General features: G+C 37.5%; 2 protein-coding genes across 2 annotated transcripts; one reads left to right on the forward strand and one right to left on the reverse strand.

The window, feature by feature from the left end:
* The first annotated feature begins 11,769 nt into the window (after positions 1-11,769).
* cpne7 (copine 7) lies at positions 11,770-61,290 on the forward strand. The gene is made up of 15 exons (XM_088939090.1): positions 11,770-11,952; positions 22,208-22,390; positions 25,894-25,968; positions 30,086-30,160; positions 37,186-37,269; positions 38,163-38,252; positions 40,811-40,909; positions 41,061-41,147; positions 42,303-42,362; positions 44,109-44,242; positions 51,433-51,487; positions 52,440-52,491; positions 52,816-52,949; positions 53,647-53,883; positions 55,993-61,290. The coding sequence occupies exons 1-15, from the start codon at positions 11,770-11,772 to the stop codon at positions 56,128-56,130; spliced, it is 1,686 nt and encodes a 561-aa protein (XP_088795216.1). The 3' UTR covers positions 56,131-61,290.
* A 2,422-nt stretch (positions 61,291-63,712) lies between these two features.
* On the reverse strand, positions 63,713-120,171 carry LOC148817126 (serine/threonine-protein kinase Nek11-like). Its single transcript, XM_088939091.1, has 16 exons — positions 120,026-120,171; positions 111,323-111,488; positions 108,066-108,184; positions 107,183-107,247; positions 106,181-106,307; positions 98,230-98,379; positions 94,109-94,187; positions 90,456-90,544; positions 87,293-87,406; positions 83,378-83,450; positions 83,218-83,284; positions 79,810-79,910; positions 76,167-76,227; positions 73,234-73,321; positions 68,020-68,054; positions 63,713-63,731 (listed from the first exon to the last, which is right to left on the reverse strand). The coding sequence occupies exons 1-14, from the start codon at positions 120,169-120,171 to the stop codon at positions 73,236-73,238; spliced, it is 1,443 nt and encodes a 480-aa protein (XP_088795217.1). The 3' UTR covers positions 63,713-63,731; positions 68,020-68,054; positions 73,234-73,235.
* Positions 120,172-121,896: the final 1,725 nt, after the last annotated feature.

Below are 121,896 nucleotides of genomic sequence, written 5' to 3' on the forward strand. Positions count from 1 at the left end.
TTACGGCTAAAGAGGGATCATAAAATGAAGGAATCATAAAAAAATACATTTTAATTCAGTTTGCGTCATATCAAAATAAAAGGGAGAGGGATCCCTTTTAACCAGACCAGACAATACCTCGCTAAATACTGAAGTGAACATACCTGATCTTATTTATTTGTAATCACAACCAGCCTTCTCCTTCTATAGAACCAAGTTAATGCTGACTGTATCTCACTCAATGTGAAGGTCTGGTATCTGTGGTGCATGTTAAACAGACACAATTTAAATTTAACTCTATGTATACAATAGTTTATCTAATCTGAAGTATAATCAAAGATGGAAGTTTTCTTCATTGTGAGTCATTTGCTCAAATTGCTGGGAAATGTTTAAGGAATAGAAACTTAAACTACTGTAAATGCCATTGCTAAAAATTAAGCACTTTAAATAGAATGTAGATGTTGCTGTCTTCTGATACAAAAAAAGGTATTTGGCCATCATTATAGCCTTTGTTTTAACGTGCATTTTCTGTTGTTAATATTTTACCAGGCTATATAACAGGGCAAGCACAGAAAATGTCAGCTGAATCAATTCAGGTTTGGCAATAGTTCATTTTCAATTTAAATGGAGCATACAGGTTGGTAGGATGATAAAGCATTTCTGTAATCTGGCCATTAGTCAGAATATCACTGCCGGCCTACCTGCCTGCTTTTACCTTCTTCCCACACTCTCCTCTTATTTTCTCACAGTGACGTCTGTGATCTCAAATGCAGCTACAAAGCATTGATTTAAATTAAAAAAGCATCACACATACTGTAGACACTGGTCAGGAACCAGGAACAGCAGGAACTCTGTTCTAATACCTTCCTATTCTTCAGTTTTGATCATCTGGGAATTAGAAACCGAGAATGGTATTTTCAGTGTCAGCCTTTATGTCATTTCTATAATAACATAGAAAATTAGTGGCCATACCTGCCCAACTGAAAGATAACCTAAAAGTGAAGGAAATGCATAGAGGGAATGAAATAACTTTCTCTTCACTCATTTTACGTGTTGTAAAATAAACTTCTGCTGTTCTGTAAATACAGAAAACATAAAAAATAAGCAAAATACAGAACATTCATTCAAATCATGCTGCTATCCTGTTTAATATTTATACTCAGATAAGCCAATTAAGAACAAGTTTGCATTTATGATAACAACGTGAAGATCCCTGTATACAGACAGGAATTTAAATAAAATACCTTGCCCAAGGGTACAACAGCAGCATCCCACCTAGGATTTGAACCCACAACCCTTTGATAGGGAGGCAAGCACCCAGATGACTAGTTAATGTGGCTGCTTTCAGTGATGTGTTCACTATTGCTTTATTTTTTTTTGTCTGCCGAATGAGACATCTGCCAGCCTCAGGGAATAACGGTGTTGCAGAAAAAGCTTTTCTTCTAAAACCTAATGAGCGTAATAACACGTTGCATCACGCCTCAGTAGTGTTTTCTTTTTAGCCAGATTGTTGTTCCAGGCTTGACAGTTTCTTCTCCGGACGGTGACGAAGCAGCCCTCACTGCCCTCTGAGAAAACGGTATTGAGTAGTCAATGCTCCTTGTGAAAGTCATGAAAGTGACAACCATTTAAGAGCAGGCAGCAGTGTGGAAGACGGTTTTGATACAGGATGACAAAGGCATGTGTTAAATTTATCAGCTTCAAATGTCATTCTTTCTTTCCCTCTGAAACCCTTTTCAAAGCATGCCTACCCCCACAAACTCTCAAACCTCCACCAGTTGTGTTCTATTAATATATGCATTATATAGTTACAGACAGAAATTTCCATATCCTCACATAAGCTACTCAAAATAAAAAGTGCAGTGTTGACATAAAGGATCTGAATAAAGCAATATCAACATTTGAATGGACAGGAAAAAAAAAACAAAAATCAAATACAAGACTTTGCAGTTCCCCAGGGATTACGGTGGATGTGCCTTGCCGAATCTGAAATACTATACCTGGGCAATACAAGCAAGAATCCTCCAGCAGTGGATTCATGCACCATCAGACTCCACCAGGGTGGATATGGAGGCTGAACTCAGTAAACCAGCTTCTCTTGTAAACCTCTTAGGCAGGAAGATGACTAATGTACCCCCACTTGCTAAAAAGAACCCTTTAATAATAAATGTACTGAGAACATGGATCAAGATAACTAAATTCTTAAGTTATCATCCCTCTCTTTATATGCTATCTTCACTTGTGGGCAACCCGGACCTACCTCCTGAAAAGACAGGCTCCCACATTACTAATTGGCAAAAGCAAGTATACATAGAATGTTTGACTTATTTGAAGGAGGTGTATTTAAATCATTCGAGCGTCAATGTTTACATTGATCAGAAGCTTCCATAACATGAACCCAGCAATGCAAGGTTACAGTTTTACACCTTGATACAATCTTTCAGAAGTGTTAAGTACTTAAAACATAATCTATTGCATTTACAAGTTGCTTGTGGAAGTGGTTACTTTTTTTAAATAATCTGAAGTTGGGGAAATATTTCAATGTGTTACTTACAGTAATTACACACACATAACATAGACACAGACACTGATGGCTGATCCCTCCTACAAGTAACTTCTAATAGAGTACTTTTTAAAAGTAACTTTTGACAATATTTGTTTTCATTTATTAATCAATATTCAATATTATATAATTAAGTCATATATATGTGTATGTATAATATGTGTTAAGGAGGAAGTGCTGATTGTGGGAGACTTTAATTTTTTTTCACAGACAGAAAAAACATCACAAGGAATGTCAGTACTGTGATCACAATGTGGTATATTTTTCAGCATACTTAGAAATTGCAGATGTAGAAGAAAAGACTAAAACGAATGAGACAGAGAGCAGGGGAAATATAACACAAAAGGATAGATGTAGAAACAGAAGAGACCAGTTGGCAACATTTAAAAAATATTCACAACGGCAGAAAGATTAATAGCTGAAAATTGTGATTTTTCTTTCTTTCTACTTCTTCATTCTAAATACATTCTGCTTGAAGCACAGAATAGATTCATCCCTAGAGTAAATTCAAAGGGCTGGAGAATAGTGGTCAAAATCGTTTAAAAATCAATAAAGAAAGTATAAGCAGAAGGAAAGCATTTTATAAAATGATTAGAAAGAACATCATTGAGTTAAGGTAATGGAGGACTGTACATTCAATTGCAATCACTGGTAAAAGAATATTAGGAAGATCGAGAGATAGAAAAGAATATTGCAATGGAGGCTACAGCAAAAGACAATATGTTTTTCAGTATTTTAACAAAAAACTCTAAAGGATTAAATAATGTGTCTCACAGATAATAACAGGAAACATTTAGACAATAAAAGGGAAATAGCTATGACATTAAAAGTCATTTTCACTCTGGAGTTTCCCCCCAAAAATCTTTCAGACCGAGCAAAAACATTCTCTATTAAAGTTAGTTGCTTATGCAGATGTTACTTTTATTAGAATCACATAAGATGTTACATGGTATTCTACAAATTGTACCAAAGGAAATGACAATTTTTTCATAGACTTTAAACAAAACTATTCCAACAGTCACTCAAGATAGGGCCAATACTAGCTGATAAGAAAATTGCTAATGTATTTTTCTACGAATTCTAGTGCATATTGAGGATTTAGAAAAGGCAACAGCAGAAGATGTAGGTGATCACTGTAGGTGATACTGTATGGTATGTTTAGATTTTCAGAAATCATTTGATAAATGTTACGCATTCCGCACGCTTTCCTTAACGGTCTCGCATACCCACGGGCACGGTGTTAAACGCTCACGCTGTAATTAATTTTCCTGTCGCAGTTCACTCCCGTCATTATATCTGTTCCCCTCTTACCTCACTTCTCTTCTCGAGCTCCCCAGTGCGCGTTCTTTTCTTCATTTTGTTCGCAGGTTTACGACTTTTGCCCTTGTGTTTCGGATTGGTAACTCACAGTTTAATCTCCCTTTTTGTCTAGCCTTTATTTTTTACGGATCCACCTGAGGCTTTCTTTTTTTAACCCTGCACGGGGTCTATATTCTCCTCACTGCTGTTACTTTACAATAAAGGCCTCATATAAGATTAATTTTTAAAATGCAGGCAACAGATTCATTGTTAACAGAAAGTGTAAGAGGTGAGTGCTCGGATTGGGATAATATTAGTGGAGTACCACATGTTTCTGTGTTAGAACCAGTGTTCTTCCTAATTATGATCAATGTTCAAGATTTGGGAATAGTTAATAAACTATTTATCAGTTATATCTGTCTGTCATACAATGTAGACAGAATTCAGGAATGGACAAACACCTGGTAGGTGATATTCAATGTAGACAAGCACATAGTCTTACATGAATAGCAAAAACATACATTCTTAATATGACATAGGAAATAATGAGCATTAAGATACTACTTTTTATTACCATCTTCTACACAATATGAGGAAGCAGTAAGCAGGAAAATGTTAGAATCTAGTATGTAACTTAGTATAATAGTATAATTCTAACAAGCATAGAATTTGGCATCAAGGTGTATTATGATAAACTATTAAATGCATTAGTAAGATCTTATTTATAATCTTTTGTACAATTTTATTTGAAAAGATTCTGTTATGGCTGCTCTTGAATCACTCAAGAAGGTATCAGAGCTATAATCAGAGCTATAAGATATTTTCCAGTACTCGGGTGAATGTTCTGTTCTTAGAATTATCTACAAGAACTGAATTATTAGTTTAATATGAAAAGGAAGGACTACTAGGGGACCCATTTCAAGTATTTAACATTCTCAAGGGCACTATCAAAGTGTACCGATTGCACCTCTCCAGAATCAGCAGTGAAACACCATCCAGGGGACATAAGTGGAAACTAAAGGAAAGTGCCTTTAAAACAGGAATGAGGAGGCATTTTCTACAGAAATGGATGTGGGAGTCTGGAACATCTTGCTCTGATATTAACAGAGATAACACCTGAAAGCTGACATTTTTAAAAAAGCAGAAAGATCACTGGGTCAGATAGCTACAAGCAACCAAATTAGTGAGAAGGGTTGAATGCCCACCTCTTGTTTGAATCTTATATTCTATACGCTCTGAGGATTAACATTTAGTTTTAAACGGTGGCTAAACGTTTAGTGAGCACCTGAAGAAGGCCCCACGGCCAAAATGTTGTGTTTTCTTTCTTCTTTTTTTCAGCGTGGAATAAACCTATTACTTGTCCATATGATGTGAGTGCTGCATTTGATTAATACCTTTTGCATAAAACATAAATATTGCCTATATATAATATAATACTACATTATTACAGTTAAAGCTACAGCTGCCATTGGGCAGCCCCTCAGAAATTGCCACACCACCTCAAGCCATACATACGTAGTCACTGACATTATTGTAGAAACTGAAATATGTGATAAACACCATGACTTCTGGGAAGGAAGTCCTCCAGTAAGCAACATGCTTTTCCCAGATGGAGTGCAGTGGAGGGAACCCGATGCAGGTGGAGATCTGTGGGTAGAAAGCAGTCAGGCAGGGTTTTGCAGCAAAGCACCACCCAAACCCATATTCGCAACAAACAAGGCTCAAGGCTCAAACTGATAAGTGCCAACGTTTGGTTGCTGAGGCACCCAAGGGAAATCCAGAGACTAAGTAAGTAAGACTAAGTAAGGAAGCAGGCAGGGTTTGAAACGCAGGAGATCGTAACCAAGAAAAGGGGTAATCTGAGAACAAACTCAGAGAAAAAGCAAAAAAAAAACTGGAGATGCAAAAAAATCAAGGAAACAGGACACTGAAACTCCTGACAAACACTAAGACTGACTGGATGGATATTAAATACTGTGATGGTAACAGGTCCAGTAAGTGAGTAAGTAAGATTTAATTATGCACAGGTGGCACTGACTTCTGTCCTGACCTGGTTGTTATGGCAACTGCTTTCCCAGATGAATGAGAAAGGGCTCTGTCAGTTTTGGTGGTGTTTTGGGTGCTTGAAGCAGCACGGTCCCTGCTGAGGATGGTTTGGCAGTGGTAAACTGATGTTTTTCAAAACAGTCTTCTGCTCCAGCTTGAAAAGGTGCTGACGTATTTTGTCTTTACATAAAGCTCTGAATGTATAGTGCATGATTTATGTGCTATACCCATTATTTTTTCCATAATTATTTCTAAAACTGCATTGATCCCACCTTCTTGTCTGATGTTGTCAGATCTCATGAGCTAAGCAAAACTGGACCTGGTCAGGACTGGAATGGGAGGTTGCTGTTATTAGGACATGACTTGGTCATTGAAAAGTTTATGGCATTGTTTTTAAAAGTAAGGGTGTTAACCTTGGTTTCCTAGCTAAATTGCACAATCTGTACTCTCTAAATTTCCCTCTTAATCTGAGTGGTGAATCAATGTCTCGTTTAACCACCTGATGTGCTGTGGAGTTGGCTTGCTGGTACACAATGGCTGCTGAGGATTTCACAGGTGGAGGCTATATTTTAGCTGTGGATAAACTGGGCCCAATCCTGTGTGCTAAGTGCTTTAGGATGAAAAGTGAGATGTAAAAACAATTCATTATTAACAAACAGGTGGGGGTTAGTTTCATGCTGAAAGGTAGAAAGAAAAAAACCCAGTGTTTTGACTGTTGAGCCTCCTTTTGGTTTATTAATGATTAAATGTTTATTGTGTCTATACTTATACAATATACTACAAAACAATAATGGACATTATGCAATGAACAAATATTCACACACTCTAAGTTAACACTCCTGCCTTTGTCTTTTTATAGAGCATGGCAACATTTTTGTGATTTTGCCAGACTAGTCTGGCATTTGTTCTTTAATTTTTGTTGTTCCACAGCTGCATCTGGGACATTGAGATTGGTCACCTTTTTGGCTCACGTGGAATCTATTAGATCCTATCAAACATTTTCATGCTGAATTTAGGACAGGAGATTGCTGCCATCTGATCCCTTTCCGATAGAAGCTCTGTTGTTCATTTGGTTGCTATGTTGTGCTGAAACATTTCACTGTGTTAGAGAGCTTTAAGATCACTAGATATGCTTTTAATCACAGTCATATCTTTGCCATTTTCCTCTGTTAATATTTCCTTCAATTGCAGATAGATTTCCAATTGATAAAGACCTACCTACAGTATAACACAGTCATCTGTAAGAGTTACAGAAGGTTCATTCGATCAATTATCTTCTGGGAACCAAATGAGCTACATTATTGAATGAGCTTTCCCTTCTTTATAACCTTTATTATGTGATCTTTGTATACCTATGCTTTCTCACATTATTGTCGCTAGTTCTAACGTTGGAAGCAGTGCAATTTATGACTCATCAGACCATAGTATGTTATGAAAAAAGTGATACATTTGTATACATTTTTTTCAGCCTTGGTTTTTACGTATCGGCTTCAATAATTCAACACACTGTACGTCAGGGAGTACTAAATGTTTTTGCCATCTCCTTGTACATAAACATTTATACATTATCTGTCTCTCTATACATTAGGCATTCTCCGTGCGTTTGGCATTAATTTATAGTTTTTTTACCCAATCCTTAAAGCAATTAGAAGGCAGTTTAAAGAAACTATTAATCGAAAATAGCTCGATAGTTTGTATTTATTTAAATTATTGCTCTGCATCACTGATTGCTTTCTGTTTATATATCTATTAGACCTAATTAGTTAATTACACTTTTTATTTTTTATTGCGCATTGTGTACGCTGGGCATGTGGGCAATCTGTCTTTGACTGCAATCACATGCTATTAGCATTTGCAGTTAAACAGATATATTTCCTTTTTTCCCTGCAGTTAAGGGCCGTTGGCGTCTTCATAAAGCGGTTGTGTGTACCGCGCCTGACAGTTCCCCGACCGCTGCCTGCGCCTTGCAGAATCTCCCGGCAGCTGGGAGTGATGTAGTGGTGTCTCCCTCAAGCGGCCGCTAATGGGATAGCAAATCGGCCGGTTGCTCCTCACTCTCCTCTCTCTCTCCATTTCCCTCCCCCCCGGCTCTTCGGCTCTCTCCCTCCCAGTCTTCGGTCCTGAGTTTCTGAAAACTAGGAGGTAGCGGAAGGACGGGTTTATACAACAAGTGCTAGTTCTGGGGAATGCAGCAGGTAAGGACCGCTTTCAACAATGAAAGACCAGAACAGTGAAATAGGAAAACAGGGAGAATGAATGCTATTTCTAGACAGAATTTAGTCTAATATTAGTCAGTTTTCGCTTTATTCAGTAGTACAAAATATGTTGCCACTTCGTTATTTTATCCTTCATTGTAAAATATCGGGAGTACATATTAATCATGGCTATATTGTTAGAGTGATTATTTTCATGCCTAGTCAAATAGATAAAGGGTATTTTTTTTATTATCTTATGTGCGAAAAGATGTTAAGTGATTTGCATTAATTTAATTGTGTGGAATCCCAAATTTGAATTTATTGGCAGTTCATGCCAGCTGTATTGCGTTTGTACTGGCGCGTGATTTGGTTTGCATATTGAGTCTTAATTGACTCTGATTAAAGTTTCATTTCCAGCTAAATTGGAATGTGTAGCTTGATTAGCTCATCTCATTGTACCAGTCATGCCTGTTTATACTTAGTACATTCTTCGTGAGAACTAGGGTCATTGGAGAATGTCTAGCATAAAAAAGACTATCAACTTCACCTTAACCATACTTTTAAACAGAACTCCTGCTGCTATTTCGACCACCAAAGTTACAAGAAAAAAAAAACTTAGTTTAAACTGTTCACTTTTACGGGTTTTACAACGTTACAAACATCCATGTCACACCGTCGTGCGTATTTGTCGTTTTAGTCACAATTTTGCTTCAGTTAGTAATGTCGTTTTAATGTTGACTGCGTGACGTATTGAAAGCAACATACAGTATGGCACTCCCAGGCTTGTTGTTTTTTGTTTTAATTAAATGTTTCAGTTTTTGTTACTAGCATTCTAATGGTGTTCGTGCTTTCCTGTGCCTTTAATGTTCATATTAGGTGAAATTGGCTGTTGTTGGCGATAGACTTGTATTTCAGAGCGATAGAAAACAGTTTTAGGCATTATGTATCATTAGGCGTACTAAATAGCATTTAAAGTTCTTATACTAAAGAAACGCTGAACTTTCATATCGCTTCACTCTGGCTCGCTCTATCAGTAGAAATGGAAAATTCGCAAAAACAACCCCAAGGACTTAATTAAAAGGCCATGAAGTAAAGAGATTGTGTGAATGAAACATCCCCAGACAAGGTAGGAACTTCAAAACCAGAAGAAACAAGATCTGCATAATATCGGAACAAAAAACGTCGAGCATTTGAAGCATGAAAGTGAATTTGATATTTTGCTTATAAGTTTAATCATCAACCTGTTTTTATTGATTGATTAATTAGAATTGTGAATTTTACCGATAGCACGTTCGGGTGGCTGTTTAGTCTCTGGCATATTTACATGATTCCCAAAACTCCTTACTGTACCCGAAGATTTTTCGCGGCGGAAATTCAGATCCGAATAATTTTCGTGGTACTATCAAAGTGGGAAATATTTATGAGTTCTATATAAAGAGAAAAAAAATAAATTACAGATATTTTTCTGTCCTGGGTTTACAGCACTATCGAGAGCTGTCCTTAAAGTGCTTGGTGCTGAAATTAAATTCTGCATGGACGCTTTGCAACATTAACATACTGTATACCAAATCACTTTTCTTATGAAGAAAAGTATTCTTGTCCAATTTGAGTTTAATCGAGAAATGGCTAATTATTTTAGACTATCTTTAACCTATTTAGATTAAAATATAGCTACATTTAGATCCGTCTATCTACTGTTTTACACATGTACAATGGCTTGCCCTTTAGTTGTGGAAAACAATCAGAAAATGGACATAATAATATTTAAGTTTTACGCTATTTAACTAGTTGACAATAGCCAGATTATTAATTATTCAACTTGTTAAATATAAAGTGTCCAGTGATAAGCCAAAACTCCGAGGTTTGACAGAGTACTAAAATATTGGCAAATATTTGGGACCACACCGAAACAGGTTTTGTAAATATTGCATCAGGGAGAATAATAATCACGTCTCCAGTTGGAATATAATACTTCTATTTTCATAGATAGCAAGCATGGAAATACCATCCATGGATTATTATATGATGGAATTGGCCTTTCTACTGTAAAACAAAATGAAATACTGGTAACAACAGATAGAGATCTCAGAATGCACCAGCATATATTTATATATGATCACATCAACCAAGGCTTTACCGTGGGAATTTCTGTTCTAGCTTGGGTTAATTCTTTTAATACTAAGTGATCAGTGTCAAGCTCAGTACAAGGGTATAAACATCTGGAACAAAAAAGATCCAATTGGGGTTCATGTGGCTTAATATATTTTCATAATTTGTGTGGCTGAGCTTTTGCTATTTCAGTCTGCTCTCCTTCTCCCTCTGGTACTGCGATATATCTTTGTGTTCATTATGCTTATTTGCACTCGAAACCATATGGTATATACTGTTTCACCATAATCTAAAAATGTGCCTCCTTTGCTTTAATGTGCATGCCAGTTATTCCAAAAAAGGCTTTAATAAACAAATGACATAGGCAAATACAAAAATACTAACCGTTCAACACCTACCACAAATATGGAAACTCACATGTTTTATTTTTGCTGTCGTACTAGTTTAAACCTTAGTCTCTCTCCAGTGATGGGCCTAAATAATATTGTAACTCCTTCCCAATCATTTCATACCAGTTGTCAGTTTTTGGAATCTAAAAAGATTTCACCAGCTGTGGATCTTGAGAGCTGATCCCTCACTTGAATTAAAAAAAGCGTAAATTGGAAAAATACGGGATAATGAAATGGTTTAATACAGTGAGCAAAGCTCATTTCCCTGCATGTTGTTGAAATGCTTCATGCCTGAGTGTATGATGTGTGGGAACAGTGAATGTGAATGAGTAAGGCTTTGTCTTTTGTTTGATTATATTTATATTGTACAGCCCCTTCTTATGAATATTCACATGCAAGGAAGGTGTACAGTATATCCAAAGATTTACATTAGTGAATAGAAGACAGATCTATAATTGTTCAGGAATGTCTTTTAAAGATGACCAGGATGTATCAATCTTTATTGTTCTTTTTTTCCTGGCTCAGGTTCTTTTCATGTGCATCTCAGGAAGAAGTCATCTTTAAATCCGGTCTTGGACACATTCCCTTTTTAAGTTTCTTCATATTCAGGAGCAACATTTTTCTTGGCACGGATTGTACTTCACAGGAGCCTGGAACATCACCAAGGCTCTCTGTTTTACTGATGAGCACAACATAATATCTTGACCACCCTTTTAATTATTTCCTGAATCTGGACATTTTCTCTCAGTTGTCTTCAGCAGAGCTGATCACTGTTTGAATGGTGATATTTTTCTTTTCTCCTCTATGTAAACCAGTCAGTGAGATGATTTGGGCTTTACGATTTGAAATGACCTGTAAGCTCTGTACTGCCATTCTTTTGGGCAAAACACCTATATTTTAGGCCAAGGAAAAACTGCCGTACATCACTGATGTTCTTTTCAGAATCTGGATTCTGAAGCCGGTTTTCTTTTTCAAAGGAGCTTGTTCTAATACTCATCTGAGAAACTGAGCATTCCATTCAGAGAAAGCATCAGCTTTGTTTTCTTATGATCCACATTGAAGACGTTCCAGGGCCAGCGAGTACAGCAGAGTCCAGGTGCAGCAAGCATACCAATCGTCCCCTGACACTCTGGACCTCATCAGCAGGATTTGCCGTCAGTGGTAACCTAGCCTGCTCACACTGAAGACCATGATGATGAATGAGATCCAGGAGTTGTCTTCACCGGCGGCAGCTCTTAGCGTGGTGCCCACGGCTTGTGTCTCTAAAGTAGAGCTACGGGTGTCATGCAAGTCTCTTCTAGACCGGGATACGTTGAATAAGTCTGACCCTAGTGTAATCCTAATGGTGCAAGCACAGGGGCAATGGACTGAGGTGAGTATTCCCATCAAAAGTAATAGTTCTTGCTCTTGCTCACTCTCAATAATTACCGTGTGCTCAAAAATTTGTTGTACAGTAGGTGAGCTGGAGTAATACCCAATAAGATCAAGAAGGATACCTTCCTCCTTTCCTTGTATTAAACAGAATTGTATTTTTCGAAGAATTATCTTGAACCACAGTGGTGGCTTTGAGACAGGGCTGAGATTTAGCAAATGAGCCGTTTTGTGTTAAAACGTCAGATTGAAAGATGAAATTTTAATCCTGCTTTCATTATCCGAACAGCTGTGCCGTGCTGAAGATGAGAAGGGAAGAAAAAAAGACGCCCAGTTTTAGATCTCGCAGAATGAAAATATTTTCCACACAATTTGATTTTTTGTAGCTGTTTTTATGTTGTGGTTTTTAAAACCAGACTCGTAACCCATCATGTTAAGTACTGTATTTTACGGTCTTAAAATATTGAACCCCAAAATATGAAATTAATTTTATAATAGGAAAGGCATTTAAGATACTATGTTACGTTCATAGTTTTGTATTGTTATTCTTCTGTCCATATACCGTATATTAATTAACTGTAGCCGCTGGTAGGAAAGGTAGGTATATAGACATTTCATTAACCGTTCGGTTCATTAACTACCGAAGACTGCTTGAAGGGCAGTGTTCCAGAAAGTTCCGAAATTTCACTTTATACTCCCTTTGTCCTGTTTGTTTAAATTCATGGCTTCCTTAGACAGGCAGGGATTGCAATGTGTGGAAATTGTTAGCAGTATTACATTCCAATTGATTTGTCCAAAAGTCCATGTAGGTGCAAAAACCATTAATGTGCATAGCAACAGAACTAGGACACTGTTGGAGAGAGAAGCTGAAACATAAGCTGTAGGTTCTGGTCAAATCTGTGTTGGAATTCTTCAAAGAGTGTCTCAAATAATGCTTGAATTTCTTATTTTCTGTTGCTTTTCTCCACTAAAAAATAGTGTAGTATAGAACATGTATATTTGCTTGTTTATGTGGTATATGAACTAAGTCAGTGCCATTTGGCTAGAAATATGCTACGTCTCATTGGATTCAAAACGCAGTATACAGTATATCAGACTTTGAATGCCATATAAATATTGCTGATAACATTTATTTAGAATAAGAAGCATGTGCTTGTTATGTTTAATTGCCTGCTTTCAGTTAAGAATGAAGCCCAGGTATGTTACTAAAGCTAAAGAGCAGCTTGTTTTAATGAGTATGATATTGAAGTGATACATGGTTCAGCTACAGTAGTTCTGTGGTTTATGTTTTCAGGGCATGGGAACTCTATACCATTCCTGGTCAATACAGTCAAAAATAACCTGGGTTGTTTTCTAGAGAGAGGAGTGGATGCAGCACCACAGAATTAAATCGGACTCTCAGCAGTTGGATCCATTTCATGTTTTGTGAGCTACATGTTGTCATTCAGGACAGCGCCAGGTACTGCCTGTTGGAAGTTTAAGGGATTAAAGTGATATACAGTGTTTTCCTCTTTTTGGCTTTGGCAGTATAATTTGCTCAAATTCAAACACAGATCTGTGGCAGATCAAATTGCCTCATCTTGGGTGACTTTTCTCTTTTCCTTAAAACATTCATTCCCTCTCTTTGGTGTTCTCTATTAAGTGTGCAAATGAAGGCTATAAAATTGAAAAAGACACATTCAAGCTGCCTGTAGGGGATCTACAAATAAGCACTTTGAAATATTTATGTGACCCTTTACAATTGTATGTTTTTGTTGGGGGGGGGACATTGGAGCATAACTTGATGGTAAACAGCTGAGGTGTAGTATATAGCCTTAGAACTAAATTACATTTATTTAATGCTCTATTGTAGTTTCTCTTCTGGTCTTTGTAAAAGGTGAAAAATGTAATGAAATGGTTATTTCTCCTGTAGGAGACTAGATGAGTGAGCATATTCAAATTGTATATTTTTAATTGCTTACTTTCCTACTTCATAGTTAAAACATGGGTATTTCTTTTTCCTCCAGAAAATCAGTTTCTAAACACTGTGGGTGAGAAGAACTGTATCCCTTGTTGGTAAAATATTCTGCTGGTGCAATGTTTTGTGAAAAGAGTTTCAACGGTACAATCTACAAGAAATTAAGCGTTAAATATATTCACAGAGTGTAGTACAGTCAATCCAAGAATGTGTGCCAAAGGTTGTTTTGTTTTTTTTTACTTTTTTCTCTTCAGTGTAAAAGTGAATTACTTTTTAAAGGATGAGGTAGTAAAGAGGATGAAATTGTCGAGTTCACCCTTCTCTCATCCGGTGTCAAAGCTTTGAAAGTCTTTTAAAATAAGGTCCATGAGTTTGACACAGCAGCTCTGTATTCCAGCTGGAACTCTGAAAAAATCTGAAAGTGGCTTCTTTGAGAGAGACCAGAGCCTCAAGCCCTGAAATAGTATTTGCACCGCTTTGTCAGGATGAGGAGAGCTGTCTTTGGCTTGGCTAATGGTTATGTCAGCTTGTGAATGGAAGGAGGGATCGTGACAAACTTTCCAGGTCAGCAATTGACTCCTTGTTTCTGTAAAGCTGTCACACTGAGGAATAATAAGAATGTGTTTTTAGCTGTCATTGTTGATGTGAAAGTGCTAGTCTGCTTGAATTTTACGGTTTGACAGGTTGCCCCTCTCTGTCCTTGCTTATAAAGCCCTACATTGGCATAAACAGCATTTGGCTTAAGGGAGTAATTCTGTTTTTTATATTTTGTGTTCAAGTTTTATTGATTAAAACATTTTATAGCCAAACACTTCACAGTTTGAATGCACCCTCAAACACGCCAAAATGAAATTGAATTGTTTATTTGCTTTTTTTGTTTTTGCTTCCCAGAAAGAGGAACACTCTTTCTAATACACACTTGACCTTTTTCTCTCTGAGCTTCCATTAACATGGTCTAAAGTGATTTAGTGAAATCTATCCAAAACATCCTATACAGTATATGGCATAGAAACGTATAACTCTTGGATGGATTAGCCCTATGATAATTTCATTTCCCATCCCAAGAAGAGCAATAGTGTCTTACAGTTACATTTTCCTCAGTCTGCATTTCTGAAATTGTATGCTGTGGTAATTTACCTCACATGTGCAGTGAGAGAGAGTGTACACTGTGAATTAGCAGTAGTAGTAATACCAGCAGTAGTATGTGTACAATTAGTAGTATATAATCAAATACAGTAAGTAAGGTCACAAATTGAAAGAGACCATTGGTCCCATTTTGATAATTTTTTGCTAGTAGCATGTTGATCAGAGGATCTAATCCAGCTGCTTTTTTAAGCAAAACAGAAGGAGAGGCTATATGGTTATTACAGGATTAATGGTTACAGTAGGAGCAATACTGATTATAGCAGCAGCAATAGCTTTATCTGTTGATATCAATTCATATTTTGGTTCATTGCTCCTCCAAAGTGATCCTGTAAATGTTCCTGCAATGCGGTTCTATCTGCCCTCAGTTGCCAATGGCATCCTCTCAGTTTCAGGCTCTCCATGCATGCTTTTGCAAGAGGTGTCAGCCTAACACGTCGCTTAATGGACACAGGGCAGCATAAAAGCTGAAAGAGGCCATTGTGAATGTGAAACTACTGTGAGTTTTCAATGTGAGAATTTTATCAGGTAGGTATGGACAGACAAATGATGCCATAAAGGATTAGATAGTTATTCTGTACTTTTTTTCTCTGGGGGAAAAAAAAATCATCTGTCTTAAGGTCTGAATCAGCGTCTGTGAATTTGAGGTTTGCTCTGGTCTCTATGCTGAGTTCGCGGTTGTGCTCAGAGTTAAGTGGCTTTGTCAGCTTCAATTAAACCTCAGTGACAATCAGCCTTGCTTCATAAAGTCACTGGCTCTTTAATTTTCTTCTCCTTCACTTCTTTGTCTCCCCGAGTGTGCTGGTGAGTTTAACGCTTACAAACAGATATGGAGATGCTGTAACATCATTCAAATAATTTTTATCTCATTGTAGTGTCTGTATCAGTGCTTTGTACCTGATAGCATTTCCAGAATGCCGACGGAAACACTAGTAAGTCCTGGCTTCTGTTTGTTAGGCTTAAAAGATTACAGTCCTCCTGTGATACAGTTGAGAAAGAACAATCAAAGCAGAAATTCAGTATGAACCCAGTTGCATACCTTAGGTCTTAAACATTAGAGTGGATTTTTTCTGTGGTTACAGTGCCTATCTGTATTGCACGTTTTGAATTGGTGGAATTGGTATGGGGAGAACATCTATGCAAATTTTAAAAGGATTACCTGTGTTTTTTACTCCATTGTGCTAGATGGTTGTACATATTCTATGAAGTGAAAGCAGTATCATTGCAGGGTCCTGATGTAGGGGTTCTGATGTTGTGTTATGCTTTGTTTGCCAATTCAAGGATGCCTTCAAAGGTCATATGTCCATACATACTTATATAAAATTTTGAAATTTGGAAAATGAAATGAAATCAAAACACACTTTTCTGGCTTTAAATTGCTAAAATGAATCGATGTAATAACAATTGGGTTATAAATGATTGTGGTATGCCTGCATCCCAGCAAAAGGAAAAACATCTTTTCTAATGCGATATACAAAACATGAGAAGCATCAGTTGGAGCTACCATAATACATTAAAGAAAGCGACAACATTGGAAGAGTTAGGAGAAATCTCTTTTGTTCCTCGACCAGGTTACTTACGTTGGTGAATCCCTGCCAGTCTTCACATTGGTTCAACCAGACTGCCTTGCTGTTTTACTGGCTAGCTTGCGGATTGTGTGACCATGCTAGTCAGTCAATAGCTTGGAAACCGGCCTCAGTTCAAGTAGTCTGATGATAGCTGAGACACTCATGAAAGGCATCCATGTATCCAGGAGAACTTGGCATTATTACCACATTTCTGACATACCAGTAACTTTTCTGAGTGGAAACACAGGAGTTGGGAAAAGTGTGTCAAAATCACCAGGTTTTGCACAATGGAGCTGGTCAGTTAACCGTTACCAATGTGGCTTAAAAGAAATGTAAAGATGATAGATGCATCGATGTCTCACAGGTGTTTCACCGTGTTTAATTTTATGTTTGAGTCATAGCATGTGAAATCAATCACCAGTTGATCTCACCCCTTTCGATTTTGTATTTCCTGTGAATCCTTTATTCAAGTGTGAGTTGTGCCTTAACCACTGTTGGGCACAGCACAAAAACTTCTGGAGATAAAAGCAAGGGTCTAACCATTGGCATGTAAAGTGATGAGTTTTGAGGTTGAGGTACTAAAATGGTCTGATTAAATGATTCAGTAACTTCTAACACATTCTAAATGACCACAAATGATGAAATAATATGTCATCCATGTTGTTGTCTTAACTGACTTTTTAAAACTATAGTCCATATATTATATTATAGATTTCAAGACCATGCCTGTGAATTCTAGGCCATTTTTTCTTTAGCATGTGTTTGGCGCAGGATTTTAGATTGAGTAGACCTCCAAATAATGTTAGTTCAGTTAGTAACCACCTTCTATACAGCCGTCTCAATTTTTTTGTACCCCTTTCCAAAACTTGTTTATCGTGTGCCTTCACTGTGAAAATTGCTGAGAAAACATTTTTACACGTTATCGTTATACATCAGTTTGCAAGTGAATGATGGCAATGTTAGTCCATCTGAGTATGGAGGTCACAGGAAAATGAGAAAGGATGGAAGCTAGAAACTTCTCTCCCAGTCTCCAGGTCACTTGTATTAGAAGGGCTATATAAATATATAAAGGCTAAAAGTTGCCGTCTAACAGAGGACTGGGGACTGCTGTCGAGGGCCTGAAACCAACATGACCAATGCTATGTGTTTTCAAAGTGTCCTCAGATCTGCAGCCATTTATTTGAGTCTTTTGCTCTCAGTTTTCCATCACTTCACTCCCCCCAGGGTGCCATATGAGGCTCTCTGAGCCCTGGAAAAAAGCTTGTCTGCTGATAAGGTGCTGTGTGCTGGATCTGTGGCGCTGTGCAGGCAGATCTCTCTGTCACAGCGTCAGCAGTGGGAGTGCCACTCCTGTGTCCTTTAATGCTTCGCAATGGGAAGTGACATTGTCATGTAAAACACTTTCCTAACCAGGGCTCAGGAGGCACAGAGCGAAGATCCCACGTATCTGTCGCCGGTCTGCCTTGACTCTCCGATGAAGCATGCTGTCAGGGAAGGGTGAGGAACCCATGTTGACGCTCCAGCTCTCACACTGCTGCACGAACTGACACTGAAAAACAGATGCTTGCAGAGACATTTGGCCTCGGGCATTTTCTCCTACACTGGCAAGCAAGTGAAGTGTTGTAATTTAGAAATGGGAAGGCGGTGGCGTCTTTTGTGCAAGTTAAAGTGCACATTAATAGCCATGTCCCTTTTTTAAGAGTTACAGTGACAGGTGTGCGTAAAGCCATCAGAGTTACATTTTGCTTATATTCATTAAAAGGAAGACAATGGAAAACACTTGAATTACTTGAATACCAATTTCCCTGATGAACCTTTATGACAAAGAAATAGTTTGCATTATGCTGGTTTACAGACGACTATATTGGTAAGTGGGAATGTGAATGATAAACAGCTCGGACAAAAACCTAGAGACGATAATAATGTACAGTCTGTAGAAAACATAATCTAAAAGCTGTAATTTCTTTTTAATTCTTCATTACTAATTAGCTGTGGGATGCTTGTTTGAATTGGTTTTCAAAGTAAGTTTTTTAGATTAGATGAAAAACGTCCTACGCCAGTAAGATAAAAGGGTCATTGTTTTAAAATAACAAAAAAAAAAATCTCCCCCAGGGATTAAGACACTCCAGTTTGGGGCTGACACAACCTGGAAGCCGCTTTTCTGAGCAGTTGAGTTCCATAATAAGGGGTTCGAGTCTGGGTCGTGCCGCTAAGCTGTTGTGACCAGGATTCCCCAGGTGCTGGTGTATAACCGGCTGAGCACCTCCAAGGCTAGGACTCTCTCGTCTCTTGGAGACGCAGTGACCCTGCAGCCCCTGGGGTGCTTGTAGGGTTTGCGATGCTGCTGGTGGGGGACATGCTCAGTTGGCACTGAACCTCCAGTACGGGGGCTGTGTTGTCTGTGATGTGTTGAAACACAAGTAGCTTGCACGTAGGCAGGTGGGAGGAATCGGCCCACACTTCCTCGTTTTGCCCTGTGTGTGGTCTCGGGGTTTCTCACTGTGAGCCAAGATGTGAAAAACGCAAGGCTGACTGTTCCAAATAGGGTGGGTATAAAAAAAGAATTGGTGATTTTGAATTTATGTCAAAAAGATACACTAGCTTCATTGAGTAAACACATCTGTGCCAGAGTCATATTGGAGCCTGATGCTAATATTGTATACACCTGATTAAGTAGTTGGGAAAAAAAACATTTGACTTTGATTATTTTACGAATCTTGAGTCTAGTATTTTCTCATTCTTATTTCATAGATAATTTATAATGGTTCTTCAATACAAAAAGATTTTGGGTGCCTTGTTAATGGTTGCGTTATAAAATGCAAACTGATACACCTCATGAATGAGTGTGTAACCGCAGAGCTCTTAAAGAACTGTTTTGCACTACACCATCACCGAAGGGACTTCAGAAGTCTTCTTTTTCAATAGGAGTCATTCCTCTGACAGTTTTTGAATGCTCCTCAGATTAGCAGAGACGCAGCTCAGTTTGCTTCCACACTGAGCTGCTTTCATCACTGAAATAAACAAGCGACTGTTTGCACAACTGGCACAGCAGATGGCAGATCACAAAGATAATTAAATTATGTTGTGCCTTTGCTGTTTTCATGAGTTACAGATGTGTTGCGTTGGACACAGCAAAGAAAGTTCGTCTGTCGATTTGGGTCAGTCATCCAATCAAAATCTGCATATAAATAATAACTCACCCATCATCCATCAATCTAGAAACAGGGCCCATTCTTGGCTCGTCTTCCAGATTATTGTCTACAATATTGTGACTCTTAATTGCAATATCCTTCTTTTCCCAATTTCATATTTAGAGAGAGCGTATTTCCTGTGCTATAAGAGCAATTAGTGTAGGGGGTTAAGGGGTGGAGGTAGAATTATGGTTAGCAGTGGGAAGAAGAGCTCTGGAAGCACAGTAGGATTATTAGAGGCTGAGATGGTTTTGTTTCATTTTGTGGCGACAAGTGCAGCTGCAAACACAGCAACAATAAAACCCTAAAAAGAAACATTTTGAAAATACTGCAAATGTCTACTTCTTCTCTGCAAGTCCTGCTTTAAAAGGCAGTAGTGGGTGTTCTGATGTATGCATTGACTTTGGTGCGTTTGTCTTGGTTGCTGTTCTGTTCCGCATTGAACATGGCTGTGTTATTAAATTGAATAGAAATCGCAGCACTTAGCCACTACTACGGATGATGAGGTATATTTTCTCAGAAATCTAGCATGAAAACAACCTTGGAGCCTTGGAACTGCTGTAATGCTTACAGTGTCCTTGAGTCCAGATGTTGGACTGGGGAGAAGAGTTAAGAATCCCTGGTGTGGAATTGAACCCAGGGCCCCTGCACTGCAAGGCAGCTATGCCAACCACTGTGCCATCACGCCACCCCTTTTATCATCAGATATTTTACACTGGATATCTTAACATGCCTGAAGAGTAAAACAATTTCTCCTATAACAGCATGGTGAGCACTGTCTGGCTTCACATTTTGAACTCCTTGCCCAGATGAGTACTAAATTTTTGTAGACTTTCTGATTACAGATATCTTGTAGTTATCAGTGTACAGCAGCTAGCAACGAAATGTGCTTAAACATAAGCGGAGCAGGATTAGTCGTGCATCCTGTAACTATGCAGTACTGTACATAAACCAAGTTTCACTTTATCTGCTTTTTAGGCTGTGCATGCTCACGTTCATCTAAGTTCAAGAGGAGGAATGACCAGAATGGTCAGGTTACAGGACATATTTGTATGTGCCTGAAACAGTCAATATAGTTCCTGTGAAACGGAGAAACATATTATTATTCTATTATTAAGAGAACAAGAAATTATTTTAAGAGAAGCATGAGCAGCCAGTGTCAAGTAACGGTCAAGTTCCTGTTTTTTTATAGGGGTTTTTGACTCATATCGATGTGGTACCTTCTTCTTAATAAATATGAAGACATCCATCAGGGGCTCTGACACCATCTCATTTGGGTGATTTCCCTGGCCACTCCATGCGTATGGTTTGTAGGTCATACCCCTCGGCAATTCTAAATTGAGACATTTTCGGCAATGCAAGGAGAAAATCAAATCTCGGTGAGAACTGACAGTTTTCAAGAGTTTTTTTTCACCAGCATAACATTCACCTTTACCCTCAAGCAGATGGTCCTGTATGGGTCTTGAAATGAAACTCAGGCCAAAATAAGTAACAGTTAACAGTTTTTCATCAGCCACAGTTCTTCATTGTCAGGCTCTGAATGTCAACTAGCTCTTGAATGAAGTAGGAGTGAATTATTCTACATTTTAGACCAGGAAATGCATTAGAAATGCAGTACATTCCCAAAAATTTTATCTGCGATTACAGTAGCCTGTCTTTCCATTTTACTTTTAATAATGACTGCATTTAAAATAATACATTATTTAAGAAAATGTTTCTGTTGGGCAGAGAAGTCTACATTTTATTATTATCTTGTGTTCTTGTTTTATTTACAAATTGAAGATGACTTTGAAGGTTGGAGGGGTACATGATCACCACAGACAGAGAAAGTACTGTACCACAGCTGTGTGTGTGTTCAGCCGTGAGCATTCTAACATCCATTGCACCTGCCATTTCTGGCCAGCTGCTGCAGATATTTAATTTATCTTTATTTAATTTATCTTTCAGAACTTCTCCTGGGGGATCAAACAAATAAGTAAAACTGTGGAAGAGCATTTGGGATTTTGCTAAATGCCAGTGGCGTTACTTATCATAAAATACTCATTACAGTCCTATAGGATCTGATCTTCAGACGATACAGAATGCATAATCCTTCATAAGAAAATGTTTTGATTGCTTTTTGGTTAGTTCATCAGTGAATCTGATGAATCCCATGTGTTAGAGTCTGAATATGCAAGCTATTTTTGGTATGGTGATATGTGAAAGGTTATGTGCTTCCAAATCTGTATCTTCCATCGCAAAACCTCATAATAAGCAACAGCCAACCTAAACCACACTGGGCACAATACTCAGAACTTCTTCACCTCTGTTTCTCAAAGTCTTCCTTCGAAACTTTCGCCCCTCGAGGATGTGTACCTGCAGTGTAAACCGTGGTCTGTTTCTGTTTCCTTGCTGCAGATCGACAGGACCGAGGTCATTAAGAGTAATCTGAACCCGGTGTTCTCTAAAGTCTTCACTCTGGACTATTACTTTGAGGAAGTTCAAAAACTGCGCTTCGAAGTGTACGACATCCACGGCCACTGCAGTATCGGCACTCGCGATGACGACTTCCTTGGGGGCATCGAGTGCACCCTGGGGCAGGTAGGACAGTGCTGCCTTTCACTGGCAAGCAGGAGTACCTGACTTTCCATTCCCTGTTGATCCTAAATCGAATCACTCCTCTAATACTTCCTGGTGTTTCTGATAGTGGTGTGTCATGAAGTGAAATGATTGTAAAACTTTTGTTCCCACTGTGCTGTCCATACCTGACCAGTGCTGGAGACATCTAGTCTGTGATGCATTGTAGAGCATTATTGAATGACACAGCATAGATGCCTCAGGAGACCTACAGGACCAGCTGATTCTATTCTGGAATCTTCGGCAGATTCTATTCTTAAATCATCATCACTACAGGTGAACACAGGTGTTACTGGCTATTACTAAGGGGTGTATACACCTGTGCAACCCATTTTTCTAGGTTATTTATAATTACTGTTCAGAATGTTTATTAACCATTTGTTTTACTCTTGGAGGTTGTGTGTTACAATGTGTAAAAAAAAGCTCAAATAAATAATGATTTAATGTGTCTTAAATTTAAGACTGTAAGGCAACAGAATATGTTACTGTGGAACAGGTGTGTAGCTTTTCTATAGGCACTGTAATGCTAGTTTGTCTTTGGTAGAAGCTATTCTCATTGGCACTTTTGCAAGACTCAGAAAAGTCCAGGTTTTTAGAAATTCGTGCTTTACCTTTCAAAAAACTCAATTCAGATTTTTTTTTTTTTAAATGAGTAGGTGTCTGCTTTGTTACAGTACTTAAAGTGCATCATGTGGTCTGAAGTGCTTATTGGAGCTAACAAAATCCATTGATTTTCCTTTTTCCCTTTGAGAATCTTATTTGAGCAGAATTCTTCAGGGTAATTTAGCAATCTTTCAGAATGAGGTACTTCAGGGTACCCACATCTTAAAAACACAAGAGCAGTAATGAAAGCTTTGTTTCAGACAAGGACTATTTTAGCAGCTGAAATTTTAAAAAATGATGTGGAGGCGTTGGGAATTTGATGGAAGTGAAATCCAAAGTTTAAGCAAGTTGTTTCTGAGATATGATATAACATTCTATCGGGAGCTTCAGTTGAATGGCTAAAGGATAAAGGACAACTTTGATTTGACATATCAAATATATATGAGTTCATTGGTTTTATTCTGAATGCAACCAGTATATAACAACAGACTGACCTTTCAGAACATAAATCACTCTAATGTCTATATTCTATACTACACACCATTCCCCCAAAAATTTGAGATAATAAAAGACAATGCCCTACTAAATCATTACTGCATGTCTGTGAAACCTAGAAGACTGAGCTGTCCAGTACAACCCTAACTTGTGACAGTGATGGAGTATGTATTCTTAAAAGCAGTAGTGCAGCTGGAATACAAAACTGTCCGTAAATGCGGGTGGGACAACAGATTGAATGATGGTACTTGTGGATGCAGTTTTATCACATCGGCTTGGTTATATTGTCTGTGATAAATGTATAAAATATCACACATTGAGAAAATTAAGGTTTTTGCCGGAGGCCAATATCAAATGAAAATACAATGAAAAAGATCAGGTTGTGCTCTTCGGAAGGATTCACAAGTACAAACAAAAGAAAGTTTGTGCCTTCTTGAATTGAAACAGTAACAGCTTGTATTATACCAGTGGAAAGAAGTGCATTCCTTCTGGTTTGTCATCACTTAATGATCAGTAGCTGGCTGTCCAGGGAGAAAGCTGATAAAAACATCTAAATGTATACTACCAGAATATCAAATGTGTCAACATGCTCATCAAGCACCTTCTTGCTGTTCCTTCAGTACACTGTAGGGCAGTAGGGATTATTCATTTAGAAATATAACTACATTAAGGTTGACATAGGCCTGTTAGTATTCATTTGTGTTAGTTACCGAAGGTGACTGCAGAAAAAAGGATCAAATTCATGCATAAAACTAGGGAGAGCAAGGGGGAAAGGTGTATGGGGAAGTAATTCTGTTGCAGAAATATGCAGATTTTCTCCATACATGCTTTTAGTTTCTGTTGGGGACTGCAAGTCAGTTGATCATAATTATGACAGAAGTCTGGACCTGAGTCATCAGAGCACACATAGAGAAGCCTTTTAATTGAGCCTTGAAGATAAAGGTGAGAAAAAACGTCAGGCTACAGTGGCAGTACTCATGCTGTTTTGTCATTAATATCTTATTCAGAACACGGTGATATTCAAAAACTGACACAAAATGTGAATGCGTCTGCACAGTTACTATCATAGTGAGAATCTGTCACCTTTCAAAAGCTCTGTATGAACGACCAGCTAGCAGTGTAGAGCCTTAATTAAAAGTGTGTATGTGAGTGTTTGAAGGGAGGGATGTGCAGGGTACAAGTTTAAAGATCATCAGCTTTCAGTCATTGTAGAGCTCATGGCGCAGTCAAATATAGTAGGATACATTTTCTTCTGTTTCTACCTTCAAACATATTTAAAAAAAAAGAAAAATTAGTGACCTAATTTTAAAGTATTCCATTAACAATAAGGTAATTCATAAACAGCACAACAGATTTCTTATGTATGCAACATTTATCTAGAGAAAGACTGGTACCCATATATATCAGCATAGACCACTGTTACAACTCTTGCAATGTAACACTGTTGGATTAAAGAATAAAAAGAATAAATTGGATTAAAGAATAAATAACATGAAATCTGAAAGTGACTTCACAGAACAAACATTAGTTTTTACAGATCTAATGTGGGATTGGGTAACTGTAGTTCACTACTGTATCTGAGGATATTGCTCTTCAGAGCATTATTCCATTAGGTTTGAGATGATCTTCATGCAATACAAAGTGGTACATTAGGATATAAACCAGTCAGCTGCAAAAAATGCTGAATAACCTGTGGCTCTTTCAGTGATTAGGCTGATTATACGAAATGTTTGAGTGTTCTGACACCAATCACTAAAAGGATATTTCAAGGTTGGTGTGAGAGACGGGTCAAAATGTCACTACATAAATGAGGTCTTGAGATTTTAAATCCAGGGTTTGAGAGAGAAATGTTGAAAATGATATACAGTAGAGTTCAAGAACATTTTAATTTGTCTTTTACTTTGAATTTCATTTTGACATTTTGGCAGGGCAGTGGACACTCAACACATAACTATAACCATGTAGAAATCATTCGCAAATTGCATCTGATTAATGAAGGGGTGGAGAGGACATATTTTGAATAGTAGATATCTATAATATTCCATAAGTGAAGTGGGTGAAATGATTTTTATTGATCTTACATCAGTACACAACAAAAGTCTACACTCTAAGTGTTCTCTAAGAATCTACACATCAAAGGCCAAGTCTAGAGGATCACTGATGATGAGAACTGACGGCTGTGTTACGCAGTTAGGTATTTTATCTTTAGCTCTAGGGTGGAGAGGAGTCTGCTAGATCCAGAAGCTAACAGCTGAGGTTTGGTGCTTGCTTTCTTTCTGTCTTTGCACTCCTTGTTGTATTATCGTCTATAAACTAATGAGGGATATTAAAGACTTCCATCGCTGTGATGAGTCTCCTGCTTCCAACAGATTGTGGCCCAGAAGAAAATGACAAAGCCTCTCTTCTTGAAATATGGAAAATATGCTGGGAAGTCCACCATAACAGTAAGTCTTATTATTTTATTTTTTATTAAGTTAAAAATAATACATCTAGTGCAGGAATTGTATAGAAGCTCTTGCTATCAAATTGCAGATGTTTCTTTGAAAGTGGATAGAAAATCAGTTTAATGAAAACCATGATATCAAATTCTACATACGGTAGCTGGACATAAGTGTGAATAATGATGGTTAAATGGTCTAATGGTTGTAATGATTAAAACCTAAGAAATTAGAATATACAGTATATATAACAGTACATTATATGTAGATTGCATAATGTTTACATCAGTTTGTCTAGAAAAAGGAACCTAAAGATGTACTACATTCAAACCTACAAATTACTGGTATCATTAAAATGAAGTGAATATTTCTTTAAATTTGTATGTAAATGTCACTTAAGCGAACAATTTAGAAAAGTAAGGTACTCTACTTCAGAAAAGTCAATGAAAATGAGGCACTTGAAAACAGTCTGTCATCCTACAGCAAAGATGAGTCATCTACACTGTACATCCTACTGGTGTTTTGTGATAATTAAGAGCAGTGCTGTCTTGTTTAACACACCAATAGAATTAAAATTCAAAGAATGACAAAAAAAATCCAGAACAACATTCTGGACTTTTATGATTCAAATATAACACAACAGTGAAGTTATACTGCTCCGGGTAATTGTCAGGAAAGTACAAGGACTATTACTGTCATTTCACTGCTCTCCGGAAGGAGTGTGAAATGGGAATAGTTGAACAAAGAGGGGCTGCAATCAGATGAGAGCAGAGTTATCTTGTGTCTAAGTGGGGCTTATGCCTCAAATGAGATTATAACAAGATGGACCCTAGATGGGCTACGTGCATGAGCAGGATTGAAAGTAAGTGTGTTCAAGTAATTTCTTAGAACGTGGTTCATTTCAAAGATACCTCAAGCAGACGTACGCTGCTGACATGCACATTTCTGGTGGTAATGATGAGGTATTGGTGGTAAGGGTTCAGACTCCAGACACATGCCTTCAGAGTGATTTTGATTTCTTCAGCAACTGTGCAACCTTTGCAGATTATGAAACATGGATTTTGCGTTCTTCTAAAGAGCTTAATGAAATGGATTCAATGTAAAAAGCATACACTTGCAGTCCATTAGCATTACAATACACATATTGCTAGTAAAGAGGGTGAACATTAGGCTAATGTATGTATGGGACTTTGCAGTTGAAGTATTAGTCTACTAATGTTCCAAGATTTATTTTTTGAAAGAAAAACTTTAAACATTTAAATCTTTTAAGTGTCAAGTCACCTAAGATGTAACTGAAATATCACAGATATTTCTCCCTCAAATTATGATATAATCCCTTAGATGATGTCTTTAAAGAAGTTGACTTATTTTTGTTAGGCAGTGTGCAATGGGCAGTAAACTTTGTAAATGACAAGCTAGCATCAAAGACAATTCATAGAATGAGAGATAGATTGAACTATTTGTCAAATACTTTCCTGTGTTTGTTAGATTTTAGAGTAGTGTTTTTGTGGAATTCGAATGATTAAGACGCATCTTCTGAATTCTTTATTTTAGTGTTTGGCGACACTGCTGTGTCAATCCAGGGTGATGGGATGATTATAAATAGGGTGACAGTAGGTGAACGACATTGAACAGATACAGTATCGTTAGATCTTTCTCTGGATTTTGCACTGTGAGAGGGGGTAGTTATTGCCTTTCATCCAAATGTGTGTTATGTCTCCCTAAAAAGACATAAAAAGGAAGGATCAAGAAAAGCAGTGTGGGTTTGGGTTTTTGGCATGGAGGAGGGTGTATTTTGAGAGAAGGTGGAGTCTAATCCTAGGTTTGGCAGGTGGGATGGAGTTTGCTTCTGGGGCTACAGCAGAGAAAGGAGGAGGTGAAGTAAGCTGGTGACACTGGCTCAGCAGTGACTGAGCACTTGTCAGAATGAGTTTTGATGGGCGTGCAAAGCGTCTTGGCTGGAATCCTCATATAGTTCAATGCTAATATTTTCCAGGGGATTTGTAATAACCTTTCTGGGAGAAAATACTTGAAGTCTGTTTTATTAATATGGTAATAATGAGCCTGAATCCAATTTGGTATGCAGCTGCACATGAGCCACTCTGTGAATTTGGCAGCTTGCTCAAGGAGGCTTAAGCTAATTTGGAAGAGAACAATACTTAAAGACCAGTAGCGTTGTGTGTGCAAAATATTGTGACAAGAACAGATTCCTGTCTCATGCGCAGTATATTAATAACACCACAAATTCCATATTCAATCATGGTAAACCACATTCTTTGTTTTGGCTAGTCTTTCTCAGACATGATTTCCAATTTTCTGTGTAGTGAAACGACCAAATTCTGTTAAGATCCCTGGAATCATTTCTGTGCTGAGTCCAGGTGAGGTTCCAGTCGTGGTCTTACTCTAAAAACCTTCCAATTGGTGTGCTCGCTATAATCCAGCATATTATGTTCTATACGGTTGCAAATGTATATTAATTCCCTTTTTTGCTTTATGAAAATACAGTTGTGATGTGTTGGCCCTCATTTATTATTGAACGGTAGAAGTAGAAGAGTAATTAAATGATATGATGCTTTGTTCATTTTATACAATTAATTACACTGACTAGTGACTGTCCTGCATATATTTTCCACATCATTTATTCTTGGGCAAGAAACCATTTCCTTTTCTTTCTTTGTAAAAATCTGGATCTATCATTTCTTTTCTCAGTGATATATCCACCCAATCTGGAGCTGCTGGTTGTTTAAGTCAGCTCCAGTTCCATTGCTACACAGGACGTGTGAGGATCTGCTGATCTAATCGGCCATTAGAGCCATTCATTTCTGAACGCACTTCCAGCATTGCAGGGCCTTACAGGACAGTTGGCACAGATGGAGTGTCCCTACAGCCTTGCAGGTGCCAACACCTTTTCAGGAGTTGTTGTTTCAGTGAAAGCCAGGAAACTAAAGAAACTGCCGTTGCCTAGTGACATGACCGAGGTTTGAGTCAAGGCTCATCTTGCACTCCGAGTTAGCATCTTCCAAGCTGAGCCATAGAGGACCCCCTCTGAAGCCCTGTCCTTTTTCTCCTTGTGTGTTGTACTGTACAGGTGTTAGTTTCTGAAATGAACAGTGGCACAGTTGGAGAGATCAGCTCAGTGCCCAGTGTTGTCTTTTCAGCTGCGTCAACGTGTCATGTACTTCTCATGTTGTACATCAGAGGAAGTGCGAAGACAATGTGAGCGCTAAAATGGCAGTGTGAGAAATCGCTGTCATAAATAATGCACTGGAAGTATTTCTGCTGCTGGCAGAACGATTAGGGGGATGAAGGATTCCAAGCTGTCCTTCATCTCCCTCTGACCATAAATAAAAAAAACACACTTCACGTTTTTCACATTGGCTTTGTTCCTAGGTGAAGAAAATGGACAAAGAAAGAGTATCTAAACTAGTCCGATGACACTTTCAGATTTTAAAATGACAACTAAAATGCTGTTCTGAATTACAACAGAAACAGATAGTCCCACAAGTTTGAATCTCAGAAATATTTTTCCTGGTTCGTGTAAATTGGAGACAATAGAACACATGGATTGTCAAAAGCTTTCTTCAAGGGGAATGGATGACGTGCATTTCTTACCTGAATTCAGTCTGGTCAGCACTGCAGGGATACCAGTTTGTCACCTGCTGATACATGCAGTATCTCAAATGCTTTCAAGCAGTAAGAAGGATTCAACTTTTGAACGCCAGGCTTGGAATTTATCATTTGTGATGGTCATGCTAAATGAACAGTGAACTTTCACATTTCTTCTCTGACTTTATATAAAAAACTATTATATAAAGTTGTTAAAGAGAAAAAAAAATCTCTGGAGCATTGTTGTAGTAATCACACCTTCTGAACCGGGAAATAGAAATGATCACCTCAGGTATAAATGTGCAAAATATTTAAGGAGAAGGAATATTACTATCACAAAAAAACACCAATACTGTGCTTCTAGATAATCAGATATAATGATGGAGCTTGCTGAATGCTGCTGGGTAATAGTTATCTGAGCACTCAAAAATTCCTGAGGGGAATCCGAGAGTTTTTTCTTGCTAACGTAATATGAGTGAAAAAGTCATAAAATAACTTGTTTTATTATTCTTCTGAGGTTATTGCTGAAGAGATTTCTGGAAACAATGGTTATGTGGAACTCTCCTTCTGTGCCAAGAAATTGGATGATAAGGTATGTTTTTGTATTTTTCTCTTAAAAGCAAGAAGACAATAATAAACTTGGAAGTTATGAGTGCTCAACAACAAATGAATTATTTTGGGAATTTATTTATTTTGTAAGCTTGGTTCTCAACAAATCTCATTTACAAAAGACAAATGTTACTTTACCCTTTAGAACCATTTTTCTGGTTTATTGAACCAGATTATTATTGATTATTATCTGTGAGTATGATAAAACTAACGTTTTAAGGTCATTAGGTTTCAATTCTATATTTCCAGTGCAATCTGAATTTCAGATTAATGTTTCTTGCAGTATTATCCCCTACAATATCTTGAGTGTCCTTCTACAAGTAGCTGCTAAACATTTGAAGCAAATGTTTTGAATTTATTTTTTACATATCCAAATTTCTGTACCACTTTGCCCTCAACATTTGGAGTAAATTTAACATTTGTAGCCTGAGTAGTCAAAAACTGCAGTGAATTATGGGCAACCTACAAGATCAATTGCTCAATAAATTTTAACATTGTGACTGTTTCAAGAATCATGATCATATACAAATAAAAATCCATTACTTTAAACGTTCCTCATAAAATAGACGTTAGGGAAACAAAAGAAACTGCTGACATTTCAGAATTGTATTGTATTTTTCCCTGTATAAAAAGTCAATATAGCTCCATGGCAGGTTTTGCTTAGCCGCCAGCTTTAGTGGGAGTTAAGGGGTTAAAAATCGTGCTGCTGTTTCCTGTCAAGCGGTTTTCATTGTTGCTACAGCAGAGTTCCATCTGTCTGCTGTTTGTGATGACACAAGGACACCAAGCTTCTCCCTGCACAATACATACAGACAAACAAGGCCTCCCACACAGGCGGGCACAGCGGAGAGACAGCGAAATGTACGACTGCCCCAGAGCACGTCAAGTTGCCGTTTTGTGCACCAGCTTGCAAGCACTCTTCGATGCACTGTACACAAACACCTACACAGCTCTCCACCCACACTCCCTTCCTGAGCGCGCTGTGGATGAGTGGCACACCGAGAGCTGCACTTTGCAGGTTATCAGGCTCCATTTCCACTCTGCCTTTGACAAAATTCTGCCTTGTTCTCTCGGCAAATTACCCTCTGCTGCTGTGTTATCTGCCAAATATATATATGTATACGCATTTGAGAATAACCCTGAGTTTATGGATTTCTAATTGTTCATTTCAGAAAGAAATTAACTTAATTTGCATGAGACTTTCACCTCTCATCTTGAGCCTTGGCCCCATGGCTGAGATGCAGAACTTCAGTAATACTTTAAAGTGATTGCTGAAAAATGGATGCACTGAAGGCTGCAGTAAGCATGGCAATAAAAAACACACCATGTTAAGAACACACGGAGAGGATACCCCTTAGGCTTGTACCATAAAACTCTTAGCCTCTGGTTTGTGCACATTAGTTCAATGTCTAAACAGATGCCGGTTTGCCACTTCAAAATCTAGCTAGAGCAAGTAAAATCGATAAAAATGATACTCTGTTACTTTGCAGAGATGAATAATTAAACTAATGCACAATCATTTCAAAGAAACCACTTAATTCTATCAGGAATGGCACTTTAACAATTGTATGTATATACAGTATGCATTGTTTTTTTTTAAACCCAGTAACTGTTAATAGCAATCATATAGTAGCTGCAATAGTAAGACTGCCCTTAGGAGCTATTTATTGCCCTTGTTAAAAACAGCCTTATGTACTCATTATTTAGATATTGACCAGTTATGAATTAAGACAGAAACAGTCATGTTGTAATACATTCATTTCGCTTGAAACTCATGGTGCCTGGCCAATAATAAACTGGTCAGTATTAAGTAGCTGGAATATGTAACATGACTAACTTTTAAACAAATGTATTTACAAAATAAAATATGATGCATGTTTCACTCTTTATGAAATGCACTTTAAATCACAAAGCATTCATGCATTATTCACATGACTTTCTATATTTCCCAAGATTCAGATGTGAACAGCCTTTTACTGTAAAGTGTGACCAATCTTATTAGAGAAAAAGGAAAGTTTGCATAGGGCAGTAGAGGAAAATACATCTGAAATGGTAACATTCCTGGAAGAACATTCTTAATCACATTCCCAGTAGCTGGTTAATGATGTTAACTTGTGCTAGTTTATGATGTACAGTACGTCCTTTATTGAAAATATTTTAAGAGAACTTGTCCTTGCTAATAGACTAGACATAATGAAAAACAGAATATGCTGTTGATAGACCTGTAGCTTGTTGATTGTTCTTAATTAAGGTCCTGCCCTGTGACACAATGACAATTTTGTAATATTTTAACTTGGTCTTATAAAGTACTTTTCCCTTGAAAGTTGGTGTTACTTTAATAAACAGGCACTGGATATGTCCCATTCCACTGAATGATGAAAGTGTTCGAGTCACCTAATATTTGCAATATAATACCGCGTGTGTGAAAACATGTTGAATCTCAGCTACTGATGAATAACATTTTTATTTCTGTAAATACCGCATGATGCAAACTCATGTGAAGATCAGCTGTGAACAACATTTTTTTTCAACAGAGGAAAATCAAGCATAACAAGAAGAACAATGAAAGTGCTTTAAATTAGTTCCAATGCAGTGCACATATGCTTCAAAGGTCAGATACTCAACTTTGTAACTGGCCGAAGAGTTTTAGCAGTTACTGTTTGGCTTTATGACAAACCCAGGCATTAGTATGTGAGTGTGAAAGTACTCCCTTGAGCTACAGTAACAAATAAGTTATACTAGGATATAAGTAAGTCATGCAAAGGCTCCCATGTGTTCTGAAAAAAAAACACTTTTTTGAAAGGCCAAAGTTATTCCCTCCAGTGGTAAAAGTTCCAAATCTTCTGTATATGAAGCCAGTGTATGGGGAATTATGGATACCTCCATATTCCAAATGTGGGATAGGGAATAATCTGACATTTTGGGGTCTGACAAAGGGGGAAAGTCTGCCTCAAGACTGGTCACAGGGCACAGATGTTATTTCAGTGGGATGTACTTATGTACCGTTATGTTTATGATTTCATTCCTAATCATGACTCAGAATCAGATTACTTTAGGGCATGCCCACATACTGTAAGATATGTGTGCCAAATTGAATACAGCAATTGGGGAGATTTTGGGATCACGCTTATTTTGAGCTGGGTGTCCCACTGTGACTTGTGAGCAATCTTGGGATGTGCCCCTTTGGCTGTGGTGAAGTTAACACTCCAGCTTTATTTTCTCTCTTTTGTTTTCCCAAGTCATGTCCATCATCTGCTTGTTATTCTTGCATTTGCCATAAAAGGGTGTGAGAAATGTGTGAAACCACTTTGTTTGAAAAACTTTCCTTCGATTTACAGTGCCTTGCACAAATATACAGATAGTTCCTATGGTGTCCCATTTTTGTGAAATTACAAAAAATGGCATACTGTACCATGCACATTTTATTAAGCTTTGTTTTATGGCAAAACATGAATGCTCAAACTCAGGATTTCTAAGGATAGGAGATAAGTTAGAATAAATGTCATTGAAATTTAGAGAGAAAAAAAACACTGTTCAGATTACATAAGTATTGCGAATTTTGAACTCGATATTTGTTGGAAGCACTATGGCAGTAATTGCAGCCACAAATCTTTTTGGCTAAGTCAGTTCTCAAGCCTTTCCACAGATTCTCAATAGCATTCATGTCAGGACTGAGCCACTCAAGAACATTCACGTTCTTATTCTTATGATGCTCTAGTGTAGGTGAGACCTAGTGCTTTGGATTATTGTTCTGCTGGAAGGTGAATTTTCATCTTATTTTATGGCCCATTAGGGAAATTTTGTACATCTTAAAGGGTATGAATGTGTATGAAATCAGAGCTTTTCAGTTTTTCTTTTGTATAGTTTCCTTCTTTGTTTTTTTGCTTGTGTTGTGTGTAGTAGATGTATAGATGTACAGTATATGTAACAAACACTAATTGCTACTTCAAATTAGGGTAGCATAATATGACATTTGTGTAAGGAACTGAATATTTCCACAACACACTCTTACCTCTGTTGGGCTGTATGTTTTGTAAGGTTTGAGGAATCAAAATGTATTCGTAAAACATAATAATTTGGAATATCAAGTTGTTTTTGATATCACTGGAGTTCAGATTTAATCATTAAATACTATGTTGAAGTCTGTAAGCTCTCTGTCATACTAATCTATTGTAATATCATGGTTAGAAAGTAAAACAATCAGGATCATATACATCTGGGGGCAAACAGGAGTAGTGTCTCTTTAACCTAAAGTTTTAATTTTTCTCATGTAAGGAAGGTATTAAATAAAACTTATGCTCAGTGGGAGTGCATTCCATTGTTATTTTAACACAACCACCCTATTCATTCCTCAACTATAGTATGCTGAGATCACTCACTCCTTGCCAGATCCATTCAGAAACATATTTGAGTTGTGTGGTTCAGTGATAAGTTAGGTACTGCTAATCCACCTTTTTATCAGGGAACAGAGCTGAAATCTCCATTTGCACTCTATCTGAATGTACCCTAGCAAACAAAATAAAATTATTGTGAATATTTTCTTTAAATGAGAATTTATTTTCTTAATTGTGATGAGTAGAGATATATTGTCTGCATAGAGACATTTTTTGTTCCTTGTTATTGATTTGAAAACAAGCTGCGTCATTGTTAGCCTTGACAGCCGCTGCTAGGACTTCAGTAAAATAGGTCAAATAAAAAGAGTAAAAGGGAATATGCCTATTACTCCTGTCTAATTTAAAGAGGAAAGAACATAAGAATAAAAATTGTTTACAACAGATGTGGAATGTGACTTGGGAAAAATCTAATCCATTCAGCTAACGGATGACCCATTTAAAACCTCTTATAAAAACCTCCCAAGTACATTCAATGAAAAAAACGCACACTGTGGACAAACGTTCTTTCAGCTTCTAAGGATGGCATTGTGACGTGTGGAAATCTGTGATATTAAGTAAGCAGCAGATATCTGCAGGATTATCTCTGACATGTGTGAGCATGTGTGGTCTGATTTGATAATAGTAAGTAGAATAATATCTGTCAGCCAGTATTTTTGCAAGGATTCTTACAACTAAATTCGATAATAATGAGGTCCTCTGGGTCTGTGTTATTCTTCTCAATGAGCGATGCCCTAACTTTATACATTGAGCTCAGTTGACTCCTGCTCTCCTCAGAGCAATAGATACTCTATATCTAAGGAAGAGTCAGGCTATTTTTCAGATTCATTAAAACTCCAGCTCCACCATGTACCCATCTACTCCAGATGATTTACTGGATTGGATTAAAAAGAACACATTTTTATAGGTTCCCCTAACTTAGTAAATACTTAAGTGTAAGATTAATTCACCGTCTTCTCAACAAAACTTTAATAGCATTAAACTGCTGGGTTTAATATGTTTTTGAACAAAGGATTGCTCTTATGAACTCTTTTTGCCTCTTGTTATTATAGTTTTTGTTGATATTGAACAACAATTTTTCTAAAGCTGAAATTTAAATATGCCTTAGGTGTTTCCCATAGGGTAGATGTGTTGGTTTTAATGTCCTTATTTATTGAAGAAATGTGTAAAGTTGTCCAGGTAGACAGCAGAATGGCCTGGCTTGTAGAGAGAGCTAATGCTGATGGTCTCTGCCAGACCAGTGTTCCAGCAGGGAAGAACAAAATTAACCATTTAGGAGCAGGAAGGGAAAAGAAAAGGAGCAACTATTAACTAACAACTACTAATTTTTATTCAATTTTAATACGTGTTAAACGTATGAATACATTTTTCAACATGCGGTCTTCCTATGGAAAATTTCAAAGAAATTCCTTTTAGCAAAGACATTTCCTTTTAGAAAAAAACTACTATATAATACTGTCTAATTGAAATCTTTAAAAAATATGCAAAATTGCGCTCATAGTCAATGTGAGACTTTAACAACATGATTAATTTAAAAAATCCCTTTGACACTGGTGGAGAGATTAAGTGCTGACAATCGCACATCTAAATCAGGCTGCTGTGATGTCACTGGCAAGTCGTTGCCGTGACAACAAGATAGGGGCTACCTGCTCTTCCATCGTCTGAGCCCCTGTGGAGATGCATCACACTAATGCTCTGAGAAATGTAGACATTAAAAGGTTTTTTTTCTACGAGACTGGGGGGTTATAATAACCTCTGCTATCCCCTGCAGAATTTGTTTAGCCCTTGAGTAACTGAATAACAGGGATGGATATCCAAGTTGATATTCAATGTGAGCAATTACAAAGAACCATCTTCTTATTTTTGGTTATGTCAAACATGTAATTGCTAGAGAGCAAACTGCATCAGAGGTGAGAGTCTATTTCTTTACCACAGTGTGCAGAATAATCAAAATAGTGATATTATTCGGAAGGGGTACTACAGTGGATGGTCGAACCAATTTGTCTTTTTTATTAAGATAAGGGATTTCTAGATTTCCATGGGTTCTTTTGCAGAATATTCTGGCCTATTTTATTTAAAATTCAGTTTACAACCCCTAAAACACCTTGATTATCATGTTCAATCTTAAAGTCCCTGCCCAGGCTATTAAAATGCAATTCACATTAAAGAGTCAAGACTTTGTATTTGTCCCATGTATTATTTTCATGACTTACAGGGTACTTGCAGCAGGCCTATTGCAGCTATGACCCTCAGTATCCAAAACGTTAACCTGGTGTCATTTATAACAAATCTGCTGAGATTCCTATTGGGATGTTTGGTTGAAGGGCACATTGCTTGTTAAGGTTGTGTCATGGCCAGAAAAGTGCCGAAGCAAGCCAAGAATGTACTGAAGATGCAGTTGCTCTGGGTACAAACATTCAGCTCAGATCAATGGATTTGTTTCATCAGTTGAAGAGGACATGGAAGATGCTCATTGAACAAGTGGACAAAGAAATCTAATTGTTTTTCTACAGCGCTTAAAAATCCAGGACATATTAAGAACTTCTAAATGTGAAACTTTTATCTGAATTGAGTACCATGTTATGTTAATACAGTCACTTCAAATATTTTTTTACAGGATCTCTTCAGTAAATCGGATCCCTTTTTGGAGATCTACAGAATCAATGATGACGAAAGTGAGCAGCTTGTTTATAGAACTGAGGTGAGGGGTGTGTGTGTGTGTAATGTTTTTGAGCTATATGTTATGGCACAAGGAAGGAATCTGGATAGTGTAGGGATAATATAAGCATGCCAATCCTGTCTGCCGAATCATGACTGACTCAAAGATAGAGCCATTTCTTGTTGTCACCAATGTAAATGTAAAGTATTTTTTTTCAATGCCTTTATTCAAAAGAATAAATTGTAATTACATAATAATACTCATCACAATTAGTGCCTATTTATTTCTTGTGCCACCTAATTTTTTGTGGCCCTTCTTTTGGGAAATATTGAGTGTTGCAGGGATTGTTTGTCATACAAAAGAATAATCCCTCACCAGTAGAGCAGAATGATTCTGGATGAATGCATTAACATTTGAGTAGTTCATCCAGAGGATTCTCAAATACTCTGTAGGCATAGACTGCAGCAAACCACTGGAAGACAGATGCTTCTGATGTGACACTTACCAGCCATTCTGTATCAGCTCGACTTTGAGGATGTGAAAGCCATCAGTTCGATAGTAAAGAAAACAAACAGGGCTAAATCTTCGCTTTCTTCTGAGAAATGTACTGTAATAGTGGTTAGAATACATGCTGAGAATGTGAATTTAGTAGTTATACTGACAACCTACCAGTCCTGCCCACTGCTATAGAAAGGGCATACACTGCATGTCTCTAATATTAATGTTGATTGTGCTTTTTTCTGCTTGGTTTTTGTCACTTGTCATCTTTATTCTTAAAACTTGCATGTATGCAGAAATCACTCGAATGGCGATATCAAGAATAACCCAGCTCCTGGGTTTCCGCCATGTATGATCTTCATTAAGAAGGGAGACATGGCAGAAAGGGCAGAGCAGTCAGGTGCTTCAGTTCCCTTGTTGCTGCTTTCCATTTGCAGGTTGTCAAGAACAACCTGAACCCTGTCTGGGAGGCCTTCAAAGTCTCGCTGAGCTCCTTGTGCAGCTGCGACGAGAACAGGAAGCTGAAGGTAGGAAGCTGCAGATTGCTCACAGCAGAATTCATAACTTTACACTCCAAAATTAGTCACCAAGAAGATGGGAAGCATTTCTCCCAGTGGTCTGTTCTTCCAGTATTCCTCTGTCTCTACTACTAGATGTGCCTTTCCCTCATTGAGGATACAGGAGAACCTGTTTGATTCGTATAAAACCAAGGGTCTCACAATACCGACATATATAGAGGTCTTCAACATGTCAATTTCTACTTTTGCAATATTTTAATTTTGTAATATGTACTGTATACATACAGCACGTATGCATAGGTTATAAATTGTGCCTTTGCTTAACAAGCAAAAAAATGAATGTCCTTGAGTGGCCCAGTCAAAGTCCTACCTTGAAACCAATGGAAGATCTGTGACATGACTTGAAAATTGCTGTCTGGTGTACATAGTTGGCAGAGACCTTTCCAAAATGACTCCCTGCTGTAAGTGCTGTTAAAGTTGCATCCACCAAGTATTGACTCATGGGTTGAATATTGATGCAGTCAACATATATGAGTTCTTTTTCCTGTCATTGGAACTATTTGTCCCGTGAAGATGTTCAGTTTGAGCTTTCAAGCTTTGATTAAAATTATTAATTGAAATTTGTATTCATCTTCATTTGTAATTAATCAAATGGAACATCATTGGAAGGGGATGAATTATTTCATATTAAAATTGAAAAAAAATTATATTAAAAGTGTGTTGCAAAAGCATTCTTGATGCATAGTATTTTGGATTGTTGCCCAAGTCTATCCACCTCATGCTGGACAACATCAGTCCTTACAGGTTTTGTAGGTGCCATCAGTGATAGTGAGAGATCATGTTCACCTTGAGTATTTAAGACAACAGTATTGGCAGTTTAGTCATTAAGAGCTGGGCTGGTGTTAAAACAAGAAGTACTTTAGTGACCCAGGAATGCAGATGGTCCAGATAGAACAGAGCGCTCTAATGCTCTTGCCAGGGAGCCACCCTCAGTAAGAAAATTCACTTATTCTAACTGAGACATCTGTCCGCACTTTGCTGACTAGCATATTGCTCTGAATGCTGAATGAATTGCTTATGATTCTGATATGGCTGTGCACAAAGAAGATGACCTAATCAACATACGAAGTTTCTATTGCTTTTTTATATTATACTGATAGAAATGTACTTCAGTGTGGAATTACTTTGGCTGCTACAAAGCAAATACTGAGAAAAGAAAAACTACAAAACATAATAGAAAGCTATGAAAAATCAATAGTGTATTACAGATAGTGGATTCCTTGCTCCACGATATCACTCTACTTATTGCATTATGTAACTTTGTTACAGTACCCTGTGAAATTGAACTTAAGTATGATTATTATTTTACATAAATCACTTTGAATAATGCTGCCAGCTAAATAAATAATAAAATTGGCTAAATACCAAAGTCATATTAATGTCAAGTTTACACCCATGATCTCAGAATAAAGCCAAATGTTACCTCATTTCACCTAACAGTCCTCTTTAAGGTTAATTCTTCAGATTAAGCTATTAATCTTACTGACAAATTCTGAAAAGTGTCAAAAGAGCCAGCATTTTTCATTTTTTTACTTCTGAAGTAAGAAATGAAGTTCAAATATTTAGAACACCTTTTTTTCAGAATTACAAGTGTAATTATCAACACAAACCCTTAAAGAGTTATCTTTGGGAGAACAATTTGCACTTTTTGGTAGTAGGTGCACTGACATTTTGTTGAACAGACAGGGGATAGATAAATTCATTATGCTGATTAACATTTGTCACTTACAGGGTTGATCAGCAGGGAGTCTACCGTGAAAGTCACAGGCTAGTGGTGTGTGTGTGGCCACCTCTGGAAGCAGCTGCACATGATGACTGGTGGAATGCTGTCCACTTTTCTAATTTTTCTCATTTTTCAGCCTATTCTCAGCCTATTCAAACACGTTCCAGTTCACTGGTCTTTTGAGGCATAGATGCCAAATATTCTCCCCAGCTCATCCTACCAATGTAGAAGTATGACATAACATAACTATGACATTCTCATTTTTCAGTGGCAGGATATTGCTGGAAATTTGCCACAGAAGGAGCAGCAAGTGAGGTCCCGGGACTTGATCAGTGTAGAGCCATTCAGTCAGATTGACATCAGTCCCTAGATCTGGAGTCTGTAGCAACTAGACATGCAGTACCTTCTCAGTGCATAACACTTGGACCTTCTCATCAATGGTGGCAAAGCATCCTGGCTCATGGTCTGCAAGCACCATGGACGCACCATGTTTGATTGCAGTCACTTCATTACTAGGTGTGCAGTCCACTGTCACTAATGAGATTAATTACTACTTATGCAACAGTCATAATCCCTGGAGTGCATTAGTCAGTTATGAAGAATCAGTTGTCAAAATCAGATGTGAAAACTTCTAATCATTAGTCTGAAGACATACTTTTATTTTAAAAGAAATATGATATATTGCATGTATAATAAAGTGATATTACTTTTGATAATCCATATAAAGATAAAATTATTGTTATGATCAATTCATTAAATGAATGGGTGCATCTTTTTCACTCAGTGTCTGGTCTGGGATTATGACTCCAGGGGGAAACACGATTTTATCGGGGAGTTTTATGCTACCTTTGGAGAGATGCAAAAAGTCATGGGAGGAAATAAGGTGAGTTAAATCTAAATGCTTCTTAAGTAACTAGATTCAATTGAGTCAAACCCCTTCCTTATTTTGTTTTTAATTTCCTTAATAAGGTCTCCATACTGTATTTGCATAGATAAGATTATGAACTTGTCCTGTTTGCTTTTTGTATTCTAAGGTCAGTTGGGATTGTGTAAATCCCAAATACAAAATGAAGAAGAGGAACTACAAGAATTCTGGTGTCGTCATTCTCAGTGATCTCAAGGTAAGGTGGCACAACAGCATTTACATACAGATCAGGTGAATAAATAGAACTCATTTACACATTCAGATATATAATGTATGCAGTTTGCAACATCTAAGACCCAGGGCTAAAAAATGAAATTCGGCTTCCCGTGGAGCACAGCGTGAAATAAGTTATATGTGAGTTTAAGTAACAATGAAATCCAGGAAGTTATCTGTAGGGTGACCTGTGAGAAGACTTAATAGGATCTTTCTTCTCTCTTACTCTTCTTATGTAAGCTTACTTTGAGGCAAAGCCAAAAATATCATCTGTCAGAGAGTCAAGAAGAATCTAGGAAACCATTAAAGAGCTTCCAAGAGCAATATTAAGGTTTAGCCATGACAGTATTGAAATAATTTGGAATTGTGATATTTCTTCTGTGCTTATGCTAAACATAATTGTCAAAGAATCTTGTTAAAGCTGTGACAGCACTGGAACATTGAATCTTGAGCCAGGTGAACCTGTGGAGATAACCAAGTTTCCTTGAGCACCTTGTTATGTTATAGGACTGTGTTTTCAGATGGTTTTTGAAAAAAACAGAGAAACTAGTCTGATTATTACTTCATGACTACTGTGGGTGGGTGTCAATTAATTTTCCCAGACAGGAGCAATGTATTCAAGCTATTTTAATATTCCCACCCCTACATTTTGAATAGTCTGAGTATGAGTGTTCAGTGAGGTTGAATTTTCTTGATGGTGTTTCATGATTAGTTCTTGTTGTAATAAATTGCCCTAGTTCTTTTTGTACACGTCATCCAACCCTTCTAAGATCAGCTTTCTGTCTCTTAAGTGATGTCCTGAATTAGAACCCAATTATCATAGTATTGGGTGGCATAATGGCACAGTGGTTACTACTGCTGTCTCTCAGCACTGGCCCTAGGGGTTCAGTTTTGGACCTGGGGTGCTGTTTATGTGGAGCATGTATGTGTCTGTGTGCCCAGTGACAGACTGGTGTCCTGTCCACAGCGTACCCTGACTTGCGCTCGTTGCTTGCCAGGATATTCTCCAGCTCTTCCACAACCCTGAATTGGAAGAAGCGGGTGGTCATATCACTAACAATCACATTGACCTTTGTTGAATTTTTAGCTTTCTGCTAGGTGTGATGAACAGCCATGTTTTCTGTTCTTTCTCTTGCAGCTTCACAGAGTGTATTCCTTCTTGGACTATATCATGGGAGGATGCCAGATACACTTTACTGTAAGTTGAATACTTAGTATGTCAACCACACTTATCAACAGAGCTCTCAGACCGCACTGCATTGTTTTTTAGGATTAGGATTAACTCCTGAATGAAAAATGGAATACAGGAATGTACATTCTTGGTTGCCTAGTTTAGTTAATTTGTCACTTTAAGATGAACTACTTTGCATGTTTTGGGTGTTTCTAGCTGTATAGATGTATTTCAACTGATAACTGTAGCGTTGAACATCAGAAAGGTTGTATTTAAGGAGGGATAATGGTTATAAGACGGACTTTGGTTGTACTTCCCATTTGTTAAACAATGAATGTAGTCCTGGTCTCTATATCTTGTTTGTATAATTCAAAATATTTTTTTCCTTTATGTATACTCCCTTTGTTTTGCAGGCAAGTAAAAGACAGAACACAATACATTTAACACAACATAAACCCATTACCACATAAGAAACGTATGCATAAGATGAGAAAAATAAAATAGCAGCTTCAAGTAATCCTCGCAATTAAAAAGACAAATAAGAATTTAGACCAAAAGTGCATTAGATACATAAATAAGATACATGAATGATAAATATATCAAGGATAGCTTAGTCCTGTTGCACTTCAATTTAGGTCCTTAAATTAAATCAGCACCTGATGGAAGGAGCTCAGATTCACTGTGCAAGAGATGGTCATTACAGTCATTCTTATAATATGTAATAAAATATTGTATAATATATGTTATTAGTCCATGCTATTTCACAGCTGCTGATATACATGTACAGTACATTGCCAAACCCAATTGCAATGCAGATCATGGATTTGCCGGAAGCAACAGTTCTAAATCAATTTAAATTCATTTTTAAAGTCTACAATTTACTAGATAAACCCTAGAGGATTCCTCACTCCCTAACTAAATTGCGGAAGCAATACCGTATGCTGATCATAAGGGGTGATGTATTAGATCATGTATTTCTGCCCTTTACAAGTCCTTAAAGGCAGCTTGTGGCATGACATGGTGGATCAATAAGCAGGGATAAAGCAATTATTTAAATCTCACAACACAGGTGATCTTCAAGGCACACTGTCTCTTTATTATCAGTTAGAAATGCAGCTTTGGGGAGTGTCTGAATGTGGAGTTCAACAGGAAGTTATGTCCACTTAGAGTACATGTTAGCACTGGGCTAAATCACTGGGACATCAGACAATTGACCAAATTCTTTCATGACTGGAGTGGATTCAAAGGGAGTCGTTTCCCATCTTCTATTAGACCTTAGTGTATTATCACTGAGAGGTGCATCAGTCCTGCTGCCATCACTGTGGACGCGGGTTGTGGAAAGCAGGGGGTGGTCTGAAAGTACATGTTTCTGAGAATGCATGTATGTTGTCTTCTTCTCTAGTGTGCTGGTGCAAGTATTATTACAGTGAGTTCACTAGAAGTTGGCAGATCCCAAATTTGGATACCTTAAAAACAGATATGGACTGTAGATTTAGATATATATTTGTTTTCATTAAAAAAAAATATTTTTGAAGAACTGTTTGACAAGGTAAAGGGATGCCTCCAACTCTCTGTGAAACACGAAAGTGTTTTCTGTGACTGAAGATTAGTCAGATTCTTTCAAAGCTCTTATGGTCTCATACTGTATGCACTCTGTGACAAGATGAGCTAATAGATTGTGTTCTTCCAGTTTCATCTCCCAGGGAGAAGGGCAGACCGTGACATAGCAAACTGAGGGCCTTGCACCTCTGTCAATCTGTCACTGTGTTTCAGGTAGCCATTGACTTCACTGCTTCCAATGGGGATCCCCGAAACAGCTGCTCATTGCACTATATCAACCCCTACCAGCCCAATGAGTATCTGAAGGCCTTGATAGCTGTGGGGGAGATCTGCCAGGACTATGACAGGTATGTACTGTTCTCACAGTATGCTGTATGCTTCTTAGTCATGGACTTGGCTGTGCTTGAAGGGATATTAAGTGTCTTTGATTTTCTTTAGATTTTTCTCACATTCTTTGTCATTTTACAACTCTATTCCTGAGCTGTTTTGAAAACTCCTTGGTCTTTGTTGACTGTTTTTATTGAATTTCACTACCTAACCTTACAGAGACGGGTGTCTTTTTTCTGTAATCATCTGAAATAACGACTGTTGCATTCGTATGGAGGGCTTTCAACTAGTTTTGTGACTTGTCAAAGTAATTTGTGCTCCTGAACTAATTTAGTTTTGCCAAAATGTGATGAATGCTTTTGCAATCAACATTTTGGTTCCTGGATTGTCTTTGAAGTTTTTGCTGGCAGTTTTGATTAAAAATATTCAGTTTAAATGAATTACGTTATTTGAAATACAGCCAGATGGGACGTCACTGCGGGGGGTACAGTAGATAGCAGGATATTTACTTTACAGGATTTTGTTCTTTTTTTATCCTATGACTTCCCTTAAAATTGTATTAATTTTTCCAAGTTTGTTCCAGTCAAACCACACTCTGTTTACCAAAAAAAGACCAGAGCTGCTTTAAATGTAATATCCCTAAGACTGTTTAGCTTTCTCAGTCCCTTGAGTACAGTTTACAGGTGATGCATGTTCCAGAGCCCATTTACCTTTCAGTTCTGCAGCATACCAACTAATATACAGTATATACAGTATGCATATGGCTTCACATTTATTTTTGCCAGTTGCTAAATGAGGCATCCCAAAAGTACTCTTTCAATAGAACAGATATGTATGCAGTGTACATGAATCATAACTACTTTATAATGTCTAACATAAATCTCGTTAATATTAAAACATCCTATATCCAGAAGTCAGGTGAACACGCAATATATGCTATTTGCCTTTAAAAGGGAGGTATAACATAGAACAAATATGGAAAATGCAAATGACAAATCCATCATGTCTATAATTAACACTAGTATTTTCACAAGTATGCTGTACCAGAAAAGCATTTTGCAAAAAATAAAGTTCTTCTGAAGCAAACTTCTTACTCTATGCAATTGACATGATGGTGTGGTCTTGGCTGTCAGCCTTTATTTGAGCATGGTGTGAAGATGGATATAGAGACCTTAGCATCTGCCGGGTGTTTTTGCTGCTTTGGGAAGAACTTACTCGGGTGGAACAGTTTAAGTGAGTCTGCTACAAATATGTCAACAGGAGTCACATATGCTTTCCGTTTCTGCCTTGTTACATTTAAAGCTTTGTTGCATTGAAAGCAAATATGGTCGTATTAGCACATGGAGTGGAAAGTGATTAGTAGGCCCACAGGAAGTGTCCAGTGGAACCAAGAAGGTGTAGATTTGAGCCTGGATTAGCTCAACTGTTATGAAGCAAGAGTCTGTTCTTGTTACAGTAATAGGCTGAAAGACCAAAGATGAGACACTGAGTAGGCCTGTGTATCAATACCTGGCAAGAATCTGCTTCTCTTCTCACGTGCAGCAACCCTGTAACATATTCTCCCCCCTCTCAGCCTGGCGAAGAAAGCATCAAGCTGATACCCCTGTATCTGGCAAGGTTTCTGTAGGTGGTGCCAATATAGCACTGGGTGGAAACTCAGCTCGGTGCTGCAGCCAGACTGGCACTGCATTTCAGCTTTTAACTTGCATTTACCCAGGAGTTGAAACTAACTCTAAAGTAGATTTTCTAAAATTATGATTGCAGTGTATTTTCTTTTTTCACAGAGCAGCTGGTTGAATGACTGATATTCCTGTGCTTTCCCAAGTGCTGCTTTACCTTCCTCCATGCAGGATTTTCTCATTATTGCCCCCTATCACCGCAGTCATATCAAGACTCCTTGTGTGTTCTTGTGTTGAGTGAGTGTGTATGTTGTGTCCTTATTTTTACACATTTAAGAACTCTGGATTTTCAGAAAGATTGCTAGATGGCTGTCTACATGCCGTCTGTCTTACTGAGCTGTGTAAAGGCCGTGTGTTGTACTTGTAGACTTTTTTCTTTTGTATTTATTACAGTTTTCTTAGTTTTACTATTATAGTTCTATATTAGAATTTAATTTTTTGGGATACTTCAGGCAAAAGGAATGGATGTGGTGATTTCCTGACTAATTATTTTAATTTAATATTTTTAAAGAAATCTCCTTTCTGAAGGCAACCTTGCTTGGCTCTTGTACAACATGAGATCGGGGGCTTCCATATGCGGTCTGGTCACATGGGCTTTTGTCTTTTAAATACACGGCAAATGCATTTTGCCTTCATTAAATATGCATGAGACAAGATAACGATTATGGAATTGTAGATTCTCAACCCTCTAGTCAATCTGATTAATAACAGTTCACAATCATTTATTAATATTTTATTTTTTGAGGCCAGTAACCTCTACCGGGAGGGCAGGAACAAATACTGTAGAAACAGAGAATAACACTTTGATTAATCCAATTTGATTTTTTGGCACAAAGGTAAAATCTGAGTGCAGTTCTATGTATGCAGCATATGTATTTTAATACAGTTTTGGCACAATTAGACATGTAAGATATGATTGTTCATCCAGTTGAAGGCTACCTTGCAAAGTCCCAGCCTAATGGCTAGGCATGGCGTTGTCACTAACCCAACCAGGGGAAGTCAGGCCTAGTCCCTAGGAGGATAATTACCAGAAGCAGTGACCCAGCTGAAGTGAATGTATGAAGCTGCAGGGTTATTTTGGAGCCCCTGTGGTGCTCGGAGTAACAGAACCATCTGTTCACCCAGTCGCAGGAAGTGAGAAGCAGAAAGCTGCCAATGTCTCCAAAGCCTATCTTGGCTCTTTCATTGACTGTTCCTGCATTAACAATTCTAAGAACACTGACATCGCTGGGGAGGGCATCCAGAAATTCACACTTTTGCATTTTCCCATTTGTGCACGTCTGTGACTAAAAATAAATTGGCAGACCCAAAAGAGTGACAAAGGACTCTCTTCTGAGGAAGGAAAAATAACCAAATAAAGAGATGAATAATTTCCATCTGGGCAGTGCAGGAAAGTACATGATTTGTATTAGAAGCAGATAAAAAATTAAGTTCATAATCCACTTTCCTAATAGTGATTAAAAGAAAATTATTATTTAATATGAATATGACAAGTTGATATATTTATATGAGAGATAATATAATATACTCAGCTCATATAATTAGAGATATATGGCATATTTCTTCCTTAAATGTTTTTTTCTAATGCTAAGTAATATGCAAAAAGAGAATTAGAATCTTGCAATTAACACTGTTGAATGGTGTTAAGCACATGAATATAGAACTCATACACACATGCAATTTGGGTAACAGACTCCAGAACATTAACTTAATGTTCTGCGATTGAACACAAACTTCTCTACCCCTCCTTAAATATGTTTAGGAATTGAAACAGGGTTAAGAGAACTAGATGCAAGCTTTGTTTTATGTAGGTAAAAAATTTAATGAAACAACAAGATTTCCATGAAGACTTCTTTATTCTTCTTTATTCTTTATTCTTAATATATAAAGAAATATTCTAGTACTGTATATTCTTGTTTTTATTCTGTTTCTGCTGTAAGTTTCTTTCTGTTGGTGTCTAGTAATTGGTTTGCTATATTTATTCTTTCCAGTGCAGAAAACAACAATATGGTAAATGTTAACAGTGGATCTTATTGATCTTGATATTTACCTTTTTATGTGTCCTCCAGACTTGGACTTGTAAACAGAAAGCTTTTTGCAAGATTTGCTCTGATTTTTCTTCAACACCATCTCTTGTTAGATTTCCTCTGATACATTTTACATTTACTCTCAAATGGAACATTCCACGTCACAAGAATGTATATAATTACTATTTTATTTTACATTCTGGATATAGGTTTTTAAAAAAATACTTTTACAGTTTTAACACACCTTTTTCTTTAAACTTAAAATTGATATAATAAGCCCTTCCGTGCAAAAAATACGTCTATGTTTCACAAAATATATATATAAAGTAGTACATTGGATTTCTACATTAAGAGGCCGATATAAACCTTGGTCCTTTCAAAAAGAGCAAATGTGAAATGACATGTGCCAGTTTACGTTTATATGCTGTATGAAATTGCCATATGGAATATAAGAGTTTAAAAAATGACCAGTGTCTATTCTGACAAGCAGAAGGCACCAAGGGTACACAGAGACACAAACCTACACACATTCACACCTAAGAAGCCAAGTAACCTAAAAGTATGTTTTGGGACTATTGGAGGAAACTGGAGCACCTGGAGCAAATCCACATGAACATGGGAGAACATACAAACTCCACACAGATAGCACCCCAGGAACTGGACCTAGGGCCCCAGCCCGGGAAGGCAACAGTGCTAACAACTGTGCCACCTATTTCTATAATCCCTTTGTATGTTTGCAAAAAGATTGTATGGTGTAGAATTTTTTAAATTTGGCTACTAAAAAACATATTAAACATTTTTATTCATGTTCATTTCACACATTTAATTCTAGGAGAAATACTTTTTTTGAATCTGTGAGTTTATTACTATTGAACATTGCATTTTCGATGGGAATATTTAATGGTGTTGTGCTAACAGTAGATGGCAATCCTCTTAGGTGGCAAATACTGTATAATAACATTATTAAAGAAGGCGAGCTGATTGCACTTGCTGATATAAATCTGTGGCATAAGAATATTGTTTGTAAAACTGTCAGGTACAAACGGACACTGTCAAAAATTGACGTTTCCCCACTCTAGGGTATTATTTGAATCATCACCAGTTAACATCTTTAATTTAGAAGCTTCTAGTAATGGGGTTAGAAAATGCCAGCAGTCTCTAGTGCAGTGTTTGTTCAGTGAAAACTGATCTTGTATTAATAGGGATGGGGAGTTGCATGGTAAAATGGAAATGAGTTTGTAATGTGCTTCCTATTAACTTAAGTTACTATTAATACTTTTAATAAAAATCATCTTATCAGACACTCTCTGTTTACATTGCTCACAGAGATACATATTACCCCCAGGAGTGTATTTCAGGTGTATCGAATACTACTTCAATCCCTGCTACATCACATAAATCATAAAGCTGATTGGAAAAGTCAACAAGTCACATATCAGGGATGCGGTTAAGAAGTTTACTGAGATCTCTGTGGCAGTGCAGTTGGTGTGCTATGGTCATCAACAAAAGCTGCTCCCAACTGAAAAGAACAGCTAATGTGCCAGGTAAGACTTGTTGTGATGGTAGATACTTTACAACAGATACATCGCTGTCCGGAAAATGGAGACAATCCTGGCACACTTCTTTTACAACGAAACCAACGAATCTAAAGAGAAAAAAGGCTGGGTGGCACAGTGCTGTAGTGGTTAATATTGTTGCCTTTTAGTGCTGGGGCCCTGGGTTCAAAATCCTGGGATGCTATCTGCAGGGAGTTTACATTTTCGAATGGATTTCCTCCAGGTGCTCTGGATTCCTCCCACAGTCCAAAGACATACTGGAATGTCGATTTGGCTTCTGGAAAAACTGGCCCTGGTGTGAATGTGTGTGTGTGTCTGTGTCTGTGTGTGCCCTGCAATGTACTAAAATCCCTTCTAAAGGGGATCCTGCCTTGTGCCCATTGATTGCTGGGATAGGCTCTGGCTCCCCTGTGACCCTGTACTGGATAAAGCAGTTAGAGAATGAAAGGACAAATAAAAGGCTGTAGTAATCACTTTGTTCATCTTTAATTATTTACTGCTTTGCTTCTTCTTCATTAGCACCATGAACATTATTGAAAGCTTATTTATGTGGTTACATATTTGCTTGATTTCAGATCAATTTAAAATTGAGTTTCTGTCCTGCTATCAAGTGGACGGATACATAACCTGGCAGCCACGAGAATGCCTTGTTTCTCAGCTCGTCCTGTTTTAAATGAGAACAGATGGGGTGACCAGACACAGATCGCTTTATCTTTTGATTTTATCATACTGTAGTTTCAGCCTCTCTCTTTCCCCATGTCTCAGAGAGAGCTCCTTCAAATTCCATTAGTGGTACAATTTTCCTGTACTGTCAGCTGCCTTGAGTGCGATTTTTTTATCTTCTCATGCTGTATCTCCTCCATCACTCTACTCAGAGATGAAGTCCCTGCTGGAATCCCAGCTTCCCATTGACAAACTTTTCTTGCTCTAAGTTGTTTTCTGCTAGTGCTGGTCTTTGTGTGCCTGTGCTTCAGGATTTAGTTTTAATTTGTCCAAGTAAGAACATACAGATTTAGAAGAATATACTTTCATTTTAGGCATATACTGTAGCTACTACAGCCTATGGTTAATGTTTACAGAAGAGATCTGCTAAAGAAGGGTAACTGAATCAACCTGACTTGAGTTGCAAAGGAAGACAGACTTGTCCTAAACTCTTGTCCAGCATTGTCATGTCAAATTGAATATTAACCGTGGAAGATTTGCCTTCCTTTTGTTTATTAAATTCTGAATGACCTTTATTCAAATAAATAGAACTCTAGAGGAAAATATTTTAGGGAAGTTAGAAAGGTCAACACTTTTGCTGCAGTGCAACTTCATTTTATTTGGTATAGCAACATTTTGCCAAAGAGTGCTTAAGGGATTTCTGTAGCATTTAGGAATATAACAGTATGTCACAACAGTTAAACACTAGATACAGTGGAGAGGAAAACACATTCCCAAAGGGAGAAAATAAAATTCTGGGGGACCCAGTCCAACTGTTACCCCCAACTCCAGCAAATGCGTTTCTGAAGCTGCCTAGACTCTTGTCTAGAGAGTGTCTTGCAATGTAGAGTTGCAAGAATATATCTGCAGCAGTGGAATGGGTAACCGTTATTACATTCAATGTGCCACGCATTCATGTAAAACATAAATGCAATACAAAGCGTTATGTTCAGAGATTTTGCTTAGTGTGGTAATGGTGTGTAAATGCAGGATACTCTATGCAATCTTCAAGAAAAGAATAAGAAAATGGGAGAAACCCATGTTAGTAGTCAAATTACAAAAAATAGCTCTCCAATTTACAAAAGCTCTGTAAACTGTTGAACACTGAAACCAATAGCGGAAAGTACTGTATGTGCTAATCTTTCTTAGTCTTGTTTAATCTTTTCAAGTTTTCTTTTCTGGTTCTTCCTAGAGTAGCTTTTTTCCCCACTTGTTTCAATATTATTCCTTATTTGTCTCATTTTAGTGACAAAAGGTTCTCTGCTTTGGGCTTTGGTGCCCGGATTCCTCCAAATTATGAGGTAAGCAAAATAGATTATTATTTTATTTTTCCAAGTGTCTTCCAGAAGGATTACATTCGGAATAATTCCAGGTTCTCATGGTTTATTATTCTTCACCAGTTGCTTTCTGTGACTTTTCTATTGTAGCTTTTAGGTTGGTGGTCTAGCTATCTTTTCTTGATGCTTGAGCTACTTGAACTATCTTTTCTATTTGCCCACCACTAACACATTCAATTGAGTATTTTATATTATTTCTTTTAATTGATTCCACCCTGACCAGAAGAATGAGTTTTCATGTGAAGTTTAAGCAAAGAGGGCCTGGGCGAAAAGTATGAGTATTATAACATGATCCATAAGTGCAGGTCCACACCTTACTCAGGTAAATCCAGCACAAAGAGGCCTCAGTCTTTGTCCCATTTATTTGAATGGGTCCTTGTGATTGATCAAGACAGGGTTCTTACATAGAGAGCAGAAGTTTTTGTGTTTAGTTCCTATATAAATATGTAAATGCAGCTAAAAATATTTTTTTCTATTCATATCAAAATAAATGTATTACTTTTATATGTTGTGAAAATGAGCTGATATGATTGTATGCACATCAGTCTTTTTGCTAAAAATAAACCTTTTTGCAAAAGGTGACACTCCATTTCCTACAGCCAAAATGTTTAGGAGCGAAGAACTACAGCTGCTTAAAGTACTGGTGCAGCAGGCATGGACTAGTATAAATTCTTAAAACCTGAAAGCAGTAAGTTCTCTAAAATCCCCGTCTCCAGTCGATGAATTAGTTTCTCATGAGCAGCTGAACTGGTATTGGACGAAGTGGTTAGAAAGTAGATGAATGGTTGAGTAGCTGCATGTGCAAGCAGAGAGATGCGAGAGTTGTATGAGTCTCCATGTGTGACAGAAGTCATTTGTCTGCTGGCAGAGAGACCTACAGTTTTCCTGTAATTGTTTTTGATTGCTTCTCATCCAGGTTTCTCATGACTTTGCCATTAATTTCAACCCAGACGATGATGAATGTGAGGGTAAGAGCACTGTTTTTTTGTTTTCGGTGGTGGTGGTGATGGGAGGTGGGTAATTCAGCTTGAGCAAGAACCTTCTGGCTTGAAAAAAAGACAAATATCCTCTAGCACAGTGGCAGCCACAGACTCTGGGGCTCTAGCACATTTCTGGAAAGTATGGAAACATGTTCCATTACAACACGTAGAGAGAGAAGCTCCTTACATCACCAGTGTTAAATTCTAGTTCCCTGAATTACATTCTTAGACTTTACGCAGAAGTGCTTTTTTTAACTATGCTTGGATTTGAGCTTTGCAGGATTCTAATCTCGGTCTATTTCCCGTGTAAAGGTATCCAAGGGGTAGTGGAGGCTTACCAGAACTGCCTTCCCAAAATCCAGCTGTATGGCCCAACGAACGTGGCACCTATCATCACCAGGGTGGCCAAGCTAGCTGCTGGGGAGGAGAAGTCCAAAGACGCCTCAGTGAGTCTTACCTTCAATACTGGAAATAAGCTTTCCACTGGTGGAAAAGTACAGTATATTGACCTTTCGAGCCATAATAAGTCATTTAACGAACTAAACTACACCCAGAGAGAAGGATTACTGATGGAAAAAGTAAAACCCCTAGAGTATGTAAAAGTATTTTTGAGCACATTTGCTATTTCTTGATGTACAAGGTCTTACCATGTGTTAAAGAGAAATGAGAATGATAAATTAGCCCAATGAGCCTTTGAATGATCCTAATGTATTATTAGATTTCTATATTTGTGCAGTCTCAAAGGCTTGTGTTGGTTGTCAGAATAGACATTAAGATATGTACCAAAGCGGAAACGGATAATTCAATTGTAAATTCATCTAAGTTATATTATGGTTTAAAAACAAAGGGGATCTTCAAAATATTTCCCAGTTTGGACTGACTGTAGAAAAAAAAGTTGATGTTGTTCCTAGTACTTTTGTAACAAAAAAATCAAACTTGATTTAGATTTTAAATCTAAAGCCTCCATGATTTGTAAATGAAGTTTTACTTACAGTATGTGTTGCAACCACTGTAACATCCATGTAGGTAGAAATTGAAGACGCTTTAATAGCACAAAAAGGGTAATTTTCAGCTTGTAAAACAAGAAGCAGTACCCCCCTTGATGTGGTGTGCGTGACTGTCAAGCAATCTTCCTGATTCCAGCAATATCACATTCTGCTGATCCTCACGGATGGAGTGGTCACAGACATGGCTGACACACGCGAAGCCATCGTCAGAGCCTCCTACCAGCCCATGTCCATCATCATCGTGGGAGTGGGCAATGCGGACTTCACCGACATGCAGATCCTGGATGGGGACGATGGGGTCCTCCGCTCGCCGAAGGGAGAGCCAGTCCTCAGGGACATCGTGCAGTTTGTGCCCTTCAGGGACTTCAAAACGGTCAGTTCCTGGACCCATGCCAAGTCGGCAAAACCAGATTGTTTCAAATATGGCTCATTTCGTCATTTGAGCCCACTACATGATCTCATTACACTCCAGGTTTTACATGCCAACACCTAAATAATGGCTGTAATGTGACTAGTGCCAAAAAAGTGACTCTAGATTCAATGTTTAATGTAATGTTAAAATGAATAAATAAACTGTAGGAAAAAATGAGTCTCTCAGAGAGTGGTCATGCTCTGTTGAAATTTTAATTTCATCCTACAATATGAATACTTAGGAATAACTTTAGGAATAACATAAACCAACCAATATTAAAATCACTAGAAGAAATCTCTGTGTTATATAGAACATCATCATATCCCTAAAGTACCTTGAAAATATTTTATATTTTGTTTTCCACTTATAAAATGGATGTTCCTTAATGGATTTTTGGGTGACAGGTACACACTGCATTGGTTTAAATATCACCAGGATAGGAAAAATGATTGCCTTCATAGTTCTGCTCTGAAGTACATAGACTAATTTAAATCAGGCCACATCTTCCTGTGCCATAAATGTGGATACATATAATTTGAAATTGCACACATCAGAGAGTTCAAAAGGCACCCCTCCCCGGCTTCTAATATTCTAATATTCGTTGCCTTTGCCTTTTGCAATGTGACATTCCATGTCCAACAGAAAATTTTCCAAGCTGGGCTCCGATGGAACGAATGTTTTATTAGCAGGACTGTTTTATTAGCAGGAGCTGCAGGGCTACACAATAGACGTAACTTCTTTGGAAGCATTTCTTTCTAAGCAGAGTTAAACCAATTAACTCTGCTTTACTGATAATTAAGAGGCCATAGTTCATGAACAGAATGGAGGTGCTTCAACAGAACAAATCACAATAAACAGTGGTTAAGATTTTTTTTGTGTTTGTTTAGCCAAATGTGGCCCAGTACCTTCTTTCTGCTCTGTGACTAACTACCAAAATAAAATGTATTAATTGTTAGAAGAACTCAGGGTTAACATATCTCTAGGATCTGATGATATTGTAAGAAACTCTACTAGCAGTCTCTAGAGACAGATGTAAAATTGGTAATACCTATCCTTAAAATGGAGAAAACTGAACCAAATAATTATAGGCCTATAAGTCATCTATTGCATGCAAGGTCATTCAGTAGAAACATCAACAAGCACTAAATCTGATTAATATAGAAATTTGTCTCTATTCTAAAAACACAACACCAAAATGGGAGAGAATGACTTTAGCCTGAGGATTCGGCAACAAAGGATATAAGAATTTCCTAAAATAAACAGGACAACAAGCTTTCTGTAATGACGTTTAAATTATGAGCCAGAATCTGATCTCTAAGATATCAGAACAAGATCCTTTCGCATGACAGAAGCTTAGAGGAAGAGGAGAGTGATGGTTTTCCTACTTCTGTGTTTCCATTTCTTTCTATCTTATGCTCTGTTTCTGTGTTGGAACTTTTAATGATTTATCAAGGAATTAGCTAGAGTAAACCATAAAATCCCCTTCAGTCATCTGTTTACCTGTCTCTCTGCCCATATACAGCTAGACATACACCTCAAATGATACCCATTATCTGAATAAAGCCCTGGGCAGTGCAATACAATGTGAAGAGCAAATGTTAAAAAATGTATGATCCCACCTGCTGGCACATCACCCTTGAGCAGCTCTCTGGTTCGTTCCTCATAAGCGCAGGGTGCTTGGGCCCTTCTTTAATGTCCCCAGTGAGGCAAGTTAACACTAAACACTAGAGTATTAAATACACTATACCTTTATCTTCATTGGCTCATTTTATCATCATCAGACTGTGATTGAACTATTAAAATATAAAGTCTAAAATGCTGAGCTTGAAGATGTGACTTACGAGACTTCGACAAATCATTTTTATCTTCTGTCTAGAAACTAAAAAAAAAAGTTTCATTGTCACATTAACAATGTTTTAATGGGACAAAGGTACAGTGCTACCCATTGTTCCTTTATCACTTTAATGATGACACTGATTAACATGGTATCTGGCTGTAAATGTTGTTTTAGATAGGCCTAATGTGTGGTGACCTGGCCTGTTCTGGGTCTCTGTGTGTTGTGTTCCGCAGGCCTCTCCTGCTGCCTTGGCGAAGTGTGTTTTGGCTGAGGTTCCGAAGCAAGTGGTGGAGTATTACAGCTACAAGGCCTTTGCGCCGAAGATCCCAATAGTGGATTCACCCAACTCCATTGCCAACACCCCCGAATAGGAGAACAAAGATGTAAAAAGAAACTTCTGTTTGGATGGCTGAGGTCTGGGCTGGGAATTGCACAAGAATGAGAAAGGAAAAAAAAACTGTTTTGAACTGTTTACATCATGGGGAAAAAAAATTAAACTTCAAGTCTGCTGCTTTAAAACTAGGATTTAGAGTCAGATCATCTCCTACGACTTGGCCTCCCTGTACAGTGTGAAAAAACTGTGATTCTTTGCTGCTGTCTTCATGTTGGCTGGGGAAAGCACAATGAAAACATTCAGAACGATGTGGTTCCAGGCCCGGGGTTTCATACAACTGCATTGCTACAGTTGTGCTTCTTATCTGTTGCACAGCAGTGCTCCTGACTACAGGCTGCACTTGCCCTGCCTTTCTCTGCTTCTTTTCAGTTCTGTGGTTTATCACTGGCCCAGTTGGAAGAACCCATTAAAGGAGGTAATGGCACTTAGTCTCTAGGACAGAACTGAGCTTGTACAGAAACCGATTCTTCTGCCCTATATCATTTCAAAGTAAAAGTCTTAAAATGTTCCTGCCAAGGTCAGCTTCATAAATTGAATGTGTTTATGAAATATATAAAAGCTCCTAAAATCTAGATCTCTGGCATAAAATAGAACTTTGAACTTTGTCATTAACTAAAATTGTTTTCTGACACACCAGGAACCATTTGTTTCCAGTACTCTTTAGAGCCAAATACTACTGTATATTAGATTGCTTGAACACAGAACAGTGAACCTTCAAGACTGTGTGCATATGAGTATTATATTTTTATGTTCAAATAAGAAAACATAGTGGTTAATTTTAAGCAGGTATTCATAATACTCTTGAGTGATCTATATAGCCATGCTAAAGCAAGTAAATGATCTTATTTTTATTTTATTTTTAGGAGTATATTATAGCTGACAGTGGTACAGTGGTTTAAGTGAATACAGTGTGAATACACTTGCATAGCCCAGAACTTTGTGTACTTTGTTCTTTTTAGGTTTTTTCCAACGAGTCATTAACAGCAGCAGAACAGAAGTAATTATAGAAATTATGGTCTTTCTTTAGAGTTGAGCAGTGGTTGGAGGGTATAATTGTAAAGACAGCATTATTACTGTTAGACCGCATCCCAGTGAAGTTTATACAGTAGCTGCAGGTTTTTTAAATACATTGTAGGTTTTCATTGCCCTCTGTAGGGAAAATAAGTTCTTTCACATTTCTTAAAGATAGGTACTGCATTTTCAGTCTTCTGATTAAATATTAGATTGCTTTTCAAAGGATAAACCACATCTTTATGGCCATTTAGTAGAGTAAGTTGATATCATATATATATATTATTTAATTATTTATTGTTTGCTTCCAAGCAGACAAATCCATGTCAGTGGTTCCCTTGCAAACAATTTAAAGAATCTGGAGAGAATCCCTTTTTTCTTCCTGTACCTCAGTTAAGCTTCTGAAAAAGCTGCTGTTTTTTGGGGGAAAAAATAAAGGTAGACTGATTTATAAAGTTATTTGATAAAATTTAAATTAAGGTTTGTTTTAATTTAGGATACAGTATATTCTAAAAAAAAACATTTCTTCAATGTTGTTAAAATTTAACATAACAGTGACATCCCCTAGTAAGAAAATGCAGTTAGGAATGTTTGTTGAGGCGTGAGGTAAACTTTGACTGAGGGCCAAACACCAGGCTGAAGTCAGGACCCCCTTACAGACTGAATTAAGCATAGACAGGCATTAACCAAGAGGTAGCTGTCAGGACCCCCTTACAGAGAGAGGCGTTAACCAAGGGGTAGCTGCAAAGGTGGTGATGGGGTGTAGGAGAGAAAGACGCGTGTCAGCAAGAGCAAGAGGCCTACTGTCATGTTTCTAGTTTTACAGGAAGTGATGTCATGGAGGATTATTGGAGACATAGTGAAGAGGGAGACCGTAGTTGCCACCACCCTTCAAGAACTTTTGTTAAAAACACCATTTAGGTAGCATTTATCCATAATTATTTGTGACATGTATATTTCAGTGTCTATTATGTCTACATTCCTCAGATTTGCACAGAAAATGTGTGGAATTTCCTATGATATGGAGTAATGTACAAAAGTACTGCAGAAATGTCTGTGCACTAGAGAAGAGCATTGCGGTGAAAGCCAGGTGTTTAAATAATCAGCCTTGACAGTAGTAAAATGTAACATGGGCACAGAACACTGTCCGCATGAATGTGAAGGTTGCTAACATTTTTTCTACAAACTTGTAATTAACACTTCAGCAGCAGTCTGCAGGCTGGTGTTATATTCCTGTTTTAGCACAGAGTGGGGAAAAAAAAAACAGATTCAGATTTACAAGCCTGTGGACAGGTTTTCTGTTGGTGTTGTTCTCTTTGCATTTGTAAGAGGAGGTAGCTGTAATTGCTGTATTAGTTCCTGCTAGTTGACGTCAATGCTTTCAAAGTAGGGCGCTTGTGGGAGCTTTCCAGCTGAACCCTGAAGGAGCCAGTGCAGTAGTCAGCTGTGAGTCACTCAGTCTCTCCTGTCCCTGCACCCTGAGCAATGGGCTCTTTCCTTGACCCTGGCAGTGAGTGCTGCCACAGCTGGACTTCACTCTGTGCATCTGTGACTGTTTGGACCTGCAATTTTTAATACAAAAGTGCTACATTTCCCAGGAGAGATTTTCTGATCCACTTAGCTTTGGGTGGTTTTTCATCATTTGAAGCCTTATCTTTTCATGATCTTTTCTGGTGCCCAGGGAGAGCACAGATTATGCTCTGTTGTCTTTGCTCTTTTCACTGTGGAATGGCTTGACAACATGGTGTGTAGCCCAGTTTGCATCAGCAAGTCTGCTGTTGAAAGAATTTTCAGGAAGTAAATGTTCAGGAAGAACAAAAAGCTGTTCCTCGTGGTATGATAAAAATCTAAATACAGTGCAAAATGTATAAAAATCTACAATTTAAAATGTATAAAATGAGGAAAGTAGTGTCTTGCAAGCGTCTCTTGCAAGTAAGCCTTTTGTCCAAGTCCGTTATGTATTCCTGTTATTGGTCTTCAAAAGAATTTTGAAAGTTAGGAGTGAGGTCTGTGGCATTAATGTTATGATATCTCAAGATGCTACTTCTCATAATGTTGGAGTTTTCACATTGATTTCCTCCGGGTGCTCTGGTTTCCTCCCATAGTCCAAAGACAGGGGATGATTGGGCCCTGATGTGGATGCATGCCTGTCTGTGTCTGTTTGTACTCTGGCATCCCATCTAGGATGTGTCATGCATTACACCTTTTAGTTGCCAGGATAGGCTCCAGTTCCCCCACAGCCCTATATTGGATAAAGCAATTAGAAAAAAAAATGGATGGATATACATTTGCTGATTAAACTGGATACCCTGTAGTTAGTAATTTACAACTTCAGGGATACATTTTTTATAATTTAAAAATATATATATATATATGAATATAAAGACATGAAGTAGACGGCAAGGTGGGTGTAGAAGATAATGTGCACAGTATCTTCTGTACCGAAGATACATGTCTATACACTCAGCTGCTGGTTTCTGTGCTCTTTCGCAGCTATACGTTCTATAAAGCACATGAGTGTGTACAAAAACGAGCTTGGATTTTAGGAGCAGTAATTTATCTGTTTATCATCAAAAGGTTATATGGAGCCTATAGTGGATTACAAGAAACCCACTCCATCTTGGGTTTCATGACATGAAAACTCTTACACTTAGTGACATTAGAATCCTCAGTATGTACAAGAAATACAGAAATGGTGGATCTTAGGTTGCTTCAGTAAAAGCATGTAAACATGCTTTACATAAAGGACAAGTGTCTGTTAATTAAGTAATTAAGTAAGGGAAATTGATTCAACTCTTAAGTAAGAGTTGATTCAACATGGGTGAAGTTTAATATAATTCTCACTACTGTGCAATTAAATGAGCTGGTAGCATCCGTAGTGTTAAATATACAGTATCTTGCAAAATTATTCAGGCCATTCCAAAGGTGGTCCATTGTAATTATGAAATTACAAAATGATGCATACACCTATTTTATTTAAAACCCGAGTTCTCCACCTGAAGATAACTAAGGCCAACATAAGTTACAATAAATGTCAGCAAAAACAGAAAAGAAAAACTGAAATTGTTGCATGTTGCATAAGCATTCAGATGAGTGATCTCAATATTTAGTGGCTGCTCCTTTGGCAGCAGTTAGAGCTGCATGTCTTTTTGGGTAAGGCTCTACCAACTTTGCACACCGACTTGGTATCACGTTTTTTTTTTGCCGTTTTCCTCTAAGATTTGCCTGTACTTTGCTCTATCTGCTGTATGTTCCTGTCCGTCTGGACAAGCTTTGTCACTGGTAATAAGAAACATTAATTACATAATGCTGCCACCATCATAGTTGACAGTATGGATGATCATGACTAAGTGATGGACTGTGTTGGATTTGCATCAGTTTTGCATTTAGGCCAAAATATTTCCAGTTTTGTCTTGTATGACTACAAAACCTTTTACCATGTGTTTACAGTATCACTTAGGAGCTTTGCAGGATTTGAGATTGATCTTGTTCAGTTCCACACAAGACTTCTTTGAGGAGTTACCAGGGTATTGTTGACCCATTTACATTTTCTCCCATCTTAGCCACTGAACTCTGTAACTCTTTCAAAATTGCCATAGGCCTCACAGTGACTTCCCTCTTCTCACAGTTTCCTCCTTGCCTGTACAGTATGTTCTGTTTGGAGGGACAGCTGGTTCTAGGCAGTTTCTGTGTGTCTTATACGTCTTAATGAGATACTGCATTAAGGGACTTCAAAATGTTTTTATATGCTACTCCCAATTTGTGCCTTTATGTAATCTATTACCAAGTTGATTTGAAAGATCCTTTGTGTTTATGGTTTTTGCTTGAAATGCACGACCTGCATTAGGGACCCTACAGAGACAGGTTGTATTCATTCTGAAATCACGTGAACCACTAGTACTGTACACAGACATAGGTCACTCAAGAAACTTTATGGCTTATTAATGTAATTTTATGCACCTAATTTTATTGAAGCAATTAATTTAATTTATGCAATCATGACTTTTCCATGTTTATTTCAAATGATGTATTTGCGTCTTTCTGCTTTTTGCTTTGAATGTCTGGACTAGTATGTGTATTTAACAAATATTAACTGCTACTTCAAAGTGTCATGGCTAAAAGCTTTAAAGCAAAAAAAAAAAATGAAAGCTTTGCAAGGGTCTGAATACTTTTGCAAGGCGCTGTTCAAGAACACCCCAGTGAGCTGCAAGGCTTATATCACAAAGTAGTATTGCGACACAAAAATGAAACCCATTCAGGTCACAGAAATGTTATCTTTAGCATGAGCATCTTTGGGAACCTCAGTTCCCATTCTACTCCACTACCAATAATAAAACGTACCTGTAAAGGTGTGTGTACATTTTATGTGCAAAATCACATGTCTCTGCTTCATGCAGGGAATGAGGGATTGCTCTCTCTGTCATTGCATTGAAAAGGCATGAAAAAGAACCTTACTAGCAAGTACATGTACATGTAGGTAACATCATTCGTAGCTGATAGATTTGTGGTTAAACTTGAAAGTTAATACTAGGGATTCATAGTGCTTTGGGTTTTTTTTAGCAGCACTGCCTTACCAGTGCTTTGTTGAATTCAGGTCACCCCTCAGGGAAAGTGAAGTTCTTATAGATGAAACTATAGTGGTAGAAAGCTCTTATACTTTACATTCTAAGCTTTAACGTACAGTGCAGCTAAGATAAGTCAGAGAGCACTGTAGAACTGAAGAACCTGCTCCTTTTGATAAAGTGGAGGTGAAGACTTACTTGCTCATTGAAATGGATGGTTTATTTGAAAATTTATAAGAATGCAAATGTAGTTAGGATATGAATATCACTAAATGCATACCTCCAGTCCCCTTATTTGTATTCATCAACTCTGTTTTGACACATTAGGAATTAAATGATACAGAAATGAATGCTGGGGTCACGTGTTCCCATGTTCAGGGTAAAGGTTTAGCTGTGGGTATTTGCAGTGAAATTCTGAAATGAAAATGAAATGGAATGAAGATGGAAAACAATTTTATTGCATGCTTACTTATCTGTGATTTAAATGTGTTGTCCATTCTTTTTCAGTATAATATGCTGAGGATACGAGCCTGCTGTGCACAAGCCCTGCTCTTTTAATGCATTCCTTTCTTGGCATTTAGGTAAAATGTTTATACAAACCAACTGCATGACAGTGTTTGCATTGTTGTATTTGTCTGTGAAAAAGAAAAAAAACAATTCTGTATATTTTCTGTGTTTTTAACAGAAAAAAACTAAATAAAGATTTAGTATTTATTGCCATTTGATTTTGATTTTTGCATCAATGCTTCCTACATAACGCATGAGTTCACATGTATAAACTGATACACCCTTTCACTATCTCAATGAATGAAAATCAATTATGAAAAAACACCCTTTTTTCATGACTGTGTGGTGAAGCTGCCTTGATAAGACAGAATTGGTACAAATGTAATTTTCTTTAATGATAGAAGAGAAGGTGTCATTCTGGTACACAGAAGTTATTTTTTATTTCTATAATTTAATTACACCATACTTGCAGACATAACATTAATATAGTAAAAGACTACATAGATTCATTGTAAGAAAACAATTTAGTCAAAGGATAGCCTCCGTAACATATTCACAGATAGACATTGATGACTAAACTAGAAGAAAATGCATGCTCACATTATAGAAAACCTGCTCAACAATTACTGCTGTATAGAATGAGCATCACAATAAACCACTTTTTTAAAAAAAAAAATAAAGGATGCTTGTCAGGAAAGCTAACTGCTCATTGAAAGAAGCTGTGGAATGAGTCACAGCTGCACGTAAGTAATTAACTCCCAGAAGTAGAGACATGCCACATGTGTGAAAGGAGTTGGTGTGAGTGCCTAAACTAAGCTGAGCTGCAGATCTGTGAGACTTGGTGAGTATGGAGTACTAACACACCTTAAATCCTGAGGTGCTTCTTAGCTGCTGGACAGGAGGAGGTTGGTTAGTTTGTATGCCAGGTTCAATGGATTTTGGTGTACTGCAGAATATTGGGTGGCTTCCTGAGCCAGAGTTGTTGGAGTTGAGTATCACTAGTGGGCAGTGCAGTAGTGTGCTCTCCCCTTGTCCAGATAATGCTGGCTGAATCTTGAGTACTCCTTGGCTTTAACATCAGCAGCCATGCTAGTGGTCATGGATTATGTAATTAATGGGAAAAATGCAAACTGGCTGCTGCTGTCAGGGGTTCAGCTTTTTAAGAGTATTGTCTCTGGCCAAACAGCGTCAGCCAGTTGAGCTAAAGTTGAGAGAATGTACTGGATGCTAGTAGTCCTGAGTGAGAATGAGGTGACAGAGTAGGGCTTTTAATGTGAATGTCCCACCCACTACAACTTGTGTCTCAGTTAAGAGAATGTAGCAAATGGGAGAACTGAAGTAACTGAGTGGGATTCTCCTGGCCCTGTTGACTTAAGATTGTCACATTACTGAAGAGAAACTACAGTGACTTGAGTGTATACCACCTATTGAAGCGCCATTGACTTGAGGAGTCTTGTGCAGTCTTCCCTGAGAAATGAGCACCTTTAGATCTAGGATCCTGCAAGACAAGGACAGACCACTCAAACACAAACTCAAACCCAAAAGTGATACTGGCAGTGCTGGTTGGTTGTGATGACACTGTCATTGAAAGTCTTAGGTGTCTTTTTGATTCTTGATTAAGACACTCAAGTAAACTTGGCTGTTGCATTCATACTAGTTTACCTTATTAGTGAGACGGTCAGGTGCGGGTAATGTGATTAACTATGTTAAATTGTTAAATTAATGAACATTTGTGCCATCAGTATGCTGCAGAAATTGGAACCCTCTACATTGATCACTCAAGTTAACTTGCCTAAAAAATGTCCTATGCTTCAGTATGTCCGTTACATAAAATGTCACTGCAACAGCTATGAAGGATTTTGATTTTGTAACAGTTTTTCTTTATCACTTTGTAATTCAGCTGTTGATGAGTTCTGGATGAGGATGAGTACACAAACTATTTCATAATTTAAATAGCTCCATGCACCATGACCAAATGATAATATTACAGTTATATATAAAATATTAGTTATGATGTTATGTATACCACTTCAGTATTGCCTAATAAGCTTTCATTTACAATGCCTGTTTCTAATAATGCACCCTTTCGCTAGTACAGGGGGCTCCAGCCTTGTTTCCAAAGAGCCCCAATCCAACAGGCTTTTTTACAACACTATCGTGTTATAAATATCTAAAGCCTTCTAATAATTTGAATCTAATTTATTATTTATTAATTAGTTATATTAAATAATTTAGAGATTATGCAGGATCAGTCTCTGGTAACTGTTAAAAAGGCTCTCTTAATTAAGCCATATTACATGCCTAATAACTTGCAGATGCTACCAATCTTTAGAAGCAGGTGACCTATAAGTCATATATTTAGTCATATATTAACTGAATGTGAGATTTCTATATCCTTGCCCTATCCACTCTAACTTGAACTAGTGACCTCCTGACCATTAGTTGTTTTTTTTATAGTAACCCCAACAGCTACTTGCTTTGTCACTGTACCTCACATGGCCAAGAACTTTGGTATCAGCCTGTGACTCCATCATGTCAGAGCTGTACTCAACAACATGCTTAGAAATAATAGCTGAGCTTGGGAATGAATTAACACGAGTTGGAGTTTTCATTTGAATGGGAAACAGGATAACACTGCAACATTGGACACAGTATATATAATTATTATATTATACAGGGAGTTAGAGCCCAGAGTCTGGGGGTGGATTAAGTAGGAGGAGATGATTAGCAATGGAATCTGGGAAGACAATTTATAGTTTATGGGGTCTTGTAAGGGAACCCAGAAGCATTAATTTGATATTTCAGCAAATAAAGAAGGAAGAATTGAATTTTTCCAAAATATATGAGGTGATCAAAGAACGAAAACTCATTTTGTTCCTGTATCATGCTTACCAAAGCCCCTTGCTACCAATTTTTTCTTTTCTTAATCAATAGCACCAATGTATACCACTCTACATGCATGGTTTAGGTTGCAATACATGAAAATAGGAATAAAAAAAAAGTAAATTTGTGTTTTGTAAATATTTTTCAGGCAGGAGAGGTGCAAACCTTTAACTTAATTTCTTTGAACATTCATATTTTAAACTTTAATGCAATTCTTTTGGCCTACATTTTATGTTTAAATTTTTCAAATATACATTATTTTTTATAATTTTTTTGAAGGGAGGGAGTGGACAGTAGCAACGTGAGGGATACCATTTTATTGGAATATTGTTCCCATTTTGACCTGGACTTCTATTCACAACAGACTGCAGTATCCCTCTTTATGCTCCCTACATGCACAGACTCTTGTGAAAAAGTGAGCTTTAAAATAATTATTTAATGTAACTTAATTATGATGTCAACATAATTAGCTTTGGTCCCCTTAACATGATGGTCTCCTCTCAACATTATGGACTATGCAGATGAATGCAGCTCAGCTGTGCTAATTTTCTAGTAGCAGTTACAATATATCACACATCCATAGATGTGATTTATTGGAGATGCCTGTCTCCAGATTATTTCTTTCATTCATGATTTGTTCAATAAGGATGTAGATGGAAAAATATCTGTAACTATATACAGTTACCTGTATATAGACAGTATATAGTCTATAAAAAAGTTTAATTTCCCAGACTGTGCTAGATTAGATTTAATACAAAGTGTATAATTATTTATCTATATATACTGTACTTACATATACTCGGTTTTGTGATACCTTTTGTGTTGTAGGATTCAAGAACCTGGTTTTTGAACAAAAGGTACTTTTTTGTGAAAGCAGTGGAAGAGGAGTCAGGTGCAATGGTTACTGGGAAAGAGGAGTGCTCCACATTTCCATGCTACTGTTTCAACTTTCCTGGCTGAACAGATAAAAGAAATCTGCTATAAGCTGTTAGAACAAAGAGGAGGGTCTCAATTTAAAAAGCAATACACTGTCCTCCAAACGTATTGTGACAGCAAAGTGTTTTACAGTCCAGAAATTTGTATATGTGACCATGAGAGTTACAATATATGTACTAAACATATAGTGTATGATTTTGTTGTAATCAAATGATCAAATCTATGCACGCGTTTGGAACTAAAAAATACAATGAATATTATATTTATTTTGCAGTTCAGATGCTTTTGGAAGATAGTAGTTGTAATCCCCAAAAATATACACATTATTTAAAAAGACATTATATGTTGATCACTATATGTTGAGCACTTACAGCACTTGTGTATACGGCATTAAATTCAATTTTATTTAGCTTTGAGGAGATATTTGATTATTTCTCTCCTCATTTAGAGCTTGTTAAGAGAGGAAGAATGTATTTGAGACTAACAAAGCAAATAAAATCTGTTCATATGATTATTTTCTGTATTCTGGTGTGTATCATCTTTGACAAAGGAAATATCCTAAAGCATAATGTAATTTTAGTAGTCTGGGATTGATCCTAGTATAAATAACTATGACAGGATCATTTTTATAAATTGAAGAATTTCCCAATAATATTGTTAGATTCATTATAATGGGAAACTGGCACCAAACAACCAAACTGAGATAAAAATTGGAAAGCTGAAAATATACATTAGTTTTAATTATTGATAATACAAAACAAGCACAAAACTATATGAAGATGAGTTGAGCTGTATTAAATAATTGTTCAAATTTGTGCTAACAAAATCTGTAGAAACACGAGTTGTTTATGTAACTCCAATTAAACAAGGAATTGAAAACATTTTGAGAATTTAGAATGGCCTTGAAAAATCTCAAGATGTGCACCTGTAAAAAATAAGTTTTAAAGGTCTTTGATTTTCCATGAATAATTCAATTGGCCACAAGACTACCTAACACAGAAAAGATCACTTGCAGAGCCATGTCACACATCCACATCTGTAAAATCAAAACACTCAGCATCTACAGGATATTTATGACAAGCAACTTAGAGATAATGTGAAGCAGTCAGGGGTCAAATACTGTGAATTAATATTTCAAAGGCCTTAAAGATGACTGCAAACTTTAAGATAAAATTAAACATCATTAGTCATGTATGTTTCACCTACGCCCTTTGATGTTTTTTTAATTTAAACTCAATTTGAGCTGATATAATGATTTGCGTCTTGTAGCTATCTCTACAAGCAGTGTATGTGAGGCTCACCAAGTGCATGTTTGTAGATTTCAGTAAGAATGAATTACACTTTCCCCAAAGCCAGGATTTTAAATTAACCTAACTTGCCTGATACAGCATGAAATGTCAAAGTCTGTTTAGTAATTATGCACTCCGATAAGACTGAAAGACTGCTCAGTTTATTGCACTGTGTCTAAGTCCACCATGTACAGTACAGTAAGTCAATAAACTGAAATAATTTCCCCTAATTTCTATCCTGCCATGTATTGCCACATCAATCCACAGACATGGGGTTCAAAATAGAAGGTAAGGAACTTCACAAAGAGTTCTATCCTGTAGGTGATATGAGAACTGTTCAAGTTATTTAGTATGTTTTACTTTTCCCCTGCATATGGGTATTCTCATTTTAACTCATCTAAGAGCCAGTAATTAACTGAGCTAATTAGTACAAACCAAGCACAAAAAAAAAATACTCAGGCCTGGTTGATTAAATGAAAGTTTAAATATATACTAAGCATCAAAGGAAACTAGCACTCATAAATGCAACAAATTGAAAAAAAGTTTTTAAAATGAAAATGTCAGTGGTCGCCACTAATCTTCACCAAGGACATATTAGAGATTCCTTCCTACATTGTCACCCTTCCACAGTTCAACTGGTTTGCTTTGGAAAAACACAACAGCCAGTATTTTGCTCACCATGACATCTCCACACTCTTTGTCTTCCATCAGATCTGTCAAGAAAGAAACGGCATTCATCAATAAATTAAATATTTGACCACTTTCTGCTGCCACCTCAGCAGTATCCTTTATCTTCTTTACAGAAGATGGCAGTTACATGTTTGCCAGTATATAGCTGACAATATGTTATCCTGGGTCAGACAATGAACATCAGACAAGATTATTTTCCTACAGCCAAATAAAAGCTACAATAAAAGTAATTCTGTTGGTGTATAGGTTATTTCACCATTACTGCCTGAGAACAATTTTTCAGACAGATCAATTTGATGAACAATCAGGCCAGTGTGGCATCCTTCTTCCAACCTCCCAGGACAGGCTTGTCCCTCACAGAGAGAGTCTCTCTCTGGATTAGTCCGCTGACTGCTGACGCAGAGCATCTTCTCTCTGCAACGTCTCTGACAGGCAGGCCTCCTTCAATTACGCTGATAGACAGAGGTAGTCTTTATTATTTGGGACGCAGTTATGTCTTTCACTCTCCTTGCACTAATCAAAATGATGTTTTTCTCAATGGGTATTTATACTGTAGCGAATTCGGGCTCTCAGGCTTGTGCCCTTGCTGCTCCTGCCCCAGTCAATGGTGTGGCTCAACAGGGGTATTGCCAGCTGAGCTAAAGAAGACCTTCCTCAGCCCGGGCGGCCAAGCTCGCAGGGGAGTGGAGGGCGGCGCCGTCACTGCGCTGCAACCGGCTCGTACAAACTGTATGTTGGCCGTATTCGTGACAACACAATTTCTTGATCAAACCATTTTTGTAGTTTTAAGGCAACACAAATTTCCTCTGAATTTTGTTATCCAAAGGGACAATACTACTGAAACAATTAACAGACCTACGTTGTCATTATTGAAAATATAAAGAACTAAAATAGAGTTACTAAAATAGAAATAATTTATTTTTAAATAAATATAAATGAATTTAAAATATAAATAACAGTATCGTCACCGGACGAGTGACCAGGTTTGGCTCAAAAGAAAAGAAACTCCCATACAGCAGTCTTCAAATGCAAACAAAACTGGATTTAAAATCGGGATAACAGGGGGGAAAAAAACCCTCACAGCAGTACTCTCCACACCTTTCCTCCAAGGCACCCTCCTCCATACTGAGCTCTCCCAGTCACTTTTATAGCCCCTCCTATCCCAGGGCCCTTCTCTCTTAAAGGGACTTGCTCATATCTGGTGGACAATTTTTAAACAAATAAAGTACGTAATACAAATCCAGAGTAACCTGTAAAGTTTAACAAAGTCATGCAACAGCTTTTATACATTTAAACCAAACAAATAATCATACATTAGTTATTTATAGATGGCCTACTAGTAACCTTTAAGATCAGCAGTGTTTTTAGTACTGCTGATGTGGCAGTGTGGGGAACTACAAACTACAAACAGAAGGTGACTAGTGGCCATGTTGTCCAACACAACACAATACTCCAATGGGGAACAACAAAAAGGGTAAGTATCATTCACACTTCATTTGTATCACATACACACTCTCAAACATACCAGAAGGGTAGAGGGAAATATTGGAGTATTTCACATTGTAAGAGAAAGAAAAATAACAAGCACTCTGTCACAAGTATGCATGTGCTCAAATGTACTTTCTCTTGCCTAAAACCTATGTATATAGTTCATTATTCATGGAACTCTTCCTACTATAAAAAATGAATTTTTATATTTGTTTTGTTAGTTATTGTTAGGCAAAGATCCAGACAGCCAGATCTAGATATTGTTTTTTGGCCTAAATAATAAAAATATACAAGAGTTTGGATCCTTTTAGCTTCCTACAAATATGGTTGAATATCACCTCAGCTAAGAAACATCTCCTAAGGGTATCTTCTGTAACCACATAAAATATATTAGTCAACAGAAAACAGTTTTGCATTTTGACTTTAGCTTTGCATAACTTGTTTCTCCTGTGTATGAAAGCTGAAGTCAATACCCGGTATGTCTCTTTGTTCTTCAGGGAAAAATTGTATTATGACGCGCTGAAGTGTCAATAATTTTAAGCTTGTTTTTACAATACACTACGGAGGAGAAGTAAAAAGGTTAGAACAGTTGATCCTTCAAGCCCCAGAGGGCAGAAAAATTCAATGTGGATTTGTATACACCAGAATCAGTTTGTGTTGGTTTTTCTTGCTAATTGCTATCTTCCAATGAATTCATTAGGGATGGGTAAATTAATAAAACAACTCCTAAAGTAATATGGATGAAGTTAAAATTGCCTGAAACTGTTATTACTTAAACCATATCACTGTTTTTGGTATGTGCTCAGTGATGATCTCTGATTATCTGGTAGCAGACAAAGGTGCAATGAAATCGAATAGCACAGCCCTTCAAAATTACAGATTCTACACAGATTTCAGGAGACAAGTTACAGCACAGAACAGATACAGGAACATCCATCCATTTTCTGATAATTTTATCCAATAAAGGGTCACAGGGGAGCCACAGCATATCCCAGCAAGCAATTGGCACAAGGCAGGATATACTCTAGATGGGTTATGAGTCAATCACAAGACACAAAGAGAAACACGCATACACTCACAATAGGACCAATTTTCCCAGAAACCAATTATCCTACCACTATGTCTGTGGACTCTGGCAGGAAACCAGAGCACCTGGAGGAAACCCACACAAACAAGATGGAAACAGACAATTTCCATGCAGAAATCACACCAGGAATTGAACTCGGGACCCCAGCGTTGTGAAACAGCAATGCTAACCACTGCGCCAAGAAATCATCTATCCATTTTTAACCTTCCAATTTAGGGTCATGGGGGAGCTGGGAGCTTTTTTATTTAAAAAAGTGTCTGAAACAAATGGTTCTGGTGTACACACCTCTAGTATATTAGCTTTTCAGTGGGATATGACATGAAGAAAAGAATTAGACCCTAATTACTTGGGTAGCTGCTCTGCAAGCTACTGTATAGAATACTTCAATGTATTGATCTATTTTCAATTATTTATAATTTGTAAAGATGTGCTGCAAAGAGCCACATCACACAAACATACAGTAGCACATACAAAACTCCCACCCTGTTGGTCTTTTGTACATTAGAAACAAAACTGGCAGGACAGTGTTTGAATTTCTTTTCCTTTGCAAAAAATGCTCCAACTTTCCTATAAATAAATAAAATCTTGATTCACTCTCCACAGCAAAACTAAAGCCCAAAAATTACTGCTTCATTACTTTTCAAAACAACTGGATCTTCTCAGGTGTGCAACATTAGTTACATCAATTATTTTCAGAAATAAATCGGGGGCATACAGTACATGAGTTTGAAAATAACTGTTGCGGTTTTGAGAGGAGGCTGAAGAATTCTTTATTCAGTTTGTTCTGAGTATTGTTCAGTGCGTCAGGAAAATGATACAGGATGCTGAGAGGTCTCAAAATTAGTGATGAGGAGGAGAAAATGGGACACACAGACAGGTAAAGATTGTTTATTCTACAGTTATATAATGGCTGTTAAAGTAGACTGATTTTCATTATATGCTTCCATGATTATAGTAATTGTTTCACTAGGAATAACAGAAACCAAGGACTAAGTGTACTGAAAGAATTATAGAGGTTTTAGTCAAAATCTGGCTTAACACACTTGGCTGAGGACTGACCTCCTGGGCACAGGATGAAGAGGCTTGGACCCCCATGAGAGAGGAGTGAGGAGTGACCGAAGGGCAGCTGCAGAGGTGCAGATGGGGTGGAGGTGGGATGCAAAAAAACATATGTGACATAAAGAAGGGCATTACATGTATTATTGATAATGTTTTAGGTGAGGAAATGACAGGAGTGATTGTGAATTGCTGAGAGCTGAGTCTGATTGAACTTGGCTGTTGTCATCCCTCCCACACTTTTTATTGTAAACTCCATTTACAGTAGATCTTCCTTTTGCTGAGTACTTCCTAACTTCTCCTTTTAGTGGTAAGGGTATAGTTAATTGGTGAATCTCGGGCTCTTTTTTGAGCTGCACTGAGACTCTTTTTTGACTCTGTGCCTAAAAGACAATCAAATGGACACCCTTTTATGGTTATGGGTCCATAGCTGATAAAGGGAAAAGATATATACAGTACTGTAAGTGCATTGCACAATGTCTTTTTCATGGTCAGCAAAGTGAGCAAATCTCTCTGGAGCTCACCTGACAAAGGAGGTCTTTTAGAATTTTCTGTTACTCAGCAAGTATCATGGCCCTTTGATTTTTAACATAAAGCAACACTGGTTTATTCTTAATGCTTGAGACAAATTTAAAATAAAGGTGTAGAAAATCTGAACTCGCTGATTCTCTTTGCACATCTTGGTGAGTATTACACAGTGATGATGTTTGACTGACTAGCTGTCAAAATCCTGCTGCCTTCAGAAAGGTGGAAACTATCACACAATAATTTCAATGACTGAGAACCTTTACTTAGAACAGCTTTTAGACTCTAGCTGTTCTATGTACAGTAAGTTAAGGAAAAAAGACAAGTGTCAAGTGGAATGCTTTCCATTCTTTGTGTAATTCCATTTGATTGGTGTTGACGTTTCCTCATAGTATCTGGCAACATTTGCTGGTTGGAAGTGGTATTCAGATTTTTCACGTATGTGTTAGCTCTTGGCACCCCAATGAGTTCATAGAGATAACATGATCAGGACTAGAAGCACATCACGCGATTGCCTGTTCCTATAGCAACACTGGCAGCTCTAGGAAAAGTGGTTTGTAGGGAAAAATACAGAAGGCCACCTGAATCCGATGAACTTCTGGAGTTTTACTTGTGGAAAAAAGCATTGATTACTTCTCTGGCTCGCACAACAGGTCCAGAAGAAAGCAGTCTTTTATTTCATTTTTAATTTCAGTCTCACTTCCGCTACATGCCTGAATTGAAATGGTGCTATGGCTCAAAATGAAATGACACGGTGGTATAAAATAAGAGATATGAATGAGCACGGGGAAGCACTTTTTAAAAAATGTTGTAAGGGTTTTCACTAAAGGGACCTAGTGAATTATTGAAGACCCCTTGCAATATCTGAAACATACAGTACTACTACACGCACGTCACATCTCTGGGAGAGATTCTGTATTATTTGTATTCCATACTATAACTTAACTCTAAACATTATTATCTACAAATGTAAGCTAATCATGGCTAAATCCTCACCAAAACAAATTGCAAAAACACTTAAATGTGCCATTATTCTTTGTACTCACCGTTAAGGGCCTTTGATTGTGGATTCAATGAGTGAGCTTATAGTCTCGTCCAAGTTTGTCTCTGTGAGGCTATTTTCTTGATCATCATCTGCAGTCAAACATACAGACAGATTCAAGAGAGGACTCAATGAGCTGTGCAGGGATAAACACAGTATTATGCATTTTGGTCAGGTTCCATAAGGATGAATGTCACATAGAAAGAACAGATCTAATTCAAATACAGTGCAGAATATGCACTAATTATTGTCACCCAAAGGCATTGTTCTGTGATTTATTAAAACAATTACAGTACATTAGATTGGACTAAAACTGCTGCTTGGTAGTTTTAAAATATTTATTACCAGTAAATGTTTACAAGTTTTATCCAATGTGGTAGATGTGTTAGACTGGAGAAAATATTACAAACATTATATTAAATTATTTTGTTTTTATTGCAGCACAGATGAGGCGATTGTTTTTATCTGCATAGTCACTGATCATTTTATTTTGAATCTGAAGGAAAAAGAAATGAAGTAAATTAGAAAAGTGTTGCCTGAACTCCACAATGAGGTGAATCATAAGCGTCATAATTTCCAGGAGGAATTCTCCCTTCTTCTGAGAATAAAGATCTATTTTGCATTTGAATTTACTCAGAGCTAATTTTCTGTCTTGGGAGAAATTAGCTGCAAAGCACATATCAGCTAACATTATGTGAACACACAGCTGAGGGAATGTGATTTTTTTCTTGCAGATCTTGACAAGGAAGAGTTCTGCAGTGGTAAAAACTAGAATTAGTCTTCTTGGCCAGTTTACACACTGAGTAGGGAGAATATGAGGCTCAGTTCTTTTCTAGTGTCAGCATTACAGCGGGGCGTATTACGTTTCTGAGACACCTGTGTATCAAAGGGATAGACTCTATGACTTTTGTAAAGGAAATCTCAATGGATGGACAAAATTATATTGTATTTGGATCAGCAATCTTGTGTTTCATTTGACTCAAATCCTCAGTGTTTTAATGGAAACAAGCTGTACACCCTTGATTCAGGCACAGGGAGTGAAAGGAGGGAGGAAAGGAGGGCACTAATTGCATCCTTTCTGTAAAGTGTTCTTCAGGGAATTGTGGCACATTGGCTATTAGGTGAGATAAATGAATCCTACTCAGAAAGAGGCAACTGTGGGGTCTTTAGAGTAATTCCTTTCACGAGTAAAGGTCTGAGCCTGCAATGCTATCTATTGTGTTTCATTGGGGCAATAATCAGTGAACCCTAAGTAATACTTGTGTCAAAAGTAATATCTGTTTTGTACATAGCTGTTGCTGTCTAAAGTGTAGAAGACATTATTGCAGTTCCTTCGAGCAGCATCCCAGTGAATGAAGTGCATATTAAGTATGCATTTTTGAGATTTGGACAGCTGTAATGGAATAAAATTTGCACCTGCTTAGCCCTAGTAGAATTTTGCCCTGCTGAAAATGCCCCGTCAAGTTCAGCTCCTGTTCTCTTGATCTCAAACTGACTAGCATATTACTGTATTTAGGCTGGCTCCAACAATTTCCTTCTTATATGTTTCTAATTCAAAGGTGCTCTGTTATTTCTTTGTCAAAGAAGAGAACATTACATTAAGATTTGCTTTTAAACACAGACACAGCCAGATGTTTCTCAGTATTATTACTCAGACATCCCCCTCATCCAAGGGCTGCTAAAACTAATCTCATATCTCAGTGATTGAACTATAGAGCCTGCATTGCAAGTGCTGAGAAACAAAAGGCCACACTGTCTGCATTGCTTCCTTACACCGTAATAGATTTCTGCTTTAGTAAATGGCTTTATATGTGAACATACTTTATATTATGGTAAAAGCTGGAAAAGCGGAGCTACTGTACGAAATGTTCTATGTCTCATTTTACCTTTGCAGCCCTACATTTAAACTGCAAAGTGGCACAATATAGCATTGAAACATGGATAAAGCCCTATATAATGGTATTTCACACAGCAGGTTTTGTGTTCTCATCTCAGAACACAAGCGTTTTGGGTCTGATCCCATAAAGCACCTCTTACTTCATGATAACCACTTCCACTTGTATGTTGAAAGTGTTTTTATCACCCTGGAATTTGCATATATTTCCCTTGCTGCTGTAGATTGAACCATGGAAATTTTCTTGAGAAGACAAAGGCCAGACATAAAACAAAACTTGCTTACTTGGACACTATAGAAAATAAACTTTGGATCCTTTTTTCTTTTATTTTCATGTACCTCAGCTATAAACAATCAGTTTATAGGTAGCCTTACATTTAGCAACTTCACAGAGTATAGTTTCAAACCACGACAAAACATAACTGGGACATGTTGAAGGAATCCTACAGTAGAACACAGGGGAGCATGTTAACAGTATATTCATACGTAATCTGGCATGATGAATTATATCAAACCATTATGCACTATAGCAGAGAGAAGCACAGCAATGAAGAATTTATCAGAAGAAATCAGCATGGACTAGCCTAGGGAAGCAAAGGTTTGCAAGTTTTCCAGTATTTCCAAACATTAATCATTACCAACAATTATTGCAATTTCTCATATTTTTCTTCCAAGTAAATGGAAGTTTAATATCCCCTTCTGCTGTGAATACACATCACCTAGATGGGTGATCACTTAATAATAAAGGGTCCAAGTAATATATGGGGTTTAAGTGAACTCTAGACCCTTATTTGACAGGTACTGATGCATTTTCAGTATGATTTTTATTAAATATTGGATGAAACAGTATGGGGAAGATAAATAAAAATACAGGCAACCCAAGCAATACTGTACCCAAAGGTCAAATGACCTGTAGATTTTCATCTATGTCTGATGTTATAAATAAGACCATGGCTTGCTGTACTCTTGCAGATTTTCCCATTTCACTGTACCTACCTTATAAGAGTCTTAAAGTGTAACTCAGTGGACTCCTGAGGACTGACCTGTGGTGCTGGATTCCAGGAATTTTAATAAACAGCTCTGATAGGCACGGAGAGTGCTGCTCTGCAATCAGAGAAAAAAACAACATTCACCTGCTATCAACAGTAGATGACATGGGCATCCCTGCACAGGAGCATTAGCTGCTGGTAGAAGATTTCCTGTTGCTCAGGGCTTCATTAAATCTATTCATTTTGTTAGTGTACAGTATGTCACATTTAGCCATTTGGGGATCTCTCCCATAAATACTGTAAAAATATTTTATGAAATTAATGAAAAAATGTGTTCAGATTTTTTTACAGGCCTGGTGTGGTGCACAGTATCTGAAGCATAACCACACATGCTTAATAATGTCCACCTACTGTACTGTCCCATTATTGGACTTCTCTTCAAGTTAGGAAAAGCATGATATTTCAGGGACAAATGCAAACTATTACACTAGCCTAAGCTAACCCTGAGTGATTGCACCTGCAGCTTAAAAGCCAGTGGTTGCAAAAGAATAAGAGGTAGGACAAAGGAAATGTGGAGCAGCTGTGTGGGAGGGGGGCTTTTGAAAATGAGTCTTTCCTGGTGTGCTCTGGGGCTCTCACCTCCTAGAGCTTTTATACATTCTGATTTTCCAAGCACTGTAGTATATAATTATAGAAACGTGGAATCCATTACATTACATTATTGCTCTGTTTCTCTGCTATCTGGATACTTATTATTTCATTATGTTTACACAGCATTTGTATAGCTTTTCCAGTTTTTGCTAGCTTTATTGTTGTCTTATAGATTTAATTTCTGTTTGCCCTATCATGAATTGTAACAGTGTGATTGCTCCATGTACTTATACAATGTAAAGTTATACAAAAATAATAATGAGACACAAGTGTGTTTCAGTGGGTTTTCAAGATGTTTTAGAACACAAAAGAACTGGCATCATTTCCCTATTTTGAGACACAGTGTTGAATGAGAGAGAAAACTGAGCACTAACAGATGTGCAATGATAACGAATATCTCTGATATGAATACTACAGCAAGAGAAGTCCATGTAAGGAGAGCCCCAATTTAAAAACCATCCTGTGAGTGTTGGCAAAAGATGATGTGGAAGATATCTCCTGGTGGAGATGGATATCAGGATTCCCAGCCACCAGAGACACACCATCTGGTGCAGATCTCAACCCATACGGTTCCCCGGATCCAGCCTCTGTATCCCAGGGGTCCTGGCATGGAGAATGACCCTGCTATAACAGCATGAGATAAGGGCAAGGCCCTTACCCATAAAGCCATACAGCTCACTCTGATTTCAGTAGCATTAAGTGCACTAGTAAGCATGTGACTCCACATGCCAATCCATCTCCGAGCTTAACCCCAACCATGCTGATGCCCACTTATACAGCTGGGTGGACTGGAGCAAGTGGGGTAAAGTATTGTGCTCAAAGGTGCAGCAGCAGGGACTTTAACCCACGACCCACCCATTCTGAGTCCAGAGGCTTACCCACTATGCCATGCAACTCCCATTTATAACATAATTGTAAAAGCTAAAATGTCATACATGAATTAAAACCTCTGTTTATAATTGGTGATAAAGTTTGGATGTACTGTATATGAAAAAATCAGTATGTAGTTAAAGGTAGCCTTCAGTCTCAATTGATAGGGTTGGCATAAATGCTGCAGATCGGGTTATTACTGGTGACTTAGATTTTTCCCAAGATTTTAGTTGAAAACCCATGGAAAAAAACTCATAAAAAGATAGGATCCACTTATTAGCTTTTATTCCTCAATTATTTTTCTGCAGGCCCCTATCTCACATGCATCCTTTCTGTTTTAAACTCCATCCTTAAAAAAGTGAATAGCTATTCAAATCTTCCATTCCCAATTTTACCAGAAAGCAGCATGTATTCAATTTAAAAAAGGAAATTACACTGTAGTTAGAGGCAATTCAGCTCTATAAATGCTGATTATTTAATAGCACATTATTTAAACAAGTACTTCAGAAGGGGTCATTGTGGAGAAGTTTTTTCTGAATTTTGACGTCCAAGGTTTTTAGTTTTAATTGAAGATACTCCCAGGAAATGCAATTAGTCATATCTATATAGCAGACAAACCCTGGCCCAAAAATTATTCAGTCTCTCATCTTTGGAAGAGGGTTATTAAAGAAATGACAGATAGGAAGGCTTTAGAGAGTGGTTAAGTTCAGCCATGATTACCATTGTCTGGATAAGCAGAATTTTTTTTTTTCCTAAAGAATCTGGATAAATGGCATGCTTGATTCTTGTCTTTATAGTTTTACGTGCATGGTAACGACTCCACAGATATTGTGACTGAGAGGTAAGTGTTTCTGTCCAAGCAGAAAGCTGTCATTTATGGCCCAGGGAATGCTATGACTCATATTTTCACTTTTTTCCAAACTTTTAAAATTCATACCTTTTTGGTATAAGGATATTGAAATCCCCTGTCAGCTCCTTTGAGCACAAAACTATATGAAAGGTACTAATGGCACAGATCTCCATGAAAAGACAAATCTTTACTTCCTGACAACAAATGAATAATCAGTGTTACATCATATTAAGCGCCAATAGATTTACTTAAATAAATAAAGGCAATGGTCAGGAAAACTGACCATAGTATTACATAGTATTACATTTTATGAACTGCAAACAGCAATGTTTTAGGTACCAACCTTTTGATCTCTGAGGACTGAGTATAAATAGTCAAAAGGCAAGCAGAAGTAAAACCTAGCAGAAGCACTGCCTTCTACATGGATCATCTAACAGAGTCATTCACTCAAGATAACATGACTTACTCCATCTGCTACAGAGATGTATTAGCTTGACACCCTGCTGTTTATAAATCAGTTCTGTAATCTAATCGGGGCATGTTTTCCTCCCAGTTTGCTCTAACTACAAGTGATTAATGTTCTTTATATTTTCAAGACTAGATTCCCCCTCCTACCAAATAGATCCATGGAGGTAAATTGTCCATCACATCTTTAATATTTTATTTCTGTGATGCATCCATAGTTTTAGAAGTATTGTATTTATTCTAATTATCTCCCAGCTGTACTGACAATACATTCTGCTGCTCTCCTGAGACCAAACTAAACAAACAAAGAAACAGTCAAACCATTAGCAGGGAACCTTCAGCAAAACTAAGTACTGTGTAATAAAGGGATCATTTCCTACTCCCAGAACAACAGTCAGGGACTGTAAGGAACTGCAAAGATCATAGGGAGAAAGAAAGAGGGGTAATAGAGCTGGGAGCTGGAGATATTAAGCAAAAAAGACATGTTACCTGTGGAATTATACAAAAGAAAGCCTATTAGCGCAAAGGAGAAAACAATGATTGAATATAGACAAGATAACATTGCATTTAAAAAAGAAACATTGGATTTAAAAACAATTATTATTTTGTTCTCCATTACACTAATGCACTTCCATAGTATTACATTTTGATTTAATTTCCTTTGTTTTCATTCACTTTCTTTCTTCTTCAGCTCTCTGCTTTTAGTAAGAAAGTCTTACCATTTTCTTTGATGAAGCAGCAGAAGAGATCTTTTACAAAACACAAAAAAAGCCCTTTTCTGAATGTGGTGCACAGTGCACATTATATATCTTAATGGTACTGTAACTCTTGCACAGTATTAATGTATGTGACTTTTCTGACCTGCTCCTCTGAGAGTGCAGAGAGCGAACCAACCAGGGTCTTCTCCAGCTCATCATCCATGATAAACTCCTCCTCATCTCCTTCCAAATCCCCTCTGTCAGCTGTGGTTCACACACAACAGCATAAAGCATTGATAAGGCCAAGCCCAGTTGTATATAGCAATCTGCATGCCTACCTTAGCTGTAGCTTTGGTATTCCAAGAGGAATGAAAAACCTTACACAAGTGAGTTTAGACCAAACCAAATGCTTGTAAGTGTAAGGTTTACTTTTAATTCAACAATCTTCTGTTGTAAACTTTGTTGGCAGTGTAAACTGGAACTCTGGTTTATTATATTCATATTGCTTTTAATTAAATTGTATGTGCACATCTACAAACATGCACCTATGACGAATACAGTTGTTTCATTATATTTGATCACACAAGAGGTTGTGATGAATACTGTTGCAGTCTCTGTCATCAGGGCTTGTGCTCACTGTTTCAAAGAAAGCAGTGCAAAAACACGGAGGCATGCGGAAAAGCAAAGCAATCTTTCAAAAATAATTGCTTCTCACAATTGCTTGCTTTTTGCATTTTCCAGTACTAAACTGAATCCAGTTCACAGCACCACGTAATGGAAAATTCAAGACAAGGCAGTGCAATCAGGATTTTTATTGTTGGTCCTGAAATATCAAGAACTGCCTGAACAGCTGGAATTGGACAAATGAATTGTGAAAGGGATTATTTGCAGTAGCAGCTTGTTACTAATGTATACACCACAGGGATGCCTGACACAGCTAGGCTCTGGCAATCAAAGTGACCTGCCAATGCATCCTGTGAAAGGCAAGCTGTAGCTTTCAAGGCCCATTTAACCTTAATTTATTTCTTCCATTAGGTGAGCTGCAGTGTACAGAGCGGGTGTAAGAGCTCTGAGGCCCAGGCAGTCAGTTTTGACATCTGTCCACCTTAGTTCCTCCACCTTCTCCACTGAACACTTGGGAGAATAACTTCTTTTTGTTCTGTCAAGATATTAGGAAAGCTACAAAGGTATCTGTAAGACAAGTCCTCAAGTGGTTTGAACTGGAATGGAAGAATGCTGGACACGAGGGCTACTATTTAATTCTATGCTATGTCATATAGGAACACGTGCTCCGAAACTAAGTCGCCAATTGTGTTAAAAGATATTATGTTTGGCAAATAGGGAAGAGGAAGCCAATCTGGTCAGCACAGGGAAGCATGACAGATAACAGAAAAATATTTAAGGACTGTCCTAATCTAATACGTTTGAGAAAAATACACCGAGCATCTCTGTGTGTTTCATTCCCATGCGCATGAAATAAAAAGTTATTTTAACTTCTGAGACAGACTCCTAACTGTCTTTTAAGGGGAAGCGGGAACATTTCACAAATAAAGGATATAGTCCTTCCAATGTGACCTATGTAAGCCTAGGTTTCCGCCAGTCTGCCAGGACATGCCCTGTATGGCTCCAGTGAGAGCCTCCAGGGTGGCATTCCTACTAGATGTTACGATCCCTGCCTCTCGGCAACGAAAGAGGCAGAAGAAGGCGTAGCCTTAATTCATCAGTCCACCTATCAGTGTATGCTTTCACCACCACACCTCCGTCTCATCTGGTATTTAAGCATTAGTCTTTCCCTACCCCCTCGCTCAGTATTGGTTTCCCTTTCGAGCTACTTAGTTGCGCTACGCCTTCTACCTCCTCGTACTGTTCTGGTTCCGACTTTGGTTTATCCCCTTTTACTACGTCTTTTGGATTACGGCTCGGCTTCGGTTGCTTCCTCCTAGTTTGGTTCTCTGGCTTCCCCTGGACTCTCGGCTCTCTCCTTCGTCTACGGTTTTGGATTACGGTCTGGCTTTGGCTACTCTCTCCCTGTTTGAATCACTGGCTTCCCCTGGACTCCTGGCTCTCTCCTTCGGCTACGGTATTTGGATCACGACTTGTCTCTATCGGCTCCCGCAAGTGGGTTCACTACTTGGTTTCGGTTTCACTGGCCGAATCCGTAACACTGGGCTTGATTTTCTTTCAGCCAGTCTTTGCCACTGATCTGCTGAAAGGAGATACAGCATGATTCTGCATGGGCTCAAGGGAAGGATACTGCAATACTACACTGTACAGTATTGTATAAACTTGCCAGTGCTGATCCAAAACTGAGCGAAATTCCTCTTGCTCCGCTGGGTCCATGTTAAACGGCTCAGTATTCTGTTACGGATTCGGCCAGTGAAACCGAAACCAAGTAGTGAACCCACTTGCGGGAGCCGATAGAGACAAGTCGTGATCCAAATACCGTAGCCGAAGGAGATAGCCAGGAGTCCAGGGGAAGCCAGTGATTCAAACAGGGAGAGAGTAGCCAAAGCCAGACCGTAATCCAAAACCGTAGACGAAGGAGAGAGCCGAGAGTCCAGGGGAAGCCAGAGAACCAAACTAGGAGGAAGCAACCGAAGCCGAGCCGTAATCCAAAAGACGTAGTAAAAGGGGATAAACCAAAGTCGGAACCAGAACAGTACGAGGAGGTAGAAGGCGTAGCGCAACTAAGTAGCTCGAAAGGGAAACCAATACTGAGCGAGGGGGTAGGGAAAGACTAATGCTTAAATACCAGATGAGACGGAGGTGCGGTGGTGAAAGCGTACACTGATAGGTGGACTGATGAATTAAGGCTACGCCTTCTTCTGCCTCTTTCGTTGCCGAGAGGCAGGGATCGTAACACTAGATGCCTAAAACCTGGTGAAGAATCCTCATTCCTGCCAATTGCACCTGTGATTTTGTCCTTTCGGCCACTGCCCAGCTTTGCCAGACTCTTCAGTGTTAATTGTAATTATCTCAGGCTATGAAGCAGATCATTGACCTTTTTTCCAGGATGGGATAAAGGTCATTTCAATCCCATTGTGCCTGGTGAATTAGCTACTATGCAGCCTGCCTGTACTAACCCTGTGATGCCACTCGCTCTCTGTTTGTAATTGTTTGTATTGAAGTGAGACATGTTGCTGTCCTGTATAGGTTATATTTTCACTTGTTTTGTTTGGTCCTTTAGATAAAGTTATGTTTGTGTCTGCAATTAAGTTTTTTTGGGGGAAAAAGGCAATGGTCATTGAAGTGGAGATCTTCCACAGTACAAAAATGTTCTCTTATATGGGGTGCTTAAAAGATATTTCAAAACATTAAATCTTTTAAACTTTGTTTTCTGGTTAGAGACGGGGATTATGTGAAAGGAACATTTTTGTGAAAATGAGTGATTCTGATGCTTTTATTTCAGATTCCAATCTGAAACTCAGCCATTTTTGTCTGACGATTTGCCATGTCCTTAGACAATGTGAAAGCAAACTGAGTGTTTTCTGAGACTGTCTGAAAGAGCTCTGTTGCTAACAATGAGATTCTGTCAGAGCTGCAATATTCTTGGTAAAAAAATGACAATTACCTGAATTCTCCGGGCCTCCTTGATCTATTTCATCCCGTGTTCCATCTTCTGTCTCTCTACGGCTGACCTGTCACATGAAAAAAATGTAGTAAGAAAATTAAGACGTGGGAGTCCAGAACATGCAGAACAGTTGTTGAAACTTATTTAAAAAGTCTCTTACTTCTGAGTCCTGTTCAGGTCCTGATTTTAAAGCTCTCTTCTGGTTCTGTTTATAAAGATGATTCACGGCTTTCCTACAAAGCATATAGGGGTTAATGTACATACAGCATGAGTGAAGACTTCAGTTCTCCCTAAAAACCTTCTCTTCTCTTCTGCTGACAGTGCCAGCCATAAGAGGACTTCAATCTTATCTCATGTTACTCATGCTAGTCTTGCCACATGATGTTTGGGGTTTCTGAGGGGCCACAACCCTCTCTAAACTCTTTCCAATAGCCATTAGTTCTCAATTCGACTTTCGCCTTAGAGCACAGCTCTCTTTCTCTCATTTTCTTCGCTAGCCATTATAGTGCAAGGCTATGAGTGTGTATCAGATTTAGTATTCAGAAAGATTATAATAATAAAATAATATTCTGGCACTGCTTAATACTTCCTAGGAATGCTGCTGAAATGGGATCTGATCAGCAGGATGTGCTGTCTAACGTGAGCCATGCCACTGTAAATTGGGTCCATTGTGACACCTCCAGTGATGAAGTGCCTAAATTGATGCTTTTCTGTCCAGAGGGAGGCACACCTGGACTAGGATCTTGGTTGGAGGTCACCTGTCATTAATCCACTGAGAGGGCTGGAACACACCATGTGGGGAACACGCCCACTATGCCTGCCGACATCATGGCCACCTGTGATGCTGCACCTTAAAGCTCTCTGCACAGCAGAATCAGATGCTCCTCGCAACTTCCCATCTCACCAATCACATGACTGCACCCATCTCTGCCCAAACCACCACTTAAAAATTCCATCGATCAAAATGACTTTAACGGTCATTAAAGAGGGATAAGTGTGTTTAATTCCTCCTGAAGTGCCTGGCCCTTTTCCACTGGAGTGGCTGCAGGGTCAAGAACAATCCTTAGAAGCAGGAGGTTGTGCCTCAGACAACAATACCAAGATAACCTAAGAAACTGAGAAACAGGTCCTACTTTATGCCATGCCAAAGGAAAGGAAAAACATATGTGTAATCACCCAATGGCACTGCAGTACAAAGTACTGTACACGTACACAGCTCAATAACTGTTTCAACCCTTATACAAGAACTGCCATTTAATGCCATCAACGGCAGCATATTAACTAAACCTTGGAGGAAATCTCATGGGGCACTAGAAATAAATTTGAAACTGTTTTCTTGTAATTGTTTCCTATGAAAAAATGTTAATGTATATTAATTATATGATCAAATATTCATCTTTAAATTACATTTTTAATTAAAAGGCAGACTCAATACAAACACCAATTCAAACAACAGGTCTAATTATTACAGAGCAAGGATTTTTGCCCTTGATTAGTTTGCTAATAGTATAAAGGAATGGCAGATGTAAGTAGTTGTACAGGACAGCTATAGAAGGAAAACAAGCCAGCTAAAAGACTTTGCTTGAAGTTTCTGTACTTTCAGAACAATTCTGGTCCAGAATTCATGTGATACCAATGAAACAAGATTAATCTTCTATACATTACAGTGCTATCAGTGCGGAAGGATTTGTATTTGTTATCATCACAACCCAGGTGGGCTTATGCTGGTTAATTGAACTTCACTTGCAATGGCTGTTCTCCTGGAACCCAAAACCATTTTATCCTTTAATGTAATAAAGATTGTTTGCATTAATTGTTTACAGCAGGAGTGCTTTGCATAAAAGCAATTAGAAGCCTATTTTGACCTGTTGCAAAATCAGTAATGTAGAAAGCTGTGATGATAATCAGCTTAAAAACAATTGTCTATCTTAAAACTGGTTATGCTTGCTGCTACGCTTGAGTTTGCTGGCTAGGTAATGGATTAAATTAGTTATTAGATGTCTTGTGTATCTCAAACCTATTTCTCAAAATTATAGAAGGGAGCAAAGATGTACATACATATACTGTATGCAGTAAAATATCCTATTGTGACTTGACCTGTAGGCTGAACCTCTATGGTCCACAGAAAGTACAATCATTTATAATGGGAGTGCTTAGAAAATTATAAGCAGGAATCCTTTTATATCTGCTTCATTCATATGCATGCACCATACTGTATGTGATGTATTTGTAAGAGAAAATGACAGCATTAATCCTGCATACATGCAAACCATCTTTTAGATTTATGAATGTGTTATTCAGTAGGCAGATAGAATAGCAACACCAAACAAACTGGAACATATACAATATTTTGTTTAAGAAAATGGCCTATAGCCTTTTTTGCTAATCTTGTAAACCCTGTGTGGAAGTACAGAAGATTTATGCTTTAAAATTATTTTGAAAGGAATTTGTTTTCTGCACCTCAGGGGCAGTTCTGTCCACCAGATGCTGGCACTGTTGCTGTCAGCTGTGATTCAGATGAATGGAAGATTAAGTGCAGGCTTTTGGCCATGTGAACATGCAGATACAGTATATGTAATGTATTTAACGGGATATAAACTTTTAAAACATTATGTTAGCTATTATAAAACAATTGACAACATTAGCTTAGTTGTGGTTTCCTATCATTTTAGTAAGCCTTTATTGCGCTTTACAGTTTCTAAGGAATTTCCTAAGACACCTGTTGCCACAAACACACACCCTAATTCTGGCACTGCCAGGATGTCACCTTAAATGTTCACTTTTTAAGTGAAAAAAAAGCAGTCTTTTAACAACTTAAGGCATTATAGGACACAAAATGGAGAACGCACATAGTAGTCTTAAATGATATAGACAGCATATCAGGTTGAATAAAGTATGTTACAACATACAGTATGTAAGAATGTGAAACTCTGGTTGAATGTTTAAGGATTTGATGAAATGGCTAATGCATGAATGTGTGCACAATACTGAAATAAATAATAAATAATCTGACATAAGAAAATGTTTTTTTTTTAAAGCCTGTCATAATGGTACGGATCCAGTTGCAGGCAATCAAGAACTGTTGATTATGGTGATCTCATAATCTCTAGGGCTAAGACAGGGGAGTTTATCACTTCCCATGCACAAGTTCTTATAGACGAGGGAGGGTGATTAATTTCTTTTATTTTTTCATTAAAAATATTTTTGTTTCAGCTCTAGAGCTTTCTTTAGGAAAACTGTAATTATACACTACAATCTGTCCTTCACACCCAGGGTAGTGGATTTTAGTTCTAACACACAGGAAGTCTGACACTACTCCAATACTACAATTTAGGACTGAGTCTGTCAGTCATTGTAACAAGCAGCAGAGTCAGGTCTCTTTAGAGGAAATACCTATACACCTGGGTGCCTTCGACATGATACAAAACAGATATAAAAATGGGCTTTACAGATTGCTTTAAAAGGCACTATAAAAACACTTTATTTTTAGCATTCATACAAAAGAGTTGAGTTGTATCAGTCTTGTTGAATTTTTACATACATTTTGTGTAACTTATTGCAATTGCTTTTTAATCATACTTTTCATGCTGCCTCAGATGCCAAATGCGGCCCGGGTTCAATTCCAGACCCGGGGTCCTATCTGCATGGAGTTTGTACTGTATGCTCTCCCCTTGTTTGCATGAGTTTCCTCCGGTTGCTCCGGTTTCCTCCCATAGTCCAAAGACATACTGGTAGGTTAATTGGCTACTGGGAAAATTGGCCCTGGTGCAAGGGTGTGTGTTCGTGTGTCTGCACTGTGATGGCCTGGCGTCCTGTCAACGGCGTACCCTGCCTCACACCCATTGTTAAAAAATGGATGGATGTGTGTCCATGTGTCTGCCCTGTGGTGGACTGGCGTCCTGCCCAGGGTGTACCCTGCCCTGTGCCCGTTGCTTGCCAGGATAGGCTCTGGCTCCCCTGCAGCCCTGAATTGGAGGAAGTGGTGAGAAGATGGATGGGTGAAATAAGAAAAAGGAACAGCTGTGAAAAGGATACGAGAGAAGAGGGCCTCACCCTGCTGTGGAGGCCTACTCACTGCACTTTGCTGAAGTGAGGGTCTCCTCCTTGCCGCAGCCTGCGCCTCTCGCGAGGATCCAGCCCCTGTGCCTGGGCCACAGCTTGCAGACTATCCAAATGCACCTTCTTCTCCCTACAACACACACAAGCGCAATTGTGCCGGACCTACAGTATGATATTATCTTCAGAGCAGCCCATTCTTTTTCAGCACTGTAACTAGACTGTGATACAGGGTGGTGTGGAGACTCCACTGGGCTCACTGCAGTGTAGGTCCATTCCAATCAAATTTTGGATCCAACAGGTAGCAGATTATTTTCTGTAACCTTTCTATATTCTGCTTTTGGAAATCTGGCAGGAATCTAACGTTAAACAACAAGTCCAAAGAAAATTAAATCATTGAATTCAAATGAGGTCAATCCTTTTTTGTACACACTTTTCATTAGATCAAAAATACTAATGTGATGTAGTGCTTATGCTTCTGGTACTTATTGTTTTAATAAGGTTTAGAGTCTCAAAATATATGCTTAAAATATTTGTCTTTGAAAAAGTCAAGCTTTTCTAGCACTTATTTTCCAAATAAATAATTGGCAAAACAACATTTCTAGTCATGGCATTGCAATTATGATAAGAAATGTTCGATAAGCACAAATGCTCCCATGTTCTGTCAGGGATGAATAGCAAATACAGATGAATTAAAGATCAAAGGAAGATTTTTGTGTTATTTCTGCAATGGCAGTGGAATCAGTCTTATCATAAAGTCATCCTTCTCATTTGAAATGGCTGACTGTAAGAAGGGGTGCTTGTGTGTCTGGTTAATTATTAGGAAATTAAAATGCTAAGGAATTAATTAGAATAATTTACTGGACAAATAATGGTCAGTGTTGCTACTACAGAACATGTAAAATTCATTTTATGAATAAACAGATCACTTATAAAATTAGAACTTTATCTTCCACATTTTCTCAAGAGTACAAAGTGTAATTACTTTTTCAGCATGTTTCATCAAGCATATGCATTGGCTATGCTTCTCTCTCTCACTCCCTTTCCTCGTGTTTTCTTTTTTTAAACTGTTTTTCCCCAGTTGTCTCCCAGCGGAGGTGTTTGAGGGAGGATCTGTGTCGCCAGTTAAATGGGCCATGTGAGTCAGTGCGATTTCATTAAGTGGAAAATCAATGCCTAGCAGATCCTCTTTAGCCTGTGAAAATGGGAAATCTTGTTCTTGTCAATAAGCATCAGTCCCTTTTTTCATACGCTGAAATTAGTGATCTATTGAAGCTGCATCTAAAAAATAATACTAAATATATGAGCTCATAAACGCTCAGCAAAAACACAAATGATTGTGGAAGGCAGTCACTTTGGTAGATGTATTTGGTTAAAGAGTCATCAAGGAATTAGCCTAAGACCTGGGTAATTTCCTAATAAACCATCTGTTGTACACAGGTACATACTGTACAGTAGTTTAAAACATGAGTGCAATGTGACTCCATCACCTCTTAATAATAATAATTGCTTACACTTTTCTGGACACTCCACTCAAAGCACTTTACAGGTAATGGGGATCCCCTCAACCACCACGAATGTGCTATTACTGGGGAGGAGAACAGAGGGATGAAGCCAGTTCATAGATGGGGTTATTAGGAGGCCATGACTGCTAAAGGTCAATGAGAAATTTGGGCAAGACGCCAGGGTAACACCAGAAATGCTCTGGGATTTTTAATGACCACAGACAGTCAGGACCTCGGTTTTACTCATCCAAAGGATGGTTGGTGCCTTTATACAGTATAGTGTCCCCATCATTATGCTGGGGCATTAGGACCCACACAGACCGCAGGGTGAGCGCCCGCTGCTGGCCCCACTAATACCTCTTCCAGCAGCAACCTTAGCTTTCCCAGGAGTCTCCCATCCAGGTACTGGCCAGGCTCACACCTGCTTGTGAGTTGCAGGGTGTCTCTTGCTAGACAAGGGGGTCTCCAAATCACTAGCTTATTTGTAGTCATTTGGAATATGACTGAAATAATGTAATGTGCAAATCTGCAATTTCCAAAGTCTTATTAGCATGGTAATAGCAATTCAGAAAGAAAATCATAATGATCTTGAATTGCTTTCGATTTAAGACGGGTGACAGCTATTTATATTGAATAGATGTTAGGAATGCCAAGCACTTCATCCTCGAGTTCCTATGCTGCCCATTAATTCTCAGTCTATTTCTATTAAGTATTCTTTATTCCACTGGAAAAAAACAGGTGAAAATGGATCTGAAACATCTGAAACAACATTTGATACTTTCAGATTTAAAAGAAAAAGCTGCTGGGTTCATAGAAAGAGTCATTTAGAGTACATCACAGGTACGTTGCCACAATGTCTGTAAGGAGTTTGTGGGCTCATTTTCTCAAATAATCCACCAATGGTACATTGATAGTAATTCATGTACACCTACACTTCTTGTAGGTAATTGGGTACATTAGATATGGAAATCAGCCGTTTTGTAATGTGTGCACACAGTGTAAATACAGTTCATCTCATTAGGAAGTTCTCATTAACCAACCACGTTTCTTTTCTATCTACTCAGTTATAATAATTGTTTTCTCCTAAGCAGTGCACACACAAAAGGAATGACATATGAATTCATGTACTGTGAGGATTTGCTTACTTGAAAATTAAAATTAAATAAGGATGCTCCACATCTCCTCGTTTTGATCACTTTTGCACAGAATTATAGTATAAAAACGAAGTCAGTGACAAAGTTAGATCACCTCTTCAGCTGATAAAGAGAAGACTGTTCTGTATTTTTTACATGTGTAGGGCGCCAATTTCTATACACCTCCAGTTTAATTGTTAAATCAAATTGATTTTATTGAAATTGCTTTGCATCAGCATGCAGCAGAGGAGATATTGTACAGTTCTCTGAAACACGCACTTTTCACAGCAATTTGCCAATTTTAATCTTGTGAGGAGTATAAAAATGCTTTTAGGAGAATTAGCATCAAGGTGTGATTTGGCTTTTAACAGACAGTACAGCTAACTCACAGGAGTCATTAATGAGGTCTAACCAGGCTAGAAAAGTCATGTGTAATAAGAACTCAGCACAGGGGATGTGCAGGGTCCAATACAAGCTTTTTAAGTCATTGTGATGCAGTTTTTTGTTTCCTCATGTCTATCTTATTTCTACTTTGCCCACTCACAGTGCGGCTGCAATACGGGCAGATTCCGAAGAAACACTGGACTCCTCTGTCTCCCTGTGGAGAACATCTCCCAGCATGTCTGCCAGACTCTGGGAAACAAAAAAGGGAGAGTACAGTCATGTGAATATCAGGTTGCAAGTAGGATGAAGTCATTTGGTCCATCTTGCTGGTATGGTGATGCAACCATTTCTTGGAGGATCACAGGGAATTAATCTGGCACTATGTCCTTCTTTCAGGAAATTGTCCCTTGGGTTGACACATTGAACTTGTTTTGCTCCTTTAATCTATCTGTAAAAGAACAGACTAGGAATCATTTTGTTGCTCCTCTTTTAACTCTTTCTGAGGCTTTAATATCTTTTTTTGTGGTATGATGGCCAGAACTGAACACAATTGTCTCAATCAGAGATCACCGTTACAACCCCTCAGTATAAAGTCCACACATTTTGCTATGTACTCAAGCATTCTGTTTATATTGCTGCCCCATAGAGTCCCGATGAGAACACAGAAGACATCCAGAATGCTTTTGCATAAAGAGTCTTGCAGCTCAGAAGCACCCTTGTGATACGTACTGTATGTTGTATGTTCCTTCAACCAGTGTGGATCACTTTGCACATCTATCCATTTTCTAATCCTCTTATCCAGCACAAGGTCACAGGGGACCAGAGCCTAACCTGTGAAAGCAAGAGACACCAAGGCAGGATACACCCTGGACAGCACGCCATCATAGTCCATCTTAGGGCAGACACAGACATGCCCACAGGGATGCTTTTTTACAGAAAAAAAATTACCTACCAGTATGTCTTTGGACCGTGAGAGCAAACTGGGGCACCCAGAGGATACCCATACGAACACAAGGAGAATAGTCTGTGCAGATAGAGTGAATTGAACCCAGGGCCCCAGAGCTGTGAGGGTGAAATGCTACCCACTGCACTGCACACTACAGATCTGTGTCTTTACAGAATACAGTTTATTCCCTGTGTAGTTTTGAAAGCTCCTTGCACAGAAGTGGGTGAATTCTATTTTTGAAATAATGAGAATTACTATTATTGCACATAAAGGTCCCTCAAATTATTGCCTACAGTACCTCATTAAGGTAATTTGGTGTGGTTTGTTATGGCTGTAAGCTTTAATACAACTAAATGTGAAGACTGCGCAAGTTTCTGGATGCTTTTGTAAGGTGCTGTATTCCTATAATGTCGCAGTTTATTCTTTGTATTTCTAGCGGTATAAGAGTTTAAAAATGGATGTATTATTTATTTTAAAGTCTAGAAAATCCAGAATACATGGTGCTATATTAAATCTTGTATACTGTATATGAGACCTCTTCCACGCAGTTGTCTGTGAATGGGAAATAGTTATTGAATACTAATGTAAAATTATTATTTAGGAAATTTTTTTTTTTACATGTATTTTTCTGGAATGGATTCATTAACTTACAGGACTGCTATACAGTATGTTATATGTTATTGTAAAATTTAAAATAGTGTTTATTCAAGTTTCTCCACAGACTATGATTACTGAAATTGTAGATAAGCAATGTACCTGAACAGTAATCCTAAATCATTATACCTAATTTCATTAGTTCATACTGAAAAAAACTGTTACAGTCTAACTACCCAGCTTTCCAACTGAATAATGACACTGCTTTAAAACAGCTGTTGCAATAGCAAAAAGCCACTAATGGCAAATGATAAACCAGGGGTTTGTTGAGGTTACCTTCAAAGAAATGGAGACCGCAAATGTGTAGAAATGAAATGAGTCACTGTCCAATTTACTGTAATTACTCGTTCCACTAATTATTAAGATAATACTATTTATCTTTTTCAAAACTTTATTTTCAGAAATAAAAGATAGACAATGAACAAAATAAAAATGAGAGCCTTCATCTAAAATATATCCTTTACAAATGGTCTGATTTTTGCTTTAGTGGATATTTTATTTTCTGAAAGAAATATTTTTCCGTAATACAATAGTATATTTATACATAGAGAGAGATTTTTAAAGAAGGTGGAAAATGTATTTAACTTTATTCATCATAATTTTAGGGCACATTGTTAATATTTTGAAGGCATTTTAATTTTGTGACATAGAATAACCCTGAAAATTCCAGCAGTAAGAAAAATACATGACTTAAAGGTTCTCAATTAGATTTCTGCTCTAAAGCCTTGAACTGTCTAGCAGCCTTCTTGGTAATGCAGAACAGGCTGCTCAAGATGTTAACACAATGACTATTTCACTGTATAGACACACTGACTGCAGCATAAAGGTTAATCAATTGCCATAAAAATCAACTAGTGCAAACCTAAATGAATGTGTTTTTTTTATAAAGGTCACCCTTATAATGAGATTCTGTTACCCTGCCTCATGATATAATTGTTTTGAGCAGGTTCTGACTGCTAATTTCAATTCACTGAGATCTCCAATGACATTTTGCTCTTTATATTAAAGTTGGGAAAGTCTTCATCTCTCCCTCAGGCACAACGTAAAATGGCACTACCACTGAAGCCCTCATTTGTGCCACTGAGAGTCTGAAACATGTCTGCTACAGTGCCTACAGGCAGACCTGCCTGTCACAACCAGTCCAGATGGGCTGGTAACTTTCCTGTTTTCTTTGGATGTGTACTAGCAGAATCTCCATCAGAAAAAAAAACAAATAATGGTTCAAAATGTATTTAGTAAAGGGGAGTAGAAGAAGAAAGGATTTCAAAGTGTAAACTGCTAGTTGGTGTCACTTGGGATGTATATACTGTACCAGTCGCAATCTCTGGACTGGGACTCTTGTGCTATGGTAATATTGTTCTGGTAATAATATTTAATTATTATTATTATTATTATTATTAATTAATCAGTTAGAAATCATGTTAATTGCTTTGAGGAAGACTGGCAGTGTAAGTGTATATGTTGCTTTCAAAATCACCAAATGGTGAAAAGTACTGTAGGAAGAGCCTGTAACTTTGTTTCTAGACTGAGAGTTATTGAAAAAGCCACACTATTGGTTCCAATACTCATTTGTTGTGTTTTTAGTTCCCCCAGTACAAGCATAATCAGGAAAGTCCTACAAGCATACTGTACAAGTAATACTGTAATAATAGATGCGTTGGATGTGAAATGAGTTATCCTGCAGGGGGGGGGACATGCTGCCTGAACACAACAGTAAATCATTTTCTTTCAGAAACATAATTTAGCATGGGAAGCTTCTGCATTATTAATATGTTTTTAATGAATTTCTCACAATTGAGATTAGCGGCAATATTTCTTGTTATTGCCAATTTGGTGGAGGCCAAATGACAAATACTCTGAGATGCTTTTCTAGAGAGATGCAAAAGGATTTTAAAAAAAAAACACAACTTAAGGAAACAAAATTAAAAAAAATCACCAGTAGTCATTCATGACAGGTGTAAGAGCAGCAAAACCGAGAAACATAACTAGTGGAAAATGCTGTAGTAGTTCAGGTGGAAAATGCATCTTAAGCCTGTTACACATAATGTAAATGAAACAACAATTAGAACAAAACTGGAAGATCATCTGTATGGCAATAAAATAGCAGGGGATAGAAAACATGGATTTAGGAAAGGTGCAGCAGGTTGTTGTTCAATGTACTTCTTGCCCATCTGCAGCCTGCCTGTACAGTACCACATGTTTACCTCACTTACTTTCACATGCTGCTCAAGAAATGGGATTCTGAGTATTTCAGTGGCACTGGGTCTCTTCTTGGGGTTCTTCTCCAGCAAACTGCAAATAAAGAAAGAGCACAACCTGCTTATTCGCTGCTCTGCAGGAGGTGTCCAGTAAAGCCAGAGGAAAACTAGATGAGCTGAAAGCAGTTCTCTACAGTTCACTTGCTGGACATTACCTGCTTAGTCTTACTTTATTTTTTAGATTTTAAAAAACAGCCTTTATTCAATTTATTCAATTCAATAATTACATAGAGCTAATCAACTCATCTAAGTCCCATCCTCCTGTCACCCTCCCCACCACATAATATGTAACAGCAACCCCCAGTAATCCAAAAAAGTCATATTTTATGAAGCTAGCAGGCATACCATTGAATTGGAAGGTTTAAAATTTGATAATATCCCAGACTGAAGACGCATGTTACATATAGTGACACTGATCTTCAGGATCTAGCAGTTTCTGTCGAACAATGAAGTGACAAATACAAATGTGAGCAATATAGTAAATTAAAGTATAAGGAAGCCTTTTGAGAAAGAAATGTTCTGTTATTGTTGCCTTTTGGAAATATAAGGAAATTATTTCAAATGTATTGAGTTTTTTTTAAAGCAAGAGATCATGTGGCAGAAATATGAAAATTATGTTTACCAAGCTTAATGGCCTGTGTTTGGCAAATGGAATTTAGATTTAGAAGTTTGCATTTATTGAAAAATCAAAAAAGAAAACCATGCTAAAATACAGAGGAACCACCTGGGTTTTCCTCAAACCAGGAAAAGCAGATAGCCTCGTTAATGGGACTTTTATTTGGTCTCTCTCTCAGCCATACTGAATGTATTCATCTGTTTAATCAGAAGGCAAGTGACACGATCATTAGTTTGAGACAGAGGCTGTTTTGTAATATTTATAAGAGATATTTATGAGATAATATGGTCACAGGTACTGTATGTTTCTTTGATGGTTCATAAGGTGCACTACAGTAAATTAACATCAGTTCCGCTTATAGAACTGCTGTTTCACTTTTGCCTTAAAAACTTTTAAGGGCAAGCAGAGGACCCTTTGTCGACATACATAAAAATGAACGTATTCACAAAATGTATAGGTTGTATTTCTCCGAGTCAAAAGCGGAAGGTTTTGTACATTGGTTTGACAGAAAAGAACATCTTAAAATGGATACATAGTTTCCAGGCTATATCTGTCCCATCCCTCTACAACACCTGCTGTAACCACAAACTATTTTTCTAATATTTTGTCCCAACTTGAAAATTATGGTCAGTTCCCTAGAGGTTAGTTCCTGGCAGACTAAAATAGAAGCAATATCTCAGAGAACAAGGTTACTGTCTAAAAGGACATCCAATGCCACACTGAGCACCATTCTAACTCAATCATAAAGCAGCATTGGCTGTTCTGCAGGTCCTTCCAAAGTTTAAGGTGGAACCTGAATTATATATCATTGCCAGTTACAGCCATCATTATAGTTGTGAGGACATGGTGAATGAGTGCCTTCAGTCAGGGAAACATAATTAGGCATCACTGTCGCTTGTCTGTACCTGACCCCAGGATAACACCATCCACAGTAATGATTTTCTTTTACCACAAACAGCAGTCATTATTGCACCAGAAGAAACCCTTTCCTTTCTTCAAATTCTGGGTCTGTTAGGGGCCTATAAATCATTAGTGATTATCTGACTGATGTTCGCTGTTAGATAATGGTGTCACAGGAGTGGAAGAACAGTGTCTGGAAAAATTGGGTTTGTTTGCAGAAGACACTCACAGCTTTGAGAACCGCTGGGTCCCTCTAAAAGCTCTTGCCCAATTACGGTTTGCACATGAGGTTACACATCAGTTAACAATTAAGGTAAAAAAAGCACTGTATTAAGCAAAAACAAACACAAAATACAACAAAAACAACAAAGCAAATAATTTTATGAAACGTGAGTTCAGATTTTTTTTTTTTACATTTATAACAATTAAGCTTAATTTAAGTTTCTCTTTTCACTAATTAACATCTTTCTAGTTAAACAACACGGATAAAGAAGTTACCACTTTAATATTCAAAAGTGCATAAAAAGATGTTAGAACAAAGGAATAACAAAGTGACCATTGTGATTAGGAGATATGGATTAAATTGGGGAACAATACTCCAGTGCCAAATTAGATGGGTGAATGATAATTAGTGAAGATAAGGAGTGAAGGAAACATCTGAGTGGGTGAAACTCTAAGCATTCAAAGATGACTGTGCAGATGTCCCAAAAGGAGACCAATTAAATAAATAAATGACAGATTACTTGAAATGTGGAAAGTTCAAATACAGTGCACTTTTTAAATATTTTGTGTGTGCAGTTATGTTACAGTGGTTTAATATAAAAAGTGGAGAGGAAAGTTTAAAAATAAAATACCTGTCCACTTTTCCTGTGTGAATTATATTACTAACAGGGAGCAATGTTGATAGGATTATCATCCAAACACTTTTGGATTTAAGAGCAATGGCTTGAAGGTTATGAAGGTTATGCTTACAAACGTATGTATGTTCACTGTCCTAGTAATTACATTTGGTTCATATTTTCATTTGCTGAGTTATTGCTGTGTGAAACAGTCTGCTTTAAAATTAAAAACATTTGGTTAAAATGTCCATTTAATCAGATCCTTAGACTGCAAACTGCAGAGAACACAGCAGCAAGGAAAGTGACTGTGAGACAGCATCCAAATGCATTCTACCTTTTTCAAAATGCAGGGGCACTAAAAGGTTACATTAACATGTCTCTTGCTATCCTGAAAGGGAAACAGGTTTTCAACAAATTAGAGAGGTCATACTGACCCATCTTTCCTGTGGCAGAAAAAAAACAACACAGATTATACTGTGGCAATACAGGAGCAAGCTGACGAATGCCACTCATTTCCCCTTTATGGACTTTTCCTCTAACTTGCCATTTCACCAAACCAAGAGTAGTTGAAAACAAGTAGATCAAATCTCATTTAAAAAATCACCTGGTGGAAACACCTAGCTTGAAGAGAATGGACAAGACAGCGTTCAGATGCCTTAGGACTCTTAGCTTTTGCAAATTTTGGGGGTGATTAAAATGATTTCTTTACAGCATTGTACAATGTACTGCACTTTTATACAATAATTGCTATTGCAAAGAGGTTATATTTGTCTGTCTACACCGACTATAACATTATTTCTGATAAGTGCGCTGTGGGTCAATATTTTTTCCTCAGTGCAATTGTGGGCTAACAATGGGACATCCTTCTAGAACTTGATTAGAATTGACTCCAATTCAAGAAAACAGGGTTGCCAAGGGCTGCCCCAACCAATCAATGCAACACTGCTCTCTCACAGGAGAGGAGGGAATGATTTTATACAGTAGATTAAATTTCATCAGTCATAGCAAAATGGACTCTCTTTACAACACAAAAAGGTGATTGTGTAAGGTGTATAATACTTGTTTTATAACTGTTTAACCTACAGGGTGGGTTAGAGCTACAGTAGCAGATGTCAGAGAAGTCCTTTTACTTTGAAGCCTAAAAGGATTACATGGAGGTCCCTCAAATTATATTTCTCTAACAGAATTGTGCTGTTAGAATAGTTTGGTGTAATACAGTACAATACAATATCATTTTGTATTGCTCAGCATCTTATTTACAGCACTCATTCAATGAACACGAATTGGCTAAATGCATCATACGTGAGCCATATTGTACAGTAATACAGTAGGTGCCAGTGTAAAGAACTGAAGTCTTGTCACATTCTTATACCTAGACAAATAAATTCTGAGTCTTTCACAAAATATTCGCCCAGTGTTTAGAAACATGTAAATATCTAAGAATTTGCATAAATAAAGGAGGCAAGGGATTAAAAGCACTTCATGTTATTGCATTTTCTTCTTTGTTATACAACATGTAGCACAGAAGCCATTGGATGTATTTGTAAAAGAAAGTAACAAAGTGAAACTGTTTATAAACGTCTGTAAGATCAATCTGGCCAAACCTCAGTTTCAGCACTTTGACTGGCCAGCCAATAAGCATTCATCTGTAAATTTGATACATTCAAAAGCACAACTAATTCTTCTAACTTCATAAGGGCATGACATGTTACACATCCTACCTTTGCAGGACATCATTCAGTTCAGTGGAAAAGCAGTCAGGCAGCGCAGGAGAGGGACCCTGACAGATCTTGTAAACTAGCTTCATCCAGCTGTTGGCCTCAAAGGCTCTGGTAAGAGTGGCTATCTCATATAGCACACAGCCCACAGACCTGCAACAGGGAAGCAGTCTCATTATTTAATAGCTTTTGACTTTTGCAACCTTAAGTCCTTATGTTAATGCATATTGACATCCACCCATATTGCACAGTAAGTTGATATTGTCCTCCATGAACCCAGTCAACGATAACCTTGAAAAGCAGTTTGTTAATGTGAAAATAAACAGCACATACGGTACTTTAGGACCTATACACACACCAGGCCAATGGGCATGCTAAATGTCTGATCCAGTTACACTTTCCTTCATATTAATCAGTTATCTGTTGCTCTTGATGATTAATGAGGCTACAAGATTCTTCCATAATTTATTATGTATGTATTACCGCTAAATGTGTTAAATCATATATATTATGATAGAATATAGTGTAAGGAGTTGGGGCTTAGGAAGTGATCCTCCCTAAGAGTAAGAAAGTGAGTTGAATGCATAATAGGAAAATTCACAAAGCCATTTATCACAGCAACGATAGATTTAACAATCATGATGATTCATTTTATTAACTCTTCTTGACACTCTTCTTGATTACTTGTTGAAATCCTAATTGTAAATTGCTTTAATTCTGATTTCCTTAGTGGGAAAAACAGGTATGGCTGATGTTTTGATTTGGGTGGTTTTTATAAATCCCCAGGGTGATTCTGGGTTTGGATGCAACCTTCTTGAAACCATGAGAAACCTGAGTAATGTCTAAGGAAGCCTGCAGACTGGAAGGACATTAAGAAGGTAACATCCCTTTTGCTTCCCATCCAATGAATAAAAGGCAGACGCTGAAGGCAAGAGCATCTTTCCTCCTTCACAGGAGCTGTACCACACAGGTGACTCTCACACTGCAGTTATACGAGACCCAGATGAACTTATTCACAGGAGACATGCTGATAAGTAATGCTCCTCTCCCGCAACTCCCAGAGCCCCTTAAAAACAGTATTTTTAGGAAGCGCTTATCCCCTGGAGACGTTATGTCGTATTGAACTTGCCAGCTGCGCATTTGGGAAAGAAAACCTTGTGTCTTACAATATTACACCCCTCTTGTACCTCTTCCCCTTATCCTTCCTGTCCCATTTGTTCTGATTATTTTTCACTACAATATATCATTCACATAGAAGAACACTTGAAGACATTTTTAATGATTCACATACTGCATTTCTTGGGCTTCGATATTTCACCTGCATTTCAGTCCAGCTATCAGCTTTAAAGCTGCTTCTTCTGCAGCTTTAGATGCATATTGTTGATGAAGCAGTTTTGTTTTTCAAAAGGATGTCCTAGATATTCCATCTGGCACATCATGATATTCAAAGCCCATACAGTATCTCCACTGTGATGTAATTCAGTGAAAAACATAAAAAGAATCTGAATATCCTTTCTCTTGCAGGTTCATCCAGAGTGTACGAAATGTGATTATTAGAAATCCGGTGTTTGCAAGAAACAACACGAGATGCATATGCTGTACACAAATTAAATAACATGTTTTAAAACTCTGCAGATTGGTAAGAGAATAAGAGCCCTATCTCTGTAACAACAGTCTCAACCACACATCTTCACACAACAACAAAAAATGTTGTATTACATATCTTGAAAGATTTTGCAAAACTAACTCAAAAGTGGAGATGCCTTTCTTGGCATTACATGTATATATTCCAAAACATGCAGTTTGTAGTGTGCTTTCTTTCTGCTCTCCCTGCTGTGTCTGCAACAGAGATGCCCCTGTCTCTGAAAGTCAGCGGCATCCAAGAGTTGAAAATGTATTTTGAAGTGCTGCTGTTTGTACCATAGTTTTGAATTCCCTGGTTGTCACATCCCTAGAACTGTTTCAGGTACAGTACAGAATTAGCTGTCTCTTTTGCTTTAATGCTGAGTTAATTCTATGCGGCTCTGCATGTGGCAGATCTCTTATGCACACTCCGTTATGTGTTCTCAGAACTGCAGTGAATTTCACATGCTAACAAGGCACTTTGGCATGTCTCCCTCGTACAGTTGTGAGCCCCTCCTAGGAGGATGGTTATAATTTCTTGATCTGTGGCCCAGATAATATACTTTCCTTAGATTTATCTATGCAGATTTTTGGTTTCAACCAGAGCTGACTTCATTCTTACATCCTGGATTGGGCTCTCCCTTGAATTATCTATGAATATTTTTAAAATAATAACTTTTCAGGACTCCAAGTTCCTCTTTGTGACATCATCTTTATCAATAATTTGATGTACACAAACACAGATCTACATTCTGTTTAACTGCACCATTCATCTTAAATTTGAGATGCTGCTGTAGTAGAACATACACATATTTGTTTAGACTGCCAGCAAAAAAAAGCAAAGCCGCAAAACAGAAGTGGATTATGGGGTAATATTATGTACAATAACAATATAAGGATCAAACAGAAAAAATCTTTGGCAGAAACATGTTTTCAAGATAATAACAATAATATCTGTGTTTATAAAAAAAGGCAGAAGAACCACCAAATTCCTTTGAACAGACTTTGAAAATCCCATAACGAGTGCAGTAAGCTGATATACTGTAGTTTAGGTAACAGAATGAGAAACTGTGTAAATAGATATTTATAGTCTTCTACAGAACTTCTAAATTAAACCTCCAGACTTGCACTGCACTACAAAAGACAGGAGACTGTGTAAGTATCAAATGAAATTGAATGTATTATACAGATTACCACTAATTCTCAAAAGTAAGGTATTAATTCTCCTGATCAGAAACAAATATTGAACGTTTAGAGGAATAAAACTAATTATATAAAATGACATGCCTCGGTTATTAATAGCAAACGTTCTATTTCTCAGAATAAAACACTATATGCAATTGCAATATATGCAGAATTATTTTTTTTCACTTTGTCAGACAGTTGATTCCACTTTAAGTGTAATCTGAGAAATACTGTATATGCAACATGTGAGGCCTCCCATATTAATGATGTGCATTAAAGATCCAGTACACATCAGTTTTCGGGTGGATGGCATGGACTCATAGAAAATGAATTGCCAGAATTAAAGGATGTGAGCTATTCCTATCAGCAAATGGTGTTTTCAATGGGAAGTGGCCTGTGTTCTGGCATGCAGCAAATGCATCAAAAGAATGAGCATTTAATTATTGTGTTCTACTCCTTGTACAGAAAAAGTTTGCTGTCCAAATACATCAAAGGATATTATGAAACAGACCGTGAGCCACCACTTGAAAAGCTCTCTGCATTTCAATAGTTCCTACACCCACATGGAGTGCTGAAAAGCAAATTAACAAAAACACAGCACAATGATCCTATTGCCATTGTCCATGTACTAACATACTCCAACACAGCTGTGTCTCAGTCTTATTACATGTATTCCCATCCACAGGAGAGATTTTGACTGTTTATGATTTATACATACATGTTACTCAAGTATTATCTCTATGCATAAATCCACATTGATCTTCACAAACTTCACAAACATAAATACAATTTAAAAGGCATTTGAAAGAAAATAGTAATTCTGCATGGAAACACGCTGACAATGATATCTGCGTATAATAGCACATTATTTTTATATGTATTTTACAGAACAAACATAGTTTTCAAAGATTAGGTACTTCTTTTTGATTTCCCTTTTGATCACTGTTTGTATAGTCTAAGTAATTGCAACAGTGCTCTGTGATAATTTGTTGTGAACAAAAATAAATTGGACTGAAATTCAATAATGTCATGCAAAAAAGTATATTGCTTTGCAAATGCAACATTGAGTCTAAAGGTTAATAGATATTTCAGAATAGAATACAAGACTTAATTGAAAACCCACAGATACTGGTATAAGATTTCTGTTTTATTGACAATATCTATATAAAAAAACTTCTTCTCTACATTGAATCACAAGAACTTAGTGTGGGCTTGAGTAAACAGACACACAAAGACCATACATTGAAGGACACGCTTTATACAGAACATGCTTCTTTAATCCACTTGTTATGTAATTAGAATTTATTCTGAAAAGAATAACTCTCTCCCCTGACCTCTGTAGCCAACTCAATCTGTTTCTTTTTTAATTTTCCAAGTACTGGGCTTCTACATCCCTCAATTCTCTGTCTTACAGCAGAACACATTTGCCTTTTATAGAAATAAAACAAGGAGGTGTAACAATAACTGATCTGGTGACTGCATAGCTATTGTACCTCAAATTTGGTTGTCTCTGAGAACAGCCCATTTGTGACCACACATTTATAGCTGCTGATGAAAATCCCCTCTAATAAGGTAGTATTACAAATTATCACTGCAAAGTATCAGCATAGTCACAGACTCATCCATTATTAACATGACAACACTGGGCACAACAGGGAAATGGAGAGGGTAACTCTAACTACTGTAGGTTGGCAAAAAGCAACTGGAAATACCTTTATTATTCTAAAATAGCCAAACCTGCTAAACCTACAGTACCAAGATAGCCATTCTGTAACTTGACTAAACATTTATTTTGAGTAGCCTTAAATTACTTTTCATAAAATATTTACTGTTACTTTTATGTTTTTTACTAAAACACTTTTTTTATCTTTAATTGTTAGTGGATCTGGTTACTTTGAGATTATTGTTACTTCCTATCCCTTGCAATAAAGGTATTTGTGCCAGTGGTAATAATTTAGTTATTTTGTTATTATGCCTAGGGTATGGAACATTGCAAATTACTTCCAATCTATTTTTGCCTCAGACAAAAGATAACGTGAGTACACAAAAGCTTTAAAATGTCATAATTCTCTGTGTTCTGTAGTTTTAATTATGTTGCCATTTATCACTAATTATTACAAAACTGAAATAGCCAATTCAAAGCACCTCAATTAAAAAAAGGGGTCCAGTAGCAAATAGTTAAAAGAGGCAGAAAATCCTATTATTTACACTTGTAGGTGTAAGTGAAATTGTTTATTTCCAGTGTGTATTATTAAACAGGCTTGCTGTAACACTGGATTACACATAACAGCTTTCACAAAGATTGCATCCACTGCCTTTGAGCTATAATTTCCTGCTGCTCGTGAAGCCAATGAAACATTTATTTCCACAGTTCTCCATAGGTATAGGCGACATTTAATATCTCATTATCACCCTCGCAGCAATCTCGGTCCAGCTGATCAAAACTAGAAGCTGGAAAGCTGATGCTTGTCTGCTTTGATCTTCCTTCACGGCCTTTTGCTTGAACATCAGATAAGACACGAAAAAGAATAAAACTGTTCCTCTTTTATCACAAAGTTTAGAGAACTAAGGAGGCGTCCATCTGTGATATTTAATAATCTATGCAGTTCACCGGGGAATGGGGAGTTAGTCAACAGTGGAACAGTATGTCCAACACTATTGCAGATGGGGAAAGAAATACAGTACTTTTCCTTTTAATGTTTTAAAAAGTGTTAGTCTACAAACCTCAGCCTTTTGGTTTTCTGTTGCTCAAAGACATGAAACAATACGTATGAAAGCTAATTATATTCAATGTACAGTATAAGCATTTAATTAAGCAATTAAGTCTGTTCGCAATTTAAAGAGAGCCTATACTGTAGTACAGTAACAAAAAACTAATTGATACTTCAAACACAGAATCTTTCCATCTGCAGGCTCTTTCCTCAAGACTTTACAAACATGTTCTACAACAGTTCTTTACAATAACATTGTCTTGTTTTTACATGTTTTGGGAGACCACAAGCAAAAACGGCTTATGGAATACAAGGAAAAAATAGTATTTAGCTTATCTCAGTTGATGAAGCTTTAAACTGCATTGAACATTTTGGGAGTGTCTAATAATTTGTATCAATACAGGACTCAACCATCCATACCTAAATTCTCATGTTAAACATGCATCTGTTAAAAAAATAAAATAACGGTCAACTCTAACATTGTAGATTTGCTGTCTAGTTAAATTCCACACAGCTGACACAAATAAATTAGGTTTCAAATGATACAATGGAACAATGAAAACCAATATGGGGTGCCTGCACATTAGATTAAATAAACTTTAGAGAGTTGAATGTTTCAGATTCAATACTTTGTTGCCAAGTCACCAAAGTGATTGGAATTCACCCCACTGCAGCACAGATAAAAACAGAAACAACACTTTTACATACACAGTACACATTATTTAATCAGTCAATCTTCGGCTCAAGTTTAGAATTAAAAACGATTGTGTGAGAAGCATTCTTTCAATTTGAATACTTGTTCCAATTCCTTTATGATATCCCCTTTTATTTTTGACCCAGGGAACTCCCTTTTTTTCCAAATAAAAAAAAAAACTTAACAATTTATATTTATGGTTTTCCTAATTAATCCCATCCACTTCCTTCAAATGTCTTTCTAAATGCCTTTTTGCACCCATAGTTTTAACCCCCTGAGATGACCATGAATTAAAGAATTACCATCAATTGTCTATCAGAGCTGAGAGAGGCTGCGGAGATATTCACCTTAAAAAATCCATAAGTCATAAATTGGTTGCTTTCTTACTTTCTTGGAAAGAAAATGAAATATTGGTTTGCACTGGTTTCTGATCATAGATATTTCTGTCTAAAATGGCTACATTTAAGCATATCTTGACAGCTGAAACACAGATAGGGGAACAGGTGGCCTTGTAAAGACGGCTGATCAAGAAGTGCATTCATGCATATTAAATTGGTTCAACATCTTGTAAAAGCCAGGCTGTACTGCAATGGGAAAAAAGACGTATTGTAAAGATATGCTTGTGTAGATGGAAATTTTTTAATCATATAAAGCAGCAGTAGTGTTAGCAGATAAACTGATGATGTGACTTGATGCATCGGAGCCCATGTTCCGTTCTGCCTCTATGTACAGTAGCATTGATATGGTGTTAGAACCACAAGTCATGCTATTCTCACCCAGAACAAGAGAGCACTGGCATTCCGTCTTGCCTTGTCACTTTAATGAGCTGAGCTGGATTTGAATAATATTACAATCATAATGTAAATGAAATTAAGCCTCATTTGAATTTATGACTTTCTAATCTCATGTCTCCTCATACAACTATCACGCATATAGGAAATTACATTTTGGCGCCATGTTTCTAATACAAGGATGGGTCTTGAGGCTTACTGTTGTAAATATTTTTTCCATCTGATTATCATTTTCATTTCTAGAGAGGACTTTCTGAGACTGTGTTTGTATATCATGTCTCAGAAAAAAATCTACTTTTATATATTTTTATTTCCACTTATTATCTTTCTATACTTTCTTTTTACCTACTGTATGTTAACACCCAGATAACTTAACAGACTGGAATTTATGCAGACACCTTTCCAATAAAAAATAGAAAACATATTAAGTTACACAAAAACTCTTGAGTTTGACAGAAGAGGCCCATTTACGTTTTATCATTAGTTTGGCACTATTTTTTCACTCAGACTTCAGATTTTTCACAGTGTTGTTGAATTTATGGGCAGGGTTTCCTTCTCTGTTTCTGCACAAATTCATAGAAACTTAGTAATGTGTACTGTAGGTGGTCAGTTTTGGTCCTGAAAAACTGTAATCCAACTTAAGTTGGTAAAAAGAAGTACATGTGTTTTAACTCTTTGTATATAATTCTAATTAAGGACTATCTCTAAAACCTGCTTAAGATATAACTATAAAGAAGCTAGAGTAGGTAGCTGCATAAGTATTCATAGGCTGCAATGGAACAGGTAAGTTAATTCCAGGCTGAAAAGAAAAGAGACACAACGTTTCAGCTGTGGAGCCTTCTTCAGGTGTGTACATAACACTATGTAGGACTCAGACGGATCACTTCTATAATACGATACACATGGACTCTTTTAATAATGCAGGAACAAAAACAAAGAATGTGACTCACCACATATCGGACTTGGCGTCATAGCCAGAGGAGGTGAAGATCTCTGGACTCATATAATGGGGCGTGCCAGTGAAGGTGGTGGCGCAGTCCAGTGAACCAGCCAGAATACGGGACACACCGAAATCACCTGGGGGAGGCGGAACGGATTCTGTCATTTCAGCATCAGAATATACTTACACGCAAACTGCAGAATCTACATTAGCTACTAGGTGATAACAACAACTTCAGTAATTCATTCATAATAACAGAAACCCCATAATTTAAAGATCTTTATCACATTTCCAGCTCTGTAACAAATTATTGCAAGTCAGCATGGCTTCAGTTAAAAACTCACTGTTAATTGCAGATCACACGAGTGTGGTAGACACGACAGTTTAACACACATACAGTATGAATTCCAAGGCTGTTCAGAAGCATTAATGGTGTGACTCTCAATCAGGCCTCAGGTCTGACAATGACCACTGCAGACCCGCCTTGCTTGTGGAGCAGGAAACAGTACAGAATTCAGTTCTTTAACTGACCCCTATTCTCAGATTTGTCTAGAGTACATACAAATGCTTTGAATGCAAAACAAAATGCCAAATATTTAGTAAAAGTTACAAACAAGAGGAGTCAATTCAGTCTGTTGCTTGTTTGGCTGCTGACTAGTTTCTACAATTTTAATTGACTAGAGCATCTCATCCAGCTGTTTCTTAAACTTAAAAACATTAATTTCAGTGGGTCACACATAGAGTACTTCCTTTTAGCTGCAACATTGCTTCAACACTTTTCTTTAAACTGTTCTTAATACAGTACTAGGTAGTCTTACTAAAGTGTCAGGACACATAAAGCTGTCAGAGGGAAAAATATGCTGTATATATTCAGTAGCATTTGCAAGGATACAAAAAAATCTATTCTTACTAGTAATGCTTATGATCGCACTTGACAGCTAAACTTTTATGTAAAAGTTACGAAAGACACCTGTGCATGCATTCATATTCTCCCATGTATTTCAACACTTACCAATCTTGATCATAAAATTCTTTAAAAAGATATTTTTAGTTTTCAGATCTCTGTGGAGGATGAGCCTGAAACATAAAGGTTTGAAATAAAAATGTGGAATATTAATAATGAAAATGCATTTATCAGGAGCCAGTTATAATGGATTCATACCGTATTATGCAGTATCTGATTCACTGGTGGGGCCATGGTTCTGAAGACAGAGCTTGGGTGCCTGCCTGAATGCTCCGGGCCCCTAACCTCTGCGATCATTCCATGCCCACTACCCAGACAAGCCCCAGTGCCCGGAGCTCGCCCTCTGAGGAGGGGGGTACTGTATTGCTCATACCCGGGTCAATCCAGCTGCAGCCAGTGGTCAATCAGCAGATCAATCATCCAATCTGCCTGTCTGCATTTCCGCATGGTATGGCAGATTGTCAATTCCACCGAGTCATAACTAAACAGCACTCACCTCATTAACACCAGGGTGTATGTTCACTCTCATTGCAGCGCTTATTTTGAAATGACATTATTCTTCTTATGAGTCTTGGCTTAGTTGTGCTGCTACAGGCTTCCGCTGCTTCATCTGCCTCACCTGCATCACCTGCGCTGCCCACCTGCTCTATTCAGCACACGCCACTACAGCCTGACGGTCTGCGTTCTTTAGCTTATCTCTATTCTTCTCTTCCTTGAAGATCCCTCATTCAACCGGGATCGCTGCCCCCCCTCCCCCCTCCCCCCCACATGTGTACAATGGTCCATTACACTGATAATCCAAAATTCAGATGCAGAAAAATTCCTCCGGATTACAAATTAAGATCCTGAGATGAAAAAGATAAAACCTGCTATATGGTATGTAGTTACTGGGCTGAGCTGCTGACCAGTGAAACAGAAGGATTGCTATTACCTTTCATGTAGGTACTGTACTCCCATCAGTGTCTGTATCAACCACTCCAGCACCTGCCCCTCTGGAAAAAGTCTCCCTGTCTCCCAGCGGCTCTTAATTCTGCTGTCCAGATCTCCACACTGATAAAAGGCAAAAACGACATGATGGGAAGTTCTATTAAGTTTAAAAGACTTTTTGAGACATACAACCTAATAGTGATAAAAATGTGTTCGGGCTGAACTTAAGATCAGGCTTTTATGAGTCAATGCACTGTTATCTGTTTGGTAGGTGTTTCATAAAATGAGCTGAATTTTTCACTGAACACAAGCTTTCACATTTTCACATTTGCTAAAGAAATGACTGATGATCCTTGAATAAACATTTGGTTGTGCAGAAGCTAGGTTTTTGCTTCCTGATACTGAACATATCCTATTTCCTTTCTCTGCTTCTCACACATCTGGATGCTGAATATGGTCACAAGACCTCATGGATTACAGGATTTCTGAGATGTTGAAAAAACCTGCACATACTGTATATGTCTTTGAGAAATGTGTCATCAGTGGAGTGTTAAGGAGTAGGGGGGCTTAAGCAAAGCATTCAAAATTACAACATGGGACATAGTAAAAAAAATGTATATGATTATCCCTGGAACATTAAAAAGAGACTCTAGTGTGAAATCAACCTTTACTTGTTTCCCCAGTATAGGGATATTGATTGCCTAATTCATTTAAGGCACTACCAGGAAGAAAATGGTTCATATTAGTTCCACCGACTGCTTGTTTTAAAGGATTAGGATACGTTTTTATCAGTGCCCTTTATCACAGTCAGGCTCTGATCCTCCGGTGCAGGAGAGATTTTTTTCAGCAGACCTTTATTCCTGGCTCGGGGTTAGGGGTGGGAAGCTGGTGGTTGGGTTTTGATAACCCGACAATGTCATGAGCACAGCCATAATGAAGATGTACAGTGATAATGGAGAGAATCTGACGAGAAAAGACCAAAGGTTAGCTGTGCTCCACAAATGTATCCTCGTTTTAAGTATATGTAGCATGTTGGTGAAGCACAGTGAGGGTGTGTGTGTGTGTCCTTGCACATGCTCATCGCTCCACGTACTGTATTTATAGCTCTTGACTGCCTGCAGCATCAGCTTAGCATTACGATCAGAGTCACTACGGTTTATTCGTGATTGCCGCTGTGCAAAGGCCATCACCTCTTCCCATTTCCACAGCCCACCAAAGAGCATTTGCTAGAGGCTTCAGCTGGGTTTTATTTTCTTTCACCATATTATCAAGTAAGCAGAGGTTAATGCATTATTCATGTTTAATAGCATGAGGAGGTAAAAATAACCTACTAGTGTGTCTTGTTTTTAGTATTTATCTCTTAAAAATGTGTATAGTCTATATAATTCTTTTAATGAATGGTTATGAAGTAGCAGTAATATCACTGTACAAGTCTCACAGGCATAGTAAAACACCTCTTATTAGGCAGGATCATGCACACAGGGTGAGTTGAAAAACCAGCACAGAAAACAACAAGCATTTACACAGGGGCATCCTCCTCCATACAGAGACTGTTTAGACAGTGAGCTTGACCCCACCATGTGTCTTTCCACACATGAATAAAGACAGAAATAAATCACCCTGAAAGTGTTGGATTGTAGCGTGCTGACTACCTTATAGCACAGGCTTTGAATTCTCAAGTTTGTGAGCTCCAAAAAAAAGAATAAAAAAGGTCCTCAAGGTTATGGCTTTAATAACAATAAGAATAAGAAGGCAAATATACAAAATCACACTTAATATTTAAAAAAAATGAAATAATATGTCTTGTACGCTAGCATCAGTGCTCACATTTCTCTCAAAATGTGGCTGTTTTTTATTGTCTTATGAGCTGTCATGAGTCTGCAAGTCTTCATGTGTGGGTAAGTGCATGCATAGACTGTATGTGATGCACTGTTTCTGACAAGATCAAGCGTCTCAGAAAGATTGAGGCAGTAACATTTTCCTCAGCCTGTTCAAAAAGAATGATGAGAATCAATTCAGAAGAGATCATGTCTAGCACTGTGGGAGACACAGAAAAACTCAATATTGCAGACGTTGAAAGAGCTTATAGATATTTTGGCTTAAACTCCATTGGCTTGAGGGATGACCACCTGTACAGATGAAGAAGTTTTAGACAATAATGCAAGTGGTTTCTACATTGATGGTAGCACTGTGAATGGTAGAAATTTTGGTCTACAGGCGTGCATTTATATCCTAGAACCAGTGACTGGCAGGAGTTTGGATTGGTTCCAAACTTTCATTACAAACTCCGTCATAAAAATGTTTAGCCTAAAAGTGACGTGCCAATGGGTTGTTGCGTATTGATTCTGGTAGAAAGAGCAGTCATTCTTTCAGATGATGAAAAACAGGGCAGATTTTCTGTGCATCCGCTTGGGTTTTATTAGTGAATTTTCACCACTGGGTGAAGCAAAGGATTTCAAAATAGTATAAGAAACATGAATGTGTTGTAATCCTTTCACAGGGATGACTAGGGGAATTCGTATACAAACTCAGCTGGACACTTTACTGTGTACCCAAACCAACCAATAGCTCAAATGCATCATGAGTTTTTACACCTTCCCAACATATTTAGTATATTAGCCAGGCCTGATCAGTAGAGGCCAACAGACACGGTAACTACTGCATTTCATTCTAACAAATGTGACTATTCTAAAGTACATACTGTAAAGTTGTGAAAATAATCATTTTAATCTGTTGCTAAATAAAAGTTACCTCTAACCTTTGTAGAACTAGAGCCCCTAGAGGAGTCAGTCAATCATCCTTCAGACTAAATCCAGGAAATGTCAGGCCAGTCTAAAGAATATGTCAGACCTTTTAAATTAGGCTTTTGAGGCTATACAGGGGTCATTGATGTATGAATGAGGCAGCTAGTGATGGCCTCCCCATAGACACCCCTCTCCCACAATTAGTTAAGCAATGAACAAATCTATAGTGCGTGAGACATCAGATAGCCAGTCTATCCATTTCACAGCTCTCCAGCAATAACAGAATATAACCTCTGAAGCCTGTGGAAACTAAAATCTCTTTCAGGGCAAGCATTAGTATAGGTTTGCCATTTGGGCCAACACTATGGTCATGGTTAAGCTTCCAGAGTGTAGGTGTTCCATACCTGGAGCATTTCTGTGCAAGATAAACCTGAGACTGTGTCTTTGCATGAGTGGGCACATCTGAAACACCTTTGCTTGCAGGAGTGGTTGTAGGAGGGAAACAGGCTCACTGTACCTCGCAGTACTCTGTGATGATGCAGAAGGACTGGAGCTCCACAAAGCTGCAGTAGAAATGGACTATGGCTGGGTGGTCCAGACAAGACAGCAGCTGGGCTTCTTTAGCAGACCATACCGTGTCATCTCCCTTCAAGTTCCCCACTGAGATCTGCTTCAAGACTTTCCTGGATGATGGCGTAGAAGGGAAAGAGAGCACAGGCTTATTGAAATTAGCTGTTTGCATTGGAGGACCCAGGCAAAGGATTCTCCTTCTCTAAAAGATTCTCCGATTCCCTTAATCGTAGTTACTGACTGAATTAGTCAATTGTAATGGATTTTTTTTTAAAAAGCATCAGCAAGAAGCAGAGAGAGGAGTACCAGGCAAAGGTTAGGACCTCAGAGGTTAAGGATGGGCAAAAAGAAAGGAAAAGTGCTTTCAGCTTTCAAGGTAGCCTTCCAAATGACAAATAATATAAGTAATAATAGACAAAACATTTTCTATTGTAAATGTATATAAAAGTAAAAAGACTCCTGTGATCGTTCAGTCTCCAGCTATTTGGTGGCTATAGAACCACACTGGTTTTCTGACATTTGATCTGCCTAAGAAAAAAATCCACAAGAAGTCTTATTGACTCAACAAGTAAAAATAACATTCAGCATTCACAAATCAGAACTGAAAAGCACTTGTTTATCCTATTTCTGCATTCAGATTACTTTAAACAGGTTATTAAACCAACAACCTCTCATTAACTGCATGGATTTTCCAATGGAAAGGCTCTCATTACATTACTGGCTTTCACACAGAGTGGTGCTTTGAAAATTAATGTTGTGTACCAGACTAAAAACCAACCTCGAGTGCTTTGGCAAATTAAGATCTTTTGCTCCTGTCAAACCACTTTCTGTGGGGACACAATAATCGCATTAGCAGCTCTTAATGCCCAAATTAAGTAATCAATGCAAAAATTAAAATGCATTATAAAAAGCAACTTTGTAACCTCTTTACTTTTTTGATTAAAAGATAAAACAAATACACTTCAAAATAATACACAGGTATATTAATTATTACATTAGTTATTTTGTTATTATGTGACATTCACACTTGTATTTACTTTTAAATAATTTGACCAATACTGTAACTCCATTATGTAAATACTGATATACAAATATAAGATAAGTACAAGATACACACCTTACAATTATAGCATGGCAGGTTATGAAAAAGAACATTAAAAGTGTAATTAACTTAAAATGTAAGTACACCTCTAAATTTCAAGTATTACACACTGCTAAAGTAATAATTGCAATTTAAGTCAAGTGGTTTATGTGTAAATACATTATTTCAAAGTGTAAATTTTGGTCAAAATCTGAACAGTTGAATTATGAATATGCAGCAAATTCAGAAACTAACAACATGTTGGGATACATCAGTAATCACTGCATTAAAACAATCAGGCCAGGAACAGAGCAAGTCAAAACTGACTGCAATATTCCTCACCTGAGTACTTAAAGTGATTGCAGGACCAGCAATAGTCAAGCTACTATAAGATTGACACATAGGCAGCATTTATAAAGAGGTCCAATTAACATCATAGGACTTGTAAGTGCTTGATTAAAGTCAGATTTTATGCAAGCATACATTTGGGTGTCATCAGCATAGCACTGAAAGCTGATGTCATACCCAAGAAGAATCTGACCCAATGGTAACACAGAGATACTGAAAAGAATAGGTGAGAGTCTTGGGGACACCAGATGTATCCAGGTTTGTAGAGGAGAACAGTGACCTTTCTGAACAAGGTTTCAATCACAACAAAGCATTTTCAGTAACAATAACCTTCTTTAATTTATTGAGCACTGTCAAAGGCAGTAATAAGGTACAAAAGGGACAAGAGTGGGTATAAATTCAGTGTGGAGTTTACAGAATAAATCTGAGTGAAATACCTTGTAGCACAGCAGTGTCTCTCGCTGGGAATTGAGCCAGTTCCCCCATCATCTGCAGTCCAGAGCCCTAACCATTACTCTGCACTGCTGCAAGAACCACCACTCTAAATAAAACCCAATATCACCCTTTCAAAATAATATCTCTGTGACTGGCCAGTTCCTTTCACTATCGCTCAATAACTTTTTTAATGCAGACAATTAAAATGAAGGACATTTACCAGAATAATTAAATGGTAGTTTCAAGTCCCCGAGTCGTCTTTTTTCCTTTTTGTTATTCGCAGCTTTCTGCACAATTTTATGTTCTAAAATCTCATTTGCATGACAAAGCAGATAGCATGCTCAATGTTTTTTTTCCATACTTCACATTCACTGCACAATATGCTGTTCTGGTGTTTAGAAAAAATCAACACTGTCTTTGAAAAGCTATTTTAGTTCAGGTCATTAGCAGAACAGAACAGGTTCACAGAATCTAATCGTACTTTGTCTCTTAATTACATGGCCAAGAACTGTGCTGTTGCAGGCTATTCAGTGCTGTTATTGTATTTTTAACAATATTAATGACAAATGTTTGCAGATCTACAGAACTCATATAAAATGTGCAGGATGAGCACACGAACAATTTCTCCCGAATGAGCTGCCCACTGAACGGGAATGCCGTCAAGATGTATCATGTTATCATCCTGTTTAATATCTTGTGGGGTGAAGTTTTGATAGACATAAGTTATATTAATTCCAACATGCTTCACTGATGCCAGAGACATGGCAAATGGAATTACAAACTACTTTTTAAGGAAACTAAATTTCTTAGCCCTCCCATGTTGTCAAGTCACTGCTAAATTCCCTCGTATCATATCTGAAAATAAATGTTTTGTGGTTTTCTTATCAAGGCTTTGAGAAAGAAACGATCCAAGGATTAATTGACATTTTTTGTTAGGCATATACTCTTTTGCATTTAGCCTGACAATAGTCTTGGAGAAAAACAACTTTCTTTTTGCAATTTACTTCAGAATGCAAGGGTTGTCTAGTAAAAAGACAGTTGGTGTGTGATGTTAATAAAACAAAATCCCTGAAATACTGTATTTTTGGGCTTGAGTGAAGGTCCTTCCAGGGCTAAAGGGTATGTCACACTGACAGTCTGGAGAAAAAGAACAGTTTTAGTCTTGAACAGAGAAAAGTGCGAGGCAACCTGATATTCAAAATCCTCAAGGATACCAACAGAGTGAAACACAAACCAAAGGACACAAGTGGCAACTATAAAGAAGTGCGTTTATAACTGAGAAGAGGGGATGCTTTTGCCAAGGTATTCAGGGAGTGAAATAGGGAACAAGCAACTCAGGAATGTTGTTAAAGCCAATACCATGGCTTCTTTCAAGAAAAGACTGGATGAGATCCTTTCACCAATTAGTAATTAAATACCAAACAGGATAGATGGATCAACTGGCCTTCTTTTGTATATAATCGTTCTTGTATGTGAAAATGCATGCAAATAAAATTCCTCATTAAATGTATTGTTCAAATGCACCTACACCCATAGTGCATGGGTACCAAAGATGTTAGGGTATTAACAGAAAATACATAGCTGGCAATTCTAAACAACAGTTCTGCATGGGTTCCAACTCTGTAGAAAAGTTTCATTGTTTCTGACAAAGTATTGTAGAGTGGAAGTGGTAATATGGGCAAGGCTCTTAAAACTTCAACTCTGCTCTAGCACACTAAATCTAACAAACAAACACAGCAATTTGTGTAATTGCACAAAAAGGTGGAACAATAAGGCACCTCTTCTCACCTCTCCTATGAAGAGGGTACTCCACTATAAATACACAGGTCACAATAATATAAGCACCTGTCATCTGTGTGTTGTCCGTTCTGACAGGTTCTTGTTATTAGGTGGAGTGTCTGTCAGTTTGAATAGCTGATTGTTATGACACAAACCGTCATGATAAAAAAAAAAGTGTCAATGAGTCACACAAGTTTCAGAAATTTCATCTGCCTACCATCAGTTCTTAACATCAGGCGTGAGTCACTATCCACTCATGAAAGAAAGAGGTAAACAAGAAACGCAGGAAATAAATGACCAGGAAATGAGAAACCTTTCTATGAACACCAATAGCTATTGAACTCTTACAATCAACAGGCCCAGTCAACCTTTATCATCGATAATAAAACACATATTTTCACTGCCATGATAAGCTTATCCCATGTATGACTATGTACAGCACAGACCCCTTTGCTAATCTACTAATTAAATCACCCCAGTTTGAACATTTATGACTGTTATTTATTAACCATGTGCGTGGACACTGGCCAGTGTTTTCCTATCTTGGCCACATCCTGCATCAGTGCACCTTATATTTGTCAAAGACAAAAACATGATTTCTGTTGATTTACTGCTTTTCCCCCAAACTCAGCTACACTTAGCACAATATAGTACCGCAAGTGCTGGTGTTGCTGACAGAGTATTAGGTAATGCAAAGACATTATATTCTATTCCATACTGTGCGAAGGGTGAAATGGTTTCATTCTACAACTTACGTTCACTAAAAAAGTAAACTGCTGATATTACGAAAATCAAAAATGAACAACCTAATGGTTATTGATTTTGTCTCTTCAAAATCAATGAGCAGGCCAAGATCCTAAAAACCACGGTCATACTTATGGATCAAAAGTGTGTGGGAGAGAATCCAAACAAAGGAATGGGATCCTGAAAGGTGACAATATTTTCAATAAGAATGTAACCACCTTGAAGCACAGGGTGTTTTAAAATGAATAACTAATGCAGGTTGTACAACAACATTACAAAAAGTTGTTAACATCGTCTCTCTTGCGTTCAGAACTGGCATGGGCAACTGCCAGGGTCAGGGTACTGCTGCTTACTTGCATTGTGCCAAGGATTGGAGTCTGACATTATTAGAAAGGGGAACAGTCTAATCTTCAGGTAATTTGTGTACCTTGGTGTCGAGATCAAGATGGGGTGTAAAAACAAAGTTTCTAGGATTAATGAGGTCACGTTGAACAAGAGATAAGCCAGGGCTTTTTTTTTTCTTGTGGCTCAAGAAATAAAAAATGTCTGTTTTGTGATAATTACAGAACACCAGCAAATATAATCTCATTCATTCTCATGTCAGGCACAAATGATGTATCCCTTTTTTAGTCCAAGAAATATTAATCTGAGGCAACTCAGATGTGCTCTTAATTTTTTCTCATTTTAAAGATAAATGTAATGTAAACCCTCATAAAATAAGATAAAAAATCAGACAAACTCAAGGTGATATTTCATCTTTAAAAAAACACATTAAAATGTACTGCATTTTTTATCTTATCCTCGTATGTGTTTAACTGCCCTTTAAGTTCTAGTTGATATCAACTTTAAGTTAGTCATTTTACATATAGATTAAAACATACAGCTTCACCGGAACTGTAAAATAAAGATGAAATCATCTTATATTTATATATCGTGAATCTTATTTTGTGCTGATAAAATACAGGCAGCTGATATTATTAGGTATGGAGGTGTTTCCCTCTGATAACAATAGCTTAGTAAATCTGTTAAAAAGATAACATATGCATTCATATATAGATTAGGGTGTGATTGTGCCCTGATATGTGTAACAAACAACATGATAAATCTCTCTTTCCCTGCAGAGAACAGCCCCTTCCATTAACACATTAGAAAGCTATTTGTCAGTTCTAAGGTAAAAATTAACACATTACTTTAAGTTTACCAAACCTAAATATTGGCAGAACTGTCTGTTTTCTTACTAGTAGTGTAGATATATATATACATACAAAGTAAATGATGAGTTCATAATGTAAATATAAACAAGAGAGTAATTTAATTCTGTCAGTAGGCCCTAATATAATAATTTTTAACTCCTTTGTTGTGCTGGCCATAGGTCATAATCATCTTGGTCATTACAGAATATATATTGCTTACTTTTACACTATATTACAGTCTTAGTTTTATTAGTGTTTAGATGGTATGTTTTGCTTCTTCAATAATTTTCCAATAATTCATGAAACTGGTTTTCACTGTTCATTAACCTTCTAATGCAGTGCAATGATAAATGAAAAAGATAATAATGGATATTAATAGAAAAAAGAAAAACAAGAAGAGATCATCTAAGAAACTCCAATAATGAATCCCTTCCCATGAAACACTGTTGATTCCGGCCTGATCTGTGTCCTTAAAATTGTTTTTTAATGTTTATAATCACTATTTCCTGAACTCAGAAATGGACAGCGCAGTGGTCAACACTGCATCAACAAGACTAAGCCTTCTGTGAAGCTCTATCTTAAAGTCATTTTCCCAGCAGGAAGGGGTATGTTTATAACGATTTGTTCAGACACCTCACAGCACGGCTCAGCCAGTCAAAATGAGGAATCACTGTAGCTCAATATGAGGTGCATGCTGGAATGTCGTGTTTGATGCATGCAGTTCTCACAATTCTAATGAGTAACCAGAACAGAACTTTAGGCCTGGAATTATAGAGACATTATTGGATAATCTGTCATGCATTAATGGGGATGTCCTTAACACTGAAAGTTGTCTTTGATTCCACCTTCAAAAATGTTATCACTGCTTAGGTGTATTTCACCATGTTTTTGTCATGATTAAAAAGAAATCAGCATTCAAGGCAGGCACTACTAGACAGTCTTGTATTCTGTACCAATCCCCACTTGTAGTGGATACTACTGCAGTTAAATGAGGTTCTAACATATCTGGCTGGAAAAATTTGAAAGACTTCCAGGTAGCAGCGGTTGAAATCAAGATCGTCGAATTCTGGCCCTCAACAGTCATGATCTATAAGGTCAATAAATTGTCATCATCTTAAGATATCTTATTTGACACAGTTTAGCTACCTTTCTCAGGCATTAAGTTGTCAATGATATAGTGAGCATCAAAAGAAATGAATCAATTAGAACTGCAACAAATTCACAGCTGTTATCAGGAAAACAGCAATCTTTTCATAGAAAGTGCACTGTTTTACGGGATTAAAAACGGCTGGCTGCAAGCACCCCAGACAATAAGAGACTGCACTGACTTACTCCAGTTTCCAACATTCCTATTTCACATTGGATGTTTTCTGCAAAGGCTAAATGATAAGGAATATTGTGTGAAAAAATTTGGGATTTCGATGTTTTTCTTTCCTGGTTTTTCACTGGTCTTAACATTCAACAGGTTAAGTCATCTCAAACACTGCACAATGCACAATTCACCTGTGAAAGTAGCTCTCCTGCAAATGAGGCGATTTAGACTTGCTTATGCAAAGGGTGTCACTCAGCTGTATCACGGTCAGTTATGAATAGCAGATTAAGCAAAATGGTGACAATTTTATCAATCAGTAAAATCAATATACTTTATGTTTCTAAAATCACAGATACATAACAGAGTAAAAGCTTTCTATAAGCTATATAAGGACAGAAAACCTCTGGCCCTCAGCCCAGAAAACTAAGTATTTGCTTTTTTTCCCCACAAGAAACTGATAGCTGCTTTACTACTCTGCTGCTTCAAATAAATCTCAGAATAGGAGAAAATGCCATTTTACTGTATATTGCTGGTGAATGAGAACACTGTAGCTAGCAATAAAAAAACTAAAGGAGCACTCACTGCCAGGCCTCTGCAACAAATTAGAAGGGTTCTTGTTTCTGTCCATTATCATACTGACTTTGTTATGTGCACTTGTTTAGCACTGAAGTTCAAAGGTAAATCTGGAATCATTAATCTGTTGTGCCAGTGAGTGATACAGTATGTGGCAATAATCTGTGAGCTGCAAGTTAAAGTTATTTTTTTTAATTCTTAGTCATCACCAGCCCAATTGAAATCATTTTAATTTACACTATTTAAACTAAAATACCTTCTAGCAACCCTCTGGGTATAGACAATATATTCATAATTCTCACAGTTGTTACCTGTCATTATGGTGCTTTCTGAGAGTGACACTTAGCCTTAGAAAAAATCCTTCAGCGTCCTCCAAATCTCAAATTACCTGATGACAAGCTTGGAGAACATGACAGAACAAATGCCAACAGTTCAGAAGGGGCTTGTGAATCACACAGTAGGAGAGATTTCACAATCACTAGACAAAGCCTACTGGAATCTCTGCCTAGCTACAGTGTGCTGTTTCTGTGCTTAATGATACAGTACCTATTAGTAACTAAGAGACAGACACTTAAAAATTTTTAGAGTATTTTTAGTCAGATCAAAAAACCCACAAGCTTGACAATGCTCATTATTTTTCAATAGTAAATTTTGATTTGGATTTTTCTTTCATGTAAAAGGCAGAATGCTTTGAAAGATATGTAAACATTTCCATACATTGTTTTTCATGTCTTACTAGCAGGAAGCACAGAAGAAAGGAAGAACAATAAACACTTATTAACAATAATTGTTATACTTGGTACAAAAACTTGCATACACACGGATATGCTCTATACACACCCTGATATCTACACATATTTTATCACATTTTCAATTAATAACATTAACATTTGTAAACATTAAACAAAGCAACTCTGTTTATGGCAAAGCAGTTAAGAGTACTAAAAAAAATTAATTCACTGACAAGTTACGGTCTTTGCTTCAGACACAGTTGAAGGCGACAGTTTTTAACTTGTTCTTGCTTTAGCAAGGCTGTTTTCATATCTCACTTGTGTTGATGATCGATAGTGGCAGGTTTTAAACATTTCGACCATTGCACCAATATAACTTTTAAGGGAAAAAGCACTCTGCAGCTGCATGCCAATGCATTGTGTGGTTCAAACAAAGCTGAAGAACAATTCTTACTTTTGCTCTTCAGTCTTGGATTTGGAATCCAGTACCAGGTAAACCGTGGCAAAGCTCCCACTTCCCAGCTTTTTCTGAAGAGTGTACCTCCCTGCCACAATCATCCCTAGACTGAAAGAGTCTGAGGGGTGCAGGTCTGCTTCCATGTCTCACAAGCAGCTGTTTCTGCACACAAAAAAACAAGACCAAAAGACGTCACACACAGCAATTTGAAGTTTGATCATGTTGACAGAACGTAAACATTCGTCATATATTAGGGTGACCATCTTTTGACGACGACGGGGGATAATCGACACTTGACACATGCCTCCAAAGTAATGAATGTAATCAAAAAATAAATTTAAACTCTCTTGTTTTTTCTTAGTAAACTTTTAAACTGTTGCAGGGTTTGCTTTTTCTCTTCCATAATGACAAACAAGGAAAAAACAAAAATATAGCCCTATTTTCAACAAAGTTTTTTTTTTCATTTTAACACAACAAAAGTCTTAACATCTGAGGAAAAAATGAAGACATCGTAACTTAGGAGAAGTCCTCATTGGTTGCAAAAATGATACATTTTAACGAAACATTTTGAAATATAATGAAACAAGTTAAACATTGTTATTTCTCATGGCCATAAAAACAGCCACACACACGCACAAAAACCCTTTTCAAGCTACGCTGCGCGCAAGTTCAAAACATCTACCGGTAACGCATGGAACGAGCGAAAATATGTAGGCCTATGTTTGTTTACACAGTCTGAGCAACGAGCAAAACAAAATCCCGGACAGTTTTTGGAACTTTAAAAATCCCTTTCGGACCGAAATTTTAGGTCTCAAAAAGAGGACATGTCCGGGAAAAAGAGTACGTCTGGTCACCATATTAATATTGTAACTTATACGGCCGTCGCACAACCTCTAATGTCGGCCGTGTGCGTTACAATATATTAATTTAACATGTGCTGCGCACTGTATGAACCGCACGTTTTAATTATTGAACTGAAATCTTCATGCAATAATAGAATTGCAACAAAGCCTGATGTTTAACGGGTTTTTTTTTAAGGACACATTGCTTTTGGGACACAGACCTGAATCGGGAAGCTCACGAAGTGTGAGACAATTTTATTTACAGAGAACGTAACAGAAAACTCACAGGCGCACTCTGGGGATACAAGACTTCCCAGGGGCAAAAAGACTCCTACGGCAATGCGGCCAGATGATCATGCACAGAATAGTAACAAAATCAATACAACATACCGCCAGTATATCTACAGAGCCCAGTATCCGTTACATGATGATATTGCTAAAACCCCAGCTTCCGTATTAAATTACAACGAGTCAGTATTTTTTTAATGTCATCTGTGGTTTTATAAATATTTTTTCCATTAGGATTTTCTTAGACTGCATTACAGGTTGTACGAAACGTGCTTTGTCTTCATGTAGAATACGACCAGAGACAAACCTGTTAACTCAATATACAATATGACTTCATTTAATGTGAAATAAAATGACATTTTATTTTTAAATCAGAACTCTACATACTTTTAGGGAGAAGGATAAAGAATGGGAGCACAAGAAGAAAATTACTGCAGAAAATGAGGTGGCGGAAGAAAGTGATTTGGTCAGAAACTTTCTTACTTACTCTTTACACAAACAAAAATATCAACATACCATACAGACAGTGTGTGTGGAGGGCATTCGATACATTATTATTATTATTATCATTATTATTATTATTGTGTTCTCCTCCCCAAACGTGCTTTGAGAGGAATGTCTAGAACAGCGCTATATACTGTAAGTGAAATTACTTTTTTAAGGAAGTATTATCACTGCTACTGACAATGCTACGACTGCTACTGAATTCCATTAGCTCAAAATGATCTGGGGGTAATC

The sequence above is a fragment of the Atractosteus spatula genome, chromosome 21 (assembly GCF_055471065.1).
Source record: "Atractosteus spatula isolate fAtrSpa1 chromosome 21, fAtrSpa1.hap1, whole genome shotgun sequence".
In the NCBI taxonomy this organism is placed as follows: domain Eukaryota; kingdom Metazoa; phylum Chordata; class Actinopteri; order Semionotiformes; family Lepisosteidae; genus Atractosteus; species Atractosteus spatula.

Coding starts and splice junctions, on each gene's coding strand:
- LOC148817126 (XM_088939091.1), bottom strand. CDS start 120,171: ATGGAAGCAGACCTGCACCCCTCAGACTCTTTCAGTCTAGGGATGATT. Junction 94,188..98,229: donor CTGAATGATGTCCTGCAAAG/GTAGGATGTGTA, acceptor CTTTATTTGCAG/TTTGCTGGAGAAGAACCCCA. Junction 76,228..79,809: donor CTGCACTCTCAGAGGAGCAG/GTCAGAAAAGTC, acceptor CTCTGATTGCAG/AGCAGCACTCTCCGTGCCTA.
- cpne7 (XM_088939090.1), top strand. CDS start 11,770: ATGATGATGAATGAGATCCAGGAGTTGTCTTCACCGGCGGCAGCTCTT. Junction 11,953..22,207: donor CACAGGGGCAATGGACTGAG/GTGAGTATTCCC, acceptor TCCTTGCTGCAG/ATCGACAGGACCGAGGTCAT. Junction 40,910..41,060: donor AAGTCATGGGAGGAAATAAG/GTGAGTTAAATC, acceptor TTGTATTCTAAG/GTCAGTTGGGATTGTGTAAA.